This window comes from Mauremys reevesii, linkage group 1 (assembly GCF_016161935.1).
Source record: "Mauremys reevesii isolate NIE-2019 linkage group 1, ASM1616193v1, whole genome shotgun sequence".
NCBI classification, from domain to species: Eukaryota; Metazoa; Chordata; order Testudines; family Geoemydidae; genus Mauremys; species Mauremys reevesii.
In genome coordinates, this window is record NC_052623.1 from 322,300,940 (window position 1) to 322,418,963 (window position 118,024).

Sequence of the window (118,024 nt, forward strand, 5' to 3'; positions counted from 1 at the left end):
AGTGTGCATAGTGGGGCAGTTTTGAAAATTTGAGCCAAATGTGTTTATCCTTTTAGAGTTGCATCAGGATTTTTTTTTGAGTTAGTTTTTTCCCCCTCCTTTTCCTTCCTCCACCCCCGTCCCCGAGTACATTACTGAATTTTGAAGGTTCACAGTCCGCATGGAATTACGGTTCATGGAGGTGTGTAATGCCTGTGGTAGGTTTGAAATATTTTGGTTTTGAGTTACCATTTTTTACAATGTTGCTTTGTGCATGCACAGTAGAAAGACCTTAATAAAGCCTACAAGTGGGTGCTTAGCTGAACATGTGTGTTCACTATATATTTGTGTGTGCTCTTTTCGCGAGTCTATGCACCTGTGTACATACTCAGTTATTCACAATTAAGAGACATCAGAGGTGTTTGTTAGCTGGTGAAATGGTGACCTTCTTTTCTTTGTGTTTCTAAAACGTACCTGAGGATTTAAATGCAAAAACTTAATATTTCATTGTTTCTAGGTTGTGAAATCAAACATTTCGGTCAGAAAATCCCAAGTGTAAAGTTGTCTACACTGGGAGCTTAGGCTGCTCAGTTTCTTGTAGGAGCAAGTCCATATTTAGTTTGAAGGACTGCAGTGTTCAAATATGGCAATGTGTATCTCTCAGACTGTTTCACAACTGTGTCTGTAATATATGTACTTAGTGTCTTTCTTTGTCCTCAGTGGGAGGGGGAATTCACACCTGTAGAATTATTATATACGTTTATTCCCCCAAAATTTAGCCAGTTAATAATAAATAACTGGCTAAATGTTGGGGGAATTAAACCTAGTCACAACAGCAATACTTTGGAGAGGAAAAATGGCAACAAATCCGCAAATTTCCGATTTGTGTCTATCCTGGTACACAAGCCTCCACTAGAGGTCAGCCAGACAACTTTGAAAGGGAATAGTGAATAGAAAGAAATAGGCCATTAGAAAAAGAGCTACCTGAACCACACACATCTTTTTCTGTAATACAATTTCAGAAGGGCAGTGTTAACTTTCCTATGGGTTTAATCCACTTCACTCTGAAGTCAATGGAAAGATTCCCACTGATTTCAGTGGAGTTGAATTAGGTGCTGTGTTATGAAGGGAAGATAGTGATGATAGGAGAAAATTAGACATGGAAGGCACCTATAGCTTACCTAGTTCTTCCCCCTAAGGAACTCTTTGCTAGTAAAAGCGGCAAAGAGTTCTGTGGCACCTTAGAGACTAACAAATGTATTGGATCATGAGTTTTCGTGGGTGAATACCCACTTCGTCGGACAATATAGACTAACAAACATATTGGAGTGTGAATTTTCGTGGGTGAAAGCTCATGCTCCAATACGTGTTAGTCTATAAGGTGCCACAGAACTCTTTGCCGCTTTTACAGATCCAGGCTAACATGGCTACCCCTCTGATCTTTACTAGTAGTTGATCTAGTTAGTTTTTAAATTTCTTGAGCACTTTTTGAGAATGATTATTCCACAGTTTAATATACTATTCAATGGCAAAAACTACATCAAAGCAGAGTTGCAGTTGCTTGGTGATAGATCATTCCCTTGCAGAACATTGAGCTGAGCAACACCAGGAAATGCACAGTAAAGATTGCCAATGCAACATTAACTTTGCCCTGCTTCAGCATGGCCCCAATATGCCCTGTTATACATACCTTTACTCTGCCAACTGCACAGCTGCTGAAATGTTCAAGTTATTTATTTCCTTTCAAAACCCATTCACTCTCACCAATAGCATTCCATCTAACACTAGTAAACACTATTAAAGGACAAAAAGGAAAAAAAAGTTTCCCACTAATCAGTTGCTAATACATGGCAGCAGTGTAGACATGCCCTAAAAAATGTACAATTTCTTAAATACTGTTCTGAGTTCAGGTCCACCAGGGATTTAGTGGGTATCATACATTAACTTATTTAAAACTTAATAGATGGAGACCATTTTGACTTGCACCACATCGATAGTTTGATCTCTACCTCTGAGCAAAACAAAATTCAACCTAGAAACCCTTTTTAAAAATGGCTATTTGTGTGTGTGTTTGTGGTGGGGGGAGGGGGGTGTTAATCTCTGGAACTCCTGGCTCAAATACCTCCAAATTTGGATCACTAACCCTACATAGACTCCTCCTGAGGCATGCTCAATTTCAAAGAAATTAGAGTGAGCATATCAATTTTACATGGCTTAGAAATGTTCACCGTTAAACAGATGTCATGACACAAACTTAACTATAGTGATGCAACCTTAACCTTACAATGCAGCTAAAGTTTTCCTGATATTTACTCTAAAATCCTCTTAATCCTATTTTAATTAATAACCCCTCCTACTGCACTTCTTCCTCCTTGGCATTTATCCCTTTCAAAAGCATGTAGAGAGATTGTCCTTGTTTTCACTTAGCTAAGCTACAGTTATTTTAATCCTCTTTGGTAGCTCCCTCCACCCCTGTAGTTATAATTGCTGCTTTACTCTGAACTTCTTCTAGTTTCTAGGTATCTGTCTAGTACTGAGAGATCCAGAACTAAAGGGAGCACTTTAGGTGCAGTCTCAGCAGAGCCTTATGAGAGGGGACTCTCTTTTTAAAGACAAAAATAGCTTTAGCAATTAGAACATAGCTTCTAAAATATGACAGTCAAATGGGTTTATATTTGAAAGGTTTCTTAGTGAGAAAGGGCCAGTCTGAAGGTCTATATATATTGTACATGCATCTGACGAAGTGGGTATTCACCCATGAAAGCTCATGCTCCCAAACGTCTGATAGTCTATAAGGTGCCACAAGACTCTTTGCTGCTTTTACAGATCCAGACTAACACGGCTACCTCTCTGATACTATATATATTATATCGACCAACAAAAGCAAGGAAAACCAGTGCTAAGGTAGACAATGTGTGTAATAAATGCTGCTCCGTTTTTTTCCTAATCACTAAGGGTTTGATATTTTACAAGAAAAATGCAGGCGTGGGAGTCACTGCCGCACCAGTGCTCTCCATAGGAATATTTTGCACAGCCAAGTTTTTTTTTCCTTCATATATGCATAGGGAAACCATTAATCATAGGGGATTAAAAAGAAAGTCAACCAAGTACTCAAGAACTGAATTATTACAGGTTCATAGCGTCCAAGGCTAGAAGGGACCATTGTGATAATCTAATCTGGCTCCCTGTATAACACAGACCATAGAACTTCCCCAAAATAATACCTAGAGCATGTCTTTTAGAAAAACATACTCTTAATTTAAAAGTTGTCAGTGATGGAGAATCTATCACGATCCTTGATAAATTGTTCCATTGGTTAATTACCCTCACCATCAAAAATGTACGCCTTATTTCCAGTCTGACTTTCCAACTTTGACCGACTGGATTGTATTAATCTTTCTCTGGTTGATTATTAAATAGTTGTTCCCCATGTAGATATCTATAATATAGACTAAGCAAGTAACCCCTTAACCTTCTCTTTGTTAAGATTAATAGAATGGACTTCTTGAGTCTATCACTATAAGGCATGTTTTCTAATCCTATGATCATTCTTGTGGTTATTCACTGAACCCTCTCCAATTTAATCGACATCCTTCTTGAATTGTGAGCACGAGAACTGGGCACTATATTCCAGCAAGGGTCACACCAGTGCCAAATACAGATGTAAAGTAACTTCTCTACTTCTGTTTAAATTCCTCTGATTATGTATCCCAAGATGGGATTAGCTCTTTTGGCTACACCATTCTTAAACACTTTTCTTAAACATTATATGAATATATTGTCTCATACTATAGAATTAGAATTTATAATCACTATTCCATGATGAGATACATTATATCTCAATTAAGAATATTTTTAGATAGGTTTTTTCCCTCAAATCTGATTTAAATAAAAAAAAATTTTTTTTAAATGTCATTGATTTTTATCCAACCTGACAGAGATGCCCAACGGGCACCATGCCTGGTGGGGGTGGAGGGAGGATTGGTCCCCAGCTGGAGCGAGGCAGGGGCCAGGGGCAAGATGAGCACAGTGGGGCAAGGGGGAAGGATTAGTCCCTGCTGACTGGAGCAAGGCAGGGACCAGGGGCAAAAGCACAGCGGGGCAGGAGCTTGGGTTGGGCCCTGGAGCAAGGAAGGGGCTGGGGGCTAAACTGCAAGTGCAGCAGGGCTGTGGAGGGGGTAAGCAGGATCCCCCCGCCCCTGCCCACATAGAGCGGGTACCTCCCTTCTCCCTAGTTCTAGCCCAGGGCCAGCTCCAGGCACCGCTCAGCAAGCAAGTGCTTGTGGCGGCCAACGGAAAGGGGCGGCAAGTCTGGCTTTTTGGTGGCAATTTGATGGCGGGTTCCTTAGACCCTCTCGGAGGGAAGGATCTGCCACCAAATTGCTGCTGAAGGAAGCAGCAGTGGTGGTAGAGCTGCTGCCGATCACGGCTTTTTTCTTTTTTGCCACTTATGTATTTTAAAAAAGTAAAACATTGTTGAACTGCTGGTCCAAATATATTTATTATTCTTACTTTAACATAGAATGAAGCCTGCAGCCCTGGTGGTCTCTGTCCCCAGCAGGCGCGGGGTCTGCCTAGTGCCCAGCACGGGAGAGAAGCCGGGGCCCCGCACCTGCTGGGGACAGAGTACTCCAAGGCTGTGGGCGCCGGCATTCTCTGTCCCTGGCAGGCACGGGGCTGTGGCTTCTCTGTGGCTTCTCCGGGGCTGCGGGCGCCGGTGTTCTCTGTCCCTGGCAGGCGCCGGGCCACAGCTTCTCTCCAGCTTCGAAGCCGCGGCCCCGGCCCTGACGGGGCCAGAGAACTCCGGGGCTGCAGGCTGTGGGCGCTGGTGTTCTTGGTCCTCGGCAGGCGCAGGGCCGCGGCTTAAGCCAGAGAGAAACCACGGCCTCTCGCCTGACAGGAACAGAGAACTCCGGGGCTGCAGGCTTCATTCTATGTTAAAGTAAGAATAATAAATATATTTGGACCAGCAGTTCAACAATGTTTATCTTTTTTAAAATAAGATGAAAACTGTTTCTGATATTTATTTTGTAAAAACTCCTTAATTTTTCTTACAGGTAGATAAAAAAGAGCAAATTCACATGGTAAGGTGAAAGAGTAATTGCCAAATAATTTAATTAATACCTTTTACATGTAAAATTACCCTTTTTATCTTATGGATTCATATATTATGTAATATTAAATATGTTTTTCATATTATTTAATGTACAAATATAAAATAAGCCTTGAAAAATTGTTGGTGCCTGCCACACTCTTCTGAAAACATGAATGTGCTACTGGCCACAAAAAGGTTGGGCACCAGACAGCAAGTGTGAAAAATTGGGACGGGGTGGGGGGTAATAGGTGCCTATATAAGAAAAAGCCTCAAAAATCGGGACTGTCCCTATAAAATCGGGACATCTGGTCACCCTATGTTCGGCAGCCGGGGAAGCACTGGAAGGGGGAGGAGCAGGAAAGCAGCACGCTCCGGGAGAGGGCGGAAGCGTGGCTGCTGGCGGAGCTTGCCCTGCAGCAGGAGCCGACAGGACCAAGCTTCTGCCCGCTGCCCCTGTAGGAGAGAGCAGTGGGCAGGGGCAGAGAAGAGCGGGCTGGGCTGGGGCGCCTTTGAAGTGTGGGCACGGTGCCAGTGGCGCCATGGTAAATCCGGTACTGCACCCAGGTGGTTTTGACTGAGTGTTGTTTTGTGTGCGTGCGCTGTAGGGGAAAGACAGAACAAAAAGCCTGGGAAAGAGAGCAAATGAGAGCCTAAAGGAGCTGCTGAAAGCATGGTGCCTGATCCTGGAAGACACCTGAGGAGGGTTTCCAGGGCAGGGAAGCCAGCTGAAAAGGGTGCTCTTGGTGCTATGAGCAATAGAAGCTGTTCCCTGATATTGGATTATTGGATTATTTCTGTGTTCAAAGATACCAAACTGCATCAAAGAGAATACCAGACTCCATCAATTTCTACTTCCAGCTGGAACATTCCCAGGACCCCAAAACTTTGACACTTGGGTCAAAAAGGGCCAACAATACGCTAATGAAAATAAGGGAAATGGCCCAGGTCTTGTTTACCTGCTAATTCTGCCTGGTTAGCAAATAAAACAATGGAATTCCAGGTTTAAAGTCAACTTTTAATTTGACTTTAAGCTAGAACAAAAGCTTTTAGAACATAGATAGAAAAAGCTACACTGAAGTTTGATGAAGTCATCTAAATAGCCAGTAAACTTTGGGCTCACGGAGTGGACTATTTCCTTTTCAAAAGAGATCGGGACACAGAATCAGTACGTTGTCACAGCTTAGTTACATTAAAGACAGTTCAAGGCAGATATAACCTTGAGCAGCTGTGCCAATTTACCTACACAACTCTGCTCTTAAACAACCGTGTGTACTCCTCAGTCTGCACAAGCCCTAGCTGCGTCCCCTTCAACCCATCTCCTTGTAACTGCCCTTTCCATTTGCCCAAACAGGCTGTGCACTTCAAGTCCCCCAACAAAGAACACATTTCCCATTGTTGTTAGCTTAGCTGTTTTACCACTGTAGGTCATACAGGTACCTTACCATAGGCAGTGGGTATAATAGGCCAGGGGAAGCACCTCTGGACACCTGGGCCATGGTGGCCCTGCCTGCACTCCACCCCTTCCCCAAGATCCCCAGCACCCATTGCTGCCTGGTGAATCCCTCCTCTCCTCCATTCCACCCAACCCTCTCTGGAGGTCCCCGGCCTTCGCTGGTCAGTGCTCAGGCTGGCCCTTGGGCTCAGGCTAGTGGGTGGGGGATTGGGGCAGTTTGGCTGGAGCTCCTCCAGCTGCAGTGGGAGGAGGGAGAAAGGGGTGGGGTAGTGGTAGGGGTGGGGCCTCAGGCAGAAGGGGCAGGGGCTAGCCTCCGCAAAGGGAGGTTTCACCCACCGCCCATGTACCTAATCTCTAATCTATACCCACTGCCCATGTACCTTACTCTCTCTAACCTGATTCCTCTTTGGAAGCAGTCATTGTGTAGACACAAGGCAATCCACTTGAAATCAAATATTAAGGAATTTCAAAAACTTCAACTTGTCAATGTCTAGTTAAGGGTCAAGAACAAATATTGGCACTGTATCCAACTGAAGGTTTTCTCGCCATCCAGAGATAAAATTACAGCTAAACTACTGCTGTAGAGGACACAGGAGATGGGTCATGTTTTTTTCTTAATAAAACACAAATGACCATGAATTACCTGATTGGGAAGATATTTTCACAGTCTAGTTGTAAGTATTTTGGTGCCACAGTAAATTAGTGAGATGGAGCTCTAAGAAGAGCAGTTCTCAGTCTCTTTATAAATACTTGTTTTCATAGGTGATATCGCAGTTCACAAAGGCCTTGATCCTGCAATCCAGTCTCCACAGGAGAACCCTTGCACTTGTGTGGCGCTCCATTGAGGTCCGTGGCACGCCCCGAAGGTGTAAGGGTACCCAGACAGATTGGCTTGGAGATTGGTGGCCACAGTTTGGCTACGGATATTTTTATAAGTGTAGGGCTGTCTGGATCCAGGATTTTGATACAAGCCCAACTCTAGCTGGAGAAATGTCCAGAATTTTTGGATTTGTTCTGTTTGCTGGAACAGGGCTAATGGTGGCTTAAAGAATTTGTAACATTCTTCTGAGCAATCTGAGTACAAAATTAATTTCAGAAGAAGAGACTCCCTTATGACTGTCTGTCTATCTAGTGCCGAATCACAGTATCAGCTAAGCATTCTATCAACACTTCTCTAGTGGCTGATAGAGAAGTAACAGGTAGCTATTTGTACTAGATGCTTTCTAGACAGATGTGAAACATCAGCAATACTGGAAATAGCATTTTACCTTAAAAAGCTTTGCAACTTTTTCTGGTTTTATCAGGTAAACTCCACTTTCAGCATTAGGATTTTCAGCAAATATTGCTGTGCAATCATGTCCTTTAATTGAAAAGAATTACAGGTGAGGTTTTTTTGTTTGTTTTTAAAGCTGAGTGAAGTGTGGGGGGGGAAGGGTGCTGTATACTAGCGTTTTTATTACAGCTGGTCAAAAATTTTCCATTGAAACTTTTCTTTTACAGACCATGGCTGTTGATTAAATGGAAATTTTTGCCCAGAAATTGCTTGCATAGTAAATGTTCTGTTTTTTCATAGAAAAACTGCATATTTGTAAGGCAGAGGAAGATAGTTGTTATGAAAGCCAAAATATTTTGAAGAAAAATGTCAGCAAAAATGAACAATATTTTCATCAACAATTTTCACAGGGGAAAAAATCATTTCCTGTCCAAATCTGAAAACCAGACTACTTATTTTACGTGCCTAGGCGAAATGTTTCAAACATGGTTTATATGTCAAAGTCCACTAGAAAAGCCAACATTTCTTTTGGTTGAGGAGTTTGAAATTTACTGCCCTTGGAAATGTGCCAGTCCCACAAACCTTAGGGCTTGATGCAAGAAGCCATTGAAGGACTTCCATTAATTTCATGGGGTCTAGTTTTCACTGCAGTGGGTGCTATGGAAATAAGTAATAATAATTTATGTAAGAGCCATACAATAGAAAAAGAAAGACACTAAGTTGTATTTTGGCAGAGCTTCCATTCTTAAATTTAACGTTACATTGTGCTTAATAGCTGAAATTAATGTCGCTTATCACATTCGTTATACAAAAATATTTATTTATCTTTGTACTGATAGCTGATTAATATTTGAATTAATAACAGACTAGTGGCTAAAATATTTACTCAAATTTTATCATACCATTAGCAGCCTCTGTGGTCATCACCTGCAAAGAGATTGCACAGTGCTTATTTTTACACTAAGCTATAACACGAGCGGTACAATGCATAGAAATTGTGCTTAACTCAACAATACAAACAGATTAAAACTAAAAGGCTTCCTTCTTTTAAAAGGATTTCTAAGAGAAGGAAGAGCTCTGAAAATGAAACATTCACCATCTACTTTTAAGATTTAATATATGGGAGAGACAAGATGGGTGAGGTAATATCTTTTATTGGATCAGCTTCTGTTGGTGAACGAGACAAGCTACACAGAGTTCTTCTTCAGGTCTGGGAAAAGTAATCAGTGTTTCCTGACCTGAAGAAGAGCTTTGTGCAGCAAAAAAGCTTTTCTGGTCCACCAAGAGAAGTTGGTCTATTAAAAGCCATTACCTCACCCACCTTGTCTCTCTCATATCCTGGGACCACTGTGGCTACACACTGCAAACGTTTAATACATGAAGTATTTTGAATCCACAGCCACTCGCTGCAGCACTCTGTTCCCCTTTGGTGGTGGCTGGGCCAAACAGAGAGGCTCATGAGCCTGTTACAGCCTGGGCTAATGGACTTGGCTCTCTTACCTTCGGCAGCAGAGGCTGATGCTTAAAGTTCCAGAGGTCCAGTGTTCAACCCCCACTGCCAAGGACCCATCCAAGAGAAGGCAGTACCAGGTCAATGAACATCTGTATGTGGCCCAACCAAGGACCCACCCAAGAGAAGGCAGTACCAGGTCAATGAACATCTGTATGTCGCCCAACCAAGGACCCACCCAAGAGAAGGCAGTACCAGGTCAATGAACATCTGTATGTCGCCCAACCAAGGACCCACCCAAGAGAAGGCAGTACCAGGTCGATGAACATCTGTATGTGGCCCAGCCACCACGGGGTTACAGATCATCACTTGACGCGCAAAGTGGCTGTTTGGTCTAATGAACATGGGATTAGCCTGGGAGGCAGGAAAGCTGATTTCTCTACAGAACCAAGAAACTTGAGCAAGTCACTTAACTCCTCAGCATTTCAATTTCCCCATCTGCCCCAGGGTGATAATAATGTTTTCTCACCTTTTGTAAAGCTATTTGAAATCTATGGATGAAAAGTACTATTTAAGAACTAAATATTGTTCTGATCTATTATTCAAATGCACAATTCACTCTCTAAGTATAATAATAATAATTAATGATATACCAATCTCCTAGAACTGGAAGGGACCTTGAAAGGTCATCGAGTCCAGCCCCCTGCCTTCACAGGCAGGACCAATTTTTGCCCCAGATCCCTAAGTGGCCCCCTCAAGGATTGAACTCACAACCCTGGGTTTAGCAGGTCAATGCTCATAAAAGCATGAAATAAGTCAGCGTCATTGGTCAGCGGAAGCTCCAATTTTAATCAATTTGGGCCAATAAACCTGTGTTTCTTTTTATGCTTATACTGAAGTAATGGTATACCTCACCTTTGCACTTGCTTGCTGAAAGTACAGGCTTAATAAGAATATTGCAGCGCTGTTTAGTTGGCAAAGAAGATTCAGTTTCATAACTGAAACAGAAAAAATTTCAAGAAATAAATTCAAACAGTTGTGTTCCTTTAGTTAAGAAGAGCAGGGGACAGTGGTCTCTACCATCCTAGCAGAGAATTAGCCGCTGCACAACATGATAGTGGGCTAAATTCATCCACGGTGTTAGCTTATTTAAGTCAGTGGGGCTCCTTTTGAACCACTGCTTTTATTACTGACCATTTAATGTAAGAACCTATTGCAAAGAAGGTGATAGTAACATTTATTCTCCTACTCTTAGACAAGGCCCTGGACTACCATACCCTGTGTGTCAGCCAGTCCTACCGGCAGCTCAAACTGGTTCTTCCCTTCCGGAGTCTGTCCAGTGACAAGACCACCTTCTTAAAAAACAAAGTATTGTTTATTTTAGCCTTGCAAACAAAATATTTAGAGAAAAAGGCTTTTAAAACAACACAATCTACATGTCTACCTTACCTAATGGCTCACCATCCCCTAATCTCTGCAGCTCTAACTTCTTCACCGCCAGTGAGTAGCTGTGTCTGGTTTCCCCAACATCTAAGCCCCTCCCTTAAGATAGTGTCTGTTTAACATGTCAGAGGTCTTTTGTGCTTCTGAGTTTCTGGTCTTGGCCATCGTCATCAAAACCAGTTTTGTAGTTGGCTGAAGCCGGAGGTAAAATTATCAAAGTGAATACAACTGGCTGAGTCCTAACAATTCTCGTATGTTTGCTGAGGGATGACATCTTTTTGCTCCCTGCTTACTTTTCCCAACAGACCCCTATTAAACTAATTCACTATATTGATACAGTAAACATTCCAATAACAAAGTGAACTTAGAGTATTCATAAATTATTACAGAACAGCGCCAAATCCATCACAACTGTACATATAGCAATAGGAACTGGGTGCTATACAGTGCAAGAAACACGAACAATCTGCAACCCAGATATATGTCACAAGCAGCCCAGCCTGCCGTTCAGCTCTGCCCTCACGCTGCCTAATGCATCCCACTAACCAGAACCAGAAATACAAATGATGGAAGAATAGAAACAAACCAGTTCAAGGAAAAGCTGGAGGAAACACAAACCCTTGCAGCGTGATCAGATTCAGGCTCTGGCTCAGGACACAGACAGAATTGACAAGGCCCAGAACAAGCTAGGAAATGAGTCCAGAATAGCCCCGAAGAGTTCCCAAGGGACAATGATGGTTGTTGGCAAAATGGACGTGGGAAAGTGAGCTCAAAACCTTAATCTATCCTGCAACTCTCACCTCTCCCAGCTCCCCCAAGATCACTCCTGTAAATCACTCTCCCACCCCACTTGACCTCAAAAATCTCTCCCCCAACCACAAGTCAGTCAGTTGCAGAAATCTGCCTTTTATCTCCCTTCTACCCCCAGGGGGAGTGGAGCAGGACAGAAATGACTTTCCCAGGGACCCGGTGCGGCATGGTGCCAGGAAATGTTCTCTCTCCTTCCTGAAGGAGAGCTGGCATTGGAGGGAGAGGCCAGGGATCGATAGGCATTTGAATCTCAACATTGCATTTAATTAACATGGCATCGTCTCTGATTTCTAGGAGGTGAAGTAGCATCATCCCCAATTACAGATGAGGAGCCTTTATCCATAAGTAACTGGCCTGATTTTCAAAAGTCCTGAGCACACACAAATCCCATTACAGTCAGTATGAGCTGGGGGGTGCCCTTTTCCTTTGGGAATCAGGCCACTTACATTTAGACACAAAGATGAATTTAGGACCCCAACTTTAAACACCTTCTTTTGAAAGTGTTGGGAATTATCACTGCCAGCCCAGCTCCCCCTCACCCACCCTGCCTGCCTGCCAGCCCAGCTCCCCATCACCCACCCTACTGGCCAGCCCAGCCCGCCCTCACCCACCCTGCCTGCCTGCCAGCCCAGCCCCCGCTCACCCACCCTGCCTGCCAGCCCAGCTCCCCCCACCCACTCTGCCTCCCTGCCAGCCCAGCCCCCCCGCCACCTGCCCTGCCTACCTGCCAGCCCAGCCCAGCCCAGCCCCCCCCACCCTGCTTGCCTGCTAGCCTAGCTCCCCCTCACCTACGCTGCCAGCCAGCCCTGCTCCCCCTCACCCACCCTGCCAACGCTGCTCCCCCTCATCCACCCTCCCTGCCTGCCAGCCCAACTCCACCTCACCCACCCTGCCAATCCAGCTCCCCCTCACCTGCCCTGGCAGCCCAGGTGTCCCTCATCCACCCTGCCTGCCAGAGAACCAATATACAGCTTTATCTTGCTATCCAGATTCCATATTGGGAAGAGCTGTAAGAGGCAGGCTGTAAGAGGCAGGCTGGTTCTGTTACTCCACGCTGGCCCACAGAGCCATTGGCAGTCTGTGTGCCCAATGCACCTGTAAATGTAACCTAAGCTGTAACTCCACCTGCAGCAGGAGCAGCTTCCTTACCTACTGTATGCAACAGAGCACGTGCTCTGCTTCACTGAGAGAATGATGAGAGCATCAGTGCTCTGGGTGAAAGGGACACCCAGAGGACGAATGGAGCCAGGTGGCAGAGTGGAGGCCAGATCTCACCTCCACCCAGCGGCTGAACCATTGCCTCGCATCTGACCTGGCAGTGGGAAGCAGAGGTAGGAAGGGGAGGGGCTGAGCCTCGATTACCTGGTGCTCCAATTGTAAGGCACAAGAGCAAGGAGAAGCAGTTTATCTGAAACATGTTAAATAATTGTACAGGCTTAGTCTGACCATGGTGGGCCTGAGCCAAAGCCCTTGAAGGAAATGGTGATGTTTCCAGAATGAGCAGCGTTCCTGCCTGTCAGAGTCCAGACATTTGTAGCTATTGTATTTTCAAGATGTTTCATTCTTTGATATGGCACAGTAGGGTTATAGCACAGGTGGGGCCTACCCCAGGCCCACAGACACATGGAAGCTGTCACTAGGCATCTTTGGGGCGGAGAACGAGGACGCACTTTGTAATGCCATTGAAATACGCTGCAGGAATTGAAACAAACCAGTAATGTCCAGGAAGGCATGTACCAGGGACGGACAGACACACACCCTCTGCCATATCGAAAGAGAACAAAGGTCTGGTACAAAGGTCTGGTTAGTTCACAATTCTGTCGCTGGTTGTGATCTATTTTAAATGACGGTTCAGATGCAGGCGAAAAACAAACCAACCACACACCCTAAAGAACCTGGACAACTGTACAGTATTTTTCTTTCTGGCCCCAGCAGGTGTTCAGGTTATGCTTTGCAGCATGACATATTACCTCGCTTTTGCCACTTTATTGAGCATGCCTGCTTGCCCATCTAATCTGCAGGGCCAATTGAGTACATATTGTGTAGAGCTGTACTTAACTTAAGAGTTGGAACAGTATTGCCACAGGGTGAAATCCCAACAGCCAGCTAAGCTCTTTTGAGGTGGATCTGTTGCATGTCATGCAGTTTACTATGTTCTGGATCCTTAAAAGCAAGCTCTGTACAGTCAACAAAGAGTGCGATGAAAGAGTTAGTGCATTGCAAAGCAGGCTAGTTCACTGGTTTTTTCTTTTAAGCAGCTCATATTTGTATTCAGACACTTATTTTTATTTTTGACCAGTTACTTGTTTTTATCTAAGACTTTGATAATATAGGTATGACTGAAAGATGGTTGCATGACGCCATGACAGATGTGGAGCTGATATGTACTAATGTTATGAATACTGTATGTGATCTGGTCAGCAATGGGAAATTGTGAGCTAGTGACTCAGAATATCCTGTATAACTGGCTCTCTTCAGTACTAGAGGGCTGTGAGAAGAGCAAACAGGAAGGCAATAAAAATCAATCTAGCTAAGGACACCCCAACACACACTTGAAAGACAATGGGTCAAGCTGTTAGCTTCAAGACTCCTGTCTCTGGTCACTAAGAAGAAGGGTGACCACCTGTCCCTAAGTGCATTGTTTTGTGCCGTCCTTAGGGGTAACCACCTGTCCCTTATTATTCTAAGATGTATTCTATTAAAACTAGTACGTACCATTTTAAACATTATATTGAAGCTTATGGTAATTGCATTGTAGATCTGAGGGCAGTAGAAAAGTACACTTGAGAGAAAAATACATGAGGTGTTAAGGGAAATGGTTTTTCCCTAAAATTTCCCTAAAAATAAAGCAGCAGTAGTTTTCATGTAGTTTTCCCTTATTTCCATCCAACAAAGGAGGCCACCCTACTAAGTTGCAAGCTTCACTTTGCCAAAGCTCCACAGCTAGAGCGCAAAACACTAAAGCCTTGTAAAAAAAAAACCCTTTCTCAATTGCAAAAAGGGGAACACTTGTTAGCAGCTGTCTAGGGAGACAGGCTGACAAAGAGGAACTCTGAAGATGGGGTCCACGTGGTAGGGCCTTCCCAGCTCCAGGCAATGGTAAAGCTGAAGGGGAAAGATAGACAGGCATAAACAGTGGTTTATTGTTTTTAAGATGTTTTCTCTTAAATGCTTTTGTTCTAAATTTGCTTTAAGGTATCATCTGTTTGGTTACTGATTACCACTGTCATTGCTTCCAGAGGGAACAGAGCTTCAGGCACTAAAGATAACTCAGGCCTGCTGAGGTAAATCACAGTTGATATACAGGGCACTAAAACTCAGAGCTCAGTCTGAGAGTGGGACTTCACTCCATGAGACAGCTGGAGGCCTGAGACCTGCTAGAAGCAGTGCACTCAGCGAGAGACCAGCAGGGGGAGTCAGAGGTGTGACAGCCACAGACCAATGGGATACTGTAATACCTGGTTACAAGTCAGACTGTGCCAAAGAGGTGAGGGAGTAGTGCCTTACCTAAAGGATTCCTTAGACACCAGTGAGATAAAAAGTCTGACTGGAGAGGACCGCACAGTTGAATCTATGTGGATACAAATCTCAAGCTGTAGTGATGTAAATATAGATACACGGTTTATAGCACTGGTCTCGGGATCAAAAAATACAAATAAAAAGGGAAATTGCGTGCTCAGTGTTGAGCAAGTGGCCAAAAATTGTTTCTCTAAACTTTGTGCCATCTGACCAGTTTCTGTGTGGGTAGCTGAAGTCCTCCATTATTATCACTTTGTTAGATGTTGCTGCCTCTTTGATCTCTAAGTGCTTTCTTCTTGAAACAGCTAATTCTAGCTCACACAACAGGCGAGACCATTCTCCTTAGTTTTAGGTAACATGGGAGATAATTCAAGAAGTAACAGTGACTGAGGCCCAGATCCTTAAACGTATTTAGGAGCTTGTTTGCCTCTTTAGATGCCTAAGTGCACCATTTAGACTCCACTGACATTTTCAAAGCTGCTGCTCAGCCGCCACCCCATAAACACCTATGCCTATATTTCTGCCAGTTGGCATTTTCAAAGCAGCCTAAGTGCTACTGCTACCCAATAGCTAATAGCCTAGCTCAAGCTGAGGCCTGGAAGCAGGTTTTTATAAGCTAGCCGGGGAATGCCTATCTCACCAGCAGGGCCCACGCCTGTAAGTGTGCACTCTGCATACCTATGATGCCTGTGGAATCCGCTATGCATAGCTTATGAATTCTGTTTGATACAGGGGGCTCTTTAAGTGTATCTGTGTCAGACTGCAGACTCCATTTTCAAGGTGGAGCTTACTGCCTTGTCTGTTGTCCTTTTACCTCCATTGGCTGGTGGCCTAGGAATAACAAGAGTGGTCATTAAGCTTTGATGGTCGGCTATTCAAATAGAATTCATCCCATTTGTCAAAGAGTTTGGCTGCCCCCGAGCAAACTCAGTCTGCCCATGACAGATGGTAACCAAGCAACAGATCACCTGGATGATGAGGTTGACCAATGTCACCTGACAAATGGGACAGGAGATTCTAAAAGACATGGTCTCTCACCAGCCATTTGGGAGAAGAGACCAGAAGAAGGCTGAGGGCAGGGCAGGACAGGGCAGGGCAGGGCAGGACAGGGCAGGGCAGGGCAGGGCAGGGCATTGACTGTAGCAGTCAAAGGGAGAGTGCCTGCATGATTCTGAAAAGAAGCCATGTGCAGGAGGGGGAACCCAGACTCTGCAGAGGACTCTGCCCAAGCCCTGAGAAGTCGCTGGAGTGGTGAGGAAGCCGAGGCAGGGAAACGTGTAGAGGTGTGTTTATTATTTCGTTGACCTCTGTGCTAAGTGAAGAATAACTGTGCTTAGAATACTGTGCAAAGGTTATTTGTGTGGCTGTCAGCTTTCACTGTTATATGCTCTGGAGAGTTAAACTGTAAACCCAGAGTGCCCAGGATGGGGGAATCGGGAGTGTGAGGGGGTCAGCACTAGTCCCAGGCTGTTGAACTGTGGGGGGGGGTCTCAGCTGTTGGACTGTGGGGGGGGTCTCAGCTCTCAAAAGGTTTTATTATTAATTATTATTATTATTTTATTGTCTTTTATGATTTTATCAACAGCCTTTCATGGGCCACAGGCCACCTTCTCCTTCCAAATGTTGAAAAATCCCAGTATGCAGTGGAAACTGGCTGACGCATGGCTGGCTGTTCTGGTTTGCCACCTTTCTGCTCTGAGAGGGGTGTGGTGAGTAAGATCTCTTCCTTGGACTCCACAATACTGACGTGGTCTGTCAGGGGTTTCTTGGGTCCACTCATGCTAGGCAGATGATCTGCACCCTGAGCTTGTGTTTAGAGACCCCAGCCAGGGGAAGTACCTGGCTTCTGTTCAGACCCAGGAGGCTTACAGCACATGGGGCCCAGTGAAATGGGCCCCCCAGCACAACAGCCTGGTAAGCATCAGGCCAGGCTGAGCTCTGCCCAGGTTCTGTGTGTGTCAGTGCCTAAGGTCTGATACCCATCAGACCCTGCAGCACCCGGGGCCATGGAGAGGGGCTGAGAGCAGCGAGCCGGGGCGAGGCCAAATCTGGAAAAGGCGGGGCTTGAGGCTAGCCTCCCCAAGGGGACGCTTCAGCCGTTGCCCATGTGCGGATCTTTGGTGCCGCTGGGCTCCCAGAGGGGAGCAGGGAGCCTCATTGTAGCCAGGCTCCGTGCAGGGAGCACAGGCAACAGCCTGGCTGGAAGCGGGGACCTGGGACCCCAGGCTCTAAATGGAAACCCCCACCCCCTGCCCTAAGCTATGAGTGGCTTTCTTGTCAATTTCACAGCTCCAGCATGGAACCATGAAATTAACAAGAATGACAGCCAGTGTAAGTAACCTGCAGTGTCTACACCAGGGATCTCAGACTCAACTGACCAGGAGGGGCACATGAGGACTAGTAGGTTGGCCCGAGGATCGCATCACTGACACCTTCCCTGCCCCCACCCCTGCCCCACCTCTTCCCACCCCTTCCCCAAAGTCCCCACCCCAACTCTGCCCCAACCCTGCCCCTATTCCAACCCCTTCCCCAAATCCCTGCCCCTGCCCTGCCTCTTCTCCGCCTCCTCTCCTGAGCGCGTGGCTCCCCACTCCTCCCACTCCCTCCTGGAAAGCGCTAAGCGCTGGGAAGTGCAGCACGCTGGGCCGGGGAGGGGGGCAGGGCAGTGAGGGAAGGAAGCTTGGTGGCTGCAGGAAATAACTTGAGGGGGTGGGGCGCAGGGAGCTCGGCAGGCCACAGCTAATAATGCAGCCCATGTGTTTGAGACCCCTGGTCTACACAGACACTGCATTGACCTAACTACACCAACATAAACCCTACACCTCTTATGGAGGTGGAGTTATGAGGGCAGTGTAGCAGGGCACGTACATCAGCGGGAGACGGCTGTAGTATGTACACTGACATTAAGTCAATATAAGCTGCCTTATGTCAACCTAACTGTAGTGTACTCCAGGCCCCAGTATTGCCTCTTGAAACTGTTCCATTGGGGCTACATGCTTAAAGAGGCATTGGGCCAAAGAGAGAGTGTGAGAATGACTCTATAGTCTAGTGGTTAGATTGAGGAGATGGAGGGATCCAGCCTGCCCTGCCCTGCTCCAATTCAAATCAGTTATAGTTATAAACAAAAAAGCCAGCACTGCCCAAAGACTGATTTCCAGGGGTTAAGTTTCCTGGACCTTTTCATAGTTTTTCTGCTCTTAATTACTCTATAGGTGAAGGAGGAAAGCTGGTGGTTATGGACCTACATTAGCAGGATGGTAGTAAAGCAGGGATCTTGCTTCCTGTATGGCTATGAGGCAGCTGAGAAGGGAACCTTGATCTTTGGAAGGATGAGGGCAAGGGCTAGAGGGGACCTGCTATGTGGCTAGCATGGGATCATGCTAGTTGATCCTTGAATGGACTGTAGGTATTGCATTGCCTGCCACCTAGTGGAATTCACAACTCCGAGTTAGGCACACAGGCTCCCCATACAATGAATGTGGAGATTTGGGCAAATGAGAATGGAACTCATGGAAGCCAGCAAGCCAAGCGGGGAGCTGCTTAAGCTAGTCAATAGCAAATACCAGGGAGAGGAATGAGGCCTAAGTTCTGCCCTTCAAAAGGAGGGGGGGGGCGTGCACTCAGTGGTTAGCACACTCATCTCAGAGGTGGGAGACCCAAGTTCAAATCATCACTCTGCCTGACATGGAGCCAAGACTTGAATCCAACTCTCCCAGGTGAGTGCACTAGGCTAGAGAGAGGCTACTGGCTGTGATGGATGTGTGCATATCTTTCTCTCATGTTCCTTCCCCCTGGCTTTTTCAGAGTAGGGGCTACCTCTCCCCTGGGCACTCCTCCAAGCCTCCCCTTCTTGCACCTAGATTCATACTTACAATTCTGGTGTTGAGATTGTGACTGGTATTTGCTGGGGAAGCCCACATAGGGGACTGGAGTTGTGGAGGAATGAATATACACAGAAGAAGTTGCACTAAAGATGGGTGCCTCACAAAAACAGGTGTGCACAGGGAAAGTAGAATAATCAGGAAGCAGGAGTTTCATGGAGAAATGTGTCTCTACAGCTGCACCCCTGGAGAACCAGGTCACAACTAGCTTTCCCTCTGGCTTCTCTACAAAGGCATGACTGAGCAGGCCAGCTCATGCATATTTCATTTATTAACTGATGGCAGAAGTTACAGCTATAGCAAATAACATGACTGGCCAAACCTCCAGCTACTCATCATTTTCAATCTCAGTTTTCCCTTTCTTCTTGCTAGAACACTCTTCCCCATGGCCAGTGACACCTTGATCTCTGCCCCAGGAAGGGGGCACCCCCAACTAGCGGCCACAACAAATAAACTCTTCATGCCAGATTGTGAACCAGACTCTCCACCTGCACAGTGAAAAGTTTCAAGCTGAGACTTCCAGCCTTGCCCCCTGAGCTGCTGGAATCTCTGCACCTGCTTCAGCTGCTTTATGGAGAAGTTGGGGGAGATAAAACTTTGCATGCATCTTATCCTAAGATCCTCAGAAGGCAATATAAAAGTATTCATAGTTTTAATCTTCTAGCATGAGCTAGGAGCCTGGTACTACTGTAAATACAGCTACTTCTAAAGAAACCAAGCACACTGTAAGCACTGTAGTAAAGGAATTAAAAGCATTAACAAGGCAGGCAAAATTGCAGTTTTATCTGGTGGGTCACTTTTTTTTTTTTTAAAGAGCAAGATATGAATATTTTTTAAACTGTAAACATGAATTAATGGCAAAACAGGCAGCTGTAAGTTTACAACCTGATGAATACAGGCTGGTGGCTACATATTATTTAATCATGTGGGCAAAACACCACCAGCTTTATGCTACTGGAAGCATCTAGAGACTTGTTGTGTCTTAGTTTCTCATTTGAAAACTCTGCAAGCTGCTACAAGGTTACATCTGCTCGGGAGTAGTTCAGTTTTGGGCTATTAGGACTAAAAATTGAACCTAAGTTTTTCTATAGCAAAATTTGAACAGCTGGTATAATGAACACAAATCCCTTCACTTTAGCTGAGCTACACTGATTTACACCAGAGGCTCTGGCCCTATGAAGGATCGCTTGGGCACTTTATTTCCAAATATAAATTGTATGCACATAGTATTTTACATTGATGCTAATATTTACATTTAACATCCCTGATTTGTACATACAGGAAAAAATAAACGAGGAAAAAGGAAAAATTGCTGCCAAATTACTTTAAAGAGGGCTTAGCAGTGCGAAATGTCTCTGAAGTCCCCTCAGTTCTACTCAGTCAATTTAGCACTTCACTCTTAGCTGACCCATTCTATCTAAAGCAGCCTTAACTTGATGCATCATTTACTGAGCCATCCTAAATGCTGTATTTCCTATAGCCCCGAAGGAACTATCTCAGAAAGCCTGAATGTGCCAGAATAGGCACTGTCTCACAGGGTTGCTACCCCAAAGAAGGGAGAATGTCTGTAGGTCCAAGATAGTCCCTGGATCTGGGATATCCACTGGTGAAGGATGAGGAATTTCTGGACCACTCACGTGCTCTTGCTAGCAGCAGTTCACATTGAATAGGCATAGAAACGAGCTGTGCAGTTATACCTTCCCAGCAGTTAGCAGTAGTATCCTGCTGGCACCAACTAATAAAGATTGTACTGTGCTAGGCACTGTGCCCACCCAGTAATAGGCTGTTCCTGTCCAAATACCACAAACCCTTTTACAGACAGAAACCGAGGCACAGAGAAATTAATTCACCCAAAGTCATACATCAAGTCTGTGGCAGAACCAGGAACCTAGGATCAGATTTAAAAATATATATATATATTTAGGTACCTAAAGATGCAGATAGGTGCCTAAGTGCTTTTGAAAATCCCACCAGGCACCTAAATAGCTTTTAAAAATCCAGCATTGAACTTAAGGTCCTGGGTCCAAGTGCTGCCTTAACTGCAAGCCCAGTATCCAAATTCAAGCACCGAGACTCAAATAGCCTCCAATTATTTCTTACTGGAGATATTTGTTTATCATGCTACAGGTGGTCATGGCACCTTGGTTTATCTAACATTCTTCCTGAATGCCTTCACCTGTTGGAAGAATTTAGTCCAGAGAGGAAAGGGTTTGTGACATACTTAGACTGACACAGATTCACATGAATGTATCACAGCACTTTGGTCTAACTTATCTTTTTTGGTCTGAATCTGGTCTAAAAGAAGTGAGAGTTGATCTGGCAGGCAGATCACTGTTTTTGCAAACTTAAGTCAACAAGGTTTTTGCAATGCTCCTCACATTGCCAGCAGCTTTCCTCTTCCCTTTCCTGCTGGGGTGATATTTACATGGTATTGACTGTTTAAACAAACAAAACAAGCTTGGTTGCCTGGTGTTTTCAGTGCCCTCAAATTCACACATGGAGTGTTAATCCCTGTCGGCAGTCATTTCATTCATGAGACCAGCAACTGTGAGAACTCACTTGTACAAAGATGAATTCTTTCCAAAAGCAAGATGAGTTGTACCTGCTAGTCTGCCACTCCCTCCTTTGACAGCATCGTTCTACCATTGGTCTGATACACGTACAAGTAGATGTGTTTGGATTTATTAATTTTTCTTCAAAGAAAGCCAAAACAAAAGCACCTCTTAAGTCAGGGGTCTCAAATTCAATTTACCGTAGTGCCAGTGCCAGTCCTCAAATCCTCCCAGTGGGCCAATGTCACTCATGCCGCTCAGAACCCACCTCCCAAAAACTCCACCCCCCACCGGCCTGAGGCTCTGGGACAGAGTTTGGGTGGGGGAGGGGGTCTGGGATTCAGGCTCTAGGAGGGAGTTTGGGGGCTTGGAGGGGGTGCAGGCTCTGGGAGGGAGTTTGGGGGCTGGGGGAGTGTGGGGAGGGGGTGCAAGCTCTGGGCGGGAGTTTGGGGACTGGGGTGTGTGGGAAGGGGGTGGAGGCTCTGGGAGGGAGTTGGGGGGTATGTGGGGAGGGGGTGGGCAGTGCAGCACTTACCTGGGGTCCAAGGCGGGGTGGGCAGCCTCCGCACACTTCTGCCCTGTTAAATCCTTGGGGCAGCCGGTGTAGGAAGCAATCACTTGAGGCCAGAGAGCAGGCAGCTAACCAAAACCTCCATTTTATTTACAGATATACAGAGAGCTCCCTCAGCCGGTTGAGCTAACCCATAATAATCTAACTCAGTTGCCATAGCAACAAAAACCATGACAACCAAATACACAACATGCCCCCAGGCACCACCTCCACAGCGTCCCATTGGCCACAGGGGCGCTTGGGGTGGGGGCAGCATGCAGAGGCACAGCCCCACCCCTCCCCTGGGCTGCAGGGAGGGGCCAGCAGCCACTGGAGCAAGCGAGCAGACACCACTCAGCTCCACTGCACTGCTGGGGCCCCCGAGGGGGGAGCACCCGGGGGCAGCAGGTGGGGCCAAGGGAGAGACTGCGGGCCACATCGGGGAGACTTGCAGGCTGCAGCTGGCCTGCAGGGTGGGAGTTTGAGACCCATGTCTTAAGACATACTTTTAATATGTGACATTGTTCTGTCAATGTCAGTCTGAACAGTAGTTTATGAAGCCTTAGGTATTAATGTGTTGTGGAAGAAGAATACCAAAGAGTTTATTACATAGGTAGAGAAACAATAGTGTGACTGTTTACTTTAACTGCTTTTATGTCCAAGCTTTTCAGCTTTTGAGGAAGATGTTAGAGAAGGACAGAGCAACCCTAATGAACATTAAGAAAGTTTTTTGTGTGTGACTATTATACGGGGAGAGGGTGTGCCATGGTACATTGAATGTCCTTAAAATCAAGTTCCCAATATACAGTAGACCCCTGCTTGATTTTTCTGATTGTCAGATCTATTATTTGAAAAGCTCAAAACCAGTTTGTGACAGGATTTAGGTATCTCTTCTAATTTCTGAACATAGAAAGGCACAAGATTTCAATATTACTTTCTTGTTCCATACTTTGATTAGTTTTTGCTGATAAGGCAAAAGTCGATCAATCCAGGGAGGCTGGTTATCCTAAATAATACTAAAATGAAGCCTTGTACAGTAATTCATAAAGCACAATTTAAAAGTTTTTGCACTGTTAATGTAAGCAGCATGGCCAACCCTTAAAATAAAGCAGAGGTACCACTCCAACACATTCTATTTTCTCTATGTAACAGTGTGACTGACACCAGGAACGCACTATTTAAATAAGTAAATATTTTGACTGTTTTGGATCTGCTGGCAACCTCTTTCAACCAGTTTAACAATCAGTAGCAGCTCACTGTAGAAATTGCTATTCTGCTTTTAATGTGAATGTAGACCACATTGGTTGTAATTTTTAAATTTATCTTTGATACATATGGCCCCAAGTTGTGGTTTCCCCGTATGACATGCAGAATGAGAAGTACATAGCACCATGTACTATGTACAAGAGTCGGTTGCTGAGCAACACTTAATGGATGATGGTGACAAACTGTGTGGAAGATTAATTTTTGTTGGTCAGTATTGCACACAAAGAAATTAAGTGAAATTAGAATACTGGCCAGGGGTAACTATTCAGAAATAAGTTAGCCCAAGCCCTCTAATGCAGTCAAAATCCATAACTAATACTCGTAGAAATTGTGAGTAAGATTCACAAAGTTACTCTTCCATTATTTATTTTTGCAGAGTCCAAAAGAAATCATGAGCTCTTTCATTCATTTTATAAGCTTTCTGCCTGAAGCCGTTTCAGTACAGGTTGTAAGTCTGCCCAAAAGAATTATGAACACAGCAGAAGTTTCCAGCGTTCTATTTACTGGTATGTGATGTGATCCATTGGGTACATCTACACTGTGATAAAAAACCCACAGCACCAAATCTCAGAGCCCAGGTCAGCTGACTCAGGCTTGCGGGGCTAAAAACTGCAGTGTAGATGTTTGGGTTTAGGCTGGAGCCCAGCCTCTGAGCCCCCAAGCCTGAGACAGCTGACCCAGACAGCCACAGCTGTGCCATGCTGCTTTGATTGCAGTGTAGATATACCCATTATGGTTAGAGAAAGAACTCAGCATTACTCCAATGCCCAAAACAGTCTGGGCTGACTAAACCATGGAGAAAGCTTGAGGCACATAAGTTACTGCTAAGGGTTTGTCTGAGTACCCTACTTATCCCCATACATTACAGGGATCTTTTTTTTTCCACAGCACACTTATCTTTATTCAATTTCTTTTGCTTTATCCCTGATGATAATCATGTTAATCAAGTTTAAAACAAAACAAATCCAATCTTTACTTAAAAATATAAAATGCTACAATTTAAAAAAATAATGCTTTCAACTATTGCCCTCTGGACTAAAAAAAATAAATAAATTAAGGTGCCTGGATTCACTTAGTTCTGGAATACATTTTCCCAGTGTGAGATACATAAGAACGGCCATACTGAGTCAGACCAAAGGTCCATCTAGCCCAGTATCCTGTCTTCCAATAGTGGCCAGTGCCAGGTGCTTCAAAGGGAATGAATGGAAAAGGGCAATTATCCATCCCCAGCTTCTGACAAATAGAGGCTAGGGTCACCATCCTGGCTAATAGTAATTGATGGATCTATCCTCCATGAATTTATCTAGCTCTTTTTTTGAACCGTTATAGTCTTGGCCTTCAAAACATCCTCTGGCAAAGAGTTCCACAGGTTGACTGTGCACAGACATACTTCCTTTTGTTTGTTTTATATGACCGTCAGTATCTATTTCGGACTCCCTAAATACTATTTTAATTAACAAGGAACAGTTTCACACTGCAGATATATAATTAAATATTTTAAATATATAACACTCATAGCTCTCCTTTTCACCTCAAACATATTATCAGTATCCATCAAAATACAGAACCAAAACTGCATCAAGTCAACAAGAGGGGAAGTAGAAGCATCATTTGTATATTCTCAGACATTACCACCCCAGATATTAGCAAATAAGCATACTAAAATGGCAGCTTTCAAAGTAACATTTCCAGAGACTGATGATGATGGATGGATGGATAGAAGACTAAGTTACACAAGAAGAAAATATGAATACCAAAGTCACATTGAATAATGTTGAACAAGTACACATCTGCCAGTTTAATGTTCAAGGGACTGTGTCCACAGCATAAATAATCAGAGATAATGAACGCTTATATAAAGTACTGGGTAGTTTATATGGAACAAGCTAAGTTGGCAAAGTGATCTTGTTTAGGTCAACTGACTTACAAGTTGCAGTCAAGTATTTTAATAAATATTTGTGTGCGCGCGCGCCACACACAAACATGTTAAAGCTAAATATATTTTTCTGCTAGGACTTCTGAGTGCAAATAAATATAGTCCCCCCCAATTCTGATTTCTATACTGTATATTATAAAAAATTATACTCAGTTGCTTTTCCCCCCACCCCAGCCTGCAAAACAATTCTCTAAAAGACTGATGTTAATTGAAGGTTCACAAGAAATGAACTACTCAGTTAAAGGAATCATAGCTTCACATAAGCAATGATAAGCTTACTCCTCCATTAAAGAGGATCATACATCCCTGCAGAGTAAAAGCATTAACCACATTTTGGGGATAAGTACTATTAATTCATCATCAGTCAAAAATATATCAGATTTCTGATTTGTTATTTTTGTCTTCATATAAAAACAGTTACATTTGGATGTTCAAAAATCACTGTGTGCCAACACCTAGACATCACTAATTACATTGTGGTGAGGAGAAAGAAAGTTGTTCAGCTCTCCAAACATTAATCTAACAAGGTACATGGACTGTCGATTGTTGTTGGTCCATTAAACCTATGATCCATGATTGTGTCAAAATAAGCATTGCTGCTGAAGGCGTGGTTGCAGATACATCCGAATGAACTGTTTCAATGACTTAACAGCACTTTGATTTTGCCTTGTTTGATTTTCCACTACTAAAGAAGCAACAGCATCTCCAGTTTATAGTGAAAAATAAAACAAGGCCATTATGAAGATCACGTAACACAGAGTTCTGAAGCCCAGAGTGGAGGTTTACTGCTATATGGAAGTCTGCTGCTGGTCACAGGAGAACAAGTGGCAGCTGCTGCAACTGTTTCCTCCTCTTCTTGATCTTCCTGTACCTCAGTGAGATCTTCTGTCTCTGCAAATGGATTTTCCAAACGTTTCAAAACCTCTCTTACCTAGGGAGAAAGCCGCAACATTTTGCAGTAAGAAATTAAGAAGTAAAAACTGAACCTTCGATGGGTTCAAAGGAATCTGAAAAACTGTATTTAATGGATAAGCAGCCTACGAAGAGCCACAAATGAAAGGTGAAATAACATGTGATACACTGATATCATCTAAACTGAAAATGGAGCTCTGCAATTATTTTATTGTCTATTGTAACCTGCATGGAACTCGGTATGAGTAACAGCAATTGGGAGGCTTATATTATTCAAAATAAAGTACCTGAACACCTTTACATTAGCATCAATACTATAAATATGTTAATTATAACTGCACACTGTAGTATTTAAATATAACATTGAGCTAAACATGATCAAAAGTGATCACATTTTAAAACACCATTTGGCAAATAGGGTTTTAAGCAATGTTAAATAGTAATACTGTACCTCTGTGAAGTCTCCATTTTCAGCTGCTTCAATGGCATTCTGAGCAATGTAATTTCTCAAGATATATTTTGGATTGTTTGAATTCATAATCTTCACACGTTCAGCATTCCAGACATCAGCATTACTAACACTTTCTATCTCTTTTTCTAATCGTACTCTGAAAATAAGCAAGAAGAAACAAATTAAGAATTTTGTTTGCTTCAAGATTCTGTTTTTAAAATTTGGACCCATTTTCCTGAATTAGCAAGCGTAACTGGGAATTTCAAGATGAGAACATGGCCTACAGTCCTCCCTGTTGGTCTGCAAAGCTCAGCCATTTTTAATCTACAAAAACTCTACCTCCCACCAAAGTTAAGAACTAGTTTCACAGTCCATTAGATGCAGCAAATTGAAGTGCAGCATGTGCTAAGTGGCAAGCACACACATTTCTCTTGAAGACTTCACATTTTTGAAAATATCATTGCTTATTTGAAGTCTTGACAGGTAAAACATGCTGCATAAGTCATCACATGAATGTTCCTGCACTTTAAGGAATCAACTCTGAAGCTTTTTTATTCACTTTATTGTATATTTAAGTTTCTTGCATGCTTACAATGGTAGAGAGATGGGATACAGTCAAGAATCAGATCTATGACTGATACTTATTCCTGCTACAATTCTCAGATGTAGTGAAGAGGGTCAGTCACAGGAAGCCAGCTGTGACTGCCATCACAAGTTAAAGCAGGACTTTGCCTGCCCTAATTTACACTGCTGGTGTAATAGGCTTCTACACTATACCAACCCCATCAGCTCTGGGCCAGCAGATTCCTACCTTCACAGGAGAATTTATCTTAAAGTCTCTTGGCACTTCTATGAAGCACCAAGTGACTTAGAGGTAAAGAGAATGTGGGTCCCATTGTTTTGCTTTACCTTATGCTCCCCACATGCTCTTCTAAATTCAAATACAATACATCTTGACAGTAAGAGTACTGAGAATCTTCAGTTGCTTTATCTATTATTGTGTGGATTTTCCCCCTCAGGCGAAGAAGTATTAGATGGGTGAACTACCCTAAAGGTTGGACAGCTCTGGTGTAAGTCACGTTTTGGTAATATATTTACTAACGATCCAAACTGATACAATCAAGTTTAGGTATATGTTAGAATTAAAGTCAAAATACCCGATTGCATCCAAGTGTCTGTCTGTATGTGTACCAATGCACCAAACTGGATTTAATACTAATTAAGTTATGAAATTTCCAAGGAAAAATATAGTTGAACATGTGGGAGTTTTATTCTAACTTTTGTAGCTTATTCACATTCTATTTTTTTTTTTGGCATCACCTACATCTGTTCTATGTTGTAAAGCTTTGGAGGCTGGGGCCAGGCTGTCTTCTATTTGTAGAGGGCTGTGTACTGTTGCTCAGTATAGTAGAACCTCAAAGATATGAACACCAGAGTTACCGACTGACTGGTCAACGGGACACCATGCAATCAGGCAACAACAGAGACAAAAAAACCCAAAACAAACACCTTCCCCCCGCCAGCGAATACTGTACTGTGCCTATATTGCATCTTAAAAGGTAGGCACATCTGGGCTGCCTGTCCCCACCCTCCACCCCCTACTCACCACCAGATAGGAGGTGAAGACGCTGAAGTTCACAGGCACAGCTGTGAGCCCCCGGGCAGGAGCAGCACTGGGGTCTGCACCGCTTTCCTGTAAGCCACGAGTGCAGGTTCCCCATACTCCCCCTGTGGTCAGGAGCGGGACAAACCTGCAAGCTCAGACCCAGCCCGGGGAAAGAAACTTCCTGAGCTCCTGCTGGAACCTGGCCTGGAGAATGAACGGCTGGAACTGGAGCCCAACCTCCTGCCTGCACGCTGCACTCTGGATGAGCAGCTCAATTTTAAAGGGCCACAGCCTGCACTGTGCGCCCACTGATGCTGTGGTGCCCCAGGGTGCCTCACTCATCACCCTTGCAGTGAGGGGGCTAGAACCATCTGCCTATCCCCATCCCCACTCGCTAGGCAGCCACTTACAGGTAGCAGATTACTCCTGGGGGAATTCTGAGCCACTGCGCATGCAGAATTTAATGTTGTGTGCACAGAATTTCCTTCTCCCACTAGGGGCTACTGGACCTGGCAGAGCCCAGTTTGCAAATAAAAGATGCTGCTGGGGGTGATGGGGAGGAAGAGGAGCTGGAGGATTCAGGGCAGCTGCAGTTCTTCACACGTCCTGAAGGAAGGAGGCAGTGTGCAGGAAACTCCACCCAAGCCCAGGACCCAGCATCAGGCTGTTTCCCTCTTCGAAGCCCTGGGCTCTCTGGGAGTTAGGATGTGTGGGTGTCTGGGCTGGGACGGGGACTGAGGGGCTCTGAGGGGGAGGGGGCAGAAAAACAGGGGTTTCTTTAACTCCCTACTCCTGGGGGAATTTTTTGTGTGTGTCACACACAGTTGCTGACAGGTATTTTGAAATAAATTACCAAAATAATTGAAACTGGCCTGATTATATTGTGTTATTTTGACAAATAAAATATGCAGAATTTTAAAATATTGTGTGCAGAATTTTTTATTTTTCGTTGCAGAATTCCCCAAGGAGTAGAAGGTGAAGACGTTGAAGTTCACAGGCAAAGCTGTTAGCCCCTGTTCCGAGCAGTCCTCCCTGGGGAGCATCCCAGAACCTCTTGTGCAGTTATGAACATTTCAGAGTTACAGTCAACCTCCATTCCCGAGGAGTCCGTAACCCTGAGGTTGTACTGTAGATATGACAGCACAAATGTATTGCAGGCAATATTTAATAATCTCACCTGTATTTCTGCAGCCATTCTTTCCAGTGTCTTTTATTTTTACTCAGTAAGTCAGCTGCTGTTAATTGCTGCAGTTTAGAAAACTGTTCTATGCGTTCTAATTCTTTATTTATATTAGCTTTTGTTCCAATTAATGCAAACAGTTGAGGATTAGACTGAGCCAACATTAGCATCATGGAAAGTTGTCTGCAGGGAAGAGGAAAATTATATCAGACATTAAACTCACAGTAACAGGCAAGGACTGGCTTTTTGTAGCCAGGTTACTTTAGCAAGCAAAGTAACCTCGTTTTTTGTCAGCAAAGCTAAATACCCTGTATCCCATGATAAAGACTACATCTTATTATGCAAAAATATATTAAATTTTACTGTTATCTCCCTCCTCCCATTTGTTTAATCCACTTCTTGTGTTGTATCAAACCTAGATTGTAAGGCTAAGAATTCACAGCCATCTAGGGGATTTAGATGCACAATTTCCCCCTGAAATTAATGAGTTGTGTGTCTAAATGCCCTAGAGAGCTTTGAAAATTGCAGCCTCGTGTTTGTAAAGTGCCAAGCATAATGGGATTTCACTTTTACTTGGGGACCCTAGATACTACTGTAATACAAACATAGTGTCATAGAAAAGGAAGCAAAAACACTTTAGAAGAATGCAATTTATTCATTACTTCTCCTGCTCCTCTGTATAAAGTCTGACCAGGGGCGGCTCCAGGCCCCAGCACGCCAAGCGCGTGCTTGGGGCGGCAAGCCGCGGGAGGTGCTCTGCCGGCGCCGCGAGGGCAGCAGTCAGGCTGCCCTCGGCGTCTTGCCTGCGGAGGGTCCGCTCGTCCCGTGGCTTCGGCGGACCTCCCGCAGGCTGACCAGCGGACCGTCCACAGGCACGCCGCGGAAGGCAGTCTGCCTGCCTGCCATGCTTGGGGCGGCAAAATTCCTAGGGCTGCCCCTGAGTCTGACTATAGTATCCCAAAAGGACTGACTCGTGTATAATCAACAAAATTTAATCCTTATTACAAGATTTATGTTTAGGCTCCAGCTTTGGTCTACATTGAAATCATAATCTAGTAATATCAATTGGCTTCTTAAGTATTAATTTCCTCCTTTTTCAATTTACCACATCATTGCTGGAACTCAACTGCCCATCTACTCCAAGGTGATAAACAACCACCAGCATCTCGATGTGACATCAGAAATGTGTGATCATTCCTACTGCTCCGAGTAGAGCTTAATTAACAGACACTTTTATTCACACTGACAATTCCGAGAAAAAGGTAAATGTAATTACATTGGCTTCTGCAGCACCAGGCATACAAAGCGTCTGCCAAATAAACACGGAAACAATTAATAGATCCTAGAAAAATATATAAGATCTTTCATACTAGAAACAACGGAGAACACTACGGGGCAGTTTCACTAGAATGCTCTTTCTACTTTCCACTGTTTCTGTGATGCAAAGCAGCTGTAATCCTGATGTAACTAGCCACCAGAGCAGCTGGAGTGTACCAGTGAATCTGGCCCTAAAGATGGAAACTGGATAGTTCTGGGGATTTGTAACAGCATACAGAGCATCTAATATATTTTAATTGTATTTAGCACAGTGATTGAAAGATACTGCTACCTCTCAGCTTAACAGTACACGTGAAAGGGGTTTTGGTGATTTAAATCCAGTTTTTAGTGAATTGTGTCCTTATCACAAAACTACCAAATTTGACACTCAATAGCTTACTCATCAGAGAAGCCAAATGTGGAAAAAGAGAACTAGTCTCTCAAGCCAGGATTAGAATGTCCTGACAGGGCAACACAGGAAAACTTGCACTGCTGTTGATCTTATATTCCTGGTCTGTGGATAGTCAGACTGTCACTCCAGCACCTTTAATGATCACTAAACTCATTTAAACATTAAAAAGCATACAAAAAACAGCTATATATTGATAGCATGCCCAAAAACACAATTCAAAATTGTCATTGTTTACTTCAGTTGTTGTACCTTGGATCCATCTGAGGCCTGAAAGCAACTTTTAGTTCTTCCATGGAAGCACACTGCGTGGCAATCTTTTCCAGGAAATCTTCCAATTTTAGAGGATCCAAATCTCCCAAGAAAGAGCTCAGCAAACGGAAAGTATTTGTAAAGTCTCCACCTGAACACAAGATTTTATTGTTCAGACATAAGACAGTCTAATTTAACTTCAACTTCAAGTTTATAGTCTAATTTGTTTCTATTAGATACATCCAACTTTTTGAAGGAAGGTTCATTTGTGGTCAGTGGAATATGATTCTCTGATCAGTGATTTTTCTAATGTGGGAAACAAAACAACCAAGTTATGTCCTGTTTTCATCACTAACCTGTGAGATGCATAGTTTCTAGAAGTTCAGACACCAATTTATCATCATCTTCTAATTCCAAATGAATGAGACCTAGCTTCTTCCTCATCTTCTGCAAATAATGCCTCTCAAATTCTGCATCATACTCCTCTTTGAGAATGAGTTCACTGATCTCCAAGGGCAGTTCTGGGACTAAAGCTTCGGCAAGCTTCCCTAGATTCCACTTGCAGATCTCTGGCTGTTTGTTATAAGCATAGCGCCCTGCATTATCTGAACCATTGCAAATGTGTTCTGGGTCATATCTACAGATAAAGAAGAAATGGTTAGCAGTCTTCTTCTAGTTAACTGAGAGTGACTACTGTGTTAGATCCTTTAGGAGACTAGAAAGTGCAAGAAGGAAGAGTGCTTTTAGTTCTGACATTCCTCCAAAACTATGAATCTAAGCATGCACTTGCATTGCCTTTCCTTAGAGTAAACCCAAGACCTTTCAAAGAAAAGAACCATACTAGAAAATGAACAAGTTATACATATACAGATGTGACAACTACAGGAGGTTAGAAATGGTTATGTCAAGGAATACCAACAATTAGGGCTAACTTAATTGGACTCGCCACATATAAGGCGTAATAAAATCCACTTAGGAGGATGTTGAAAAGGAATGAAAACAATCAGGAAAAGCATGAGGATTATTTTGCACAGCAAACACACAATTGTACATTTCAGGTAATTAAACTATACTGACCTGTCCATAAACCCAAAAGGGCCATAGTCAATAGTAAGTCCTACTATGCTCATATTATCTGTATTCAGCACACCATGGCAAAATCCAACACATTGCCATTCAGCAACCATCCTTGCTGTCCGCTTTGTTACCTAAGAAACAAACACTTCAACTTTGATTACGACTTAGACATTTCTATATATTTCAAGGGATCTATCATTTTAACCTAAACTGTGTTATTGTACAAGATATGACTGCATTATACTGTAAGGCTTGAAATTCGGGGGGAAAAAGCTACTTTCACTGAAGTATGGCCTCCTGCTCCACTAACCTAGTTACCTCCCCAAAGGCAAACAGCGATTTAGCCCAAGTCCCAGCAGCAGCAACATTTTATCAGCATCTCCCCCAAACTAAAGGTCTGCTCCTACTGAAATAAATATCAATAAATACAATTCATATTGACTTCAATGGGAGCAGGATCTGGCCCTCAGGATGTATAAACAAAATAAGTTTCATTAGCCTAAATGCTGTGTGTCTGTTTCCTTCATTCATTATGACAATTTTCCACTCCCACTTTCCCCCCACCATGCCATTTTTTTTCCTACTACATCTATCTTAACTGACAAGCCAGACCCATACAACTTGGCCCTGTGAGTCACAATGGCTCCCTTACTGTAGCCTGCCAGTGAATTTGTTAATGGAGAGCTGGAAGAAGTGGGAACCAGAGAACGGGGAGGGGGGGGCGGGGGGGGACGGACGACAACGACAACAACAAAAACCCAACAGATGCAAGAGGCTAGGCGTGAAAGAACAAGGGAAGTAACTACTAGCACATGATGAAACTAAGGGCACCTGTCCAAGAATCACAAAGAAGGCTTCTAACAAAAGGTCAGAACCACTAGACTAAGGAAACCCCTTTTAGCTAAAGATGATTCAAATTGAACAAACCTTCATCATTCCAGTCTTTGCAACAAATATCTCCTGTTTCCCACTTCTAATTCCAGAACCAGAGCTATATGATTTCCCCATAAGAGGAAGTGCAAGTTTGGGGGAGGGGGGGGAAATAAAACTTACAAAGATTTAGAAAAGCGAAGAAGTGTTATACAAGGATCTTCAGTGTTAGACTTTTTGATAGGGGAATATCACATTCCTTAACTATGCTAAGGAAACAATAAAGATCCAAAGCTAAGCAAAAAAGTCAGGAAATGCCAAAATTGAAGTTTCACATACAAGCTGAACTCTTCCTCGTTGTATCCATGCATTACAACAGTTTTGTAATTACTTTTCCATAGTATTGTTTCTGCAGTGAACAAGTTAGATGAGGTATAGTGCATAGAGAAAGGGATACAATATTTTTAAATAACATCAATTTCTTCATTTCAGTACTATTTGAACAGACTTCATTTTGGTTGGCAAACAAAGTTATTTTCGCTTTTAAAATAAAACTAATTTGTAAATCTATTACTGAACTGCTATCAATATAAAATCACATGACAGGAACTATGATTTTCAAATCCTCAAAACCTGGTCAAATCCAAACCTATTTGCACCAGAGCACTGACTTCTCCTCCAAAACAGCTATCAGTTTGTCAAATTTCAAACTTCCTATCTTTCCTTCTAGAGCTGTCTACGGTAGCAAAAGTGTTTTTATAACAGGAAAGCCATCTTTACACAACCCTCATTCTCAAAAATGGCAGAACTGTCTTTGCTTAAACTTTCATCAAAATCAAACAACAGGGGCAGAGATAAAGCCTGGAAAATTTCAGCCCCAGGGAACAAAGTTCCAGGAAATTACAGAAACAGAAAGAAGGGTTTAGAACGCCAACATTTTGGAAACCTTAACTTATGCATTCCCCTCACCACCATTTTCCAGGTTCCTCGCTGGCCTGCATTATAATGCTTTCAAGCAAAACACTTTATATGGGTTCCACACTGTTCAGAAGGGTGGTAAAAAGCCATGTGACGCAAGATACTCCAAGTAGCTACATGTGCACAGAACTGATTAGTAATACGCTATAAACAAGTGCAAGTCGCCACACTCTGTGCTATGGCTCTATGCCAGAGATGAGATACCACCACAGAGTAAAATGAAGCACAAAGATGAGATCCAGGCTATTGAAAACAAAAGCCCCCATAATAATGATAAAGAAATGTGAACTGTACGGTGTCACTGCATAAAATGATTTGTTATTCTAGCAAAGTTCTGTTGTTTTTTTTAAACTGCCAATTAAAAGTCTATAATGCAGTTAAAAAATGGATCATTCCCAGAGATGCATCCGCTGATTAGAATGAGGTTGTCTGTGTTCTAGCTTCATTTAACACTTCGGTCCATCACCAATTTCTATACTTTGATTTTTACAAGCAAATTTTACAAGAGCAGCTTGGGAAATGTTATTATATGTAACCGAAGCCCACCACTTTAAAATGCCTGTTTACATTTTACCCTACTACTATAACAAAGATTCGAAAAAGAGAAAACAGATTTCTCTTTATACACAAAGTGATATCAAATGCACACACTTTTGCTATTTCTCTTGTTTAGTCAGTTTCCTTCACAGTGCAAAAGAGGTGGCAAAAGCATTTTATACATTATAGGCAGGGCACAAAGTGCTGCCTATTAAGGTTGTCCAACACTTCCATTATAAGACCATATTTTCAGTTGCTTATAACTGCCAAAACTTTAAGTGTCTGGTCTGAAATTTTAAATGTCAGGTGCTTGCCTCAGGCTGAATTTTGTTTGTGAAAGGAAGTTGGGGGGAGGCAGATGAAACTGTCAGGAAGATGGGGAGGGGGTAAACAGGGACATAGGGTATGTGTGAGGCAGGAGAATGGGTGAAGGAGTCAGGTGGGAAAGCCTGTGGGGGAAATTGGGAGCCAGCAGATGGGAGCATGAAACAGTCTGGATGAAGAGCAAGGTGGTGGAAACAGGGACTGGCTAGGCAAGTTCACTGGCATTTGTGGTGGGAGCCTGGAGGAATGAGACTAGGATTTACTAAATCAGCAGGGACAAGATGTTTAAGGAGTGGAGACTGGGATGGAAATAGCTAGGACTGGGACAGTGACAGGTTGGGATGGGGTCAAGTTTGGGTGGAATAGGCATAGAGTCTGTGTCCACTTGAACACAATCCCCTCCAGAGCCTGGAATGCAACCCGAGATTCCTAAGCCTCAGTCTTCCTAGGCTGTCACCTCATATCTATGAAACCCACTGGCAAAGTGCCCTCTCTACTGCGGGTCCACAGAAACGATGACAACCTATTACTGCTATCATATATTCTATTAGCTCAAGCAACAGGTCTGTTGGGAATCAAGCAGTTGCAACCCTGCTGATGATATAGGTGTCTATGATGGCATGTGATGGAATTTGTGTTTTCACTTTGCTTTTTTAAAAACCCAGGAAATAAAACACAAAAACCAAGTTAAAAGAAGATTAAGATTGCAAAGTCTCTCACACACAGAATTCAGGAAATGCCAGAATTAAAGTTGCCTATGCAATCTGAATTTGGCATCCTTGTGCAGATTCATTATAATTCAGTCTTTAATTACACGACCCCCATCCTGTTTTTCCCCACACAAGGCCACTGCCTCATTCAGGACACAGGATGGACCTACTCTAGGGATGAACCACGGTTGTGTAGCAAAGGAAACTCTTTTGTAGGAACCTTACTTCATTTGTGCAGAAGTAGGAAGATGTGTAGTGAATGAGGAAGGGGACTGCAGGGAGAGAAAGGACAGTCATGGGCAAGGGCTGCCCTGGAGAACTGGATTTATAAATGTCTAGGCCACAGAGTCCCTGGCATCATATAGGAAAGTCACTCAAAACTTTTCATAGGGGGTCACACTAACTGTTCCTCAGTGCTGAGCATTCACAGCTGCAACTGACGTCAGTGGGAGATGTGCTATATAATACTAAGTACTCTGAAAAATCAGCTCATAGGCATCTCAAACTGAGTACCCAAAAGGAGTGAACTTTTAATCTTAGTTCCTATGCCTCAGTCCCCCATCTGTAAATTGGGGATATTTATACTCCATCTCATAGGTGTGTTGTGAATATAAATTAATGTTTGTGAAGCATTCAGATATAATAATGATTAAAGCCATAGAAAAATCCATGAGGAAATAATTCTGTTTTCAAAGCAAGGTTTGAATAGTGTGCAGCTAGTAAGGCCTGGGGCCACACATTAATTGAAAAAAAATGAGGAGAAAAAATACTGAATAGCAGTCAACAAGAGAGCACCATCCATCCTGTGCACTGAATGAGACAGGGGTCCTGTGGAAAAATAGTATGTGATCACGTAACTGAAGATCATCATCATGTGTGTGCACAAAGGGGCCAAATTAAGCTTGCACAGGCAACCCGAATTCTGGAATTTTATAACTTGAGAACCTGACCTGCAACCTTAATGTTCTAATGTAGTTTTTTGAGTGCAATATTATATATAAAATTGCAAAGACCATAATAATTAGCAGGTGGGCCAGAGGTAGATCTACTACCTCAAACTAGTTTAAAACTTTTTCGACTAGATTTAAAGTAAACTGTCTAAGGCTTAAGACAGGACAAGAATCAATGATTAATTCAGTAGGGAAAAAAAATCAATTTGAGGGATTTTGTCAGAACACAGTTCTGTTTGTAGCATTTACAAAAATTATTCTAAAATAGCATTTTTGTTCATTTTAAGCTTCCTAAAGCAGCTGCTGGCTAGTTCCTGCTAACCTTGACAGCTCTAACAAAGCCTTCTGGAGTACTCAACCAGGTATCAAGTGAAATGGCTTGTTTTGTTTTATTGGCAAATTCCTCTTCTTTCACATACACCTCCTTATGTTGCATCATGTGGCTGGGCTAAGACTTTTCATTCTTCCTTTAAGAAAATCAGAAAAGCCCAGGAGGCAAGTCCTATGCTGCTTTCCAGCTTCCCAACTTAGGTATAGTATTTAAATTGAGTGTACTGGACAGAGCCCCAGAAAACATATAATATTGGAATGTACAATTACTGAAATAGAAACAGAAGCATTTCATCTTCCCTAACTCCTTATTTTGCTCATTGAAATAAAGGAAGATACACTTATTTCCACCACCTTACAAACAACTAAGGAAACTGTGTGAAAAGTGGTGTTAACACAATATCAGTGTTTTGATGTATAAGCACACAGTCAGGAAATTTAAAGTTATAATTCCCACAATAACTTTAGCTCATCAACATTACATATGTCTATTAAGGCATAAATTTATATATTACACACCCCCCCCCAAATGCTACATGTCTGCTAACAGCTCAAGTAATGATTATTGAGGAAACCATAACTGAATGTTCTGACTTTTGAGCATTTAAATTGTGAACCTTTATTTTACATTCTTCTCAGTCAACATCCTTTTTTCCACCCATTACAAAATGAGAAGAGACCCTTTTTACATTCTAACTCATTTCTTCATCATCAGCCAATCAGGGTCCAGAACTCCCCAACATTCTGATGCACTCAATTTATTATGCGTAGTCTTTTACAGCTCTTCAAAAGCCAGGGGAATCTTGATTTGCTGGTGAGGAGGTAACTAGTCTCTTAGGTACATTTCAATATATAGTTCTATCAGAAATGTTTTCTCCAAAAAAATCATAAAAAGTTAACACCTCATATTCCTCACAAGATGAAGTTCTTGTAACCTACTTCTACAAATACTATGAAAGGAAACAATTATCAGACTCATACCTCTCTGAAGAAAGCAGCATTCCTCTGAACACTGTTGTCAGAGTAAGCCTGCTGGATTTCTGGATAGAAAGTGCTGATCACATAATTAAGCATCTGTATTCGAATATCATTTCTGTTAACACTGGGACCTTTGCGTCCTGTGTATTCATCTGTAGGTTTAAAAATCTCAAAAGATCCAAACCTGTTTTAAAATAATTAAGACACTTATTTATATTACAGCAATAAGAAACTACCATTTAGAAATTTTATTATCATAGTACCATCTCCTTAATTTAGGCCCCAGTCCTGCAAATGACAGAGATCATCAAAATAACAGAGCCCCACTGAAGCGCCACACAGCAAATGTGTGCATCCATGTGCTGCCAATTGAAGGATCAGGGGCCTTAGTGAGCATTAATGGCTAATTCTTAACAGCACCTTAAAAATATTCAGCAGAAGACCATGATTATATGGTGAACCTATTTTAAAAAGTAACAGCAAACTAAAATAAAATACTGCTTATACAAAAGAAAGACATCTTGCAAAAAATTGGAAAAGAGATTTTGCAAGCTTTATATATTTCCTACTCCTCAGCCTTTCATTAGGAATTTGTTACTTTGCAATGGGCCACAGATCTTCCTTAGAGTCCTAATATGGTTTCAAGCAGGAACTACCGTCCATCTCTAATACACCTCTACCTCGATATAATGCTGTCCTCGGGAGCCAAAAAATCTTACCGTGTTATAGGTGAAACCGTGTTATATCGAACTTGATTTGATCCGCCAGAGTGCGCAGCCACCCCCCTCCCCCGGAGCGCTGCTTTACCGCGTTATATCTGAATTTGTGTTATATCGGGTGGCGTTATATCGGGGTAGAGGTGTATGTAGAGTCACATTTATCACAATCTAGATTTTTGACAATTTTATTCCTTATCCTAAAACCCTTCATTAAGTGGCCTTTAAAATAGTCCTCTCCCACATAATAGCTACCCACCAGCATCAGGAGTATCATAAAGAAGGCTTTTCTTTACCAGAACTTGAAAATAATTTTTTTTTAAATGAAGCTTAAAAAATTCGACAAAGATGCCGGTGCATCCCATCTACTGGATGGAAAACACAGAGTTCCACCAGTCTAGCACTGAAGAACTAAAATCCCAGAATGAGAATCATACATAGATGGTCTTGTTAGAGAAATAGTGTATTCCAAACAGGATGCTGGTTTTAACAAGAAAAAAATTGAAAACAGGCTTCTCTTTACCTTATAAACGTGGAAGCTATTCTCAGGACAATTGTACATCTTTCATTTTTTGGATTTCCATCATAGAATATGTCCCGAACAACTTTTGAATCAGATGTTACACACGTTCCAGCCCTTGTTGTAGGTATACCTAGATGAAACATGGCCTCACTACACAGGAATTCTCTTACACTCGACCGCAGGACCTTTCGACCATCAGCTTGTCTATAAACCAAAACAGTAATAAATACTACTTAGCTCTTGTGTAACACTTCTCATTCCTACATCTCAAAACACTTTACAAAAGCAGGGTATCATGACTCCCATTTTCTAGGTGGAGAAATGAAGGCCCAAAAGTCAAGTGACTTGTCCAAAGTTGCCCAACATCTCCTAGCATTACACATTGTAAATTGAAACTCTCTCCTTAATGGCACCATTTATTTTTGGTATTAATACCAACATTCATAGTAGAAATAAAGTTAACATATATAGCCACCTTCCCAATCATCTCTTCTGTACACTCCTTAAGCTTATCCCAATATGTAAATTCTGTAAAACACATTGTTAATGGAACACAAGGGCCAGCAGAAGTGTTCCCACCATTTTTTAATTTTAATAAAGAGCTTTTTAAACATATAGATAGTCTTCTGCAAAGGAGCTAAAAATCAATGACTCAGTCTGTGCAGGTAATCCACTCTAGCACCTTTTGACTTGTTTACCTATTGTTTCCCCCCTATTTCTATGACTAAAGCGCCACACTAATGCAAACAACATGCTGGCAGCTACCAGTATTTTAACTACCAGGAGAAGATCCTGGCTGAGCTTAGTTAAACAATACAGCAGAAAAAAAATTGGTGGCTGTTACACACTAGCACTCCCACCCCTCTTATCAAAGCTCTGGCAATAACAAAGGTGGAAAATTTGAGGGAGAATGTCTACTGGGGAAGGAAAGAAACAACAAATGCAAAGTGCAGGAAATATAATTAGTTTCATCCTTCCCACTAAAATATCTTTATTTTCATCTCACCTCTTTTGTACCACTCCTTAACTTTATCATTTTTAACCAAACATTATGATTGCTGTAGGGATGATGAAAAAATCAGGGTTAAGAGTAGGGCCCTACCAAATTCACAGTCCATTTTGGTCAATTTCACGGTCATAGGATTTTTTTAAAAATCCTAAATTTCATTTTAATCTGAATTTTCATGGTGTTGTAAGTGTAGGAGCCTGACCCAAGAGAAGTTGTGGGGGGGTCACAAGGTTATTGTGTATGGGGGGGGGGGGGGGGGGAAGTGCGGCGCTGTGGTACTGCTACCCTTACTTCTGTGCTGCTGCTGACAGCAGCACTGCCTTCAAAGCTCGCCAACTAGAGAGCAGTGACTGCTGGCCAGGATCCCAACTCCGAAGGCAACATTGCCACCAGCAGCAATGCAAAAGTAAGGATGGCATGGTATGGTACTGCCACCCTTACTGCTGCTTGCAGAGCTGGGCCCTCTGTCAGCAGCTGCCACTCTTCGGCTGCCCAGCTCTGAAGGCAGCAGCACAGAAGTAAGGGTGGCAATACCATACCATCCTTCTGCACTGCTGCTGGTGGAGTGCTACCTTCAGAGCTGGGTGCCTGGCCAGCAACTGCCACTCTCCTGCCATCTAGCTCTGGTCAGTGCAGAACCCCCCTAAAAATTCCTTTTGGGTCAGGACCCCCAATTTGAGAAACACTGGTCACGCCCATGAAATCTGTATAATATAAAGTAAAAGCACACAGATGAGATTTCACAGGAGACCACATTTCATAGTCTGTGAAGTGTTTTTCATGGCTGTGAATTTGGTAGGGCCCTAGTTAAGAGGTGTACATTACAGGGTCTGTACCTTAAAGATGTGGTCCATAACATGAAACAGATTGAGAATCACTGACAATGTAATTAGACAATTATTCATGGCTGGTTGAGGTGCAAAGAAAACATCTTTTCTTGAAGTCGCTTTCTAAATTATTACTTAGTGAGCTTGTGGATGCACATAAATATTTCTCTTTGCTAAGCTAGTATTACACCAAGTTTAGTAAAGAGTGCATTGGAATCATTCTTTCAGTAGTTTACTTGACAGGAGACTGTCAGATAACTGACTTTGTAAAATAGAGGCTGTGAAACAGTAAGATTATGACAAGGACTATACACAGATTAAATAATTTGGTGTGGGAAATCATATGTTGACTGGTTAACTAGCACTGGCTCACATGACAGGCCTGCCAAACATATACTGAAGATTTAATTTATAACGGGATTTACAAACATAAAAATCACACTCATAAGAGATTTGGCATACAGAGTTCTTTAGGTATGATTGTGGTCACTGAGTTGTCTACAACCTACACAACCATTATTTATTTATTCCCTGAAGCTTTTTCTCTCTTTTTTTAAGAATAAACTGGAAGCTATTTAGTTGTTGGCTCAATCCTTTCATAGAGGTCTGGACTACACTAACTTTTCTGGGGACTCTCTCACCAATGCAGCTCCACTCATGAGCACACTAGTTAGACAGGGCCATAGGGTACTGGGAGACCAGTTAAACGGGTCCCATTCTCAGCCCTCCCATTACCAGAATGGGCCAACAATGCAGCCATTTAATCTCTCTTTACAGGCACCATCATATACCCCACTGACAACTTGATGGGGTCGTGGAAGGAGAACGTGAGTGCCCGGTCTACACTAGCACGCACCCCCAGCTGCCACCAAACGTGTCCCAGGCATTAGCAAGGCATTTCCCACAGTGGCAGGCAAAGGCTTCTGGGCTGGGGACACTGTGATCAATACAAAACGCATGGCGGGATGGGCTGCCAAGGGGTGAAGTGACTCAGGCTGGGGGGGGGGGGGGCTGGGAATGGCAGAGGCTTAAAGCTACTGCGCCGAGCTCCCCAGCTGCAGCAGCCCCTGGCAGCATCTCCCAGGCGGGCCCGGGGGTGCCCAGGGGCACTAGAGCAGGGGGCCAGGTGGGAGGGGAACCCACAAGCGCCAGGGGACTGCGGCCTGCAGCTGGCCCCACGGACGGGTGCAGGGGCCCCGCCAGCCCCGTCCGGCAGAGGGGCAGGACTCACCCGCCCCCGGCGCCTCCCCGCGAGCGGTTACCGGGAGAAGGGGGTGAGCCCGGCCCCCTTGAGCTGGATCTCCCAGCGCTCGCCCCGCGGGCTCAGCACCTCGCCCAGGTACATGGCCGCGCCGTCGCCCAGCTGCCCGGCGAAGCTGCCGAACTGGTGCCCGCAGTAGCAGTGCGCGGCGGGCTCCGCGCCGGGCAGCAGCCGGTTCCCGCTGAAGTACAGCGCGGCCTCGGCCTCCAGCTCCTCCAGCGCCCCGGCCACGGGGGGCTCCAGGCCCAGCAGCGCCAGGGCGGGCAGCGACATGGCCACCAGCCGCGGGCTCTGCACCGGGCTGGGCCGCACCCGCGAGAAGCAGGCGCCGGGCACCTGCCGCGGCACGTTCTCCTCGGACGCGTCCAGCGGCAGCGAGCGCAGCGCCCGGTTATCGAAGCGCAGCGCCCCGAGCCAGCCCGCAGCCGCCCGCGGGGCTGCGCTGGGGCCCGGGCTCTCCGGCCGGGCGGCGAGGGCGGGGCTCCTGCATGGCGGCGCCGCTGCAGCAGCAGCCGGGAGGGCGCAGGCCGCGCGGGACCGGGGCGGGCAGGAAGAAACTGCGCCCGCTCCGCAGCACCGCGGCCATTCACCCACCGGGCCCGGGGGCGCAGCGACCCCGCCCCTACCGCGGGGACGAGATTGTGATGTCACGCCCACCGCCTTATCACAGGGCGAGCTTCCTCCGAGGCCCACCCCTCAGCCTATCACAGGGCGAACTGCCCCTAAGGCCCCGCCCACCCCCCTGTCCTATCGGGACGCGCTGCCGCCAAGGCCCCGCTGCCACGAGGTCATATCAAGGCCCCGCCCCTCCTCATTGGCCCCGCCCCTCCGCTAGGATCGCTGGGTCCCGGTGCAATGTGAGCTCTGGAGCCGCGTTGCTGTTATGGGGGAGGCCAGGTAGATCCGTGCCTGCCCCCTCTGCCCCACCCACTCCTCTCTCTGCTTGGCCAAGCCCACGCTGGGGGCCGAGTGCACGAGAGAAGAACTGATCTGACTCTCCAGCCCAAGGCAGAACGTCTACATTGCAAACACCTACCCTCTCGCAGCCTGTGCCAGCCCACAGGTGTTTTACTGCAGTGTAGACATGCCCTTTGAGAGCATTAGAAAAGGAACAATCCTGCACTGGCAGAGACATGGACTGGCTGCTAGAGTCTTTTCCATCTCTCGATTTCCATAATTAAAAAATCCATTATTGCTCTACCTGGAAACAAAATGATTGGATGGAATACAACTTACATTGCACTGCTAATCCAGCTGCAGTGAATTAAAACAAATGACAATTACTATGAATCAGTTATCTTCTAACAGACACAGCAATGATTCACCTTTTGATTATATTCTGCAGAGGCAAAACCCCAATTGTAAACAAACTGTCCGTCTTTAACTAAGACTCTTGCGAATATGTTTGTAAATGGCTTCAATTAAATTGAGGGCCAAGAAGATGGTTTAAAGTTAAGAGTTTATGTTGATGGTAGTATTTCTCCAACACAGCCATTTATTTAAAAGATCCATATTTTGTTACATGGTTGAAACTGTGATATAAAACAAGCCTCTGTAAGGAATTCAAATTAATGTGCTTGTTTATAATTTTGGAGGGATTAATCTATTTTCTGTCATAACAAGTTCCCAATCAGAGATATGCAGAGGTCTTCCAGGCAGTACATCAACTCATCTACATATTTGCCAAGTTTTACAGTAGGCCACATAAAAAACATTAGCAAAATCAGTACAACCTAAAAGTTCATACAATAACTTTGTGATATTGCACTCCCTGTGTTTATGGAAATATGCTTATGAGTGTAAATATAATGTAACAGAAATATGCTTAATGCAAAAGGTCTCTTGTATCATTACAAAGCTTATAATCTACTGAATGTGTTCATCCTATTTGTGTGAATATCATTCTTGTATCTAAACTAGAAATATGAAGTATTATTCTGAGGTTCTACTGTAATTATGTAAAGTGTGGGCCATTAATGGTGGCTTAGTATCTTAATGGCTCCCATTAACTAGAACAATTGGTTGTAAATGGCTGTTTACTTATAAGCCTTCCAGTGTTCCTGTGAGACAGGCCGGTAAGAATGGAGGCTTGGGGGGTCTCACAGGACATGTGACCATATCACCTGGTACTGGAATCCATCTTAAACCTGGGGCTTTGCCATTTGGAATTAGTGATGGTGATGCAGAGAGAAAAGATTCCCACTTTGTGCCAAAGCTATAAAAGGGAGTGGAACAGAACAAAGGGGGCTGCAGTCATGAGAAATCCCCTAATTACCACCTGAGCTGGAACTAACAAAAACTGTATGGGGAAAGGATTGGTCCCAGACGCAGAAAGAGTCTAGTCTGTGAAAGAAGCTTATTAGAACATCTCTGAGGGTGAGATTTACCTGTAGTCAGTTTCTTAATGTATTAGGCTTAGGGTATGGCTACACTTACAGTTTGCAGCGCTGGTCATCCAGCTGTGTAGGAGCAGCGCTGGTGTGTGGCCACATTTGCAGCATTAGCAGCGCTGCTGGGAGTGATGCATTATGGGCAGCTATCCCAGCATTCAAGTGGCCGCAACGTGCTTTTCAAAAGAGGGGGGTGGAGTGGGGTCTAGTGTGACAGGGAGCGGGGGGAGAGAGTGAGTGGATTTTTGGAGCCAACACTGTGTGTTTAGCTTCCTGACTTGAAAAATGAGAATGTTTCCAACCCCTTAGTCTTAACTCTTAATTGCAAACAGCCTGCAGCCAACACGACTCCCCGCTGTTTCATTCCCTCCCTGCCTGCAATCTCATTTGATTGTTTACAGCCAGGTACAGATGATCACAGCAAACAGGAGCTCTGTTTGTTTTTTAGATAAGCGGCAACGGCGCCGCGCGGAGCTCGTTCACAACAAAACAAAGAGAGGCTGCATAACAAAACAAAGAGAGTAATTTATAAAAGCATTCTGGGATACACCTTACACACTGGAGGCCAATCACAGCACTGGTGTGTGGCCACACTTGATGACCAGCGCTGCAGCACCAGCGCTGGAATCCTTATTCCCCATGCTGAGTGAGGTGTACGGCCAGCGCTGCAGCCAGGGAGTTGCAGCGCTGGAAGTGCCCTGCAGGTGTGGCCACTTACTAATTGCAGCGCTGGTGGAGGCTTTCCAGCGCTGCAAATCGCCAGTGTAGCCATACCCTTAGACTTGCATGTTTTGTTTTATTTTGCTTGGTAACTTACTTTGTTCTGTTATTACTTGAAACCACTTAAATCCTACTTAATAAAATCACTTTTGTTTCTTAATTAACCCAGAGTAAGTGATTAATACCTAGGGGAGCAAACAGCTGTGCATATCTCACCATCAGTGTTATAGAGGGCAGACAATTTATGAGTTTACGCTGTATAAGCTTTATGCAGAGTAAAACAGATTTATTTTGGGTTTGGATCCCATTGGGAGCTGGGTGTCTCGTGTCTGGGTTCTGGAGATAAGTAACTTGTGCGTTTTTTCAGTTAAAGCCTGCAGCCACACACAATTGTTGTCAACTCTCATGATTTTGTGATGAGCCTCATGATAATTATTGATTTCCTTAAAGCCCAAGCTCTGGGAGCCAAGTGGATGTGTGATTATTTCATCCTTTATTCTTAAAGAAAAGGCAAGTTTCTAGCTCTCATGGTCATGGAGAATGATTTCAAATGTGACCCCAGTGCATCCTAATGGCTCAAAAAGCAGAAGGCAAATGAAAAAATCCATTTTTTTTACATTCTCTCATGATTTGAAATCCAATCTCATGATTTTTGAACATTTGCTGCAATAGAAAGCTCCTTTTTATCACTTTTGAATGAAATACTCAGATTAACACAATTCCAGTTAAACCTCACACCATCACTCTATGTTAATACCATAACAATGCGTTAATCACCAGTAAACAGTAATGGGTAGTCAGAGATTTCTGCATAATGCGAAATTGCCCACTGGCTTACCTGCTAGAGAAGGGTAAAAATAAAACTCCAACCAATCACTCTAAGGCCATGTCTACACTGCCACTTTTGTCAGCAAAACTTATGTCACTCAGAGTGTGAAAAAACCCAACCCCTTGAGCAATGTAACTTTTGCCAACATAAGTGGTAGTGTGCACAGTGCTCTGTCAGCGGGAAGGCTTCTCCCACCAACATAGCTACCACCGCTCATGGAGGTGGTTTTATGACAACAGGAGAGCTCTCTCCTGGCAGCATAGAGTGGCTACATGAGCTATCTTACATTGGTACAGCTGTGCTGCTGTAAGCTTGCTAGTGTAGACATGGCCGCCTTTCTTCAAGGGTCACTTGATTTGAGCAAAGAAAATCCCTAACAGAGAGCAAATCAACACAAAATATTGGAGTAATAACTACTAAAAGCTTTTCCAGCTTCAGTCATCTGTGACAGTAGAAGACATATCATTCCCCTTCAGTAGCCTCATCCCTGGTCTCCCCTTATGCTGATGAACTCAGGGCAAATATCCATACAGTAAGTTCCAAAAATGGACCCCTCATTGCTGGTCACATGACCTCTGGACTCAGTACCTTCCTAGGAATTATAAGAATTATCTGGGAGTTGAAGACTAACGGGTCTTAACAAGTACACATGCATGCACTCCAAACCCCAGTACCCCATTGTAACAATACTTGCATTGGTAAAGTTCTAAGATCTACTTAGTGCCATCTTCTACTTGCTGAAAATTATATGTAGAAGCTGTCCCAAGGCACTGAAACTTAAGTCCAAACAAGGCTATACTTCAGCTTCAGAATTCCTTCTGAGATTTCAGAAACCAGTTGTGTCAGATCATGCCTCTGTTTATATATTCTCCATCCAGAGACAGATAAATCCTGTTTGTATTAGTGTTAGTTGGACAAAATTCAGTGGTTTCAAGTTGCTGGGGTTCACTTGAAACTCATTAGGCCCTTTTCCCCACTGCAAGTTCCATACAACTTCCTTTAACTGGGTGCTAACTGTGCCCAGCTGTCGATGCTTCTAGGTCTTCAGGTTGTGCTTGGAGGCCCTCAGCAGAGATCTCATTCACTGTTGGGTTCCTATGGTATAAATCTAGAGAATAATGACAAACAGTGATTCTAAATTAATGAATTAATATTGTTTGGCTTTCTTATGTATATTCCTGAATGCTACTAAATGTGTGTAAATGGGGAATTTAAAAGGGACCACTCTCCACCAGTGTTCCCTCTAGTTTTTCCCCACGCATGTACAGTATGAATTTTATGTGCATCAATATGGAGCAGATGTGTGATATATGCACCAATATGGAGGCGATGTAACAAGATTCATGTGGCGGGGCCAAGGGGCTCGGAGTACAGGCAGCGTCTCAGGGCTGGGGCAGAGGGTTGAGGTATGCAGGGGCATGAGGGCTCTGGCTGGGGGTGCAGGCTCTGGGGGGGGGGGGCGCTGGAGGGGTTGTGTGCAGGCTGCCCCAGGGCTACGGTGAGAAGAACTTCCCCCAGCTCTCTCTTCCCGCAGCAGCACCTGGGCTCAGGGGGAAGAGGTGCCTCTCCCTACCACGGCAGTTCCAGGGTTGGTGCTGCGGGAGGGGCACCTCCCCGCTGGCTGTGGCAGATCTGGACCAGGGCTGGGGCCACGGCAGGTCCGGGGCTGGGGGAGAGGCATCTCTCCCCACCACAGCCCTGAGCTGCTGCGTAGTGACGCAGCTTAGAGGGAACTCAACTCTCCACCCAATTTCCTATTGTGTGGACCACCTCTTTGCATTCATGGAGCATTGGACATCCCTGGATGCTCACATGGAAAAACATTAGGAAAATATGTATTTTTAATCATTATGACTCAGCTATTACCTTGTCCTCATCTTAATTTGTTTTATATATTACCAACTTCCACACAGAAGTTCTTCAGTTGTTGTGTGGCAAAATGTACACCAACATGATACTCCTAAGGTTCTGACTCAGTTTGGATGAGGAAGGGATCATTGGACGGGGTTGGTTGGTTTATCTCCAATGTCATAATCCCACTATAGGACAGAGAAAGGATTGAACAGGAGGAAGACAACAATTGCTTAGATTTATGTCTGTTGTCAGTCACAACAGAGAGAAGATGGAAGAGATATGGGCAACCATTGCATGATTAATTAAAGTAACACTGGTGCTATCTGGACAGCTCACTAGATGGTAACAAAAGGTTGAGGGGAAGAGGGAGAAAGAACTGCAGTAATTATACCCATCCTGGGACTGACTACTAGGCAGTTACTATATAGGATGCTTGTATTGCTAACAATTATGATTGTGTCTGGATGTAAGTTTTAGTACTATAACAGTTTCCAAAGTCAAAAAATAAAAGTTGCACATAGTTCTTAATTTGCCATCATTGGGGAACATTTCAAAATACTATCATCCTCTTACCGAAGTCCATTAGTTACCTCCACTTTAAAAAAATATATTGCTATTGTCGTACCACTTGCAGCCAGTTGATGGAACTAAATATTTAAAGCATGCAGAACACAGCAGTTAAAGTAAAATAGGGCCAGATTCTGCCAGCATTACTCTCATTGAGCAATCTTATTCTGCAAGTAACCCCACTGAAACCAGAGGGGCTGCTTTTGCAGTTATGGGCCTCTGGTATAAATCAAAACACCAGAGGGTCAGAAATTGGCCCTTAATTATTTTGTGCACCATTATTGTGTGTTACCTTCATAGCTGACAGGTGGTAGTCTGTACCATTGTTTGACATGGAGTTTTACTTTGCTGGGAGGAGATGCATTTATTTAAACAAAAGAATTATGGGTAAATTAAAAAAAAAAAGCTGAACTCTCACTTCTTTCCTCAGCACAGCACACATCTAAAATATTTTGCATCAATGCTGGGATTGGGTGAGAGGTGGAAGTGATGGTATGACTCAGTTTGTTTATCCAAACCAGCAATCAGAAGTCTTCCCCTTGCAGTATTTAAAAAAAAAAAAAAAAGAACACTCCAGATGAGTGAAAGGAAAGTGCTTACTTCAGAAGCTGTGAGGTCTTAAGTGCTGCCCTCGCACCAGCACAGCCTCTTGGAACACAGGGACCTGGCATCAAGCAAGAGGCAGGGGACACACAGCTGAAGGTCAGGACCTGTGAAGAAAAATATGGCACAACCTCCTTGCTACTTGTGCCTCTCAGTTACCTCTTTTCCCCACTGCTAATGGTGGCAGAAAGGATAACACCATTTCTTTGCTGCCATTGGCTCCCCCAGTAGAGGAAGCTCTCATCTGACTCCCTCCCAATATACATGGCAATTTGACAAGTCACACATCTGCCTCAACGTAGAAATGCTGAGCAGAACATGGGTTCGATCTGTTTCCCCTCCACTTCACATAGCTGGCACGAAAGGCTACACGGTGCCGTGGGAATCTACCACATAGTGGTATTTCCCCATTTTAGCCTAGTTGACACTCAGCTGCTCCCCTCTATAGCTCAGACTTGCAATCAATATCAAAAGGCAGGTGAATGAGCTTTGCCCCATTATGGATATGGCCCTTCAATAGTGCAGCTGTAAAAATAAATGTATTAGATAGGAGTTATCAGACTTGCAAAGAAACAGTCCTGAAACACCAAAGTCTAAAATTAAAGTTTATTTTAATTTCAGAGGGAAACAGCAAATAACTACAAGTTTGTCTTAGAATTACACAAATAACATAATTTTCCTCTTTTTTAATGTGTAGTTCCCACTACTGTCTGGCACTTTGAGATAACTTGTTATATTTCTCATAACTGGCACTTTTAAAAGGGTTTTACATTTCACATGCATAGCTTCAAATAAAAATCACCCAGAGTTCCACTGGAAGTTGCTTAATTCAGTAATTTAAATTTGATTCAGTATTATGTCAACGTCTATTAAAAAAAAACCTTTAATCATAAATACTATCTTGGCCAAATGTATGTATACAGCAGTGATAAACAATAGATTATAAAAGCAGATGGCTTCTATTCCTATACAAAAGAGTAGATTAAAAACATACTAGAAAGGATGCCGGTGGGAGGAGAGAGCATGGCATTCCTTTGATTTAGCTACCTCCCCCTCATACACAATCATTGGGCAATTCAGTGTATTATTTCCATTGGGTTAGCTAACTGATGATCATTGCTGGAAGTCATTTTTATTTTACTTTAAGACTTTCTTTTGGCCCCCAATACATTTTTTTTTCATCCGCAAAATGAGGGTCCAATTCTGGAAGGGAACAAGGACCTCCCTCCACTCAACACCTTGCCAGATTGGGCCCCAACTGAGACAGTACTTTCAGAACTCATTTAACTATTTCAGTGGCATGTCAGAGGGAAGTTCCATGGCCAGCACTTTAACATTTATTTAAAACCAGCATCTGCTTCTCATCTAAATGGCCTATTCAGCACTCAGTCAAAGCTCACATTGCCATCAGCAGGAGTTTTGCCTAAGAAAGGATAACAGGACTTAATGCTTATGTCCACAGGGCTCCATAAGCTCCCTTTCTTCACAAGAATGTATACAAAGAGCATAGGCATATCACATCGAATATTTTAGTCTCAGTAAATTGACTATTAGATATCTAACTGTTACAAATGGATTTATTTTCAATACAAACATTATCCTGACTTAAAATTAAAGCTTTGCACATACATTTTTGCAAGGGTTATTTTGATTAATCTGGTCCAATTTTCAAGATTAAATACATTCTGGTTTTATTTTGCCACAAATTCATTCACCTTTAGCCTCTTATGAGGCTCAGTCCTTCAAACTACTGAGTGTTCTGGTTCCAATCCAAAGCAGAGCACTTAACCACATGATCTACTTCTCATGAAACTATTGATGTGCTCAAATTTAAGCATGGATTTAAGTGCTTTGCTGGATTTGGGCCAAACTGTTCAGCACCGTAGTAATGGTTTAGAAAAATACATTAGGTGGTGTGCATATTTTGCATCTACTTTAGTTAACCAATATTTGTTTTTTAAAAATGATGACTAATACCAAAAATAAATGGCTTCAAGAGAAAAACAGTGGTTAAAATATTTTATTTGGATAACATAGAACATACTGCTGTTTACTTGAAACTGCTGTAGACTAAAAGGCACACGCTTGTTAAAAATACTTCAAATTTACATAAGATGTACAAATGCATAAAGCAAATGCACAGTTTACCAAAAAGTACAATATGGCTTCACAGGGTTGAGTGAGGGCTGGGACAATTCAACATATGTTTAAATTTCACTGGATGTTGTTAACACTTAAAGGATTGACTCTAGAACACAGAAGGAAATTAATGGAGGGTAACACATTGAGCATGTTACACAGATAGTATAGCACATCAAGTATACAACATATACCACTTATATGTGGATTCATAGGACTGTTAGGTCTGCAAATTCATAAGGCATTTGATTGCCCCAGGATAAACACTTGTGGGTTTTGATGATCTGCCAGTTCGAGAACAAATTCTTCATCAACAAACAGCTTGTTTCAAGAATCTGTTTATGTATTTTAAGAGAGACAGAGGGGAAACAATACACTTTTAAAAACAATAAATTTTGGTAATAATCAAATTGTCATAAAAATCAAAGAGTAACTGACATTGTAACCATTTTCCAGGGGTGTGGTTAATTGTGCGGATGTGGAAAAAAATAACACACTAAGCATGTGAAAATGCTCCAAGACAATCATTTAGAGCTAGCCCTACCCAAATTTAAGGCTCATTTGTCTGCAATTTTCCTTAGTTTTTTTTCTTTTGTGTAAAATTACCTGAGCACAGATATTTTAAAGCAAAACATTAATACATTGAATGAAACCTCCTAGAGAAATCTCAGGAGAGGAAAAAAACTCCCAATCTTTTGGTAGGTCACTAATGCCAGGAGAAGAATAGGCTTAAGCTTTTTCTTTAAAAATGTACATAAAAATGTAATAAAATTATTCAAACAGGACTGCTAAACAGTTTATTAAATTATTACAAAAAAATCAAGACTCAGAATTCCGGTGGTCACTCTAGTCAGTTATTTGCTAATTCTGCCTTCAAGCTCAATGCAGATCACTGCTTGTTTCAAACATTAATAAATAGAAAACTGAAGATGAAGGACCAAATTCCGCTGTGTCCTGCATTGTCACTTACATCTGTGAAAAGCGAGTATGAAATACAGCCATTCTGAGTAGGCAGTATTTTACACTCCCTTGCATAGGTGTACACCACACCCCAATTCAGAAAAGCACTTAAATACGTGTTTTAATCAGGATAGATTTAAACACATCCTCTAAATTGAGCATCTCCACAAGTGGTTTCCTGGATTGGGATCTAAATAAGTACACAAACTGCAAGCCAATGGAGTACCAGGCCCAACAGATATACCAGTGATGTCAGTAGCATAAATGCAAACAGGATTAGGCGATTCATTTCTTTAGGGTTAAAGAGAAAAAACTTTTAAAAAAGACACTGCATGAAGGACAGACACAAAAATGTTGGGCAAATAATAGATTGTGTGAAGACATTTCCCCCACACAAGACTTTGGAAACATACTCTACCAATAACCAAGCACAGTTTGGTAACCTTATTGAACTGTATGAAAACCAAAATCAACCTCTCCTTGTTGCCATCCCTCAGATTCAGCTTCTCCTCCCCACATAAAGGTATCAGAACAGATATGGATTTCACTTCAACCAATTTGCAGTTGCATAGGAGCTCCAGTATTACATGGACCTCTTTCACATAAAATAAGAGATTAAAACATTATTGATATGACAATTATGATTGCTATACCATTGGGGAGGGAATAGTTTGTTTCAAAGGGCACTTATAATCAAGGGCAATCCTGTCTTATGGATACAGAAAGAACTATAAAACATAATGAACATAGGGTTGGAAGTAGATGTACTGAAAAAAAAGTGTTTAACGTTACAGTAGTTGAAGTCATACCCATAATTCTACAAACAAACAGCAAAGATAAAAAAACTCCAACCCCATAGCTAGTTAAAAAAATTAATTGATTTTTGCTTTTCTTTCTATTAAATAGGTAAAATACTCATCCACTGAAAAATTATACTGATAAACAAAACATTGCATGTGTGGGGGGAGAAAAGTAAGGTCAAGTACTGCATATCAACCCCAGACATCTTGTCCAAATAAAGAAAGCTTTGCGATGTGAAAAGTAAATTAGACAATAGTTCTAGCCTCAAAAGTTTATAATACTGAACGTAAAGCCAACAGGATTTGGCTAACTAATATGGTTAAATAATTGAATCCAAAAGGAACAGAGTGCCCTGTAAACACTGGAAGTTAACCAACACCTGCTGATAAAGGTATGTACCTTTCCAACAGAGGAGAAAACTATTACTGATGTCTGTAAGGTGAGGTGTAATTCTAAAGGCAACGTTTCAGTTCTTTAATAAGGCTCAAAGAAACTTGGCGGTGTACGTCTGACAGCCTGTACCGTTCTGATATTTTTTGAAAGCTCTGAAGTTTAAAAAAACCTAAATGTATACAAAATTTTCTGTAAGAAGATGTTCTTCTAAATCATTTTATAGGTGCTTAGCACCAGGAATGATCATTTGGTATTATTATACCGAAACACTACTCAGAGGTGTCCTTGCACTGTTGAGCGGAAACACAAATAAGTTACCTTATGTTGCTCTGTTCCTCTGAAAAAAGTCAAGAATATACACTCTTTACGCTGTCTGTACTACATCATCATAAATATATATTATATATACACATAATATAGAATATGATATATAATATATATATGTGTAACATATTTCATTTAGCTCAAACTGGAATCATGTACTTTCATACCACACACTTATCAGGAAGCAGACTTATTCATTAGGTCACAGCTGGTGTAGCTTTTAATAGCAACCCATTCACTTCACAGCAATTCAGCACTGCTCAGGATCAAATGGAACCAATGACAAGAATCCTCAGTCCCTCTTTTTCATCCCAATTAGCATGTGTTGTCTTTAGAACTCTTTTCTGCAATTATCTCCAGACAGTATTTCAACTGGGTGTTCAATGTCGAGGTCTAATTTCCGTCAGCCTCTGAAGACAGTTCTGTGTTGTTGGCATCGAGAGAATAAATTGAACTGTCCTTTGTCCTACCCGGTAGCAGCCATATCCCATCAGTCCGAAAACTGTTGCCTTTATGACAAATCTGAGAACCTTACTCGAAGTTGACGGTGGAGGCACACTGAAGTAAAGGTGATAAAGACAAAGTTATCATCCACATAGCTGGAAGAAAAAGATCCTTCCCTATCTTCATTAAACGCTGATCATTTCTGCCACAATGTTTGTCATTACAACACACTTCCTTACTCGTACCAGGAGCCCTTGCATGGAATAGGTATATTAAGACAGAGCAAATGATTCTTTCAAGGTCATAGATTACATCCAACATCTTATTCCAAATCTAAGGGTAATGGCCCAGATCCTGAAGTATTTAGGCTCTTAACTTCCACTGAAAGCAGTGGAAGTTAAATACTCTTGAGGATCTGGACCAATGACCTTTCCAGTCACGTAGGGCACAACTTTTAATTCCTTAAAGAGCTTGACCATCAGAATCCCTAACAAGCACAAAGAATGCTGTCAGGAGTATTGTGGAGAAATTTAAATCTATACAGAATTGTTTTTAATGGGACTATTCATCTAACTACAAAGAACCAAAATCAAAGGTGATGTGTTAGGTGGCGTAAGTTAAATATCAGTATGAAGATTTAAAGAGGGTCAGGACTTGCCAGTACTAGAAAAGTTTCACTGGTATAAATAAGTATATTTACATTTAGTTACATTGGTACAATCCTGTAATACAGACAAACTGGTTTAAATTGAATCTCTATTACCATGATTTAAACTGGGTTAAATGTGTACATATATTGGAGATTTGCACAGGGTCATTAGGTTGATTTTAAATTAATTTATTTACAAAGATATAAAAGTTTCCTAATATAAACAAGATCTTGTATTTTGAGGGGTTGGAAAAAGGTATAACTCAGAGAGAGAGAGAGAGAGAGCGCGAGCATGGGGGGGCGGGTGGGGGGGGGCGGACAGGGGAATAGAGATACAACAACTACTTTAGCTTCCATCTTTTTACATCCTCTTATTAGTTGCTTTTCCCTCTTTTTCAGCCTCTCAACTAAATTTAAATCACCTTTGAATATAAACCCAAAGGGGGTTGCACTTAGCAGTAAGTTCAATATGGGATGATCCAAAAATCTGTAAATGGATACACGTTTGGATTCTGAATCCTAAGAAAGGTTATTTCCAGAGCACTTTGCCCCTCATGAAGCATAATAAAGGTATCTGCAGTACAGCAAGAGAACTTTAAATCTAGGAAGAATACTCAGAGAATACATAGCCATAACCCCACAGACTGTGCTTCTCAAATATGTTGAGAAAGCTTAAAGTTCATCCTCCAGCCAAGAAGTCAGGGTTTGAGAATGGTTGTACTCTGAGGGTTATTACTTGCTTTATACTTAGGCTTGGGAGGATTCGATTTTTATCAGTAAATGGCGGTAAACGTCAATTTCATCATATGCACACAGACTGACAAAACTATTTCCATTATTTGGTTATAATCAAACCTTACAGATAGGCAAAGTAAGAAAAATGCCGCTTAAATCAGAACTCAATTTGAAGATATTTACTTGTATATTTTGACACACGACATTGACAATTTGTGTTTCGACAGTTATAAAGCTTTCACTTTTTGAATCAATGCCCATTGTCATTAAATAAGTTTTGTCTGACCCATACCACAATTTCTCGCAACTGTGAAAGTGTAAACTGATAAAAACTGAAAAAATGCTTAAAAATGATCAATATCCTAAAAATTATAAAAAATTAAAAACAAAACAAATTCTGCCACACCTATTTATACTATTAAAAAAGCAGGAGAATTTAAGCAAACTTAGTGCCTTATGAAAGATGCTGGACTGACAACTCCCCCACAGTTACAGCCTTGAGTAGTGTCAGTTCAGTCAAACTGTCTTAAGCCGGACTGAGAGGGCTCCCTTGTGTAGGCATGATGATAGGTAGGTCAGTTTCCAAGCCATTCAGTCTTCAACCTCACTAATGAAAATGCAAAACAAATGTACCAATAATGCCAGTTACTGTAACTCTGATCTGGATCTCTGTCCACTAGCAACTGAACTGAGACTACTAACCAGCCGTCAAAAGATGTGGTCTAGTTGTTAGGGCACAAACCTAAGACTTGGAAGGCCTGAGTTCAATTCCCCAGACTTCCTATGTGATCTTGGGCAAGCCTTTTTGTGCCTCAGTTCCCCTTCTGTAAAATGGGGATAAAAGGATTTCCCTCCCTCATTGGGGTATTGGGAGGATAAATACATTACAGAATTTGAGGCACTCAGGTACTACAATAATGGGGCATAATAGATTCAAGGGGGGGGGGAAATCAAATGGTGAATTCTGGAACCTGCTGATCTGGGCTGAATTCCAAAGGTACCATGAGTATGTCTACACTGCAAATCCAGAGGTGTGACTGCAGCACATGTAGACACACCCATGCTAGCTTTGAAAAATTAAAGCTAGCTTGAACGTCAATAGCAGCGAAGCCAGGGCAGCATGGACAGCAGCTGCCCAAGATCCTGAGCAGGCGGGGCTAGCCTTTGTAGTCTCCTGTTCTGCTACAGTTTCATTGCTATTCTTAGTAAATGGATTATGAAAAACTGTGATTTTGCACTTCAAGAGGCAGTGCTGCCTGAATACAACCAAAGCCCAGAGGTCAACAGTGTCTCACTCTTTGGTTAAGCTATATTTGAAGCTTCTTGTTTCACATACTGCAGGTTCAGCTCTGAATCACGTACCATACATTCATTTTAAAAGCACTAAACACAGATAAATACGTTTTCTTCTATGGCAAGACCGTTTTCTGATCAGATGCATCACCCCAGAAACCCAGCTATGTTCATTTTTTTCCCCCCATTTACAGCTTCTCTCATCTTTGTTGTAAGAACAATCTGCAAGTATTATACACCGTTTCACTGCTGTAGCATTGTGACCCAGAGCCCCGCAATGCCAACTGGCAGAGGGCACACCATACCATTACTCACATCAGGCCTGGCACACACATTGCCCCACCTCACTGTTGTCACAACCTGTATCTAAAAATTGTCATGTAAGGTATCCTACCCAAACTGATCATATGCTGGTCATTAATAATATTGAGTGACATATGTACATGCAGAGTATAAAGAATTATAGATATGTGCTGCAAATATGTTTGTAAAAGCATGCATAAGCCCAGTCTGTCCTAGACAAAGGAATGTTGTTTTGCCTGCTTGACTGTGTCTCCAATGTACATTGAGCCTGATAAGCCCAGAAACAACGAAAGTACATTTACACGTGCAGTAAATGCAGCTATCAAACTAGCAAGCCGGGGAGAGAGGATCACTTCGCCTTCACAAGAGGGATGGAGGCTATACCCCTAGGAAGCCTTCCTGGCTCTTGAAACAGAGACAATGGACTTTAGGAATTATAAGTAGAAACAAAAAAACATTTTGGCCACTAAAGGACACAAGAGGCCAGAGCTCTAGAAAGCTGAGAAAGGTGGATCCTTCAACCAAGGGGGTTGACGTCTCTGGGAATGGACTATAGGTGAGAGACCTGCTTAGACAAAGATTGTAACTTGCTGACGTTAAGTTTTAGTCACTAGAAAGCATGTTTTGTTAGTAACCTTTCCTCTCTCTTTCACTCTTACCTGAAGAGACAAGGTAGATAGGATCTTTTATTAGACCAACTTCTGTTGGTGAGAGACACAAGTTTTTGAGCCATACAGAGCTTTTCTTCAGGTCTGTCCAATAAAAGATATTGCCTCACCCACCTCGTCTCTTTAATACCCTGGGACCGACATGGCTACAGTAACACAGCATACTCTTACTTGAAATCATTTATACCTATGTTCTTTGTTAATAAACTTAGTTTTGTAATAACACATGAATTTCTCAGTGCTGCTGTGAAGTGTGGGTCTTCAGTTAACCTAACAAGCTAATGTGGGCGCCATCTCTTTGGAGGCAGTGAACTTGATAACAGCATCCAGTGAGAGGGACTGGACACTCCAGAGAGATGTCTCTCGGGAACTGGGGTTCACTGATTGTTACCTACAAGGCAAGGTTTGGACTGAGAGTCCTGAAGAGTTTGCTGGCAAGGCAGACAAGCTGGTGAAGTGGGGAGCGGACACACAGCTTAGCAGCAGCAAAGCTCACTCTTGTTGAGGCAGACCGGTAACAGTGTGGCCCACAGTTCTAGGTGACCTGAGCAAGATGTCATAAGCATTAAAAACAAAGGCTACTGCAGATTATAAAGCTGAGGAGCTACGAAATCAACATACAAAAGGGAGAGAAAGTTACCTCATGATTTCCTGGATGTTTAAGTCAGTGTTCCAGTTCTTTTCTATTCCAGGCACATGACCCATCCCAACTACTCCAACTACAACAGACGGGATACATTTTCTGGGTTCAGCTAAGAGAGAAGAGGGGAAAAAAATATATCAGTCTCTTCTCCAGTGAGAAAAACATTGCCAAACTGTAAGCAATCTCATATTTCAAGGCAACAATTTCAAACAATTACCCCCAATAAACATGAACCAAAATTTTTCAAAAAGTTAAAAAAAAACATGAAAATTTTTGAATGACAAAATTCTCTTTTGGAACCCCCCCCCCCAAAAACAAACAAACAAAAAAAAAACTTATTTTGACTACCTCAAGTGCTACTCTAAGTCCTAGAAGCTCCAGCTGGGGCAGAATGCAGCTTCTTACTAGTACGGCCTCCCATGAGCACACAAAATTGGGTGAACTCTTTGCATTGCCTTCTTATTTGCTTCTGAAGGGCAGACCAATAAGCACTTGGTGTTGGAAGCTCACATACAGTGGTAAGTCCCTCTCCATTGACCATCTTTGGAATTTGGGTAACCTAGGTCACCTGAGTCTAGTGGCCATCAGGGTACAATGCAAAAATGCATTTGGGCCCTGAACCTGCCAAAGGAAGCTCTGCAAAACTGGACCGCTCTGTCTACACAGAGTGCGACTGATTTCAGTGGGGATCCTCAGAAGTACAGAGTTTGGCCCACCTGGTTCTCTTTGCATGACTGGGCAATTATCCTATTTTTAAAGCATTTGACGGTCGTCTTTATTTTTGTTTTGGGAGTGGCATTTCCAATTTGTGTTTCAAGCACTTAGTATCCCTCGCTCAAATATAAATAAAAGGAGCCTCAAATCACCTTTTAATATGCACTCACTATTTAGCCCACCAAAGTTACAGGAGCAAATTTTGAGGTCCTATTTGATTATATGACCCTCAAAACACTGCATAAGGTTTTAGCCCCCCAACTTGAGTAAATGCTGCAGCAACACTTCAGAAACATAACTAGTGCCATTCTGGTTCTTTCTGCCAGGTATGGTGGATCAGCATGATGGGGATAAATCAACATCTAAATAATAAATACAATATAAAAAATAAATGCCTGATTCGCTAAGGAATTCACACACTTGTGTTTTCTGACACCATAAATTGCTTGTGACGTGCACACGTGCGTGCACACACACAGTTTGTGCACTAGACTTCTTCAGCTAACAATTCAATAAATGAAAAGCTTCAGATACAATCTCCTTGAAAATCCAGCTGTTTTCTTCTATCCCCTAGGTCTTTGCCTCATCTCTCCCCTGAATTGATGCCTGCATTTTTCAAACTTTAGCAGCCTAATTAGTATTTTCCTGTTTTGACACAGGCATGATGGGAAGGAGGAATCCATTATTCAAAGCACTCTTGTAAAGCTAAGAATTTCATACTAATCTAACAATATTCTCCCTTATTTTTTAAGCATTATAATTTATGAAGACCATTTATTACACATGGTACATTTATTACACATGGTACATGTCTACAAGCAAGATGGCAAAACTTTTCAGAATTCCCGAGAGGAAGGAAAATCATGGAGTACTACATTAAGAACATACTGCTTGCTAAACACAAGTTATAAATCTGCTTTATAGCAATTACTTTCTGAAGCACGAGGTAGTTCTATTCGCTTAGCTGCTTGCTTCAACATGTAGGTCAAGTAAATATCTCGCTCTGATACAATTGTTCGATGGAGATCAGGAAATTCTCCAATCATTTCAGCCATCATCTGCTCCAGTAAATCCTTCTGTTTACACTTCTCCACGTCATCTTTACTGAAAGAAAGAGACACAGTCCCAATGTCTGTATTATGTTCTCAGAGTCCAATATAGACACGCTGACTTGTAAAATTATACGATTCCTGCACCTCCTGAGAAAGCAAAACTACCTCCCTATAGACTCATATTCTAAGCAGTGTGTCTGAACTCAGTGAAAGGGAAAGAAAATGGCCAATCATGTAAAAGCTATTCAATAGCAGTCATTCATTACACCTTACTCATGGGAAGCTAAACAAATACAGTAACTCCTCACTTAACATTGTAGTTATGTTCCTGAAAAATGCGACTAAGCGAAACGATGTTAAGCGAATCCAATTTCCCCATAAGAATTAATGTAAATGAGGGGGTTAGGTTCCCCAGGAAATTTTTTTCACCAGACAAAAGAATATATATATATATATATATATATACACATATATATATATATATATATATATACACACACGTGTGTATAAGTTTTAAACAAACAATTTAGTACTGGTACACAGTGATGATGATTGTGAAGCTTGGTTGAAGTGGAGGAGTCAGAGGGTGGGATATTTCCCAAGGAATGCCTTACTGCTAAATGATGAACTAGCAATTGGCTGAGCTTTCAAGGGTTAACTCTCACACTCTACAAGGCAGCAGGAATGGAGGGAGGGGAGACAGCATCGCAGACAGAGAAAGTCTGTGTGAGAGAGAGAGAGATGCACATTTCCCCTTTAAGTATGCTGACCTTACTCTTAAGTACACTGCCTTGTTAATTAGATCAGCTTGCTGAGACCGCAGCTGCTGCCAGCAAGCTCCCTCCATCGTGAGCCCTGTTGTGTGTCCCTCCTGCTCTATGGAAGATGGGGTAAGCGGGGTGCGTGGGGTGCAGGAGCAGGGGAGAGGGGGGACACCCTGACAGCCCTCCTCTTCCTTCACCCCTCCCCGTGCACAGCAAGCAGGAGTCTTGGGGAGCAGCTACAAGGCAGAGGGCAGGAGCAGCACACGGCAGTGGGGGGAGGGATAGCTGAACTGCTGGCAATTTGCTAGCCTGCTGGGCAGCTGCAGCACAAGGAACTTAGGGGAGCGGGGAGTTGATAGGGCGGCTGACGGTCCACACCAGTTCCAAGCCCCCACCAGCTAGCTGCAATGGGCTACTCTTCCTGCAAGCAGTGGACAAAGCAGGCGGCTGCCAAACGACATTAGAAGGGAGCATTGCACAACTTTAAACGACCATGTTCCCTAATTGATCAGCAACATAACAACGAAACAATGTTAACCAGGACAATTTTAAGTGAGAAGTTACTGTACATAAATTGGCATCACACCTGAGACAATGTACCAAGGCTTTGAGGGAAGGAGCTACCATCATGGCCCAGTTAAGGAGCATTATTGACACTGCTCCTCCTGGGGCCTGTCAAGCAGCCCTGAAGGAGCAAGATCGGTCACCACAACACAGAGCATTTGAGAGCGTGCACAGGGAGAGAAACAGAAGAGCACCTCCAAATGGGTCCCCTCAAAGCAATGAATCGGAGGAAACAGTTAGAATTCCGTATGTCCCCATTATACATCTGCTGGGAGCACAAGTAAATTGCAAGGGCATCTAGGAATGCACTCCTGAGCCATGCAAATTAATGCTGCTTTTGCAGAGTTATTTTGCCGCAATTCAGGTGGAGCCAAATTTGTCCCTACCTGTTTTTTTGGAGGGCGGGGGGGGAAAATCAGAACAATGGGAATGGGAACCATTGCATTATTGTAACACTTCCTGGAAAGCTAACAAAGACCCTTTATCAAGGGGGATATCAACGAACAGAACAGTCAGACATTTAAAGGTCACGGACCATATTCTCTCCTGTGCCAAGACCTCCCTGCATAGAGAGCTGGTCATCATATCTCAGGTCTCAAACTGAAATATGACAGCAGGCTCAGGTCCCTAAGGGACCATAAAACAGCTGCGAATTGGCACAGTGCAGCTCCACTTTGTCCTTGTCACAATCCTTCCTTCTACCAAAGGGTGCAGGGGAGGCTGGACAGGAATAAGAAGTTACTGATCATTCTTCCTTTTGGCTGTTTTCGAGCCCAATCACCTCCAACAGATTACTGAGGATGCTCAGCAACATGTAGGAGCGGGTACTTATAATCTACCTTTCAAATAAAGCTAAAAACACTTATTCATACCTGATTGGGTCAGATAAGAAGCAGAGGCCCCAAGCAAGCTTGACTTTTTGCCAGAAAGAAAGTGCAGCGATGGCTCTCTTAAACGTAACAGGGATGGGTCTGTCCCCAAGATGAAATTTACAGAAAGGTACTTTACCAGCCTGCAAGAGAAGGTACACATTAACTGTTAGTAGGTTGTTAGGACACCATTACTAGTTACACTAACCTAAGTGTTCTGAAGAACACTAAGGAAACAAGGGAAAATATTGTCACACTTAAACATCAGGCAAATGGAGGTTACTTACAGGTAAGTGGAAGTTCTTTGAGATGTGTGGTTCCTATCTGTATTCCACACATGGGTATGCATGCATGCCACGTGCCAGAATTTCTGACAAGCAGTGGCCATTGGCCCACACATGCACAGAAGATCTTCTCATGCTCCCGACCAAGAGCACAAGAGGCAATGCAGGCTGATGCCTCTCCTGTTCCTCTTCTTACCTCAAATCCAGCAGGATCCAAAGCAGAGGGGATAGTAGACAGGTAGTGGAATACAGATCGGGACCACATAGCTCAAAGAACAGCCAGTTACAGGTATGTAACCTCCATTGCTTCTCGAGTGCTAGTCCCATGTATTCTGACAAGCAGTGCTCAGACATGAGCAGGGTGTGAGGAAGATGCTTGCAGTACTGCAGTTCCCATTGCTGCATCTGCAGCAGAGGCCTGAACTAGCACACAATGTATAGAGAATGTATGGAAGGAGCTCCAGGTGGCTGGTCTGCATATATCTAGTACTGGAATGTCCTGCATGGATGCTGTAGAGGTGGCTTGTGCCCTGACTCCGTCAGGAGGAGGTATGTGTGCTAACCTGTAGCACTTGATGATGCATCCAGAAACCCACTTAGAGATTCTCAGAGAGGATATTGCTCAACCTCGCAGTCTCTCTCCTATGGTGAGAAAAAGTCTTGGTGATTTTCTGATAGGCTTGGTCCTTTGCAGGTAGAACAGCAGGGCACATCTGATGTCAAGGGAATGAAGTCTTGTCTCCTCTGGCTCCTATACACCAGCTCCAAAGCCGGACTGCTTCTAGGAAAAGGGGAAGAGATCCTGCTCTGCCCTGTTTGTTTATGTAAAGGACCACAGTGATATTGTCTGACATCACTTGGATATGGAGCGAATGCATAAGCAGCAGAAAGGATCTGCAAGCCAGGTGGACTGCTCTCACTTTTAATACATTGATGTGCAGTCTGGCCTCCCGTGGAGTCCGGGTACCTTGTGCAGTGAAGTTGTTCAGGTGAACATCCCAACTCAGAAGGGAAGTGCCTGTTATATTGGTGGCTCTGGGGATAGGAGCATTGGAGGGAATGCCCACTCTCACTCTCTCTGGGTTCAACCACCCAGGTGAGGGAGGCGATGACTCTAGCTGGAATGGTCACTCTGGAGTTGATGTGACCTTTGTCTGGCGAGTAGACCTACCAGAACCAGGCCTGTAGACATTATAGATGAAGGCTGGCAAATGGTATCACCAAAGCGAAGCCATGTGTCCTAAAAGTGAAAGGCACATTCTGACCACATTTCTTGGTCTGTAAGTAATCCATGCTATCAGGCTGCTCATTAACTGAATTCTTTCTGTTGGAAGGAACGCTCTCACAGAAACAGAGTCCAGTGTGGCTCCGATGAAGGGCTGCTAGAAGATGGAGCAGATACTCCATCACCAACTTGACCTCTTGGCAGGAGCAACCTGCCAAAAGCCAATCACCCAGATATGGGAAAATTGTAACTGATGTCTCATTTAGGCTGCCACCACAGAAAAAACCTTTGTAAACACTGTGTGCTGTTGCTATCCCAAAGGGGAGAACTCTCAACTGGAAATGTTCTTGGACTGCCATAAAACAGGAAATTCTGTAGGTGGGATGAATCTTTACGTGAAAGTATGTGTCCTTCATGTCAAGAGGTGAGAACCACATCCCCTCTTGCAGGGAGGGGAATTACTGACACTAATGTAACCATCCTGAATTTTGACTTTTGAATAAAGGTATTTAGTTGCTGAAAGTCCAGATGCATATCCACCTCCCATCTTTTTTGGGGTTAGGAAATACGGGGAATAGAACCCTCTCCCTTGACACTGAGATGAGACACACTCAATTGGCTCTCATTACAGGAGGAAGTCTACCTCTTGATGAAGAGCAACCTTCTGAGAGAGTGGTCTCTGAAAGGGGTTTGTGACAGGGGAGGAGAGGAACACAATGGAGTATCCTTGATGGATAATCCTTGATGAGTAACAGCTGTCTGTCATGATCAAGTCAAAATTGTCAGTGAACAGTGTGAGACAGCCTCAAAAAATAATGGGGGAAAGGGTGGGTGGCATCAGGGTAGTAGACAGCCAGGAATAGGTAGAGGTCGTGGTGCCATAGGGGCTAAGAAGTAAGACCTCTGATGTTTCTGTGGAGGTTTGGCTGGACACTAGTGGTAGAATGCCTTGGCCTATAGGCTTATCTCTGGTGTTTCCTCCTCAGGGCCACAGTGTAAATCCTCAGGGAGTGTAGAGTCGATCTCAAGTCCTTTAGCGAGTCTCATGCTTTTTCGCATTGAAGAGATTCAGCTCAAAGTTAAGGTCCTGTATGGTATTCTGCATCTCCCTGGGGAAACTCTGAGACTGTAGCCAAGAATCCCTCTTCATGACTATACCAGCAGCCAGGCCTCTGGATTCTGCATCTACTGAATCTACTGCACCTGGAGAGGTGTTCTTGCTGCTAACTTGCTCTTCCCTATGAAGGTCTGAAATTGGGCTCTGTCCTTAGGGGGAAGCTTGTCCTTAAATTCCACCAGCCTGGAAATGTTGTTAAAATCATATTGTTACAAGGCCTGATAGTTAACAATACGGAATTGCAGGCCCATAGAGGAAAAGACTTTTTTCCAACCTTTGAGTCCTTGTCAGTGCTCCTTTGATGTTGTGACCTAGCCCTCTCCGTAGCTGCCTGTAACGGAGTTGGGGGCAAGATGAGAGAAAAGGAATTCAGCTCCCAGGGTGGGGATAAAATAGCACCTCATGTGGGGGGTGGAGTGTGCCAGATCAGCTTCATGATGGCCTTGTTAAGTGGAAGGGCCACCTTCCTTGGGCCTGTAGGTTGCAAAATATCCAAGAGCCAGTGTTGTGGGTCCTGGACCTGCTCCAGTGGTATCTGGAGGTCATTGGCAATCATCTGCAATAGCTCCTGGTACTGCCTATGCTTGTCTGGCAGAGATGGAAAGGAATAAGAAGGAACTGGAGAGGTGTCAGCCCATACTGCCTCTTATGCTTGGTCGAGAGCATGAGGAGATTTACTGCACACATACACACTGCTAGTTAAAATTTCCAGACTCAGGCATATGGCGTGCATGTGCACCGTTGGAAGACAAACAGGGACTAGCACTCAAAGAAGAATTTTATATTTTGTAGGTAAATAACATTTTCATTTTCAACGTAATATCCCATAACGGAATACTTCTTCCATGAAATGCAACAGTTATTACAATAAAAACCCAGGGCTCTATTCATATCAAACAGCACACTGACCCTCTCTATCTTTTGCACCTTACCGAAAGAGTCACCAGCTTTTGGGCTAGGCAGAAGAAACCTTTTTGCATGTGACTGCAGTTGATAGGATTGGGATCGAGACTTGGATTCAGATCTGGATACGGTCAAAAGCAAAAATGATTTTAATGATTTTTAATTTTGCTTTTAGAGGATCTGTAATATCCTGAATCCATCACACAACATGGAACGAGAGGCAGACAGTCTAAGGCTATCACTGGTGAGAAAAGATTTTGCTATGACAGATCTTTGAGTCAGAGCTACGTGAAGCCACAGACCTTTTAGAGCCCTGTCTAGAACACATGACTTCCATGCAGGACCGCCCAGAAGATTCAGGGGACCTGGGACAGGGCCAGGTCTTCGGCAGCAATTCAGCTGCAGGTTCCTCTTGGAGGGAAGGACCCACTGCCGAATTGCCGCCGAAGAATGAAGCGGCGGTAGAGCAGCCTCAGTGCCGCCGATCACAGCTTTTTTTTTTTCCCCCTGCCACTTGCGGCGCTTGTACTCACCAGGCGGCGCTCCGAGGCTTTGGCAGCACTTCAGTGGCAGGTCCTTCACTCGCTCCGAGTCTTTGGCTGCACTGAAGGACCCGCCACCGAAGACCCGGAGCGAGTGAAGGGCCCGCTGCCAAAGTGCCGCCGAAAACCTGGAGTGGCTCGTGGGGCCTGGGGCAAATTGCCCCACTTGCCCCCCCCAGAGGCCCTGCTTCCATGTTAGGTGGACCCCTAGGCAAACCTCTTTTTCCGCCTCTCAAAAAGGTCCTTCCAAACATGGTTTCAAAATACTTTGTCCTCTCAGTGAGGATTCAGATCAGTATCATTTTAGAAGAGGTTTGAGAGTTGGTATGGGTACTACTTTCTCAACTGGTATGAACATATTTCTGCCTGGCTCCTGCTGAGCAAGAAATAACATCTTAAGCCTGATACCACAGAAGAGCCAGTTCACGGCTGCCAGGGTGACAAATGGCTAGCGAGGGAGAGGAACAATAAACCAAATAAAGCACAGATCCAAAGGTTCACTTCACAAATATTTAATGGAACCAGACTCTATATATTGTACAGGAACTCATTTGGGACAAAAAAGTGTCTTTCATATGATCAATAAGATAGATCACATCAAGGGGACCACTGTCACTTGAGCAGATCACTGAACTCATCCTATGGCCTCAGTCCCATTTAGCCTTTTTGGATTAATACACTGGAGTTCATTAACATTGCGGAGGTAATTCCTAGCGCAAAATCCTGATGCTGTTGACTTCAAAGGGACAAGGATTTCACCCCTAGTGTGTTATCATCAAGTGATCTTTTGAGCCTTTACATTTACTAGATGATTCAGGTAGCTATGACTAAATGGAGACAACAAAGATAAGCATTAAAAAGGGCTAAGATTTTACTTTAAACTGACATCACCATATGCTCAGAGAGTTTAGGATAGATTTACTAGGTCAGGCTCTTGTAAAGTATTTTGGAAATCAGGTACCTGATTGTGCCTGCAGCTCAGGTACTCAGTCATCCAGATTACCTTAATTATATCTGCAAACAACTACGGGCACAATTTTATGCCTATAATCACTACTTACTAGTTCCCACAAAACTACAAGTGCAAGAAGAGTTAAGGCTAGGCTGAAAAAATGTGTCCCACTAACTATTCACCAAAGGACTGCAATAATCCTAGTGTTCATGATTTACATTCCATGCAGTTATGCAGCATTGTATAAAACATATTTGGTCAGTTGTGTTTCATTTAAACACACACTGGATTATAGAAAAAAGAAAAACTGGAAAACATTTTTCAAATTATGACATTAAATTTCCTTGAGATTATTGTGAATGCAGATACTAACATCAGCATCCCTGCTGACACCCTCTTCAAGTATTTCAGAAATCATTTTTATATTACAGCCTGTACACAACTAGATTTACAATAGTACTGGGAGTATAATCCATTAGGAGTTCCAAAGAGAACAGGCATAATTCCCCACTGCATTTCACTTTGTGTAGCCATTGACACCTGTACAAAGCGGTTGTAAAATGCCACCATGCTGGTTTCATACCATAGTATTTTCACTTTGCATAGGAGTAAACGACTACACAAGGGGCAGGCAGTGAGGAATCAAACCAAATGTATTTACAAAATACAGAAACAAGTCTACTGGCAGGATTCAACTTTTCTCCTTCAATTGATAATGGACTTTCAGAAAAAAAGGAGGCATCAAGTTAGCAGCATTATTAAATTTATGTCTAAAATAGAGATAGATTTCCGATGGGCTGACGAGGGTTCTGACACTGCAGAGTATCTGGTAGAACAATATGGGTCAGGACTAGTTACCATATTACTATACAACCTTCTTGCTACTTTTCCCCTCCATTCCAAAAAAGGACTGGACACGCACAGTTTCCATCAGATTACTCTTCAGCTTCGTGCCTCATGGCACAACCCTGACATAGCATGATCAGTGTAACTATTACGTAACTATTACTTACTAATTATTGAACTAAAGCTCTGCAGTCAACGGTACTATTCACTCAATTTGACTGCATCAAAACAATTCAACTTTTAAAGATCCATGTAGTAAAACTGAAATGTCAGGAGACACTGAGTGGAGCAATACCCCTCTGCCATATACATTGTCCAAAGCGGACAGTCTCTACACAAAAGAATAAATGGACACAAATCTGACATCAGGAATTATAACATTCAATAACCAGTAGGAGAACACTTCAACCTCTCTGTAACAGATTTAAATCTCAGTAACAGATTTAAAAGTGGCAATTTTGCAACAGAAAAGCTTAAAAAACAGACTCCCACAGAGAAACTGCTGAACTTGAATATGCAAACTAGATAATATCAATTTAGGCTTAAATAAAGACTGGGAATGGCTGAGCCATTACACACACTGAATCTATTTCCCCATGTTAAATATCCTCACACCTTCTTGTCAAACTGTCTTAAATGGGCCATCTTGACTATCACTACAAAAGTTTTTTTTCCTCCTGCTGACAATAGCTCATCTTAATTAATTAGCCTCTTTGAGGTTGTAGGGGAACCCCCACCTTTTTATGTTCTCTGTATGTACATATATCTCCTCACCATATGTTCCATTCTATGCATCCAATAAAGTGGGCTGTAGCCCACAAAAGCTTATGCTCAAATAAATGTGTTAGTCTCTAAGGTACCACAAATACTCCTGTTCTTTTGAGTGGAGTAGGTCTGTGCTTAGTTTCCTAATACATCCAGTTCACTCCTTTCAAAGTCTGACCTTCTACCTAGGATTCAGACTATTTCCCCATGAATTATAGCATATAGCTAAAAAGCAGTTTTCCTGGCATTGTTAAGCTGCAGGAGCACCATGAAATCCTTGTAGCATGTTCATGTTACTATCACACAAAAGTTTCTGTCCTGGCACTGACTGCTTAAAGTGAACTGAAAGCCAAACAAAGACTGTGTATGTGCCCTTTCCCTTATTACTACTATTAGGTATCTGCAAAGATTTTTTTTCAGTTTGTCTTTTTATATTAGAGATAAGACATCTTGAATCCCCCCCCCCTCAACCCCAGTTTTGGCTGGAGGATCTTATGAACTGGGGATTTCCAAACTTTCCCATCACAACCCTATTTCAGAGTAGCAGCCGTGTTAGTCTGTATCCACAAAAAGAACAGGAATACTTGGGGCACCTTAGAGACTAACAAATTGATTTTAGCATAAGCTTTCGTGGGTTACAGCTCACTTCTTCGGATGCATTGACTCTCCTAATGTTTGTGCCCCCCCCATAAGCTCTATTTATAACAAGTTTCAAAACACACCAGGCTCATGAAGAGACATCTTGTCTCAGCCAGCTTAGGGGAGATTTACCCCTCTACAGGACTGGCTACACTCTTATCTTCTAGGTGGTGTTCACAGGGTGGCTGGTTCTTCCTCCTACTGACAACAAAGGGGAAATAAATGGTGGCAGGGGGAGTGGAGCAGCAGATTTTCACAAACAAGTGTAGCAGAATCCATCCCTTATTCTTAGAGTGACAGCTCAATACTGAGGCTGTCCTCATCCGTGTTAATGCTGCCGTGTTCCCCACATGGTTCTACTGCCAGTTTAAGAAGCAGTTTTTCCTCTCACACCCATTATATGTGTGTTCAACATCTGTATCACCAGAGACAAAGTGCTGGCCAGCCTGCTTACACACCTTCTCCCTCTCAAATGAGGGATAGGAAAGACACAGATTAAAAAAATAAAAAATAAAAAAAAATTGGTATTGCCCCAATAGTTACCACACAGTGCTATCTGAGATAACATTTTACATAACATTAGCCTAAATATAGAAAAACTGTGGGAACTGTTGATTTTAACAGCCACCAATTTGTATATTTAATTCATTAATTAGGTTTTTGCTCATTGCAAAAGTGGTACATTTTATTAATTCGAAGTCTCTGGCCCCCTGGCCCCACCTCCCCCGTAGAGGGTTCCAATGCAGTTGGGGAAATGCTGATCCGGAGAACTAGAACGACAACATCAGGACATAGTGAAACCTGAGCTGCAGCTCTCTCGCCAGGAGAGTTCTAGTCAGACAGGGGTGTTTGTTTGCGATACCCATGCAAATCCTTTTTACTCCAGACAAAGGCCCCAATTTGCATGGGAACAGGGTTCCACCCGTGAGGAGTTCATTGAAGGACCAGGGCCAAAACTGGGAGAAAAGCTCTATATGAAATGTTTAGCGTCCCCTCTCTCTCCACTGGAGACCTACTGTAATTTCACTATCCCCCAGCAAAAAACAGAGACGTAAGAACTGAATACCACTATTTCTAGGGAGAAGAGAAAAGCCGAAAATATTTTTCAAGTCTTTATGGAACCATCCATATATACCCCAGAAAGGGGCAGTAAGGGGGCAAAAGCCACCATTTTCCCTTCCTCTTTGCAGTTCCCCTTTAAGTAAAAGATCTTTAGTTCTCAGCCTCACCATGTATAAGAAAGGGATCAGAAAAGAGCGCTCTGGCCAAACAAGTGACTTTATTTAGTTTGACTAGGGTACAAGAGACCAATATTTTTACCTTCAAAACAACCAACATCCAGCCCCTACCTCTTTGAAAGCCTCCCTGAATTCTCCTCCTGGGGCCATTCCCAGCTGTTCTGTGATGTGAGCAGAGACCTTCAGCAGAAGCATTTGCATTAGTCCTGACATGACTCCATTCTAGCAGAAAAGGGAAAAAAAATATTAAAACGGAAACCATCAAACTGTATGGATTACTAGGAAGTACCCACTGACATTGTGCCATTAGCAATCACTGAGAACCATCAATTATTCTGATGAAGAAACATCGAAGCCGCCCTCTGGAGCTGATTTACTGCTGAACATTGCTCCCATTATTTCAGCTTTCGTCATTTATATGTGGGATCATTGTTAAAAATGCTCTTTGGTTACACACCAGATTGTTTGCTCAAAGAAAAATGTGTTTAAGAAATAATTAAATAAGCCAGTCTTGTTTCAGCCCCGCTCCCCCCCCGCCGAAGGTGAGAAGAAAGCATCTGTCCATGCAACTAGCAAGAGTAGCACATACCACACATTTGTAACTGAATAAATTAGAACAAACACTGCATTCTCCTCCAAATATAAGTAGCACAGAACATGACCATATTTGCTCTGCATTTGCCCTGCTAAGGGATACTGGAGTGGGGTACACCTAGCACTCTCAGCATGAAACAGCTAGATTCTTCAAACAGTGCTGAACACTGGCTGAGTCAAATCAGAATTTCCTCTTTCTAATCCAGAAAAGCTGAGCATCAGGCAGTTTCCTGTTCATGGACTTGCAGATGAGATCTTAAAGAAAAACCCTGAGCTTGATTCACCCTGTGGGCGTAAGAAGGGATCCAACTTAGGGGGCTGGCAACTGTAGCACTGCCAGTTTCCATGAAGGGAAGACAGCTTTAAACTCGACCTGGGGCTGCAGAATAAGGGAGGAAGGGTAGTGAAAATGAGTGTTTGTTCACATATCACAAAGGACAAATGCTTCCACAAATTCAGGAGATCCCAGCAAGAGAAGAATTATGTTTTTTTTTTAAAACTGATGTATTTGTGGATAGACATTACAATAAATACAAGCCCCCATCCTTAGGCTATATTCCAGTAATCGTTCAGTAGCATTTTACTCACATAATTATTTGTGCATTTTCATTTATTTAAGACTTTAAATCTCTTTGTCTGGACTTGTGCTGCTAGTTGCTGCTATCTGCTTCAGCCTATCGCCTATTATTTTCTTGAGTCTAAGCAAATAGGACAGGCACTGGGTTTTGGGCAGATTAAGAACATGATTGACTGAAATACACTGCAGTCGTGTCCTTCTGCTACAAAGCAGCATGCAGTGTTTCCATCACTGTGCAAAAAGAAAACCCAGAGCACAAGCGTTAATTAATTACATTCTGTCCTAAAGGAGCAAACGGCAGCAAGTGATCTCAGCAGGAATCCAGCCTCAGCTGCTTTAGTTAAAAAAAAACAAAAACGTATTTTGCTGGGGATCCATGAATTCATGGAAGCATTTGTCCCATGTGTTCTGTGAACGAACACTCATTTTCACCACCCGTCCTCTTCCCTCCCACTCTCCCTGCTGGCCTGATGACTTCTCACTCCTGGTGCACTTCACTTGGTAGTTCCCCATGACCTGGCCTGGCCTCACACCACCACCCCTTGGATACCCTTTTCTGGCCAGTTTCTAGCTTGAGGAAGTAAAGGGGCACCTGGCATCAGGGAGGGTGGGTCATTTCAGGCACAAGGTGCGGGAGAGGGGAAATCAGGATGAGAGGTAGGGTAGCTCTTGGTTATAGGGTTTGGCGGTTTGGAATTTGCTCCTTTCCAAAAGTCCTGAACTGCCCACTTTTCAGAAACCCTCCCTTCTCCCCAGCACAGCACTCATCCCTTTAGCTATTGCTAAAGGATCCTGGGATGACAACTGGGTGGCTTTGACCCTTTGACTGATCAAGGCAAAGTTCTGCTGTTTAGGTTGAGCTTTGCTTTGTGTTTTGGGTCTCCACGGCAAATCAAAACTCGGGATGTGAACCACGAAGAACTGAAACTGGAAAAGAGGCCTCAAAAATCCCTGCTAACTAATCCAGGGCGTTTCACACTGCTCTAACACCACATCAGGCTGTCACAAACAGGGAGCAGGTTGTTGAGAATAGCCAGGCATGCTGTAGAGTAGGTGGAAACTGTTAAAGCACAGATGGCAGCTAGGGGGCGAGCTCTTGTTGAGAGTCAGTGGGAATTGTAAAAAGAACAGGAGTACTTGTGGCACCTTAAAGACTAACAAATTTATTATAGCATGAGCTTTCGTGAGCTGCAGCTCACTTCTTTGGATGCATTGAATGGCATAGAGTGGGAATTGTGTGCCTTTGAAAATAGCCACGCAAGGCAGGCTTGATTACTATTGGGAATGGGTAAAATGCACAGTGTTTCTACATACAAAGGACCCTCATCCATAGGTAACTTTATTGGCCTTAGATTTTGAAATGGTCATTCAAAGAACAGCACAAGAATTATAATAATTTAAATGGAACAAGGTCCAATATTGAGTTACTCGCATTGCCACCAAGCGACACAAAAGGAGAGTCATCCCAAGTCCTGGCAGGAACTGACGACTACACGACACTACAAAGCTGCCATCATGACCTTTCATAAGTCTCCTATTCAGGAAAAAATGTAAAAAGTCTAACAATGATCTGAAATCAGTTTTCTGTAAGATTTTCATTGGTCGTTTCCTCTAATAAAGTTGCAAGGCAAAAACTGTTGCATTCATATTTAGATATAATAAGCAAAGAGTGATATTTTGTTCCTGTTTTAATTGTTTAAAAACTTTGATGATGATCCCTTGATTGCACAGAGGCTGTGTCATTTTGGTCACTGCTTTAAAGAAAACCTTACCAAAAAATGTAACATTTAAATAGGTTGCAATATCCTGGTCTCTGAGACTATATAAATACAAAACAGGAAGGACTAGTTATTTCTCTAGATACATGAGTCAGAAAGAATTTATCATACACACACACAGAAAATTACTGTGATTACACATGTGATTTCAGATTGGCAATAAGTGTTCTTGTTTTGCGACCAACCCTGTAAATACCAACTCACAATCAGTCCCACTGATGTCAATAGGATTACTTACTTATGCCGAAGGTTCAGGATAAAAATCAAAATATCTGCAGTAGATTATGAACATGTCCTTTTAACTTGATTGTTTAAGACAGTGTTTCCCAAACTTAAGATGCTGTTTGTGTAGGGAAAGCCCCTGGCGGGCCGGGCCGGTTTGTTTACCTGCCCCGTCCGCAAGTTTGGCCAATCGCGGCTCCAGGCCAATGGGAGCTGCTGGAAGCAGCAGCCAGTACATCCCTCAGCCCACGCCGCTTCCAGCAGCCCCCAGTGGCCTGGAGCAGCAAACCGCAGCCAGCGGGAGCTGCAATCGGCCAAACCTGCAGACAGGGCAGGTAAACAAACCGACCTGGCCCGCCAGGGGCTTTTCCTACACAAGCGGCATCCCAAGTTTGGGAAACACTGATTTAAGACACCATTGATTGGTGACCCAATGCTTGTATAGTCTGTTCAAGTTATGATAAATATACCATATACATTTATTTGTTGCCCAGTGAGTAATTTTAACTTCATTAAACACAAATACAAGTTCATTGTTTGATACAGATAATAAAGGACTGAATTTATATTTACATACACACCCACACATTAACAACCAGCCAGTTTGGATATGACCTGAATGCTAATCCACTGACAACTGATCCACAATAGAACACAAACAGCAAATATTAACATGATGTAGAATGGAATTAATAATGAAGGGGAAAAGCAACCAAATATCCCACTCAGAAACTATATAAAAATTAAATACCCAGAACACACACACAAACAAGATGTATGGCTAAAATGCCATAAAATAGTGTCAAATGAATGTTAAAGTTGCAAAGTTATTCTCCAATCCTGCAACAGGCTTGATATGGTGAAACCCAGGCAGAGCCCTGATGACATCAAAGAGGATCCCTGTACAAATCCAATTGTAGAATCAAGGCCGTAAGCACTGAAAAGGCAGGAACTGCCGAAACCAAGGCTTAACAAATAACCTTAACTCTGAGGGTTTGTCTACACAGTGAAGTTATTACAAAATAAGCTAGGTTGTGAACTGAAAGCGCAATAGCTATTCTGCACTAGCTCCCCATGTAGACACTCTTATTTAGCACTAAGGCTATGTCTACACAGCCCCACACTTCGGATTAGGGGAGTGTGAACCATAGCCCTAACAGTGCTTTTGTGCAGTTTAGCTTAATCCACTTCAAGAGTTCCCATATGGGGAACTAGTGCAGAGTACCTATTCCACAACAGCTATTCCAGGCTATTTCCCCATGTAGACAAACCCTGACCATTGTAGCTATGCTCACACTAGGGCTGAAGTGCTAGTAGGCTTGGTAGAAGGTGGTAGCAGCCATAATTTTCACTGAGGTAATCATACCTGCTTTATAGCTTGCTGAAGTTTCTCCAGATTGATTTCTTTGGCTTCCTTTAGTAACGTCTTTTCATCCATCTTTAACATAGAAACTCTGTATTGGCAAAGCTCAACCACAACCACATCAGGCTGTACCTCCTGTATTGTCTGAAAAAGATGGATTTATTTACATAAATGTGGACAAGATGGAGAGGTACTGCAGCAAATATTGATTTTTTACATGAGCTATTTGTAAGGTATGGGGCTTAACAGGAATTCATTCCACAAATAATTTTCAATTAACACAACAATGAAAAATAAACTGCTTCAGGCCATTGATATTGCTCTGAGTTATCACATGCTTTTAGCACCTACTTATTTGAAGAAAAATAAGGAAGCCAATGAAAGGTATTACCTGCCAGCTATCTGGGGACAGGAACATGGAGTAACAACTGTGTTGGAAAAATCTGATTTTAATGTTTTCCCTACATGTTAGCAAAGTTCATTGTAAATGGTACTTATGACGTTCTGCGTCACAAACCTAGCTAGGACAGGCCTTTCCATCAGCAAGGCCTAAATCAAGAGTCCAAAGTGCTGGAGGGACTGATGCTAGCACAGGTTTCATTCTGCTCAGCTTCCAGTGGCCAAGCAGGGTGATGAGGCCATCTATATTGCAATGTCTGCATGGGACATGGAGCTCTGCCAGCTCTTCAGACCTGTCCTGATTCAGTTATTTCTGCCCCAAAGTTTGAGAAACAATCCCAGTTCTTTCAGGTCTGTTCTGGATTCTCTGCAGCTTGAGGTCTTCAAACTACAATTTGAGGACTTCAATAACTCAGACATAGGTTAGGGGTTTGTTACAGGAGTGGATGGGTGAGATTCTGTGGTCTGCACTGTGCAGGAGGTCAGACTAGATGATCATAATGGTCCCTTCTGACCTTAAAGTCTATGAGTCTATACTTCCCATAGTCCTAGCACGCAGAGCAATTAAAAGTTCCTTCCAACTTCCATTCTCAGCATGATCCCAAATGACTATGCGATAACATATGATCATGTGTTAGCATCACAATGTTACAGTTTCCTGGCATGATTGTCATTAAAGTATCAATAGGTGAGAATGCAAGCCCTAAGGCTAGCTACCTGTACTATACCTGCATCTGCCCTAAAAATATACCATTAGGTGCTTTTATGTCAATTCCTGATAACATATGGGACTTGCTAGCAGTTCACTTTAATCAAATTATTGTTTAAATACGATGGCTTACAACTTTGTACCATAATCCTGTCAACTCAACAAGCTAACCGTAGGGAAGGAGTCTAGGAAAGCACAGGGCTGAGTCAAGAGACTTAGATTCTATTCTCAGCTCAGCCACATACTTATGATATGGTGATTAATTACCCCGCCACAGCAGTATTGAATCATTAACCCAGGTACTATAAAGGGTGCCATACTTTGGAGGAGATGTAAAACCAAGGTCTCAACCATGTGTGAATACAACAGCGCTCATAGCACTTTGTACAAGATTAGAGATGTGACGTCTTTGCTCTCTACACAACTTTAAGAATATGAGGAAACAACACAGACGCAGTTGGGTTCCAAATAACTGATTTTAGGGACTGTATACAAACATACAAGGCCTAGCTACATAAATACACTGTTGCTCCGTTAGCATCTAGAGGCTTCTGCAACAGAAGATAGGGATGTCTATTTGAAGCTACTTAAATGGATTCTACCCAATCCTATACACTACCATGCATGTTAGTTGCAAAGTCATGGATGAATCATGCAGTTACATTCTGCTACCCTAATCCCAAGATCCCCTAACACTATAGCAAAGTTCTAATTGTTATGAAAACAAGTTAATTTCTTGTTAACTCTCCAGGCATATAATAAAACGTTGCTGAATGGCTCCACCTGCATATTTACCTTCACCACATCTCTTTTGCTGCTGTCACTGAAGTGGGCAGTACCAACCACGAACACCTTAGACCCTTCCTCAGTGACGAGTTCGGTCACAGTGCTTGGTAGATTGGGCTTTTTCTGTCTCTTCTCCATCTTCATCTCCAGGAGAATTTTAAATGCATCTGCATCAGCTAAAAAATTTAATAAAATATGCATGTCTATAAGCTGCATGTGAATGAAACAATTTAAAAAAAATACACAGGTAACTCAACAGCTCAGCAGACTTAATATACTATTGTTTTAACACTATTGTCCTGGTTTTAAACGTAGGACCGTATCATTACTGAGATCTAGGTCTTGAGGAGGCACCTCTATGCATGAATCTCGGTCCCTCCCTGTTGAAGAGGGGCTCTGGTGCCTCTGTGGTACCAACCTCACCCCCCCGGGCATTGAAACTGGTTCTCCATGCAGTTCAAGGAGTAGGGAGGGAGGGAGATGTGACAGGTGGAAATAGGATGGTGGGAGGAAAGGCATATCATGCCCTGCAGAGATTACAGCCTCTGGTAGTATTCACTTTTTGCAGATTCTCTCAGGTTCTCTGGGGAAAAAGTTACTCACCTTCTCGTAACTGTTGTTCTTCGAGATGCATTGTTCATATCCAGTCCAATTAGGTGTGCGTGCGCCGCGTGCACAGTCATTGGAAAGTTTTTCCCTTAGCAGCTCCCATTGGGTCAGCTGTGGAGCCCCTTGGAGTGGTGCCTTCATGGCATTCAATATATACCCCTGCTGACTTGGCCCCTCCTCAGTTCCTTCTTGCCAGCTATTTACGACAGAGGGGAAAGGACGACGAGTAGTGGAATGGACATGAACAACATCTCAAAGAACAACCATTTTTTCTTCTTTAAGTGATTGCTCATATCGATTCCAATTAGATGAGTCCCAAGCCCCACCTAGGTGGTGGGGTCGGAGTTATGGGAACGCTGACTGGAGCAGCGCTCTGCCGAATGCGGCATCATCTCTGTAGTGTTGGATGATAGTGAAATGAGAGATGAACGTATGCATCAAGGACCACGTTGCCACCCTGCAGATCTCTTGTATTGGAACCTGAGCCAGGAATGCCATCGAAGACGCCTGCGCCCTTGTGGAGTGTGCCATAAGGACTGGAGCTGGAACCTTGGCTGGCTCATAGCACGTCCGAATACAGGATGTGATCCAAGCTGAGATCCTCCGAGATGAGGCTGGGACGCCTTTCATCCGGTCCACAACCACCACGAACAGCTGATTCAACTTCCGGAACGGTTTTGTGCGCTCGATGTAAAAAGCTAGCGTCTGTCAAACGTCCAGTGAGTGGAGCCTCTGTTCTCAGACATTAGCGTGAGGCTTTAGGGAAGAAGACAGGCAGAAAAATGTCCTGGTTGGTGTGAAAATATGACACCACCTTTGGGAGGAAGGCCTGGTGAGGTCTGAATTGTACCTTGTCCTTCTGGAAAACCATCTGGAGGGGGTCGGAAGTGAAGGCCTTTAACTCCGACACCCTCCTGGCTGAGGGTAATGGCGACCAGAAAGGCAACCTTCCATGAGAGGTAGAGAAGGGAGCAAGTCGCCAATGGTTTGAACGGGGGCCACATTAGCCTGGAGAGGACCACGTTACGGTACCTCGCAGGGAGCAGTTGTCTAACCTGTGGGTATAGTCACTCTAGGCCTTTGAGGAAATGGGCAACCATAGGGTTGGCAAAGACTGAACATCTGGCCACTCCCAGGTGGAAGGCTGAACTAACGGCAAGGTGCACCTTGATGGACAACGCTGCAAGACCATGCTGTTTCAGATGCAGCAGGTACCCCAGGATGATTGGTATGGGCGCCTGGAGTGGAGGTGTGTGATGATGAGTACACAAGAACGTGAGCCTCTTCCACTTTGCTAGGTATGTGGCCCTAGTGGAGAGTTTTCTGCTGCCAAGCAGCACCTCTCACCAGTTCCGAGCACAGGTGCTCCATGGGGTTTAGCCATGAAGCTTGCAGGCCGTGAGGTGGAGGGACTGGAGGTTGGGGTGAGGGAGGTGACCATGGTCTTGTGTGACCAGGTCCAGAAGTAGAGGCAGTGTGATTGGGGCATTCACTGACAGCTCCAGGGGCGTGGTGTACCAGTGTTGGCGAGGCCACGCCAGTGCCACAAGAATCATCCTTGCCCTGTTTCTGCAGGCCTTGAGTAGGACTTTGTGCATGAGAGGGATCAGCGGAACAGCATACAACAGACTTCCCATTCAGGGGATCAAGAATGTGTCTGCAAGCGAGCCTGGGCTGCATTTCCAGAAGGAACAGAATTGTGGGCACTTTCTGTTGCTCTGGGTGGCAAACAGATCGACCTGGGGAAACCCCCACCTCTGGAAGATGGAGTGTATGATATCTGGGTGGATGGACCACTCATGGTTGTGAAAGGACCTGCTGAGGTGGTCCGCAATTCGTTCAGTGCTCCTGGGAGATAGGATGCCTCCAGGTGAATGGAGTGGGCTATGCAGAATTCCCAGAGCTGAAGGGCTTCCCGACACAGTAGAGAGGAATGGGATCCACCCTGCTTGTTGATGTGAAACATGGCTGTGGTGTTATCTGTCATCACGGCCACGCGCAGCCCTTGTAGCCGGGCCTGAAATGTTTGGCAGGCTAACGCACAGGCCTCAACTCCTTGAATTGATATGGAGTGAGAGGTCGTGCTGCAACCATAGGTCTTGCGTTTGGAGGGCTCCCAAATGCACACCCCATCCCAGAGCTGACGCGTCTGTTACCAGAGATGAGGAGGATGGGGGCTGTTGAAGGGGACTCCCTCGCACACTGTCCGAGAGTTGAGTCACCATCGAAGAGTACTTGCTCCGGCACAGTGAGCACTGAGTCCAGATGGGGAGTGGTGTCGAGCTGGGGAGGGCGACCGCCTCATCGTGGCTGACTTGCCTCTAGATGGAGCTGGTCATTGTGGCACCAGAGGCTTTTCTCTGACTGACCAGGGCTGAGGTGCCGTCATGGCGATTGGATCGTTGGCAGCTTCAAAAGCATCCAGGGTGGAGGGCAGCTCCAACTCCTCCACCTGGCACTGTCTTTCAGGAGTGTTGCTGGGCGCTGGACTCGATGGTCCCCTTAACAGGACTGAAGTCAACAATGCCGACTCCTGTGCTCTTGGTACCGAGTGCTCCTGGATAGGACACACTGCTGCCACACCTGCCGGCACCGCTGTCTTCGGCACAGGGGAATGACCCTTATCAGTCTTCCTGTGCCTCTTGTGTGGCACAAAGGAGTGGAAGTGGTGCTGGGTTGCTGACGCAGCCTGCGGTGACAGGGAGCACTGATGCTGAGGGTCTCTTAGACTAGAGTCCTTCCTTGGCACTGTGTTGCATACGGAGGCCGTAACGCTCCGCACGGATGTGCTCGGTGCCTGGTCCTGACTATCCGCGACAGGCTGAGGGTGAAGAGTGGACTCCATCAAGGGATGTTTTAGACGAAAAATCACACTCTTTCTTAGTCCTGGGGCGGAATGCCTTGCAGATCCTGCACTTCTCAGTCTGATGAGTCTCCCCCAGACACCTTAGGTATGAGTCATGGGGGTCGCCTGTTAGCATAGACTTACCACAGGTTCTGCAGGGCTTAAATCTCTGGGACCGAGGCATGCCCTGGAACCTGGGGAAGGGGAAGGGATTGGGGGTGAACTACAACGATATACACAACAAAACTAAACTAAACTACAACTACAGCTAACAGCTACTAAGCACGCTACGGGAAGCATTTGCTACACAAGCAACTGCTGTTCCAATGACCGTCACTGGTGGCAAGAAGGAACTGAGGAGGGGCCAGGACAGCAGGAGTATATATTCAGCACCATGAAGGCGCCACTTCAGGGGGCTCCACAGCCGACCCAACGGAAGCTGCTAAGGAAAAAACTTTCTGATGACTGTGCACGCGGCGCACGCACACCTAATTGGAATCGATAGGAGCAATTACTCGAAGAACGACTGTGCCTTGTTGGGGGGAGGGGAGAAGTCAATGCTACTCCAGTGAAGCTGTGATGCCAGGCAGCCATTTCAGGACTACAGGGCCCCTGCAGGGATGGTCCTGTGATCTGTGGTTTGTTGAGATTTCCCAGTAAAACGTCCCATCCTGTAAGTTTTGCCTCTGGAAGGGGTGATGTGGCCCCTGGTAATGTTAGACACAGGATTAGATATCATCCTAGTTCTTAACAGATATTATTCAAGTCACAAAAGGCTCTGTTCAGGAAAGGCTCAAGATGAGTACAGACCAGGACTAAAATGCACTGGCAGAGATACCACCTTAATTATACCACTATAATTCCTATGTGGACACTCATATTCCAGCACCTTTGGAAGAGCTGCTTTGGAAGCAAATAAACTAAACCGGAAGGCAGCATTCTTACTCTGAAATAGTCTCCACACAGAGAGTTATACCAGTGTAACTAGAACAGTAAGCTTCCTCGTATAGACAAGCCCTGTACATGGGGGAACATGTATAGTGCAGTCTACACTAGCAATGGCTCCAAATCCTAATCTAAGCCTCTTTAGGGATGATCTACACTGAACATTTACATTGGCATAGCTATGGCTCTCATGGGTGTGAAAAATTCACACCCATGAGAGACCCTGTCAACACCAGGGTTTCGGTCGGCTTAACTATGTCTCTCATGGGTATGAATTTTTCACTCGCATGAGACACAGGTATACTGATGTAACTTTTCAGTGTAGACCAGGCCTAATTCATGAAAACAGCCTGTGAAGAGCCAGGAACTGAGGTAAAGAGTGATTCCCATTTATTTCAATAGGAAAAGCAAACTGCTTTGAATGGTGCTTTTTAAGGAAGATTTAATATAGTAAAAAAAAAAAAAAAAACTGGAAGAGGTGGAGAACTGTAATTTTGTTTGCAACAAACTTGCTTTACAAGCCAATAGGAACTATTTCTCTGGCAAGTTGCTCTACAAGTTAGCAGCAGTTTGAAGTTGCTCAGAGGTCTGGAGTATTATAATAGTCCAAGGGAGAAGGATTAATCAGAGTGCAGGTAAGGTGTCAAAGACACAGATAAACTGCAGAACCATGTAATAGATTTTATTTACCTATGGTTTAGTAATTTATCATATGGCTTTCACCTCCAAATGTGTTGTGTGTGCGTACATCTCAGACAGTCTGGAGTTTTCCTTTAAGTGGAGGATATTTTTGATAGTCTCCTACTTCATGGTCAATGCCAAGCAACCTAAATCAGCAGTACTTTCCCTTACACACACCTTCGAATATAAATTCAGACAGAATTTATATTTCATGAGAAGAAAAAAAAATCATAAAAGAGTCCCCATATTTCCTCAGACAGTTTTTCAGTTATTCACTACGCTGACCCAGTGGCTCAGTACGCAAGTCAGGACTCTCCTACATTTCACCAGACAGTCCTGATCTAAAATGGCATGCAAGCCTAGATTTCCAGACAAAAATTTATTTTGGCCATTGCAACAGGATAACATCGCATCAGTGACAAAATGTCCTCATGACCTAGTGCAATATCATTGTCGTTGTGGTGCCATTATACAGAATTCAATATGTACATACCCAAGTATTGCCTAGAGAAGGACCCTGCTTAAACACAAGCTGGATACGACTATGATCTCAACAACAGAACATATTTACTTTAGTTTTAAAATATGGGAGTAGATTACTGACAAAAAAAACCCCTAAACTAATAGCAATGATGAAAAAAGGGCATGTTTTCAGATTTGGCCTTTACGGTAGAGCTTTGGCACAAATGATGATCGAATTCCCCCACTTACATGTCTACCTTTTTTATACAGGGTCATTAGCTCCTTTTTAGACTAGTAACCACATTCTTGCTAGTAATGCAAACATTTAGCTTTACATTCTACGGTTATGACATTTCTTTTTTCCTGATCAAACTAACACATACAAATATTCCGTGATGCGTCTGAAGTTTCCTTTTGGTCATCTTCCAGTGCATCAGAGGAGGACATTGGATCTGCAGCAGCCTGCATGAAATAAGAATTTAAAGGACAATGAGAATTATAATGAAATGGTTTATACTCCTCTCTCCTTGTTTAAATATTATACATGGATTCAAACTAATAACTAAATTAGTTAGACAGCGACTGAGCCCAAAATCTGATTTTTCAACAGCTCTTTTGTAAGCTGGAAATTTATGATGCAAAAAAATATATTCAAAAGACATTTAAAATCTCCTTTGAAAGAGAGAGTATTTATAACTAATACAGAGCTTAGACAATCTGATTAAACATTCTAATCGAGCAGACTACTCTCTTTAAAACATTATAGAGAAGAATTGTGTGTGTTAGAAACCACTGTGCACAGATGATTCTAAAAGCATTGCTACATATGGAAAACACTGTATTTCACAGCTTTTTAATTTGTGTACCACTGGAAGTCTGAGAAGAGTGCAAATCAGATATCACAAACTATCTACATGCATTCTAAAGGGTCTGTTTGTATTATGCCATTTTAAGTTATATGTATGAGAGAGACAGACAGACCACAAAATAAGGCCTGATCCTGCACTCACTTATGCACATGCTACTTCCCACACATGAATAGTTCAAGACAATGGGACATGAAGTCAAGCACACATGTAACTCTTTGAAGGACTGAGGTCTATCTGACTTGATGTACAAATATTTACCTGAAAATTTTACAACTTGTGAAATCTGAGACAACTTGTTGACTAGTAAAATCCCTTCGATTCATAGTTAACATATAAGCTTTAACAACACACAACTACAGACAACGCTCCCTGTAATTCAGCCTGCAGTGTTTTGGGACTGACCAAATACCCAAGCAAGGCAGAGAAATATAATTAATGCCGAAAGATACTACAAACAATGTAAAGCCCAACTGTGAGCTATGTTTAGGCAAAGGCGTTATTTCAAATTCTTTCTGGTAACTTTTGGGAGGATCTGGAATTCTTCATCAACATGTTCACACGCCAGTGACCGGCTCTGACTCAATAATTATTCAGAGTTCCTTCCAAATGAAAGCACTGGTAATGAATCAACATCTACCAATATTTACTTGATAACCAAAGTAATTTCCAAAGGATATATATTTCCTATTTTTAAACCTTCAAGTTTGTTAGTTTCTTCCTACAAAAAACAAAACAATGCCTCATAGGAGGAGATTTTTCACCACCTCAACCTTATTCTTTCATTCCACAATATTTCGGCTTACGGAAATTCTAGCATAGTTTACATTTATCATGTTGCGATCCAAGGTAAAAACAATTCCAAACTTGGGTGCTTAAAGTTAAATATCCAGTACAAATATAGCTGCTACCTTTATGCATCCAAGTTTGAACCAAGATGAACAACCCAAACACAAACACATACGACAATAAATTATGTATTTGGTGACTGCAAGTTCATCTTATATGGCAGTTTCAACAGCATCTACCCCACCACAGATCCCATTTAATTCATATTTTTACCTAGAGATGCCTTTTTTTGGGCACTTTAATTGATAAGACCTAAAGTAAGGACAGACAAAGCTTGATGGTTGAAAGCTTTATACTACTTTTAGCAAGGAAGTTTTACTTCTCAAATCCTTGGGGCATTTCATTAGTCAAGTCAGTAATTCTCAGTTGTTAAATACTAGGGGTGAAATCCCACTCCCAGGGAAGTCAATGGGATTTTTGCCATTGACTGTGTTGCAGCAAGGCTCCCAACCTCAGCCAGCAGCAATTAAATTCCCCACCTGTTTTCTGGCTTCAGCTCTGCAGTACCCAATTTAAGTAATTTAAGGCAGTGCACAACATACCTGTTCTGCAGTAAAATAATATTTATAGACAGGATACAATCATCAGTATAATCAAGTACTCACTCAGCCTCTGAGTACCCATTCTCTGAGCCTTCCAGAGGAAGCAACTCTATTCAAACATTAATAATATTTCATATTATATTTTTCAAATATGTGGCATAAAAAAACCTAAATTCTGGCATTTGTAATGGCTTTATCAACATAATGAGGTTGAATGGGGGGTGGGGGTAAATGCTATTTGCCAGATGAAACAAAGCCTTAATTGTATGATTATTCCACACACACACACAACTGTCTTCCATATCAAAGTATTTGCAGGAACATGGGAAAGTGAGTTGAAAGAGAAGAAGGGAAATAGTAGGAATTCAAGGATGGCAAAAGGCATCTAGGTCATGATTCAGCAAGGTACTTAAGGTGCCTACAATGGGACTGCTCACATGCTTGAAGTTACTCCTACAGTTTTACCATCAGCCCTTGAAGTCAGGTAATTAGGTGAGAATCTTAGCTTTTACTTAAAAATAAAAGCGTAATTTCTACCCCTCCCAGTTGCAGAGAAAAGCTTGAAAATAAACCCTAGGGGTCCCAAATCTGGACATCAAATAACAAGAACCCACGGTTAATCTCATTATTTTTAAGACAATGCTATGATTTTTGAATGCTTGGGACTGATAACAGTGGGCATGTGCTTAAGTATCTTGCTGATTCCGAGCCTTGTCAAGTGCCTTGTATCATCACTACTGGGGAAGAGGTTATTCCCAACCCTACCTCGGGCTGTTGCTCCTCCTGCATTACTGAAGTGTAGTTTAATTTCACCAATCCGAAAAGGCCTGTAAAAAATTAAAAGGTGGGTGGGGGAAAATAAAAGATTAAGGGCTATAACTAGCAAAGGTTGGAGCATTTATGAAAAACTAAAGAAAAAAACCTGAAAAGTCTAGACATTTCCATCCCCCACCTTCTCCAGATAAACAGAAAAGATAATAGAAGCAACCTAAAGATATATTGCACAAACTTGTTTACGGAAAAAGAACAGGAGTACTTGTGGCACCTTAGAGACTAACAAGTTTATTTCAGCATAAGCTTTTGTGGGCTACAGCCCACTTCATCAGATGCATAGACTGGAACATACAGCAAGAAGATATTTATACATACAGAGAACATGAGAAGGTGGAAGTAGCCATACCAACTGTAAGAGGCCAATCAATTGAGATGAGTGTCATCAGCAGAGAAAAAAAACTTTTGAAGTGATAATCGAGATGACCCACACCCCATGTTAAGTATCCTCGCACCTTCTATGGGCCATTTCTGCAGATCAGCTACACACAAATGGAAATACAAGGGACGGTGTGAAGGAAGAAGAGAGTTCTTGGTAATAGGAAAAGTGTTGTTCCACTGTATGTGCTTCTCTACCTTTTCCTGACATGACCCATATCACAACAGAAAAGAGTTTCATGCACCCTCTCCTTTATTTTGGGGACTCCTCTGCCACCGGGCTAAAGAAAAGGATGGTGATCACAAATGCCCACACCCTGGACCCAACTGGTGGACTCACAAGCCCTAGGCTGAGAAAGCAGGCATTAGTTTTTGCTTCTCATAATGAACATTTATATTGGTGTCATGCATCACACAAAACATTATGAACAAAGAGGCGTGCCTTTCAGTAGCACTAAGGCCTCTTTGCACAGTTCTCTTTCTGGATAAAGAGACCTTAGCGTAACTTAAAATCAGGCTGTTTAGAGGCTATGGTGACCAGATGTCCTGATTTTATAGGGGCAGTCCCAATATTCAGGGCTTTTTCTTATATAGGCGCCTATTACCCTCCCCCCCCACACACCTATTTTTCACACTTGCTATCTGGTCACCCTATTAGAGGCTGCTGAGATAAGTTTGCCTAATTCGTCCCACTCTTGTTTTCAAGCTTCATTCTTCCACGCTGCAGCATATACCCAGAACATCTTCTTTCTCCCTGGACTCAAGCATGCAAGGTTGATAAAAAGGGACTTCAGTTACAGTCTAGAGCAGGGGTTCCCAAACTGTGGTACGTGAACCCCTGGGGGTATGTGAGATGCCTCTGGAGGGTGCGTGGGAGAAAATACGGTATGTAATGGTCGCTTTTATTTTTTTATTTATTGCATTTTCATAATAGGCTACTCAGACAAAGCTTTAAAACACAGTGGGAATTTCTTATATAAAATACAGTATTTACTTCAAGATGTACCAGTGAGAACAGATACACAGAGCTCTCACCTCCAGTCACTGTACACCATGGGTTCAGTTGCCCAGCAACTGTCCAGTCTAACTGAGCTCAGAACTTGGGATCGGGGAGAGGGTGTTTGGTTGTATACGTCACATGATAACTATATCTGTATGTAACAGTGAAATATGGACAGATGGCTAAAGACAGTGTTAAGAAGATCACACAAAATATCAGTGATGAGAAGGGTAGGGGTTCACTGGCTGCTGGTAGATCTGGAAGGCAGTGTACAATAAAAAAAAGTTGGGAACCTCTAGTCCAGGGCATGTGGCAGATTGTAAGAACTATTGAATTAAATGACTATTCCTTCCTTATGCAAACTTCTTCCACAGAACCCATCATTGTTAACCCACCAAAATAAATGTTAATAAAATAAAGAAATAATGAGCATGCAGGGTCTTGGAATCAGAGTCTTCTATAACCTGGTTCATTGAGATAATATTGTTCAGACATACAGCAGAATGCGAGCTTTTTGGATCAGAGACCAGATTTTACTTCATGATCTGTACAGCACGCAGCACATTGATGACATCTAATAAAATTAAGCATGACTTCACCCTCCATCAAGTCAGTCTACCTGAACAGATCATGGAAGATGCTCACCCAAGATTATCTTATTTTTTGCACACTGGGATGTATGAGATACAGAGACTGTACATATACCTTCATCGCTCTTGCAATACATTAAAAGGACAGCATTTTCGTCTTTTGGTGCATGCTAGATTTCTAGTTTTAATTCAAATGGATTTGTATTGCTTTCCAGCTGCCACTTAAAATTGGATACTGGAAGAAAAATATATCCAAAAGGGCAGCAAGAAGCATCAGCATGTAGCTCAGACAGCTGCCGGTATGTATAGACCAGCCTTAATGATTCACACGATAGGGTTGTCTACTGCTACTGGTCACCCAGCAAACTGGACGGGGGAGCGGGGAGAACAATTGCAGTTCAGGCAACAAGACAATTCCAATGAGACTAAAAGCCTGACTCTGCAGACTCTTTGTAGGCAGAATTCCCCATGAAGTCAGAGGGATGCTATGCGGAGAGCAGCTACAGATCAAGCTCTGAGCTTGTGGGGCAAACTACATTAACAAAACAAAAATTACTTACAAAGACTCCAAGAGATTACGTTCCTGCTGATTTGTCCATAGGCAGACAAGAGTTGTAAGTATGCCACATAAATTGCTAACATTCTTTCAAGAAGAATTATTTTTATTACAATTGCAGTTAAGAACAAAACCCCCCACAACTCCACCTGCTTTTTCTTTTTAAAAAAACATATGCAAAACTTGGACACCAACAGGGCAGGACGAGACTATAAGATGAAGGGATGAGTGAAGCTGAAATGTTATTTTAACTTACACCTGTCTTTTATGCCTCAGTAGCATCGTACATAAACATAATGAAAGGGAAGTATCAGGGGGTAGCAGGGTTAGTCCGTAGTCTGCCACTGGACTCCTTGTTGTTTTTGTATAATGAAAGGGAGTTCCTGCTCTGAACAGCTTGCATGCTAAACAGACAATGCAGACAAGCATAACTCCAAATTAGCTGTGCCTTAGTTACTGACCTATTCCTCTGGACTAGGTCAACTTGCCACTTGATTTGCTCATTTCATGTACAAATAACCAGAGTTTTTCCAGCATCCTCATACATCTGAGCTCTAGAGCCAAACTGAAAGGTTTGGTAAGTTTGAACACATACATGCCTTTTACCTACAGTTGGGGGTTAAAAAGAGTAAATTACAAGCTCCAGTTAAAAAGCAAACTCTTATACACAGGCTTGGAAGGATTAGATTTTTCATCAGTATCACTGTACACACAAAAAACAATGAAAAACTATTTCCATCAATAATAAATGAAATTTACAGATACGCAAAGTAAGAAAAATGCTGCTTGAGAACTAGACTTTGATTTAAAAATATTTACTCTGTATATTTTGACATGTGATGTTGACAGTTTGTGATGTGATGTTGACAATTTGTGTTTTAGCAGTTATAAAGCTTTCGTTTTTTTTGAATCTCAATGTCTATTGTCATTCATTGTCAGACCCCCTCCCACTGTCTGACACACACCCACGTGCATAATTTTGCATAACAGTGAAAATTTAAATTGGTAAAAATTGAAAAAATGGGATGCCACCTGGAACTGGGGTACCACTGAACCCACCTGACCCACCAGCCTGTATTGCTATACGCCAGTGGTTCCCAACCTTTTTGTGGCCAGTAGCACATTCATGTTTTCAGAAGAGTGTGGCGGGCGCCAACAATTACTCACATACAGGGCCAGCTCCAGGCACCAGTGGAGCAAGAATGTGCCTGGGGCAGCACATGCTACGGGGCGGCCTTTCGTCCATTCTGCAGAGTTGGAGCAGTTTTGTTTGTTTTTGTTTTTGGGGTTTTTTTGGCACCAGTTCTGGGCAGCGCAGAGAGAAGCTGGAGAGAAGCCGGGAGGACAGAGAACACTGGCGCCCGCAGCCTCGGAGTACTCTGTCCCCAGCAGGCACGGGGCCCCGGTTTCTCCCCCCTGCTGGGCACTAAGTGGGCACCGCGCTGGCTGGTGACAGAGAACACCGGCACCCGCAGCCTCGGAGTTCTCTGTCCCTGGCAGGCGTGGGGCCACGGCTTCACTCCCCTGCTGGGCATTAGGCGGGAGCACATAAATGCCCCGGCGGGCGCCATGGTGCCCGTGGGCACCGAGTTGGGGACCACTGCTATACGCTGTATTGCTGTGGCAAGCCAGTCAAGCCTTCCCCCAGGCTTCAGACTGCACTTTACCAGCACACATACAGGTAGGGACACACCCAACGGCAGCTACACAAACAGATGCTGAGATCAGCTCTGTATGGGAAGGCTCAGAAAAGGAACTGCCCAATACAGTAACTCCTCACTTAAAGTCATCCCGCTTAACATTGCTTCGTTGTTACATTGCTGATCAATTAGGGAGCACACTCATGTAAAGTTGTGCAATGCTCCAGTCTTACCTTATTTGGCTGCCTGCTTTCCCCACGGCTGGCAGCCTCCCTACGACCCCCTCCCCTCAGCGCCCGTGTTGTATCCTTGGGGCAGCCGGTGTAGGAAGCAATCACTTGAGGCCAGAGAGCAGACAGCTAACCAAAACCTCCATTTTATTTACAGAGACAGAGAGCTCACTCAGCAGGTTGAAACCGGCTGAGCTATCCCTTAATAGTCTAACTCAGTTACCATAGTAACAAAACCCATGACAACCAAATACACAACATATTCCTCCCCCCCAATAAGAACATCCCCTAAATAAAACACACACTAAACTAGAGAAGTGAGCGTAGCTGGCTTACATTTCGAGGTGGGGGAGCCTCCACAATAGCTTTAACTTTTGCAGGGGCCTTATGAAGACCTGCAGAATCGATGATGTGTCCCAAATATTCAACAGAGGGCTTGAAGAATTCACACTTGTCTTTGCGAACTCGTAGGCCATACTCTTCCAGTCTTTGTAGGGTAGCCTCTAAATTCTTTAAGTGATCCTCTTCATTTCTTCCAGTGACAAGGATATCATCCAGATAGCACTGAACTCCTGACAAGCCACACAAGATCTGGTCCATAGCCCTCTGGAACAGGGCGGGAGCCGATGTGATTCCGAAGGGTAGGCGACAGTATCGATAAAGCCCCTTATGAGTCACAATAGTCAACAGCTCTTGGGACTTTTCATCGACGTGCATCTGTAAATATGCTTGACTCAGATCAATCTTACTGAACTTTTGTCCCCCAGCCAGGCCTGCGAAGAGGTCATCGATGCGGGGAAGCGGGTATTGCTCTGCACACAACACTGGGTTGACAGTGACTTTAAAATCACCGCAAATCCAGAGAGAGTCATCTTTCTTCACTATTGGAACCATAGGAGTGGCCCATGAGCTATGGGTAACTGGTATTAGGACTCCATTGGTGACCAGGCGCTCCAGGTCTGCTTCAACTTTTGGCCTGATGGCATATGGCACAGTTCGGGCTTTCAGATATTTTGGTGGACTGCCAGGTTTAATGTTCAATGTCACAGTGATTCCCTTCATACTTCCCAAATCATCTCCAAAAACAGCAGCATGTTTCCTTAGTATAGGGGTTAGACTGGTTTCTTCTTTAGTCATCCGGTGCACTTCTGCCCAGTTCAGCTGAATCTTCCCAAGCCAAGACCTACCCATTAAGGCTGGGTAGTCACCTCTCACCACAAACAGTGGCAATTTAGCCGCCTGTCCATTGAGCTCCACCTTAACATCAATAGTGCCCAACATGGGCACAGCTTCACCTGTATATGTCTTCAGAACAGTTTTTGTTGCCTTAAGCGGAAGATGCTGTAGCTTTTCCTTATACACAGTCTCCGGAACCAGCGAGACAGCTGCACCAGTGTCTAGTTCCATGCGTATAGGTTTGCCCTCCAATAAGGGGGTTACCCAGTATTCATGTGAGCCCGCTGCCAAAGACAAAACATGCAGTGGAACTTCCTCTTGTGAGGAGGTGTCACCTTGATCATCCTGGGTCTGCTCTAGGGTATGCAAGGTTCCTCTTTTTGTCGGCCAGACCACAGGCCTCTTTTTCTTTTGTTTACAGGCATACTCAATGTGTCCCTTTTTGCCACAGTGTCGACACACCAGGTCCTTACACCAGCATTCTGATGCCTGGTGACCCAGCTTACCACAGCAGTAACATTCTTGACTCTGCACCGTTTTGTGGGTCAGTTCTTGTGACACTTTTTGCACCCTAGGGGATGCACCGATGTATTGTGCCTCCCTTGTAGCCAGTTCCATGGAGACAGCAATATCAACAGCCTTCTGTAATGTAAGCTGAGCCTCTGTCAGTAGGCGCTTCCGTATAGCTTCACTGCAGAGGCCACATACTAACCTGTCACGCAGGGCATCATTTAACATCTCTTTAAATTCACAGTGTTCTGTTAGCTTTTTTAAAATGGCTACAAATTGTACAACTGTTTCATCTTCCTTTTGGTCTCTTTTGTGGAACCTATATCTTTCAGCAATTACCAGTGGTTTTGGGGAGAAATGAGACCCCAGGATTTCCACAATGTCACTGTAAGATTTAGTCTCAGGCTTAACAGGGTGTAGTAAGCTGCGTAGCAGAGAGTAGGTTTTAGCCCCTACAACAGTTAAGAATATTGGCACCTTCTTCGCTTCTGTAATGTCATTTGCAATACCAAAAAGCTCAAAACGCTCAGTATACACATGCCACTGCTCTGTATTCTCATCAAAAGGCTCCAGGGGCCTGGTCAGAGTAGCCATGATTTTTAGTTTCACTTTCACAGTCAGGGCAACAAGCAGCTTTTTTTCTTTGTTTGGTCTTTACCTTGACTTCTACTTCCTTCTGTTACTGGAGCAGCACCAGGATCCCATCCTCGTCGCCAGTGTTGTATCCTTGGGGCAGCCGGTGTAGGAAGCAATCACTTGAGGCCAGAGAGCAGACAGCTAACCAAAACCTCCATTTTATTTACAGAGACAGAGAGCTCACTCAGCCGGTTGAAACCGGCTGAGCTATCCCTTAATAGTCTAACTCAGTTGCCATAGTAACAAAACCCATGACCACCAAATACACAACAGCCCGCTGGCAGACTCTGCGCATCAGCACCTTCCCCCTCCTCTCCCCGCCTCCTGCCCACGGCAATCAGCTGGCTTGCGGCGTTTTGGAGGCAGAAGGGAGGGGGGAGGAGAGAGGACTCAGCGCGCAGGCTCCCCCTCCCTCTTGATGGTGGCAATCAGCTGGCTTGTGGTGTTTGGGAGGCGGGGGGGGGGGAGGCACGCTGAGTCTTTGCTCCTCCCCCTCCCTTCTGCCCGGGGCAATCAGCTGGCTTGCCACATTAGGGAGGCAGGGGAGGGAGGAGGAGCCTGCATGCCGAGTCCTCACTCCTTCCCCCTCCCTCCTGCTTCCAAAACGCCACAAGCCAGCTGATTACCCCGGGCAGAAGGGAGGGGGAGGAGCGAGGACTCGGCGTGCCTCCTCCCACCCTCCCCTATGCAGCAATTAGCTGGTTTGGCGTTTAGAAGGGAGAGGGGAGGAGCCAGGACGCAGTGAGCAAAGTAAAGGGGGAGGAGGTGGGGGGGAGAAGAGGCAGGTCAAGGGTGGGAGCTTAGGGGAAGGAGTGGAGTGGGCAGGCTGAAGGTTGAACCCCCCGCCTCTGGTGCTTGCAGAGTAGAGGAAGCTGCTCAGGAACCTAACCCCCCCCCCCCATTTACATTAATTCTTATGGAGAAATTGGATTCAGTTAACATTGTTTCACTTAACGTTGTAGTTATGTTCCTGAAAAATGCGACTAAGTGAGGAGTTACTGTACTCAAGTGCACACCCCCCTCTGGAGGGTAAACCCAAAATTATATTATTTTGAAATGCACAGAGAACTGTACAGCGTAAGCTCATGAAATTCACCCCCTTCCTCAACGTGGAGGGAAATATACACAGCTTTCTGCCCCAAGTTATGATTTACACACACGTTTTAGACAAAAACAAAAACAAGTTTATTCACTACAAAAGACAAATTTTAAGTGATAATAAGGGATTGCAAACAGATCAAAGCAGATTACCTAGCAAATAAAACAAACACGCAATTGAAGCTTAATATACTAAAGAAACTGGTTATAAGTAGCAAATTCTAACCCTAAATGTTGTTTTAGGTAGATTGCAGAGATTCTTGAAGACAAGCTACATTTGCTTGCAGTTTAAAACACCAGATCTTTCTTTCACAGGCCAGACAACACTTTTGCCTGGGCTCAGCCCTTCCCCCCAGTCCAGTCTTTTTGTTCTCAGGTGTTTCCAGCAGTCCTCTTTCTTGGGCGGGGAGTCAATGAAGAACGAACCACAATGATGTCACTCCCCTGCCTTAAATAGTTTTTGCATATGGCAGGAATTCTTTGCCTCCCAGTTTGATTCCCACTCCCAGTCAGTGGAAAAATACTAGTATTAACACGGAGTCCAGTACCAGATGACTTGGTCACATGTCCCTGCAGCCATAACTCAGAGGCTGTTTGCAGCATGCCCAGGAAGGCTTCCCAATGGGAGATTAGCATCTTCAAAGACCTATTGTTTTTCTTAATGGCCCTTCCCAACCGGCCATCCATACTGATTGTATTCTGTCTAGTGGGCATTCCCCAGGTGCAAACACATTTGTAATAGATGCATAGATAATATTCCTAACTTCAGATACAAAAAAATAATACAAATAGGACAATCATATTCAGTAAATCATAACCTTTCCAATGATATCTCACATGCCTAATCTTGCATAAAATACATCATAGTTATGCCATAATCATATCATAACAATATCTCTATGAAGAATACGGGGGTGTAGGGCCACAACTCCCATTACTGGAGCCCAGGCAGCAAGGGGAAGAATGAGGGAATTGCCTGAGTGGCAAGTAGCTGGGCTTGGGGAAGGGCAAGTAGGGAGACTGGGACACAGGGAAAAAGGCAGGTGGGGAGAGGGAAGGCGGGAGTTTGAGACTGGGATGAGAAGTCAAAAAGAGTTGGGAAGGGAAACTAGGTCAAGGAGACAAAAGGGGCACGTGAGGGAGGTGAGACTGGTAAAAATTGGAGGGGCCAAGGGCAGAAGGATCTGTAACCACTAGAGAACACTCTCCTCCATAGCCTGGAATGGAACACAACATTCCCTAGTCCAGGGGTTCTCAAACTTTTGTCCTGGTGACCCCTTTCACACAGCAAGCGACCCCCCCGCCTTATACATTAAAAACACTCAAAATATATTTAGCACCATTATAAACGCTGGAGGCAATGTGAGGTTTGGGGTGGAGGCTGACAGCTCACGACCCTCCATGTAATAACCTTGTAACCCCCTGAGGGGTCCTGACCCCCAGTTTGAGAACCCCTGCCCTAGTCTCAACACTCCTATGCTGTCAGCAAATAGCTGTGAACCCCCCTGACAAAGTGCATGCCTCATCTCCCTCTATCTGCTGGCTGGCCTACACTGAAGATAACCTACCAGCGCTATAAATTACTCATTTAGCCCAGGTTTGTGCTCTGGATCTAAAGGTTCCAACTCTGCTGGTGACCCATGTGGGAATCAATATGGTTCCACAAAGATATTTGTTGTTTTCAGTTTTCTTTTTAAACACTCCCCACCCCCCCAGACCCACCCAAAATGAGACTGCAAAACCCAGCCCTCAGAAAATTAGGACATGCCAGCATGAAGGTTGTCTGTGCAACCTTAATTCAGCCCACTCGTTCTTAGAATCATACGGGGTTAGAAGGGACCGCAAGGGTCAGCTAGTCCAGTGGTTTTCAAACTTTTTTCCTGGGGACCCTGTTGAAGAAAACTGTTGATGCCCGCAACTCAACGGAGCTGGGGATGAGGGGTTTGGGGTATGGGACGGGCTTGGGGCTGGGGCACAGGGTTGGAGTGAGGGGGTGAGGGCTGCAGGGTGAGGCCAGGAATGGGTGCAGGGGGGGCGGGGGTCAGGGCTCTGGGCTGGGAGTGCAAGCTCTGGGGTGGGGCTGGGGATGAGGGGCTTGCGGTGTAGGAGGGGGCTCAGGGCTGGGGCAGGGGATAGGGGTGTGGAAAGGGGGCAGGGCTCTGGGGGGTGCAAGCTCTGGCATGGGGCTGGGAATGAGGGGCTTGGGGTGCAGAAAGGGGTTCCAGGTTTGGGGGGGCTCAGGGCTAGGGATTGGGGTGCAGGCTTACCTCCAGCGGCTCCTGGTCAGCAGCACAGCTGGGGTGCAGAGGCAGGTTTCCCACCTGTCCTGGCACTGCAGACCATGCTGCGGTCTGGAAGCGGCCAGCAGCAGGTCGGGCTCTTAGGGAGAGGCATGCAAGCAGCTCCGCACGGCTCTCGCCCGCAGGCACCGCCCCCTTTCCCCTCCCCATTGCCAAGAAGCCGGACCTGCTGCTGGCTGCTTCCGGGGCACAGTGCACTGTCATAACAGATAGGCACTAGCCTGCCTTAGCTGGGCAGCACCGCCGATGGGACTTTTAATGTCCCGGTCAGCAGTGCTGACCAGAGCCGCTAGGGTCCCTGGGTGCTGAGCAAGGCAATCCAGTGCCTTACATGCCACCATCCAATACTGGGTCGTGACCCAAACTTTGAAAAACACTGATCTAGTCTAACCCTCATTCAAGATGCAGATTTGTTGTGTCTAAACCATTGAAGACAGATGGATCCAGCCTCCCTTTGAAAACCCCCAGCAAAGAAGCCTCCACAACCTCCCGAGGCATCTGTTCCATTGTCCTACTGTTCTTACAGTTAGGAAAGTTTTGCCCTCTGTGGCAAAAGAGAACTCTTCTCCATCTTTTTATGGCAGCCTTTCAAGTATCTGAAGACCACTAATATATTCCCCCTTAATCTCCTCTTTTCCATCCCAGACATACCCAGTTCCTTCAGCCATTGCTCATGTGGCTTGCATTCCATCCCTTTGATCATCTGTGTCACTTGCCTCTGGATCCTTTCCAGTTACTCTACATCCTTTCTATACATTGGTGACCAAAACTAGACACAGTACTCCAGCTGAGGCCTAACCAGCGCTGAGTGGTACTATCACCTCCTGTGACTTGCATCCTATGCCTCTGTTAATGCATTTGCCTTTTTTTCCAACAGCATCACATTGCTGACTCATGCTGAAGTTGTGATCCACCACAACTCCCAGATCCTTCTCAGCAGTGCTGCTGCCAAGCCAGTTTTCCTCCGTTCATATAATTAATGATTATCATACTGTACAAGATCACATACTATTCCCCCCGCCCCCACCCCAGCACCTCTGTGTACACCAATGGGCCAATTCACCAGATAATGCATCAAAAAACATACTCAGCTGCCTGATTTCAGTCCTTTTAATTCAGGGCTCAAATTTTATTCTTCCAAAATAAGACAGTTTAACTCAAGTTCTAAATATAAACCTTTACCCTGTCCTGGGATCTCCTGAAGGAGCTCAACTACTCCAGGCAGAAGGAGGAGTGAGACCTGCTTCAGCTTTCCTCCAACAAACTGGTTTCCAACCTTCCTAGTCTGCTCCCTGCAGGACTGCACTCCCAGGCCATCTATCTGGCAGTTAAGGAGGGCCTCTCTACTCCTTTTGTATATCTAGCCCAGGGATGGGCAAACTATGGCCCGCGGGCCGGATCCAGCCCTTCAGGGCTTTGGATCTGGCCCGCGGGATTACCCCTGGTGGTGCTGCAGGCCCGGCGCTGCTCTCAGAAGCAGCCCCCGGGCCGGGAGGCAAAGGGCTCCATGTGCGCACACAGAGCCAGGGCCGCCCAGAGGGGGGGGGCAAGAGGGGCAATTTGCCCCAGGCCCCGAACCCCACAAGGGCCCCCACGAGAGTTTTTCGGGGCCCCTGGAGCGGGGTCCCTCACTCGCTCCGGGGGTCCCGGAAAACTCTTGCGGGGCCGGGCGCATGAGCTTCTTCGCTCCTGGTATTCCCAGGCGGGGAGTCCTTCCGCTCCGGGCGGATTACCGCCGAAGACGGAGCGGGACCCGCCGCCGAAGTGCAGCCCGGTCTTCAGCGGTAATTCGGCGGCGGGGGGCCCTTCCGTTCCAGGACCCGCCGCCGAAGTGCCCCGAAGACCCGCCGCGGGGAGCCCCCCCACCGCCGAATTACCGCCGAAGACCGGGCTGCACTTTGGCGGCGGGTCCCGCCGCGGTGGTCGGCGGTGGGGGCCCCGCCACGGTGTCGGGACACCGGGCGGGTCCCGGAATCCTCTGGGCGGCCCTGCGCAGAGCCCTCTGCCCCCCCCCAGGGGCCGCAGCACTTCCTGGAGTGGCGTGGGGACAGGGCAGGCATGAAGGGAGCCTGCCCTGGCCCTGGTGTGCGCCACTGCCACCCCGGAGCCACTTTAGGTAAGCGGCACTGGGCTGGAGCTCAAACCCCTCCTGCCCCCCAACTTCCTGCCCTAAGCCCTCTGCCTGTACCTCGCACCCCTCCTGCACCCAACTCTCTGCCCTGAGCCCCTTTCTGCACTCCTGTGCATTCCAACCACCTGCCCTGAGCTCCCTGCTGCACCCTGCACCCCGTGCACCCCAACTCCCTGCCCTGAGCCCCGTCCTGCACTCCGCACCCCTCCTGTACCTCAACCCCCTTCCCTGAGCCCCCTCTTACACTCTGCACCCCTTCTCTGCCCCAATCCCTTGTCCTGAGCCCCTTCCTCCACATCCTGCACTCCACCCCCCCTGCCCTGGCCCTGCATACAATTTCCTCACCCAGATGTGGCCCTCGCCCCAAAAAGTTTGCCCACCCCTGCTCTAGCCTGTGCCCTGATCTCAGGCTGTCCTTTATATCCCAGCAGCCTGGCTCTAAGGGCATGGCTACACTTGCAGATGTAGAGTGCTTTGAGTTAAAACCAGCCTTCGTAGAGCGCAGTAGGGAAAGCACTGCAATCTGTCCACACTGACAACTGAAAGCGCACTGGCGTGGCCACAGTAGCAGCTCTCGCGAAGGCCACAGAGAGCAGTGCATTGTGGTAGCTATCCCAGCACACAAGTGGCTGCAATGTGCTTTTCAAATGAGGGGGGTGGGGTGGAGTGTGACAGGGAGTGTGTTGTGTGTACGGGGGGGGAGAGAGAGTGGGTTTGGGGGCAGCATGGCAGCATGTGTAAGTTCAGACAGACCCACCCCACCTCCCCCCCTCTTCCTCTCCTCCTCACACACACACACACACACAATAACACTTGCTTTGTCTTGGAGCAAGCATGAGCAGATAAGACACACAGAGAGCTTTCACAGAGCTTTTTCAGGGCTCTTTCGCAAACAACAAACAACAACAAACAACAACTTAAGGGGATGATGTTGGAGGATGGAGGGATGATCAGATGTCAGCGGAGCGCACCTCATTCACACTGATGCCTGGGCGTTTCAGCCAATGCCTCAGCCAATGCAGCCAATGCAATCTTCTAGGAGAGCGCCCTATCAGGAGGTATCAGGCTATCTAGCTTCCAGTGTGGTGGAGTGCCTTACCAGTGGACAAGGGGCTGAGGATATGCACCGGGGCTCCTTTTAATGCAAGCCTAACTAAGCGCGTGGCCAAGCCCTAAGACATCACTTCTGTGTGTGTGATCACACACAGGATGGGGAGATCTGAGCTCTGATGCCACACATCCTGACACCAGAGCCCTTGCACACTCAGCCAGCTGCAGTACCTAGACCATGAGCAGAGCATGCTCTGGAGATGGTTCTGGGATGAGGTTGTGGTTGTGTGTTGGTGGTAGTAGTGTTCCTTTGTTTGTTGTTGCAGTCACTGTTGAAAAGCAAGATTTAGAAAAGGGATAAGAAAACTGACTGCTGGGGACTAAAGGGACTGAAGGAGAGCCCTGGATGTCAAAATGATACTGCCCTGGAGAAATGGATTCTATCCCTGCCTCTGCTCAAGCTGCCATTTGCAAAACTTTTCCTCAGGTCACACTAATTGTGTGTTCATTTTCTGGATTTTCATTCATTTTCTGTGTGGTCTTATTTTCAGAGTTGGTGTCTGACAGACTGCCAAGTCTGTGCTCAGCAGTGCTGCAAAAAACAAATAAAGTGCTAAAAAAATACGAGCTTCTTTGAAAAAAACACATATGGCATCTCAAAATGGGTACCAAAATCTCAAAAAAATTACATTACAAACTAGTGGACACTTCTGACACCCCTGTGTGCTGTATTACTGCTGTGGTACCCGTGAAGAGAAATATAATCAATGTTGTTGCCATACAAAAGCGCATAAGGAAATGAGTAATTCTCTCATCAGAGCAGGGTGTGGTAAATAAGACTGGGGCCACAATTTGAGCAATGAGGAAAAAACACAAGATTGAATAGCTGCTTGTTCAGCGAGCATCATCTATCCTGTGCACTGAACAGGGCATGGGCCTCTAGGAAAAAAAATAATAATAGTATGTGATCATGTAATTAAAGCCTGTATCAGAATGTATATGCGCAAGGAGGCTGAATTAAGGTTACATGGGAAACTTTAATTCAGGCTTTTCCTAACTTTCCAGTGCTTGACTTTTCAACATTAACATTCTTATATTGTAGTTTCTTTTTGTGTGCAATACAGTTACATATATAACCACATAATACTGGGTAATTTCTTGAGATTCCCTAACTCCTATTCACAGGTCTCAGCACTGCAACAAAAGAAGATTGGTATTTCAAAGGCATGCAAAGCCTTCCACAGGTCAAAGACCCCAGAGTCAGTGCAGCCCGTAGCAGCAGTGAGACAGGGACATTTCCTGAACCACAGCAGTGTTGCCTAGTGGAGAAAGCATAGTTTTAGGACTCAGGAGACCTGGGTTCTTTTCCTGGCTCTGCCACTGGCCTGCTGGGTGACTCGGGCAAGTCACTTCACCTCCCTGTGCCTCAGTTGCCCAATCTGTAAAATGGGGAAACTGATGAAAGTTCCCTCATGAAAAGCATTGCATAAGATCTAGGTGGTGGTATTACTATTATCATCCTTCTGCTGCAAGACAGCTTGGGCACACAGACACCTTAACTTACATTTCCTGGATTGGGGAGAAGAGACTGCAATATCTTCCCCTAAAAGAGTTGGGGGGGGGGGGGGAAAGAGGGAGGGGAAGGTTGGCTACCCAGATTTCCTTCAAGATCTTTGAAGGAAGGGGCATGGTTTTCCAGTAACGCCTATCCTGCATAAAATGAAATGAATAAATAAATGATATAGTGAAAAAGCAGATTTCCCCAAAGTAAAGGCTGGCACTGTATCACACCAGGCCTTGTATTCTCCGGACAGCCTCGCCAATGGTGGGTATTCCAAGGTCAATTCAGGAAGGCATCCAGCATGTTTAGCCAGTGTATGATGCGTAACACCACCTCTACCGTGGACACTGCAGGTACACCGATGTTGGGGAAAAGGAATCAGCAAGAGTAGGAGTGTCAAAATGCTCGCTGTCTCCTTGGATGGAATCTATTAGTAAACTATTGGTTGCCGATTAATTTTTTTTCCTAGCATGTGGCGTCTTAGTTCACCACACTGTTTCAGTTCTTGTTGTATAATTAGGTATCTGAAACTGTCCCTGATCTGTTATTCTCCCCACTGCAAACAGAGGATAAACACACAGTCATCAGACACATGAATGCAGGGTTCAGATAGGACTTTAATTGAAAGACACTAAAAACAAGTTACTATTAAAGAGTCATTCCTCACCTCCTCTGTTGTTACTATCACTTTTTAGGAACATATTTCAAGCATAGCATAAGAAGAAAGGACTTTCAAGCAGATCAGTAGAAATTGCCCCTCCCTTACACTAGGATTGAATTTGGCCCTATATCTTTGTCTGAACACACCTGAATATTAAAGAACTTGTTCCATTCAGATAATGAATTGGAGTCAAACAAAATGCTTTTTAAAAAATTCTCTCTCTTTCTATTAATGATGTGGTGGACACTGCGGTGTCCCTGTGGTGGGAAGAACATCTCAACTGCCCAACACTGTGGCCTTTAATTTCAAAAGGGGGAACAAAAAAAAAAAGGGTTTAGTAGACAAAAAAAAAGGTACAGTGACTAAAGTGAAAAATCAAGTGCAAGTTGCATTTTTTTTTTAAAGATAGAATAATAGAGGCCCAACTTCAATGTATACAAAAAAAAAAAAAAAAAAAAAAAAGAAAAAAAAAGAAAAAACCAAACAACCATGTAAAAAGAAGAAGAAAGATAAAAAAGATAAAAGAAAAAAGTGGTCAAAAAAAAGTGAAGGAGTAGAAACACTGCAAAAACACTGCAAAACTGAAGTGCAGAGTGTAATAAGAAAATAAAGAAAGAGGAAAGAAAAAAACAAAAAAAAAAAAAAAAAACAATAAAAAAATAAATTTTTTTTACATCAAAAGCCTGAAACAGTGCCAGTGCCCAATGGGGGCAAAAGAAAAACAAAAAGAAAAAGAAAGATAAGAAATTCATTGCGAAAAAAAAAAATTCTTTGGATTCTTGATTCATTCTTTGAGAGAGATGAGAGATTGAGGAGGATGTTGAGTGAGCTGGCTTTGTGAGAAATGTGAGGAACTGTCACAGATTGATGGGTCCTCTAGAGGGTTTGTGAATTAATTGATAAACAAACATTTAATTCCAGACTCAATTCACCCAATTTTTCAGGAAAGAGTAAAGAAGAACTCAAAACCAAAGAAACTGAAAAAATGTAAATAACTTGTATCCTAAACCCTAAAATTAAACCTGTCTAAAAATTTAAAAAGTTAATTAATAAAAATATCTAAAGGGAAAATCCTGGCTAGGGGACAAAAAAAAAAGTCTAACGTCGAAGTCAATAACAATTAAATAAAACAATAGTAAAGAATAAAAAAAAAAGAAAATTGATAGAAACATGAAAAATAAAATTCTCAACATGGTAACAAACTGTTTCTATCGTCAAAAGAATTTCTGTGTAAAGTTCTTAAGGTTCTTCTATTAGAGTTACACACATGGGGACACACAGACAAACACGTGGAGTTCCAGAAACTAGTATTGACAAGCCTTTGACAAAGCAAGTGGGAAGGAATTAAGTTGTCATGGGATAAAAGGAAGGAACTTTCATGGATAAGGAACTGGTTAAGGGGTGGATAGAGAAATGGGACAGGGGTAGAGGGGAACATTAAATTCTCAGAGATGGAAATTCTCTGGAGGGAGAGGTTCCAAAAAGGTCACCCCCAGGGATCAATTTATTCATAATTGATCTGAATGAAATGGAGAAAGGATGAAAGTGAGGTAAGCAAAAGCAGAGACTAAAGAACTCTAAGAAGAGAAGACAAAAAAGACTTCAAAGAGAAAAAAAAGAAAAAAAAAAGATCTGAAAAAAAAAAATGTGAAAAAATGAAAATGAATGCAAAAAAAATAAATGTGAAAAATAAAAAAATAAAAAATAAAGTATACAACACATACAAAATAATGGGGCAAAAGAGTGTGGGGAAAAGATCTTGATGTTAGAAAGAGAAAGGATCTGAGTCTGAGTTAATGTCCAGGTGTGCAGAGAGACAGTCAAAAAAAGAAAAAAAGATTAATAAAAATTATTAGGGAATAAAGGAATATATATAAGATATTATATAATATATAATATAATATATTATACGCCCATATATAAAAACACATCTAGACATGGTCACCTCAAAAAGAAAAAAAAAAATTCTAAAAAAAGAAAAAGAAAAGAAAAAAAGAAAAAAAAAGGAAGAGGAGAGGATGAGAGAAGAGGGAGAGATAAGAGGAGGGGGACTCTTCAGAAAAGAAAAGAGGAGACTAGGGGGAGGAAAGAGGAGGGAAAATAAAAAATGATGGAGAGAAAGTGTGAATAGAAAAGTTATTTACTTATTCCCATAATACAAAAACTAAAAACTTATAAACAAAATTAAGAACTTAGGAAAACAATTAAAAAAAAATAAAAAAAGTCAAAACAAAGGCAGGCAGCTCTTCTTTGGAAACTAACACTTGGAGAGGGGACTATAGGAGGATGGGAAAGGGAAATGGCTAGGTGGCTAAATATATGGGATGGTGGTCTATAAATGGCTAGGGGTTAAGGGATGGATGGGGATGGATGGGTGGCCCTCCTCTGTTCAGTCTGGTTTGAGGATGATGATGGAGAGAGATGGCAGAGAGGCATGTTGATCATCATGGTTCAGTCAGACCACCTTCACTCCCTCACACTGGGCTGGATGGGACAGATGATACTGGAGATACTGGATACTGACACCCTTGGGTCTTTTCTTATGTCTATGTGATCTGGTCAACTACTTTTTTGAAAACAGGTTTTTTTACAATATTTATTCTTCATTATTATCTCTGCAGAAACTTGAAAAATAGCATTTGTTTCCCCCAACATTTTATCATCATTATCTCCATTAGGGAAATACAGTAGATTTTCTCTGTTTCTAGAACTGCTCTGTGTTTATTACCGTCTATGTATAAACATTATTGGTATAACTGGTCAGAAACAGGGGGAAGGAACTTGCTACAACTTCTTTTAATATTTCATTGAAACAAACTTTCAACAACTTTTTATAAACATGTCTAATTGTCTGCCATGTCTATCTAAGGTATTCATATGGCCGACCATTACCATAGTAACTGAGCATCTCACAATCTTTAATGCATTTATCTTCATAAACCCTGAGGTAGGGAAGCAAGATTAACTGCATTTTACAGATGGAAAATCTGCGAGCCCAAGGGCCAGATTTTTAAATATATTCAGACACCTGATGGGATTTTCAAAAGCGCCTAGATACCAACTCCTATTGAAACTTTCAATCCCTTTTATTTTTGCTGGGCGAATTTTGTGCCAACAACCCTTCAGTCTGAAGTCCTCTTTACCCACAAGCAGGGATAGCACACGTCCTTGTTAGCCGGCATATTTCCTCATGCTGACGTGTCAATATGCCTCAGCCCTGTTTTTTTGGGATCAGTGCTAGGGAGGAGGGAATGCAAGAACAATCATACTGGGTCAGACCAATGGTCCATCTAGCCCAGTATCCTGTCTTTGGACACTGGTCAGTGTCAGGTGCTTCAGAGGAAAGACAATCAGCCTTGATGCACATTCAGTCCCTGGCCTCTCCGCCAAGTAGTGCAAACTGCAATATGAACGTTCATCCTATGGACACTAGACTGAGACCACTAAAGTACTTCACTTAGATCACAGAACCACCATGAAATGTAACAATGGTCATTAGTGACCAGGGCTGAATTCAAACCAGCAACCACATGTAAAAGGCTCTGTACTCCATTAGCAAACCCTGAGCCATCTCGCCCCATGACACTCCAATATTCTTGGACAGAACACAATTTATCTGTTTGTTTTCAATGAAAAAGTGTAATTAAAATCTCACTCAAGTCTACATACATTAAAATCTACTGCATTCCTTTTGTATACTAAAACTGTAATTTTGTCAGCGATAGCTTATTGAGTTTGTCAGGTACAGCCAGCTTAATGTGAATCCATGTTGCTTATGTAATATGCTGGATAAGTATGTCCCATCCCACTCTAACAAATGGTCCACAGAGGATAAGATCCTACTACTACTCACTAACCAAATAACTCTTTTTTGCATAAGTGGTAGGCGCAAACCTGTGTTTTGGAGCTGAAGATACAGGGTTCTGTCATGACGAATTATACTTATCACTCATCTGTTGCTCCCTTTTGTGTATCTATGATTCCCTTCCCCAACCTAATATTTTACCCAGTATGAAAGTTTAGCCAACCAACTGGTATGTTCCTATGTCTCTTTTTACTTTTATCACAAAACAACATAACAGTACGAAAGATTTAAGGCTGATACAATTTAAATGCTTATAAATAAAATCTTACAATATTTACAGACAACTCATCTTCATTTCCAAGTAGTATCTCTTTCCCATTTACATACTACAAATATCCAACATGATGCATCAGCTGAAATCTGGTGCCCAATGATGCAACAGACACAAATTTAGGAATTGGAACTTGTTTCAAAACCATCACCAAGGTGACCTACTCTATGTCGTACACATTTCCCCAGCACCACCCACACCTCTGAGACTTAGCAGGAGCAACTAGCTCTAACCACAGTTGGTTGCAGATCATGGTTCTGGCTTCTTATGTGTCAGGGATTACTTGTATCAACATATTTCAGCAGTTGAGTTTGAACTGACTGGAAAATGCACACCCCGAGTGACATAGTTATACTGACCTAATCCCCGGTGAAAACAGTGTAATGTTAATGGGAGGGCTTCTCCTGTCAACATAGCTACGACCTCTCAGGGAGGTGGAGTATATCTATGCTGACGGGAGAAGCTCACCCATTGGCGTAGGTAGCATCTTCACTAAGCGCAGCAGTTGCACCACTGCGGCGCTTTAAGCCTAGACAAGCCCTAGGCTCCTGCACAGCTGACTTTGCTGCTGTTCACTACCCACATTCGGACACCTGGGAGCGAGATCCAACATTCACTTGCACACTTCAGAAGTGAGAAAATACAATCCAGAGGTGTTTAACATAGGGCAGGACAAAGCACCACAGATTATATGTCAAGAAAAAATCCTGTACTGCTCCATAGGGATTGGCAACAAGAAAACTCAGCAAGACTTTCCCATCTCCGAGTTCTAAGACTCTGTAAAACTGCAGCTCACCATTTATTGTCATCAGACAGATAAGGAGGCAGCAGGCTACCTGGGCCTTTCAGTGTTTTAAATTATTGCCACTTACATTCATTAGGGTCACCACATACACTTGAATTATGATGAGCAAAAACCAGGGTGCTGGAGAAAATAGGGACTGAGAATAATCCTCAAGTCAACCCTGCAAGATCAGAAGAGACTTAAGGAAGACACAGGTTGCCAGATTTGGAAAGAGGTGATACAGAGGCAGAAGTAGTACAGTCCAAGTCTGGTCATCTGTTGAGGAATCACATTATCACACCTCTCCCCCCCCCGCCCCCCAAAAAACAACAAAAAGTATTTACCACTGTCATCACTGAATTAAACAAGGCATGAGGATGCAGTTAGAACACTGGGATGCTAAGGTTACAGATGCTGATGTTACAGGTAGCTCCTCCCCTCCCCCATCACAACTCAAAACCTAGAAAAATCAAATTGCTGAAACATGATACAGTCTGCTTAATCCACAAACAGAAAACGGACAAGACAATGAATTCTATAACCATACCTTTACATTTTTTGACCAAGAAACCCATACAACCCACTATAATCAAGCAATTTAAATATCTAGAGATAATGTTCTGTAAATGTATTTTTCCCTGTAAGTTTAACGTTTGTTGAAAATGCAGGACTGAAAGTCCTAGAAGAAAATTTCCTCTATTTTGTGCGTTTGTTTTGTTATTTTAGGTTCATTAAAAGGAACAGAATCCATCTTATTTACTCAAAAGACCAATGCAAAATGAACATTCTCCAGGCATATAGTTAAATTTGATAATGCTTGGGGAAAACTACTGACAGTGCCATGCATGCACAGGTACAGTGTCACTTTGCAAAGTTTAACTTCTTGGGCGTTTTTCCCCCAGAAGGAACAGTTAGCAGTTGTCAAGTTGTTTTTTACTTCAGTAAATACAAAACAAAAGACTCTCAAACAGGTAAACCCTTATAAAAACAAAAACATCCAAAAGTCAAACACTTTTCCTGGAAACTGGTTAAAAATAAATACCCCAATCCTGCAAACAGCAACACATGGGAGTAGTCCCAAGCGTAAAATTCACTGGAACTACTTATCCGAGTAAAGTTAAGCATGTGCTGAAATACTGGCAGGTTTGGGGCCAAAAATTTGCTAACAAGGTCTGTGTGAACCACGACTACTTTTAGAGCTTAATTCAAGCTCTTTATTTTACAGTTTACCGTAAGTTATGGCACTAATATCTGACAAGAAAACAGGAGCATGAAGACAAAAATGTGAGGGGGGGAGTGGTGGTTGTTATTTTGAGACTGACGAAAAACAAAATCACAGAAGTGGTCAAAGCTCTTAGCACCTTATGTTTTCAAATCATCACATAACCACCAAAATCCTGATCCTGACATAATGCCTGTTAATACAGACTCATGCACCAGGATGCAGACCTATTGAAACCAATAAGAATTTGTACAAGGATTTGTGCAACCATGTGCAGGAGCACTGTCTTAAAGATGGATTTTTTTACTTTAAATTGGGTTTATGCCCACTCTTGCTCTATGAATTATGCTGAGGGAGTTCTATGGTCATTGCCTGTGTTGTATAGGCAATCAGACTGGAGGACAACAGTGATCCCTTCTGGCCTTAGAAACTACAAAGCTATGATGTACAAATAAAGCCTTTTTAAATGCTTCATGCTGCTTTGGCCCTGAATGCAGCTCAGGGGACAGGTGGTGGGGAAAATGGCTTTTTTTCTCTCCTTTATATATCTCCTTTAATGTTTAAAGTCCTGCTCTGAGCGGAATATTATCATCTCCATTTTACAAAAGGGGGAACTGAAGCACAGATAGTTTAAAGCAACTTGCATAAGGCCATCTAGCAAGGCAGTGGCATATCCTGGGTTAGAGTTCCTACCTCCCAGCCATATGTTCAGTCCATGAGAACATGCTACTTCACTTACATTGCTTTGCTGACAGCAAATCTGACAGCCACGCTATCCGGTTATTCACACTCATCAATAATCATATCTTTATCATATTCTACATCCTCTCACAGACCTTAAGGCTTACATCTTATTTAAACCTAATATTGATTTTCAATTATTTTCTCCACTACATAATGAGGTGGGGTGAGGGGGGTCCATGAAAGTTGTTTGAAGTTATTCAGCAATAGATATTTGCAACCTTTGGTTTAAGTCGATGGACTTTTGCCCCTTCATGACTGCTTCTGATTTTCTTTTGAAGTTTGTTAAAAATATAACTCTCCACAAAGCTCCAGAACTTTGCTGACGAAGAAAATAATGCCAAACAATTCTGCTTGTGAAGGGATTTCTCCCCTGGAAAGAACTGTTCATGCATGTAAATAGTACCTTGCATAAAACTTTCTACTAATTATAGGTTTAAAAGTGCCCTGTTCCTAATGACCTGACTGCCATGCGCAACGTGAGCCACCCCCAGCACCTGGGAAAGGAATGGAGCAGTTGAAGGAAGGCAGAGCAGGAAGTGATTAGAAGCTTTTACCTCACGCAAGTACTGTGCTTTGTGACACACGTTAAACAGCATGGTGTGGTCAGTTTCTGTCGTGTCACAAGGCCCCTAGAAAGATTACAGAAGTTCCAGGGTATGAATTTTCTCAGCCCCCCCCCATATGCTACCAACTTCCTGATCAAATAAAAGCTCGGCAACTATGACATTTTCCGAACTCTTCCTTCACACGCACTCCCTTTGCCCAAAGAAGAAACCCACTTCAAGGCGGAGAATCACTAAGAGAGGCGATATTTTCGAGTGAAATATGTTCCGTGGAGGTGGGCTGTGGGGGGGCAAAGGCGGATATCCTGGATCTTAATAGTAAACTTCCCTCCTGGTAAAATCTCTGCAAAGAGCCCGGAATACGTGAAGCAGGAGGAACAATGTGACATCCCCCATCCCCCTCCGGATTCTTGGACACATTGTCGCAGGCAGGCACCGTGTAGCTGCCGCATGGAGCTCGGACTCCCCAAACTGTGCCTGAGCCCGCCGCCCAGCTGCAACATGGCAACAACATGCCGCCGCCGCCGCCGCGGAACAGCCAGGGCAGCCCCCGCCTCGGTGCATTTAGCCCGGACGAGCCGGGATGGAGAATTAAGCCCCCACCCCGCCCCGCCCCCACTGACTTACTTTGTGGGCGCCGCTCGCGCGTGTGGGTGCCCCGGGAGGGAGGCGGGCGGGCGGGCGGGCGCGCGGCTGCTCAGACACCGCCGCGAGGGGAAGCAAAGGCGAGCGGCGCTCTGCTGCTCCGAGGGGCACGTTAGCCGCCGGACAACATGTTGTATTAGTCATTCATACGGGGCGGGGGGGGGAGGAGAAAAGCGGGTCGCTCTGCACCCTGGGAGCTGTAGTTCCCCTTGGCTGCCCCGGCGGCGCCGTACCGGGAAGCGGGGCTGAGCAAGGGATGATAAACTACAGCTCCCACGGTGCACCGCCAGCGCATGTGCCACGCTGCTGCTCGTGGTTTCCCCTCTGCCCTGGCTGGGAGCTGAGGCGTGTGGCTGGTGGGGCTGCCCGATCCCCTCTGCCCAGTGCGGCTGCCGGCAGCCAGAGAGAGGGGCTGTTGTGAGACCTGGCTGGCTCCCCGGTGCATAGGGAAACCGATGGGAGTCTGGGGTTCTGCAGAGCTTGCCTCTCCCCTTAGCCTGTTGTGCAGATCCTAGAATATCAGGGTTGGAGGAGACCTCAGGAGGTATCTAGTCCAACCCCCTGCTCAAAGCAGGACCAACACCAACTAAGTCAACCAACTGCAGTAGATGCTGCTCATGCAGTCACCCAGTCCTGCCCTTGCTCCTGCTCCTACTTCCCTTGGGGCAGTAGGCAGAGCTTAAAGTGTGTGTTTAAAGGTTTTAGCTCCTACTCAGGGGCCACCTGGCTCCCCATAAAACAAATCTATGGAGGTCTCAGTGTATGGTTTTCTGACATTCAAAGTCTTGTTGGTATCATTAAATCACCGGCTTATGTGCATCATACTTTATTTCTTCAGACATAAGTAGGGGAAGTTTAGAGATAAGCCTGAAGCAAAGAGTTAGAGTAAATTTTTTAAAAGTACCTAGGTGACTTAGGCATGTAGGAGCCTATCTATCACAAAGGCAATGGGATTTAGATTCCTAGGGACCTAAGTCACTTAGGGCCCCTGAGTCATTTCGGTGCTTTTTGAAAATTTACTCCTAGTCTTGCTAGATCCACACATCCAAATCCGGTCATCTCAGCCTTTCTTCCATCTGAGTCAGACTAATCATGTTCTTTCCATGTGTTCTTTCTTTACTGTCTACACGTAAGAAGGTGAAGGGTGTATTTTGGTCAATATCTTAAAACCCAAGGTCCATCTGCTCTCCATTCTCCATAGACTTTAATCACATGGTACTTACTGTATGAGCAGCATTTTACTCTGGTGTCCTTAACCAAAACGTTCTTTCACATTAGTGTTGGTCTTTAGCTGGCCACAGGGCTATCACTCTTCACCCAGAGGTGCTTAATGACTTGTTTGTTTCGGTTTTCACCAAGAAGGTTAGTGGTGATTGGATGTCTAAAACAGTGAATGCCCATGAAAATGAGGTAGGATCAGAGTTTAAAATAGGGAAAGAACAAGTCAAAATTTACTTAGACAAGTTAGATGTCTTCAAATCACCAGGGCCTGATGAATGCATCCTAGAATACTCAAGGAGCTGACTGAGGAGATATCTATGCATTAGCAATTATCTTTGAAAAGTAATGGAAGACAGGAGACATTCCAGAAGACTGGAAAAGGGCAAATATAGTGCCCATCTATAAAAAGGGAAATAAGGACAATCCGGGGAATTACAGACCAGTCAGCTTAACTTCTGTACCCGGAAAGATAATGGAGCAAATAATTAAGCAATGAATTTGCAAATACCTAGAAGATAATAAGGTGATAAATAACTGTCAAGAACAAATCATGTCAAACCAACCTGATAAGCTTTCTTTGACAGGGTAACAAGCCTTGTGGGTAGGGCGGCAGCAGTAGATATGGTATATCTTGACTTTAGTAAGGCTTTTGATACTGTTTCACATGACCTTCTCATAAACAAACTAGGGAAATCCAACCTAGATGGAGCTACTATAAGGTGGGTGTATAACTAGTTGGAAAATCGTTCCCAGAGAGAAGTTATCAGTGGTTCACAGTCATGCTGGAAGGGCATAATGAGTGGGGTCCCTCAAGGATCGGTTCTGGGTACGGTTCTGTTCAATATCTTCATCAATTATTTAGATAATGGCATAGATAGTACACTTATAAAGTTTGCGGATGATACCGAGCTGTGAGGGGTTGCAAATGCTTTGGAGGATAGGATTAAAATTCAAAATGATCTGGACAAACTGGAGAAATGGTCTGAAGTAAATAGGATGAAATTCAATAATTCAATATTTTACTTGATTAACATATTATAGCTCAAAGTTGGGCTGAATTGATTAGGAAATATGTAGTATGTGGAAATCAGGTACAAACATATTAGTATTTCTTGATATGACAAGGAACTACGCTTTCCATTAAAAAACTACGCTTTCCATTACTGTGGTAAGTAATAATAGTTTGTACTTACCACAGAACCAAGGATTAGACACTGACATGGAAGAGAACATGAACAGTTATATTAGGTATGATCAACTCAATTTATAAGGGGTATAACTCTTCTGCTTCTGGACATAAGACAACCAGTGAGCGATGGGTTAGGAAGAAACTTCCCCAATGAGCGGCTTATTCCACAGATGTCCACTATAGGTTTTCTTACACCTTCTTCAGAAACCATCTGGTACAGATCACCATCCAAGACAGGCTAGATGGGACCTACTGATCTACTCTGGTCTGGCAATTCCTACATTCATTTGAGATAGTGTGAGACCCTGCTGACCTATTGTTCCCCTGGTTTATCACATTGAACTCTGGTTATGTCACAGGAGCATATGCTTCCACATCTGATTATTGTTTTCACTCCTACTTCAGCAAGAGCAGAATGGTGGTTGAATGTGCCTTTGCAAGGACAAAGGTAAGATGGAGGGGCCTTCTGCAGAGAAACAATGTTCTTGACTGTACCCTCTGTATTGTTTCAGCCTGCTCTATGGTGCTCTATGGTGCACAACATTTTTGAAAGCAAAGAGGAAGTGCTCCAAAGGGTGGGGACCGATCAGGCAGAGGAAGCCACAGCATGGCTACAGTCAGGGTCCCAAGGGTTGCAGGACTTAGCAGCTGCTGACAAAAACAGGCTTGCTTAATTAGAGATGCCCGTCGCAGGAACTTTTCAAGTGACATAGTTGACAGTGCTGACAGCTGTGCTTTTTTTCTAATTTTTTTTTGTAGTTTTGAGGAAGAGAGGGTTGTAAATTGAATGCTGAATTAATGGAATTGAATTAATTAGCAGTTATTAGGTAGGTTATTGCTGTCTGCTAAGTAGCTTAGCATAATAGATCTATCTGGCTTTTTGAGTTGGCCTTAATACCGTGTGTCTCTTTTTGAGAACTTCATTGTTGACTTGGAATAATTTTGGTGCGAGTGACAAGGGCCAATGGGAAACAGGGAGGCAGCAATAGGGGGGCCGATATGTGCTTTTTTCAGGATATCACATTTCAGATTATTTTAAAACTCTTTAACGTGTTTAGGTGAAACATTGGGCACTGTCAGAAAAATGGAAAAAGAAAATCAGAGTAAACTAATGTTACTTTCTTCCCAACTCTATAGACCACTCACAGCTGTTGATTTTGTGGAAGAACTCTTCCAGATACAGGATCCATGCAGGAAGCTGCTCCAGTGCCTAGACTGTATAGAGTATTTCACTAGGGGGCTCCAACATAGCACCAGCAGAAGAGCTTCAGTGACTAGCCATCAACCACCGTAGAGCACTGAAGAACATTTTTGAAATGTCTTTAGTGAAATGTACACATTCCTCTAGGGGGCTCCAAAGCAGGACCTCACTGATCAGCTGCTGTGTCAGCAATGCACTGCACTGAGGAGACATTAAAAGGATCACACACACACAATTCGAGCCTGTGCCTTTTTATGTTTCTTGATGATGCATACAGAAAATCTGAATAGTATTGGTGGCTTGTGTGTGTGTGTGTGTGTGTGTGTGTGAGTGTGTGGTCTTTTAAAAAACAACTGCAGGAAGGAGGGGGTTACCTGTGTTTTATATTAGTAATTCAGGTCTTGCCTGCCCTGAAAGACTTCATGGGGACTGGAGAACTAGTGAAGTGATGGCATCACAAAGTCAAGCGACTGAAAGTTGAGAGGGGATGTGGTTTTCATAGAGTCATAGAATGTAAAGCCAAAAGGGGCTGTCAGATCATCCAATCTGACCTCCTGTATACCACAGGACACCAACCCCACCCAACACCTGCATACTATACCCAACAACTGAAATTAGAACAGGGGATTACAGCTCTCAGGAGACCAAACTATTATGTGCTACAGGCAGAGAACAGAAGGGACCAAAGTGCACCAGTGCCAGTGGCCCCTGCAATGGCAGGAAATTGAGTAAGTGAGATATACCCACATAATCCTGACAACCAACCAATGCTCCACACTGCAAAAGCAGAGGAAGACAAAAACTCACCAAGGACACTTATAATCTGACCTGAGGAAAAAATCCCTTCCTGACCCCACATATGACCCTGAGCATGTAAACTAGTACCAGGCAGGCTATAGGCACCGAGTTTCTAATCTGCCGGGGGGTGCTCCCATTAGCTCCGCCCTTCCCTGCTCCCACTCCACCCCTTCTCCCAATGCCCCACCCTTGCCCTGCTTCTTCCCACCCCTGCTCTGCCCCCGCCCACCTCTTCCCACCCCACCCAGGGCCGGTGCAACCACTGACACTCTCAGGCATGAGCCACTCCAGACAGCATGCCACAGGGGCTTTCCATACAAACTGTCTCAGGCAGCCCTTCCATTCACACAGCCTCTTTGGGTAAAATCCAGAAGTGGCACCCCTGCTGAGAATCTACCACATAGCTTCATAGATTTCATAGGGGTTAAAGCCAGAAGGGACCATTAGATCATCTAGTCTGACCTCCTGTATATCACAGGCCATTAAATGTCACCAGTTACTCCTGTATTGAGTCCAATAACTTGTGTTTGCATTTTGCTAACACATATCCTCCAAAAAGACATCCAGTATTGAGCTGAAGACATGAAGAGATAGAGAATCTATCACTTCTTTGGTAGTTTGTTCCAATGGTTAACCACCCTCATGGTTAAAAAATTGTGCCTCATTTCTAATTTGAATTTGTCTGGCTGTATTATTGTTACATGTGATTCGAAATAATTAGATTGCATAAGAAGTTAGGGCAGAAAAGAAAAAAGTTATCCCTAGCTGGGATAGCTAAAACAAATATCTTGTTAAAAAAAGAGATTGTTAGAAGACTAAATTAAATAAAATTCAAATAAAATTACATTAGCATCATCCTTCCACTCTTCAGATTTACAGTAGCTAGACCCATAAAAGTTCAGAGAGGAACCAAGTTCGCTCTAATTGATTCTTAATTAATTTAGTTATTTAAGTGGCTGCATTTTCTTACTTGGCTCTCTTAATAGATACACTTGTACTTGACTGAACCTTTTTGCTTTTAATCTTTCTTTGTACACACCAAATAAAAAGTTTCAGATCAAATCATAATTTTGTCTTGACAAATTAATTATTAAGTTTGCCTTCTGAGGAATACCAGATATTAACTACTCAGTTAATGATGAAAACCAACACGAAATGAGCTCAGAACCCACAGCTCTCTGTACTGGAGAGAGGCATCTTCAGGCAGTAAGTATAGTTGTTTTTTAAAAATAAATGTTTATCTTAAATTAGCCACTAGAGGGAGCATAAGCCTCCCCTTAAATGTAATGGAAACATTGTAGAGCAGGGGTCACTTCAGGCTGAGACAGAGCACCTTTGACACGATCCCTTGTCAAGGAATCGTTTCATCCTTTGAGACAACATGGCATGCTCTCCATCTGGGATTTCTAGCACCACGACTCCCACTGGACAGCTATCAGTAGCAGCTCTCCTGATGCTAGGCACCAGACCTGCTGGAATCTACCGTTACAGATGATTGGTGGGTGAAGACAAACACAGGAGAATGGGAAATGGGGGTCAGAGGGTAGAGGGCAAAAGTGTAGAAAGAAAATGCAGAGACAACCAAAGAACACAAGACTGACAGAGAAGACAAAAAAGAAAAGAAGAGGCAGAAGGATGAAAGACAAAACATACCTCTCTCCAGAAACATCCCTTTTGTCAGCCACAGACCAGAAAAATTGCCTCCAGAAAACTGAATTGAGGTATCAGAGGTGCCAGGAGTTTGTGGACAAGCTGAATCATTTTACAGAAGGTAAGTGAACAAACAAATCAACTGGGACATCAGTTATTTTTTAAAATTTGCCCTGTTTGTCATCACTGAGAAATGTGTGAAGTAACCCCTGATATACAGTAGCATGTGGTCTCTATTGCCAGCATTGTAGTAAACAATGTCAGTAAACATTAGGCAGGGATCTACTGCCACTTAAGCTAGTTTTTTCAGGACTATCTTAATCTGCCTATAAAAATCCATGCACATCTGTGGGAGTGTGTAACTATTCTGTGTATAGCACAATAGGGCCGTGGTCCATGACTGGGGTTTCTAGGCACTATCCCAGTACAAATAATATATAATAATAAATAATAATGGGATAGTCATATGTTTAAAGTTACATATGTGTTTAAGTTTCTTCCTGAATCAGGGCCTTAGGGCTTGATCCAAAGCCCACGGAAGTCAAAGGAAAGACTTCCATTAACTTCATAAAGAGGCTTGGCAGCACAGGATTTTATTTTTTAAATAATTTTGACAGATATCAATGTTTATTTTTAAGACTTTATTTCCCTATTTTTATCCATTTAAAATTTCACAGTTGCAGGAAATTAGGAAGGGTGTCAGACAACAGTGGGGGTAAAACAATAATTTAATGACAATAAATGTTGAGAAACAAAAAGTTAATGCTTTATAAATTGTTAAAACACAAATTGTCAACATCACATGCAGAATATACAAAGTAAATAGTCTTAAAACATACTCTAAGTTCTCAAGCAGCTTTTCTTACTTTGCCTGTCTGCGACTTTTGAGTATTATCAATGGAATTTTTTTTTCATCCGTTTATGTGGGTACAGTCAAATAGATGTTTGCAGGAAAAAATCTAATCCTTCAAGCATATCCATAAGCATTGGATCAATTTATCCTTACATACAGCAACATTAAATGAAGCTCTTTATTGTTTTGACAGTATGGGCCACATTTATGCAAACATTTACACACAAGAATAACTTTCTGTAAGTGAAGAGTCTCTTTGTCTCATGAATTCCATTGGTTAGTAAATATAAACAGGGATACTTGAAGGTTTAATTGTTTTTAGCTAGCAATAATTTAGTCATTGGGCTTTCTGTACAATAAATAAGAGAAGATTGGGGTGAGCCAATACTTTTAGAATGGCACCTTATCTAAATATTTATTTTCACTTTAAGAACGATTGGTGAAGAGCTCCCTCTTACTAACCAGGAGTATTCTGATCCATAAATCCCAACATTTCCCCTGTTCTATTTTAAAGGGTTGCTTGATACTTGGTGATAGGATCATGTAAACCAGGAATGTATGGAACAGATGTTTTATTGTATCTGGGTGCCTTAGCCTGAGTCTTGAAAGAAGACTGGAAGAAAGTTTGAATTTGCTGCTGATATAATTTATTTTACTCTTTTTTTTTTGGTCTCAATCTCATGAGATAATCACACACACCAAAATTGGAACTTTGGGTGTGAATGTCAGGATACTTGATTAGTTGGACTGTTATACCAATATAATAAAAACCAGCAGGATCTTATTAAGAGGGATAAGGCAAAGATGCCTTATTGTAAATACCATAAGAAAACAAAAGACAGCAAAAGACAAAAGCAAACAACGTTGTTTTACTACTTATTTCTATCACTACTTATTTCTTACACACACACACACACACACACACACACACACACTCACTCATTCATTCATTCACACAGTCATTCATTCAGGTTCTGTATAGATGTTATAGTTACCAGCCTAGACGTTGCTCATGCCAAGTTACTGGCCAGGTATCTTGGTCATGAGGATGGAGCCGAGTCTGTGTCAGATGCATCTGATGCTCCTGGAGGCTGGCAGCAGAACCATAGACTCAAAGTCCTCAGTCTTTAGAGTCCAGTTTTATAGGAATTTATTCCTATGTCAATTCATGAGAGTTACTTCATTTTGCTGTTGCTAAATCAATCAGCAGGTGGCTGGCTCCATGGTGTC

The 118,024-nt window shown here is 43.5% G+C and overlaps 2 protein-coding genes and 1 long non-coding RNA gene across 6 annotated transcripts; 1 reads left to right on the plus strand and 2 right to left on the minus strand.

The window, feature by feature from the left end:
* The first annotated feature begins 12,809 nt into the window (after positions 1-12,809).
* On the plus strand, positions 12,810-19,288 carry LOC120389718. Of its 2 annotated transcripts, none has more exons than XR_005590994.1 (3): positions 12,810-12,834; positions 14,699-14,787; positions 16,608-16,727. It is a non-coding gene; the product is annotated as an uncharacterized LOC120389718 (long non-coding RNA). The 2 variants fall into 2 exon arrangements; XR_005590995.1 differs by lacking the exons at positions 12,810-12,834; positions 14,699-14,787 and adding exons at positions 16,219-16,305; positions 19,276-19,288 and having other exon boundaries at positions 16,608-16,731.
* Positions 19,289-24,752: 5,464 nt separating this feature from the next.
* SELENOO (selenoprotein O) lies at positions 24,753-43,010 on the minus strand. The gene is given in 10 exon segments (XM_039512053.1): positions 24,753-26,138; positions 26,571-26,727; positions 29,354-29,539; positions 31,335-31,485; positions 31,691-31,971; positions 32,412-32,542; positions 38,092-38,272; positions 39,328-39,531; positions 42,426-42,917; positions 42,919-43,010. Coding segments are annotated over 10 exon segments (2,070 nt in total). The 3' UTR covers positions 24,753-25,943.
* Positions 43,011-51,393: 8,383 nt separating this feature from the next.
* TRABD (TraB domain containing) lies at positions 51,394-109,997 on the minus strand. Of its 3 annotated transcripts, XM_039520211.1 has the most exons (10): positions 109,865-109,997; positions 86,206-86,267; positions 83,567-83,645; positions 77,651-77,817; positions 75,751-75,891; positions 71,325-71,435; positions 62,706-62,845; positions 60,385-60,557; positions 58,737-58,848; positions 54,385-54,562 (listed from the first exon to the last, which is right to left on the minus strand). In XM_039520211.1, exons 2-10 carry the CDS (start codon positions 86,227-86,229, stop codon positions 54,385-54,387), a joined length of 1,125 nt encoding a protein of 374 aa, XP_039376145.1. In that variant the 5' UTR covers positions 86,230-86,267; positions 109,865-109,997. The 3 variants fall into 3 exon arrangements, with proteins under 3 accessions (XP_039376146.1, XP_039376145.1, XP_039376147.1); XM_039520212.1 differs by lacking the exon at positions 109,865-109,997 and having other exon boundaries at positions 51,394-54,562; positions 86,206-86,229; XM_039520213.1 differs by lacking the exon at positions 109,865-109,997 and having other exon boundaries at positions 86,135-86,222.
* Between the last annotated feature and the right edge of the window lie 8,027 nt (positions 109,998-118,024).

What these genes read in the sequence shown, in the direction of transcription:
- TRABD (XM_039520212.1), bottom strand. Translation starts at nt 86,229, where the DNA reads ATGCAGGAGGAGCAACAGCCCGAG. An exon ending in TCAGGGAGGCTTTCAAAGAG is followed by an intron (nt 62,846 to 71,324) that starts GTAGGGGCTGGA and finishes CTTCTCTTGCAG; the next exon opens with GCTGGTAAAGTACCTTTCTG. An exon ending in TTCTTATCTGACCCAATCAG is followed by an intron (nt 60,558 to 62,705) that starts GTATGAATAAGT and finishes TCTTTCTTTCAG; the next exon opens with TAAAGATGACGTGGAGAAGT.